Here is a 115,707-nt window from a genome sequence, read left to right as displayed (position 1 = left end):
CACGAATTTGATGCAGAACTTGTCTTCGCGGGCCACATAAAATGATGTGGCGGGCCGTATCTGGCCCCCGGGCCTTGAGTTTGACACCCGTGCACAACAATAAAGCTGCAAACTCAACTGTATGGCTTATTCAGAGCACAACAAAGACAGTTGGGGGATCTTCGCTCTCAGTTCCGATAACTGACGGGCTCCAGACGCAACACGACTTCACGCTATGTGGTTGTGTTTATTTCCAGAGCGGGTGACGTGCGCTCAACACTCCTCCTATATGTGGCTCGTCAGACGCTTGCGGGGGCTGCCATTGGTGAACTGTTGTTGCTGGAGCAGGTTGTGCCGTCGCCTTTGGGTGAGGGAGTGTAGAGAGAGGGGGAGGGGGTATAAAACCTCTCTACCCATTCAGCTGAGCTTCACTTTGGAGGAGCGCTGTGGAAAGGGAGGACTGGTGAAGTGCGGAAGGACCCCATCTGAAGACCACCTCCCCCTTTTTGCGTGGTATTTACCAACAACAGGCTTCTATCGGTCAACTGTGTCAACGGATCTCCGCGAAGATAGCAAGCCGGCCTACCACGTCACACTGCGCACTAAATGAGCACAGGACCACAGCACTTGGGTCTGGGCTCAAAGTGGAAAAAAAGACGCACCGACGAGCGCATAGTGAACGGAAAAAAGCGCACACAGGCCGTGGCCCTTGCTTTCCTCAATGCATACCCTTTGTGCCCGGGGAACCATGAAACCAGAAATCAACGCCGCCGTGGGATTTTTGTCGCGATTTCTGCGGGTAAAAGGACACGTAAACGATCGGCAAGTCCAAACATTCAGCCAGAGTCTACAGGACATTTTGTCAGGTGAGTAAAAATCATTCTTTACTTGAGATTCCATTCAACAAACCATACAATGAGCATAGAATTTTAACTAAAGGTGAGTTTTATTTTCATTCGGCGCTAAAATGAGCTCCGAATTCGGTTAGCAACCGGACCGTGGGGGAGCCAGAAGAAGCCTTCTTTGTTCTCGGCGGAGTCTCACTATCAGCGCCACCAGAGCGCTCAGCTTTGCGCATCAAGGAGGCGACAGATCGGGGATAATGGCTGATCAAATCGCACAATTCGACGGTTAATTTATCACAATCGATTATTTTGCTGTCAATAATCTATACGGAGAGCTTCGAAGCGAGCTACTTTGTTAGTAAAGAACTGAGTGGGTGAGGGGGGGGGGGACAAGGAAGTGCGCCGAGCTCGACAACAACGGTGAGACGCTTGCACGATTACGTAATGCAGTCGTCTATAATGAAATAAATAACCACTCAAAATTACCCTTGTAATTATATAATTGATACTATCTATATTCAACTTCTTTTACACATCCTAAAGATTGATGTCTTAAATAAATACATTTTTGATAACTCATCAATTACATGACAAAACATAACTAAATACCTTAACGAAGGTTTAGTATCTTGTTATGACGTCATAATGTGTATGATTATCCATATAAGTAGAATTAGAGTAACGAGTACTACTTTAGGGAATTAAGGTATTTTTTTCTGGCCCTGGTGTAAATCTGCCATACATCTGCTTTGCTTCAGTATGGAAAGCGGATGATGACCTACATTCAGACTATTAAGGCCTTCTTCCATAATAACCCCCCCGCCACCGCCTGTACAGCAGTAAAATTTGAGACGGGACCCCTTAACTCCTTCGAAACAGGCAAAAGCAACAATGGGAAATAATCTGCTTGCGTGACCGTGTAATAATAGCATTGCAAAGTTGAGCGACAAAGACCGCAGTGTTTGATATTTGACTTCATATATACTGTATATGCGAGGTAATTGTCAAGTTTTGTCGATGGAAGAAAAAAAACAACTCAGTGGTCTGGCTTGTAAACACAAAAGTTTCTGCAAAATGGATCCTGCCTCGGTGGGGGAGGATGTTTTGGTGGAGCCTATAGCAGGACATTAAAGACAGGGAGGGGGTGGATGTGACGTCATTGGCGTGAACTGAAAATAGACTCAACATGTACGGGAATTAGGTTGTTTTTATAATACAGAAAACTGTTCTGTATGGTGTGAAGAGGGATGACCACATCTCATTTGTGTTGAGTTTTGCTATACCAGACAGGCCGGGACAAACTCAAAAGCATTTCAATAAGCGTCTTTTGTTAAACTCTCCGCGTTAAGTGCGTCGTCTGACTCCAGCTTTCCCACCCCCCACTCTTTGTGTCCTGGTATTTAAGAATAGGCTGTGCAGAGCTGATTCCGATCCCAGCTGCTCTAGGGGGTTTGGAGGTAGGTGGATGCCTTTTGTGGCTCAGCCCGACAGACCCACCAGTGCTTTTCCATTAGATTGCATTTGCATCAGTGAGGCAGAGAAGAAGGGGTGTGTGTGTAGGGGGGCGGGTGTATATTCTGGCTGTTGTTCAATACAGGTGCCCTGTACATGAGCCTACTTCACTTCTTCATTTGCATCAAGGGGAATTTAATATAGATGAGGTCTATTTTTTTGTGTCCCCCTGTAAATGAAAAGCTCCACACAAAGGGCCGTCCAGATCTTGTTGCCGCAGATGAGTGAGATGTTGTGTATTTTTATATTTCCTCATACGCCCAAGCGACAACACTTTCAGTAAAAGCCCAAAGGGGAAATGAAAGTGATGGCGTCACTCCTTACTCTGGAAAAACTTGCACAAAAACAGGATCCTGTCCTTTTAAGAGGGGGCGGAGCCACGCCTCCCTGATGGCTGGCTGAGACTTGGACTTTCTGTGTTTTTGTTCAGCCAGTCATGGGAGACTTTGTGACAGTGACGGCAGTCGGGGGAGGGATTGTGCAATTCAATGAGTCTTTTTTTTTTTTCTGTCACGTACGCACACGGCGCTGTCGGACGCCGGTTTTATGGCCGCTTATCAGGACCTTAACAGGTGCTGCTGTTTTTCTTCTCTGCACCCTGGCAATAACTGCACTGAGTGAGATCTAGACTGACTATCCACAGCAAAAGTCACTCACTATCTGAGACAGACTATCAAAAGCTCTAAAGTACCAATGAGGTGCAGTCATACAAATTGAATCTAATCAATTATTTTGCTGTACATCCATTCACTTCTAAAGCAGCAGTGTTGTGAATTTGTAATATGAGCCAGATCCATTTTGTGAACCTCAATTCATTCATTTTCAACCAGTCTGCCAGGCACCATACAAGGATGAGAATTTTGGCGGGTTTCCGACTTTTTCAGACCAAAAAAAACCAGTCTCGAGATTAGCGCAAATCCGTCGAGAACTTGCACGCTGAGCAGACTGTTAAGCAATTAAAGAGTGCGGGTGCTTTTAGGGAGTCTCTTAAAGGTGTTTGTGTTTGAAGGGAGGTTTTTTTTTTAGGGAGTAGCATTTGCTGCTGATGTTAGCATTAGCTTGCGCTAAAACGACCTAGCACATATCCTTAGTGTTTGTTTACCTCTTGTAATCTGTCATATTTGGTGTATCCAACTTTTAGGTTTACCCCCTCCCACCACTACCGTAAATTCAACCTGTATCCTCTTCTTTGTGTCCCGACAGAACAATACAAGCACCACTGGTTCCCGGACAGACCCTGCAAAGGTTCAGGGTACCGTTGCATCCGTATCAACCACAAGATGGACCCACTGGTGGGGCAGGCGGGCCAGCGTATCGGCTTGACCATCCAGCAACTCTACCTGCTGTTGCCCAGCGAGCTCACCCTCTGGGTGGACCCCTTTGAGGTGTCCTACCGTATCGGTGAGGACGGCTCCATCTGCGTCCTGTACGAGTCGCAGCCTATGCCGGTGGTCATGCCGGGAACGGCGATCGCCAGCTCGCCCTCGGGGAGCGGCGGCTCGGGGAACCCTATGGTGGACAGTCACATCAGCTGCAAGGAGGAACTGATGGTGTTGGGCAGAGCTAGTCCCTCCAAAGCTTACAACATGATGACTGTGTCCAGTTAAACGGCGCGCACTTTCGGCCGGGCTTAATAGTCGTTCAGGGTCACACCTTGGCCAGTCAACATGAATTTGACCGGATCAGTGCGAGCCTTTTTAAAAGCTAAGAATATGAAACGAAATAATGAAAGAGGAAAAAAAAAAAGAAGAAAAAAACCAGGATGTGCTCTATCAACTAATTGATGAAAACCTTGCAGGTTTGATACTCCCCCCCCCCCACACACACACACCACCAACACCACCACCCGTTATCATCTGTTCTGTTGTGTCATTGGATCAGCTGGGTACTCCATTTTCTTATGAGAGTTCTTGTGGAGATGGAACTGTTGGGGCAGCTACACCACCCGATCGAGACCCCCCCCCCCCTCTCGACTGTAAACATAGTGATAAACTTCATCCTTCAAGGGCCTGTCAGCATTGACTTTGCACTTTTCCTATTTGTGGTTATGGGTACATGCTAAAACACACCACAGAAAAAAAAAACGCCAAATTGTGCAGGAATTTATTCCTAGAGATGATGCCCCTTGATATTCAAACTTTGAGGTTGTTTCGTTGAGGAGGAAGTTGAGGGTTTAGCCCATCGAGGTCGAGCAGCGCTAATGGACATTAGATTTTCTATAGAATACCCATTTTAGACCTTAGGGACTCTTTACCCGCAAGCGACTGGAGCTAACCTCGACTTTCCTCCCTCAACGACTCAAACTATTCCTGGCCTGTATTTAAGTGCAAGTGTTTGCAACACCTGTTACCTATGGATACCAGTGTGTCCGCTGCGATCCCACCAACCATGTTGTGTAGCTTTCTGGGGGAGGCCAGAGGACCTCACGCCCCCCTCTCAATTTAATGAATGTTGTTGAAATTCACAATCAAGTTCCTGTGCTTGCCCCCCCTTTTCCTTCCACCATATGAGCTCCTGTTTTTCGCCAAATTTCAAAGTGTAGCAAAGAGGGAGCCAATTCTACCCAAATCTTTTAGAAGAATTGTCAGTGAATGCACTTTGACGTTGGATTGTGTGGGATGTGTACTTTTTTTTTTTTTTTTTTAAATCGCCTGCATTCCATCCATTCGAATGTCAACTTTTACACCATTTTTTTGTCCCGCCCTCCTCATCTGTTGTTCATACTGTAGCTCTCCCGGTTGGAATAGACGGCTGTCTGTCCGATGGAAAGTGCAAGACTGGATTTCAAAAGCGTTTTTTTTTTTTTTTTTTAAACACTGTATTTGTGAACATTTCAGAGCTTTTGATTGGAAGATGGAGGATGTTTGTTGGCGGTAGGCAAGAAGCCGTGGTGTACTCGTGGCACTGTTCATGAAGCATGACCCAAGGGTCTGGACTTAAGTCACAGACGGGGGCACGGAGCACTGTCAGAGGTTCATTTTTAACTTGTCAGCCTTTTATTTCACTTGTATCAGTGATCTCCAAGAGCCCTTACTTTTTAAAATGGAAGTCCTTTTATAAGCTTTGGAGGTGCATTTGCCTTACCTCTTCTCATGATTATGAGCCATTAGTGATTTCGAAACGACTGCCAGACAACCTGGTAGTCTCGACTGCCCTCAAACACATCCTGGCAGCTTTGCCCTCGCCCGACTTTTGAGTGCCTCAAGTGCCACATATCACCCCAACCCTCTCCCAGCTCAGACCTCCCTTTCAGCCAAAAGCAACGCCAGCACTGCTAGCCTGATACCGCCATCCTAACCGCACTTGTGCAGGTTGACTTAATGTGACACATATCACCGTCCGTCACGCACGGTGGAGTGGGCGGAGGAATACCGGGATGTGGGGGGGGGGGTCTGTTTTGTGATAGAGAAGCGGGGTAGGGCCAGGGCCGGACTCTTGTCCAGGGCAGCTAAAATCCCTCCGGCCCTCCCTAGCTTCAAACGTATTCAACCTCCCCCACCCGGATGCCTTCCGCCCTCCCCTCACAGTGATGGATAAATAAACCAGCACATACAAACATGGAAGCGATTTGTGGTGGGGAGGGGCTAGCGAGAAACTCGGACGAAAGATGAATAATTGAGGGTACCTAGCGTCGTTGTCTCGTTTTCATCTCACTGGATCGCGCTGCATTTAATTACTGAGTAGCATCATTGTTTACATGCATATGAAAGGATGTGACGGCTGCACCCACACCCGGTTCTGGAGCCGTATCTGTCGCAGCAGGCTGGGTGTTTTTAAGCCCCCCTAAGCCTGAGAGGATCATGGGTAATCAAGCTATAGCCTCTGACGCACTGCACCCCCTATTTGCCTCACCCTCTGCTGATATGTTCGGCAGCACCGTGTTGGGCTTTTAAAAAAAAAAAAAGCACGATTTTTTGTTGTTGCCCTGAAGAGGAGCTGGTTTAGTTTCTTCCCACCATCTCCGATACATGTCACACATTATTATGCTAGTTATTTTATGGTCTTGGTCACACTGGTAGATTTTTGCCCTCCTCTTCCTAAAATGTATTTTATCCGTTTAAAGATCCAAAATTTGAGAAAACAACCAAATCCTCTTAGACGCCTTCTCAACCGTTACCACCAAAAAAAATGGCTTACGTCCACGATAAGAGTAATAATTTTCAATTGCATCCATTCACCTCGTGCGTACATAGCTTACAGAATTGTCGTAGAGTGCTTGGTGTAAAATAAAGAAATAAAGTGAGAGGTAAAATAGCACATTAAATGCACTAAAAATGTTAAAACGTTTTCTTCTGGAGACGCGAGGAGTCTCCCCTAGAATGTATTGCCAAACTCAGGCCTGGAAACATTCAATATAAGACTCTTAGGAAAAAGCTTGTTAAACGTGTTAAGACGTGATATAGAAAGGGAACAGTTGTTGTTTTTTTTGTTTTTGTTGTAGCTGTTGTCAATATTGTCATCAACTGGTTGAATTATTGCCACTTTCACATTTGAGGTGTTTTACATATTGTAGAATGTAACGTAACTGTACAAGCGATGGTAGAGTGCATAACACATGGAAAGTGCCAATAATTGAGGGTTTTTTCTCTCTCTGGGTTTGTTCCTTTTTCTAAGTCATCTTTTAACATGGTTAATGCGTTTTGTAAGTGAAGCCATTTTTGAAGAAAGTGTTGGCAAGGACCAAAGTTGTTTTGGTTGTTTAAAAAAAATTGTTTCCAGAATCGGTAATCATAGACGTATCCTTGGTTTTGTTCATTTTCTTTTTTTCCCTTTTTCTATTTACATATAAAAGCAGAAAACAGACAAAAAAATCTGACCTTACCCAAGAAGAAAAAGTTTGTGATCTCATGTTATCGTTATCGTGTTAATTTTTTTTTTTTCCTTGGGTATGTTGCGATGAACTGCTGTAAATTTGTACAGTTCATGTAAATTGATTGTGCGGAAGTTGTACAGATTTCTATATTTTGGAAGAAAAAGTTTTTTTTCTCTGTAATAAAAGATTTCCTATCTTGGCATCATACATTTATGTGAGCTGTCATTATTTGCCTGTTTTGGGGCAAGACATTTTGCATTATTTAAAAGTAGAATTTTTAGTGATACGGTACATGTTGGAAACAGACTGTAGTCCAGATTGGGATCTGACCTCGTCAGTGTTTTGGAACTGGGACTTGGACATCAGAGCCAAAAAACTGGAAGGGAGATCCTGTAAACATTCTTTCTGTCTTAATAATATACTCTCCTCTCCTTTGACGTTTTAAGTTTACCACTTACATATTACCCTACCAAAAATGGTCAACAAATGAGAATTAATGGCACAAACATTGTTTTGAAATGTTGAAAAAGCTATTTTTTCTTTTTCACGGCGTTTCGGCCGGCTTCCAGGGACAGCGAGTACTTCCAACACTTAAATCAAAAGACAAGAAAGCGTGGAAATCCGAAAATTATACATGGCGGGGCTGCTGACTTTGCAAATCGCAAAGGTTCCGAGCCAATGCGACTCGCTCAGATCTCGAGCGCAACGCATCCAGCCTGTTTGAGCACATAATGGAGGCAAAGCAAGGGGAAGAGCAGGGGATAAGGCTCATAATAAGGAACATTATGATTTCTAAAAGCTTTGATTAAATACTTTGATTAAATATTCCATGTTGTAATTGGCATTAACATTAGTATGTAATATACAAATGAATATATAGTTAACCGCCACTAAATTGTTTACGTTTTACGGTCGCGCTGGATCGTACATTTCTTTTTTATCATTGTTATTTACTGTTTTTACAATAATCCAGTAAAATTGCTCTCTCTCAATATATTATGTATTATACATATAAAATGTGCCGGATTGTTTTTAAAGTCTGACTAAAATTTACAACAACAAAAAACTTGTAAATAACTGACTGTAGAATAACAGTTTATTGGTGTTTGTTTCATAATCATAAACACAGTTTAACAGAGAAAGGTATTGGTCAAGAATTTTGTGTGGATCCAAAAAGATTTAGCTACATTTTGTCTCTGTGTGAAAAACATAACTCCTAAAGGCAACCCGGAACAATGTGAACTTTTAAACGAGACAGATGTGAATTATTTAATTATTATTTAAGAAGATGTGACACAGAGACAGCTTCTTCCCCCAGGCTGTTGCTCTGATGAACTCACACAACTCATAGTCTCAGAGTCATTACTGTGCAATAACATCCTGCTCCTCACACCTTTTTGAATTCATCTACACTGTTTTTGCCATTATTCACATGTCCTGAGCGTTGTTAGTCAACTAAATGTTGAACAAAGGGTGTGTTTTTACCGAAGTCAAATTCCTTGTCTGGCACGCTCAAGCATGGCGAATAAAAAACTCTTGAATCTTATTTGGTGCCATTTGAAGTTTTTTTTTTCCCCAATAAACGGGATAAAGTTTTTTTTGTTTTTCGAACAGTCAATTTGAACACACGTGGTTTACATTTAACTGGCTTATTTTGCAACCCCGTGGCTTCATCTTAAATAAATATTTGATCGCTGTCTGAACATGTCAGATGATCTTGGCTGGAAAGTGTTGACTGCTATTGCTTCGTTATAATAATTGCAAACAAAGCTCATCTCCTAAACTAGTGGTGTGAGATTGTCAGTTATAAGCGAAAAGTAATATGAACACTGAGGTGACTGTAAACAGCCGCTCAAGATCCGATATCTCAACTCATAAGTACACTCTGTCCTTCACTCAAGTTCTATTTGTATTTATGTGTAAGCTGGCTTGTGCATGCACACCGGTGTGTGTTTTTGCTCAAAAGACAAAGCTAAGCACTAAAGTCAACTCATTGTAGTGGTGGAAAATGAAGCTTCAAATGTGTTTCATGAACGGGTTTTATTTTTTGACTCCAGATGGCACTTTCTGTTCAACATTGGGCTGACATTACACTGACTTGCAATTTCTTAAACCCTTTTTTTAAAGTGCCATCTCAAGGAGTCAAAAAGCACATTTGAAGCTTCATTTTCCAATGAGTCTTATTGTCTATTGTTTTTATTAGTGGTGTAAATTCTATGCATGTTGTGTCCTATATCAAGGGCTGCATAGGCAGAAGTAAACTATCCAATGAACTATCATTCTATCATACCACCCAGCATTGTCCAAACAGATGGCTTCATAATAATAGAAGAGTGAAGGTCAAAAATGTCCACAATCATAGGGTTCAATGTTCGCATGCCAGGAGGGTTGTGTGAGGATATGGTGGAGGTGTGGCAGTTGGAAAAAGGGAGAGACTTTGTCCTTATTCCAACATGCAGGTGTAAATTGGGGGAAGTGGGTGGGGGATATTATGCACATGTACAGTATACAGTTTGTGTTTTTGACACGTGCTTGTGCAAACAGCATGGATTTTTCTTTGGACAAAAGAGCAGAGTACAGCACACTCAAATGTCTTATGTTGCTGCAATGGCATAAATCATTTCTGGAAATTTGCTGGGACAGTATCAGACATTAAATTTGGGAATTAGTTTTAAAACTCTTGGCAAGGGGATTATAGTTGCACTGAAACTAGGTCAATTGGAGCACTACCAAGGATGGCTTGTCGATGTGAAAAACACTAAATCCCAAAGGTGGAGGCTTGATATTTGGCAGTTTTAAATTGAGGTGCCTGTGTCAACAGAGTTATGGCCTTGTTTGGATAGCTCCTGTCTCGTTTTATAATGAACGTAAATAGGTCAAGTTCTAATGGTTGTTTTTCCACCTTCAACTAATTTTGCCTCTCGGATTCTTTCTGCATCACTAACTTGAATGTCTGCCATCGATCTAGCGCATCTTTCACCTATCTTTATCCCTTCGTGCCTTCTCCGAGCTGTCACCAGTCACCTCGCACATACACAGCAATTAATTTCCACTGGGTTGACTCGAAACACTGACCCTTTGGGGGTTGGTGAAGGGTCTTGTGACTGACTGTACAGCTGTCATGGCTTAAAAATGGGTTTAAAATGCTTGGAGTTGACTGCACCTTTTTGCCGTATGTGCAATAAAAAAAGTTTTTGTTGAATTTACTGAATTTTGTTAAGTGGAAAATATCATCCAGATCTTTTTTCAAGAAGACTTCAATACTTCTACTACTTGCAAGACTATACAGCTACTCAAAAATATATCTGGATCAGATGGTTTTACTTTGTGCTGTAATTTGACAAAATAACATTTAGTGAATTCAACTTTTTTTAAAGTGTACAAATCAATCACGTTGTTGGCTATTAGCTATTTTAAAACCCATATAACGCCACTTTGGCTCCTCTTGCTCCGACTCAAAAATAGCAGTCAGATGACTAGCTAGTTATTACATGACCACCTGAATGAAGATAGGCGAGACTTGTGACATCACAGCGGTGCAATGTAGTACACAGCAAGCCTCATGGAAGGACACGAAATAGCGATAACATAACTTTTAATAATGGTAAGACCAGAGAGTCTGGTCAGTGTCAGACTTGTCCATTGTTAGACAGAATGAATTTATATGGTAGCTAGCTAACATCTGCTAGCATGTCTGTCTCTTGGTACACGAGTTGTTTACCAGGTAGTGCGAAACCATGTGTTTCCCATTTCAACCTCACAGAGAGATACGCAACTGCTTGTTTACGACCCCACCGTTGGTTCCTTGTTTGATCTCTAAGTCAAGCGTTTGTAGACGTGACGTTACCCTAACCGAAAGTGTCTCTGTCGACAAAACAAATTTCCCAGTCCCGCATTTACTCTTGTATGACAACCAATGTGCTAATGATAAGCCATGGCGCTAACCACGTCGACGTCCGTTTGCCTTTTCCCACATATGGTCTGCAAGTTGGCGGTCAGACACGCTGGCAACATATTCTTGCGGCCAGCCTCTCCCAATCAGAAGGCTCTCAAGGACTCGCTGAGCAAAACACTCCTAAATATAGCCCGCCCTTGAGGTTCAGCAAGAGGCCCTTTGCATGTAGCTGGGCCACACACTCGCACAAATTCATTTCGTTGGAGCCTTTTATTTCAAAAGAACCTCACAGTCAATACCGTGAACTTTTGGGTGTACGGATGGGCACAGCTGGAAGCTTCTGCATTGTGGCTGTTAGTTGATAGGGGAAATACTGTATTCCCCAGGGGCAGAAGCAAGGCCAGGAAATATTTACATCCGCAAAATACTGTTGTGTAGATTTCTAACACAGGCCTGCTCATGATGAGCTCCACTTGTAGGCACGAGTTCATTTAAATCCCCTTGTTGCTTGTAAACAGCCCGCTAACCTCGAACAACGTGACGATCTGCAACGTGACAATCGGCACCGTGTCTCTCGCGGTTTATTCGCTTTGCAAGTCAGGAGAACGCAGCACCTCAGCTGTTTCCTGTTTGTGACGATGTGAAGCGATGAGATTGTGGCAAGAGCAGCACAATGGAGGGAAAAACGCGGTAGGCAACGGAACAGAGTGAATCGGGGATTTGGAAAGAAGAGCAAGAGCGTTTAAGAGCCGAGAGGAAGTGGGGGAGTGGGCGCATCGCATAAAAGGGAAAGTTTATAAAAGAAAGATGATAGCTGACAGGAAAATGTAGTCCTCATCCTCCCCGCATTGAGTACATCTGTGGGCGCGCACACACACACACACACACACACACACACACTGTCAAACTCTATCAAAACACCCACAGTTGAGATGTAACAGTCTGCGGCAGGCACACGTTAGTAAACACAGATATAGGTGTAAACAGGTCGGAAACAAACTGTGCCGCTGTTAAACGGGTACGCTAGTCTACTAAAGCATCCTAACAGACACGTACATACAAGAACACACACAAGTCAACACAGTCATTAGCACAAAATAGTGTTGAATTGGATGTTTAATCCCACTAATTCATGAACACCACATTCCAAACGCTCTTGTTTTGTCCCCGGGAGTTAAGCAGTGAAATATAGATAACAGAACGACCTACATAAAGTGGCATCTTAATAACTAACTCATTTCCCTATGGCACTAATACGTTACTCATTACAGATCAGATCAGACAAACAAGTCGGGAATGGGTGAAAAAAAACAGTCAACCCCCAGCGAAAAGTATTTAAAAAACATGTTTTTATTTAGAATCTTTGTTTTGGTAGAGAGTAGTTGTTGTAGGGAGGAACTACGTATAGCACATCACGGTCTGCTGATTAGTTGCCAGGGAAGTTGACAAATAATGGTTTCGGCCTTCATATGATGATCCAAACTGTTCTATGAAAACAAACTCTTCAGAAAATCACATTTTCTTTTGTTTATTGATACAATTTGGACAGCCAAGGAGGCTGGGGTTCATATTAACTTACTAGCTAGCGTAGCTTCCACTGTTTTCACATCTTTAACTAGCTCCAAAAACTAGATTAGGGTTTAGAAATGTAAAATCTACATTTCACTTAGATGATACGGACAATGCGACAGTCGGGTAGAACCGCACTGCGTCGCAGCTGTCGACGGTTGGGGGCTGGTATGGAAGGGGATATTCATGCCGCGACACCTCCACCCACTTTTGGCAGGCAGTGGGTTCCACCCATGCCGTGCATTCCTGTGTACCGCTATATTGACCTACTTGTGCCGAAGAGTTGGAACCGCACAGACAAAGGAGAGGGAGAGGGGAGTGAGGTAAATTACGACTTGTACACATCGCTCCGGAGACAAATGTTTTCTGTACGTGCCTGCCGTACTCAAGGACGAAGCCTAATATAACGACGAGTAAATAAATAGTTCCCTGTGTGTACAACATAAAAGCAATTAAAAGCGAGTGGGTAGATAGAGACACCTCCGTAAGACCTCTCATATGGAAAACATCTGCAAGGCTTCTTTTTTGTTTTTATTTCCCTCCTGCTTTTCCCATATTTTTCAACCCCCCACTGCACACAACACTTTTGGCTTCTTAATGGCTCTCCACCACAGCCGGAGTTGTTTTGGAAACGTGAGGGGGAAAGAAAAAAAAAAAAAACAACCTAAGAGCATTTCTGTGAGAAGCCAGTTGAAGTGCTGACCTCTCAAAAAAGCAACAAGAGCCTCTCAGTGGGACGGAAAAGCTGTAGCGAAGGTCGGGAATGTCGCGGTGCTGTGACTCTTCGCTCTGCTGCGAAAACTCGTGCGTTGATGATGTTTACTTGCTCGGTCGCCGTTGGCATGTTTCTGGTTTTATCCATGGGTGTTGGCACTGCGGCGGCGAGAAATGAAAGCTGCGGCACACCGCTTAAAAACTCATCCGTAACCCACTGGGGCCAAAACGGACTTGGAATGCACATTCATGGCTTTGTCGGAAATGTCAAACATGAGCCGCTGTGATTTTAATTCAGCTCAATTAAAAAGACTCAAACATCAAAGAGCAGAAGTGGAATATCTCATATCGCAATGTTGTTAAGAATGAAGACTACGAAACTTGAAGTTGATGAAGATTTGCCTTTGCCGAATAAAATGATGTGACAAGCCGGATCAAGCCCTCTGGTCTTAAATTTGACACCAGTAGTCTACATGGCGCCTAGTTGTGAGCAAATGATTTCAATAACCTTGTTTTTCAGTGAGAGCGTGATAAGTATCGTGTTTGTTGTGCACGCGAAACCCGACTGCATGGGAGCTGTGTTTTTCCATTTCTTTCTCGAAATCAAACAAGCTCAACATAGTTGTTTCCAAATATCTGACTTTTCTCTCCCAACCAAGGGAATCTTTCATTCTCTTTTGTTAGATTGATTGCTACATGTGTGAACTTTCAAAAACATTTTCTTCAAGCTGAAACCAAGAAAACACAACTCAACAATTGAGCGCAACATGAACCCTGACGCCAATTTGTGGCGTGCCTATTTCGTGAGCAGATGCTCACATCCTAGACGGACAAAGCCACCAGTTGCTAGAAGCTTCCTGGTAGTCTGCCAGCCCGCAGGGGAGTGACTGACCGTGCTACAATGGAGGGTGTGAGCTTGCTTAGGGGGGAAGGAAGGCTGAGGCCTTGGTGGGGGGGTTAAAGCCAGACAGATGGAGCAGACAATGAGGCATAGACACCAAAACTGCATGTCAACAATGGTCGGCCCCCACTCTCAAGGCCTCCTTTATCTCATCCTGTGTACCAAACTTTCTTTACATTCTCACTCCTGTGCCAACTTTGAGTCAAAAGTTTGCCAGTAATCTCATTTGTGGCCAAACACTCCTCAATAACAATAAAGAAAATGTTCCTTCTTCTTCTTTGTCCTATTTGTGCCATGATCGGATAAAAGAAGGGGAGTGGATACAGTATCAGGAAGCTTATCCCATCATCTAAGCTCTCCAGCAGCGTCCTTTTGCTTCTGCCTGTCATCCATCTTAACCAAAAAGAAAGGTCACTTTTCATCAGCTCTTTTACAGGATTGAACAACATTTAGGAATGCATCACTTTCAACAGCTGCATGAATCTGATTACGTGTCATTGTCAACTGTGGAATGATAATCCTGGATCCGCAACATTGAATACAATTTTCTTGGTCCATGTCTGAAAATATCTTGTAAAAAAGACCTTGGCAGAGGTACTACTTTGCAATGAAGTACTGCTGGGACTGACACCTACCGTATAGTAAGCAGTAAAACACCATGCACGTGTGAATGCAATAGATGTATTTGGGGAAATTGCCTTGTCAAAGTTAGTGGGGCTCTTTGAGGACAAGCTCAAGTGGAGACAGGAAACTGGTCAGATAGGGGTGTTGTTCACACACACACAAACACACACACACACACTTCCACGAGAATACCCAATAATTGTTGAACACAACAGAAGCTTTTCCTTTGCATAATTTATATGACCTGCTGAACTGGGATTCAAAATACTGTACTATCCAAAAGCCAGCAATCTGGTATTGACTAAAAACTAGAGATGGGCAAGTACCGATACAAGGGATCAGTATCAGTGCCGATATAGTATCCGCCCTATAATCGCCGTTTTATAATCAGGAACTAGAAATTTTAAACGGGACTATAGAAAATTGCTAATAATTGCATGCAAATTCAAGCAATTTTATTTCTTGGGATATAACGGTCCCAAATGTATCAAAAGTACCTGTAGCATCAGTTCTTGGTATCGCTATTGGTGACTGATCAAGACCTGCGTACTCTGGTATCAGGTCTAGAAAAAAGATGTAATGAGCACCCCTACAAAAAACAAGGTTGTTCCAATAAAACTAAGTTGTTTTTTTCTATGTGGCCCTATTTGTGTAATATTTCCTAAAGAATTTTTTGAGTTTGATTTCACATTAGTTTCAGTATGAATCATAATTGAGTCATGTAGCGTTGACGCATGCGGCTTGTCCGGGTCCTTTCCCAAACAGTCATCTTGCATTGCGCAACATCACCTCATGTGAAGCAAAATCCCAATCGGCAGGCCCGTTATCCATATGTTTCCGTTTAGCCTGGCATTTCTAAACCCTAAAATAGCCTGACAAATAATTCCTGTGTACTGTATAACCTGATGACGTAAGTCTGTATGCAGTGCTAGCGGCAGGAATCCATCCAGGAAAATATGACGTAACATCTGTAGCTTGTATCACCTTATGTAAATTTACACTCTGCAATATCACCCCCTCCCCCACACTTGGACAGGAAACAGGTGTTGTTCCCAACCACGTCCTTGTGATCCTAATCTATTTTCAATGTATAAACTGCATTAATATTATTCTACTGTAAAGAAGATGCTTCTAACGTTTACCTTTGGAAGGAATGGAGGGACGGCATTATCTGCTGTCCGCTGGTTCTAAACTTTAAAATAACCATTTTCATTTTAGTATCAGATGGTTTAAGATAACTGCAGGTTATTCCGCTCAGTTTGGTGCCTAGCTGAGGAAAATCTTTGGCCGCACCCATAAAATGTTTATTGACATGACGGAGTGTCATAGGTGTTAACCCAGTTTTTCAAGTACTGTTGGTTGACTGTAGGCCACAGCCAAATATTTTAAATATTATTTTGTTTTAAGGTATTCCTTTTATGTTACAGCTCATAATTTAACTTCTACTTGGGTTTTTTTTCTTCTCAAAAGCCAATCATTGCACTTCTTTTCTCCAGACAGGAAATTGAAAGGTCTCATTGTATTTCAGGGACCAAGTGAGGATTGCTGTAGTAAAGATCAATAGCGTATGTCAATACTTAGCATCTCAGCGACGTCAGACGACACTCACTGAGTTTGTGCCTCCAGTTTTTATGGTGTTCGTTTTAGGGCTTAATGGCGCAAAAGAAGTTGTATACATCAACACTCACTGGAATCACATTGAAAAGAAAAATAGTGAGGTTGTTTGCTCATTTAAGAATATAAAAAAAGCACTGCAATCAAAATTTTAAAGTTCTTGTATGCCACATATCTGACAACAAATCTAAAACCACAGTTGTCACTTGCATTGATTATGATTTCTCATTTAAATTTTTTAACACATTATAAAATTCACTCCCAACAGACAAACAACTGTGCCCTCATACTCTCCATAATATGAATCATCACGCTTATCGAGGACAAATATAAAATTGGTGCGAAACAAAAACTAAGAGGTCTAACCATATAAGGGTGTGCCTGTACAGAGCATGGTTGTGTCACCTTGCCGAATGGGAACATTACTTACTATTTTTACCGTCCCTAATGGATGGCAGATTAGATGTTCTCCTGTGTGGACACTGGACACTTGAATTTGTTATGTTCACCGCATGATTTAAAATATTTTGTTTTGTGTGCCTGCCTAAAACAGATGTCATGCAGGAGAAACATTTTGTCTATTTAAATCAGGATTCAATGCACAAATGATTTGAATTCAAGATGGAAGAATAAACAGCAATACATTCAAGTAAATGGATAAAAAGATTCAAGCATGGAAGGGGTTCTTTCTAAAGGCATTTTCTTTTGTTCGTAAAAGAACAAAAACACGCCAACAAAAAGACTAAAAAGGAACACCTGCCTCACATTTTGGCTTTGGAGCATGCCCCCCCCCCCCCAACACCTCCTTTCCCTAATGTGAAGAAATGTTCTTTCACTGTCATCACCATAGATACCTCAGTTGAAGATCTCCAATGACCTACAAGTAGCCAAGTCCTGGTCCTTTTGCGTAACCGTCGGCAACAAGACACGTACTTGTTTGGCTCGTGCATTGCCAAGCGCCCCTTTGTGTGTTAGTTGAAGAGAATAGACGGTGGTGGGGTTGAAAAGTATGGGTGTGTGTGTGTGGGGGGGGGGGGGCAGACTGGGCAAAGATGCTCAGTCAGAAAGAGGCCCTGAAGCAACATGTGTTCCTCAAAATAATCCCAGTTCCTTGGATTTTGTTTTTTTCGTGTTATTTTTTTCCCCTTTGTTCCTGACCTATAATCCTCTCCAACTAGCCGGCCTATTGTTCCAAAAACTAAATCATCCACATGCAGCCTCTATTGTCCTGCCACGATTGGCCTAATGCTGCATTTGGATAGACATCATTGTACACAAGAAGCCTGTCCATCAGTCCGTCCATCCGCTTTCTGTATAATTTATTTTGATGTTGTGAATTTAGGCCACAAATGAGCAAACTCACAAAATTGTGTTATTGTGTAAATACACTGATAATCTTCAAATCTGAGATGTCTTTGTTTCAGGTGGACGCCTTAATTTCCTCTTTATTTATTTCCAAGTCTTCCGCACGCTTCTGAAAAGCAACATAAATGCTCCCAAATCCCCATCCATCACACCGCGGTTTTAATCCCGAGGCTCGCCCCGGGGGAGCCTTTCAAGCCACGTTTGGCCTTGTGAAGATGTAAAAGTGCGGGCAGGCGCCTAGCGGGACACCTCTGTGGTCTTTTTGAAGGCCACTCAATACTAAGAAAAGAAGGCCAGAATGCGTCACAAAGAGACATCAGCGAGGACAGGACAGCGCTTGGCAGATCACAAGGAGGCGAGTAGGAATGCCTTCAAGCGTTTTTTTTTAAAGACCGATATGAGGAAGCTAATACGTTGGAGGAATTAGATAACTGAGTATGCAGACAGCTTCTAGCTGAAGAAGGAACTGCTGTATCTGTCTGCAATGCAAGAATGGCCATAAAGACAAGAGCTCAACTCAGCTTTCCAACCCCCCCATCCTCACCTCACAGTAATAATGTGTTCACAAGCCATTTCTCTCCTAATCTCTGCATTTGACAACAACAAAAAAACAGCGTGATCAAGGGATGTTCATTCCCCAGCCAGGGAAAAGCGTGTACCGACCGCCGGCTGTGTAATTATATTTGTGCAGGCAGACAGCGGGACTATTGTGAGTTATATTTATGTATTTCTGTTATTGTGTCATCCCGTGGAGAGATGACCCACTTCTTACAGCTCAGACTGTACAAAAGGTCTGAGCACAAACACAGGCGGTTTGGGGCTAAAATTTTGTTTGCTATGATAGAGACAGATGACCTTTGTTTAACTGTTTTTGTTTGTTGGGACCAGTGTTCGCTATTGGCAAATATGAGTATTTGTTAAAAGAGCTAGATCATTTTTTTCACATTTGAGTAGTGATGGGAAAATGAAGCTTCAAATCTGCTTTATGAACCAGTTGCATTTTTGACTCCCTAGATCACACTGTTGGTTTAAATGAAGGTGTTTGGAAAAATAGCAAGTCAGTGTTCTTTGGATGTTGAACAGAGAGTGCCAGTACCATCTCGAGGAGCCCACCCTCAAAAATACAATAACTGGTTCATGAAGGAAATTTGAAGCTTCATTTTCCCCATCACTACATTTAAATACTACACTGAGTGACAGATGGCTATGTTTTGATTCTGAGCCGGAGAGAGCTCACATGGTCGCCATCAACAGAAGAGACATTCATAGGCTCATCATGTGGATGTTCTATTAATACGTCATCGCGCTGCATCAACCTAAAACAACCCCTGTAGTGTGTATCGATCAAAGTCAAATGGCGTGTTTACAAACATCACACCAATGTCATTGTGAAACATTTGCCATCAGCCAAGCAAAAGCTGATAAATTTGGAGAAAGTTAGCAATTTGCTAGCTACCATCATGATCCATGAATCTATCCTCGCTACCCAAATATAAACCTTTCCCGTGTATTTCATGCAAATATATTTTTGCATACAACTGAGGATGGATCGGGATTCAAAATGCCTGAATGGCCCTGAGAGAGGAAAGCACAAGGGAATGGCGCAATCCCCAAATGAGAAGTCACATGGCTTTTAAGCTTTGAATAGATGTGACACCTGAATCCTATCTGGAGGCTTTCACGCTGACATTTTTGCACAAAAAACAAGAAAAGGTGCACCTATTTTTGTTTGCCTCCTACACCCCGTGGCAACATCTTGACATAAGCCGCTGTGACCCCCACCTTCTTCACCATCATCTTCATCCTTATACATCACCATGGTGTCAACCTATGCTAAAGGACCACATTACAAAAGCACAGGTGGAGTCAATTCTTTAAGGATGAGCATAACCATGAATGTGTACAGCGAACGGGATGTGACAATTGGAAGAAAATATGGAGACTATATGGAGAAACGAAGGAGTTCAAGAATTAGCTTGGCGCCATCAAATACATGAAACTGGTTCATGAAGCAAATTTGAAGATTCATTTTCCCATCTTTCCTTCCAGGTAGACTTTCTGCAAGACAGCGTTCTGAAATAACCACTTTGACCGTTCTACAAAGTCGAGATGTATGATCTTCACTGTATGCTAGATGCTGAAGATGCTAGCTTTCAAACCACTTTGCTAAAGGTAAGTCGTCTTGTAAATCATCACATAATAAAGCAGCCAATAAGCACAGCCACCCAAGTGCAAATCCGTGCAAAGATGAATCACTCAACGAGCGTCAGGAGAGCAGTTTACGTCTGTGAAATGAACGCATCTGTTGTGCTGAGCGGTTACTTTCCTCAGCAAAAAAAAAAGTCTTTAAAAAAAATAACATGATCAAAGGTCTTCTTTATCGCTTAAAAAAACTCATGTCCATAACGCTGTGATACAACAATCTTGTTGGTTTTCACGTGTCTTGTGTGTGGCCATCTTGTCGCCGCCACACAAAGGCCCCCAGATGTTGGCTGAAGCTGTAGTAATTGCTTTCATTACTGCCGCTGCTGCACAAGAGCACAACTTCCCAAACACAGTAAAACCACACAATTACCTAGGGTGTGGATATGACAGCGATTTCTGGATCTTGCGTCAGCTGATGGATTCTCACTTCATCCACACGCAAGTCAAACTTAGCGAGACAAATTTAAAAGGTTGCCTTTGGGGATACTCACCATTTTGGGGTCGGGAAGACGGAAGTAGAAACAGGGTGCGATCGAAAAATATATAAAGTAAGAAAACTTTACATCATGAAATAAAAAGTACCGTTTTTTTCCATGTATAATGCGCCCCCATGTATAATACGCACCCTAAAAATGGCATGTTGATGCTGGAAAAAAAGCCTGTACCCATGTATAATACGCACCCAAATTTAAACTCCTACTTAAGTCCGTAAACGTAAAATTTTTTCAGAAAAAAGATCATCTTTGGGAACAACCGGATGTTATTCTGCCGGTCAGTATCACTGCGCATGCGCTAGCAAACTCGATAGCGAAGAAATGTTTCGGATTTGTGTAGGGTACATTGCGACAGCAAACGAGCAGGTGATCGAGCAAGTGTCTGATACGAGAGCATTGTGTTCGTATGGAGCGCGTTTGACGTGAACAGCAGAGAAGAAAGCGCATCTGTAATGCCGGCCTCCGTATCATATCCGGATTAAAAAAATAAAAAAATAAAAAAAATAAAGTGTTTTTTTTTTTTTTTGTACCCATGTATAATGCGCACCCCAGATTTTAGGACAATAAATTAGTTAAATTTTGCGCATTATACATGGAAAAAAACGGTAGTACAGATGTGGCTTGATTTTGTCCCTTTCTCCCTGAAGTGATAGACGGATGATGATTACATTATTAACGCTCATGCAGTGGCCTCAGTCTGTATGGTAAGATGGGCAATTGTTATTGCATGACAGCCTTTTTGGCTTGGCTATGAAAGACACACAGAGACCACATGCCACGCATTGTAGTCATACTTTTCTTCAGAGGGCCATTATGACTGTTAACGTCTTATGTTATTTACAGTATGGGCTTCACAACAAACTGGTGACTAGTCAAAATTGTTAAAATACTTTGAAAAGTTGGATGGTAATAAAAATTGCTAGCAAATTTGTATTTTATATAAGTGAAGACAATTTGTAATTTCAGTATTGACATGTATAGTCGGCAGATAATTTGTCTTCGAGGGCCACATAAAATGATGTGGCGGGCCGTATCTGGTCCCCGGTCCTTGAGTTTCACACCTATTCCCTATAGCAGTGGTCCCCAACCACCGGGCCGCGGACCGGTACCGGTCCGTGGGTCACTTGGTACCGGGCCGCCAAGCCGCACAGAAAAAAAAAAAAAATTATCGACGATCAATTAATTCAGGTCAAGACACTCGTCACGTGACATGTTTCCCCAGTTGAGGAAACTAACCAGGCAATGAAGCATTCAAAACTGCTTCAACACATGGAGACCAAGCATCCTGCAATCAAAGACAAACCTTAATCACTTCGGGTGTCATTGTCTCCGATTACGTCTAGATGGGACCGGCTCGTTTCTGAGAAACAAACTCAGTGCTCCCACTAATTCAACGTAATGGTGAGTTTTATTTTTGTCATTTGTACTTGTTTTGATGTCAGTCGTATCATTTTATTTCATCGTATTTATATATTTATTATAAATGTATTATTTATTTATTTATTTATATAAATGTATTATTTATTTATATAAATGCCGGTCCGCGAAAATATTTCTGACATGTAACCGGTCCGTGACGCAAAAAAGGTTGGGGACCACTGCCCTAGAGCATTGGCAATTCCAATACTGGAATCTCAATGAAAGACTCGACGGCGGATAAATCAGGGACAGACTGACTCCTCGGTAGCGTTGGGCTCAACCAAATGTTGGTCAAATTGTCTGGACAAAGACTTCCATATTTCCAGAACATAAATATCCTGCCAAAAATGCAGTTCCTTCCTAGATTAAAGGGTTGTCAACAGGAAGGACTGTGTATTAGGGGTGTAACGATACATCGATACACATCGATTAATCGATATAATGCTCTGCGATTTATTGGCATCGATGCTAAAGGTAAACATCGATTTATATCGCCGTGTTTGACCTCGGACATTAGACGCGACTTTATTTTGAAATCCAGTTCATTGTTGCTTGCTTCCTCTTTTCGGGAGCAGTGCGCCCGGCGTTGTTGTGTTGTGAGCAGATCACGCACGTGAAAGGGGAGGGGACAACTAGTACGCGGCTCCTGGGCTGGTGTTATGGCTAGTGTCCAAAAAGACGAGGAAATTTGCTCCCCTTTAGGCTTCAAGTCATTCGTTTGGAAGCACTTTGGATTCCAAAGAAAAGATGGCTCAACGGACAAGACACGTGCAGTTTGTAAATCCTGCCATGCGGTGATCAAATATTCAGGGAGCACAAATCTCGCCGCACATTTAAAGAAAAAACACGACATCAAAGTTCAGTGTTAAAGTAAGGAATTTGTATACTACAATACTCTTGTAATTTCCTAAATAAAGAGTTTGCAGTACCTTGTTGATTTTGCGTATGAATTGTTATAAATCAGGATATTGTTCTATATTTTTTATTAAAAAAAAAAAAAAAAAATCGATCGTAGAGCACTATATCGCGATATATCGTGAATGAATCGCAGCAGGCTTTAAGATATCGGCAAATATCGTATCGTAGTTCTTTATATCGATATTATATCGTATCGTGACAAAACCCGCGATTTACACCCCTACTGTGTATATATGTTTTAATCCAGTATCCGTATCCACTGATGAGTCTGTCTGATCCCGGACTCTTCGCACATCTAATCCCAGCACCCGTCTGTGCACTGCCGCTGTCTGTGTCGAAGCTTGCCTGTGTTTTGGGGATTAATACTGCTAAACATTGTTTGTTCACTTTGATCAGTTTCATATGAACATGATGTTTCATTTCAATGACCATGATGTCTGCTTAATCCACCTTTAGAGTTTGGCAGTCCACTTAGAGGGGTTAAAAACTCCATCCCTTTGGAACGAATTCAATGAAACTAAGAGCTTCTAGAGACCTTATTCCATTAGGGCATCGCTTCTACACCATACTATTGTCCTTATAGTTGAGGGGTCTCCAGAATGTTTTAAATGAAAAATGCTCCGATGTCAAACAGCCTTTGCCAGCCAAATACCAATTTTTAGCCCATTCAGATTAAAACCGGATTGGTTTTTTTGGAGTGTGAACAGTCACAAACCTCGTGGAATCTGATTTTTGGAAAGTGTCTGGAAACCACATTCATATCGCAGAGTCTCAGTATGAACAGCTCCAAACACATGCAACACCCAATGCGCCAGACCAGAGACTGCCAATTATGGAGCGGTAAAAACATGGATCACACTGAAACTAAAAACAGCAGTCCTAGGACAGAAGAGGAAACGCATGGTCTGTGGGGAGATCGAGGGTATGTATCGAAACAAGTCCATCAATAAAAAGTCTTTCATGTGCTGCCAGTGTCGCAAATATATTGTATGATGTCAGACGTCACTCTGAACAGGGCCGGATTTGGAAACTTGCTAGAAACAGTGCAATCCTAAAAATCAGATCTGAGGATTGGAATCTGATATGTCTAGAGCCTGAATGCAGCCCAAGAAAACATGGAAAATTGCTTTTTATATCTCATCTGATTATCTTGGGATCTTGCTACAGTATGGTCCCGTGGATCCAAAGAGAAAATTCTGAACAAAGGAGCCAACCTCACGCTAGAGTATTCAATACAACCTTTATCTGTGTTCATACGTCTTAAATCACGCCGCCATTTTACGTCATCTTGTTGGTTCCTTTATGAAAGAAGAGATGTTTTAAATAGATGGAATTCACATCAAATGAACACGCTGAGTGTCCATCAAGCTGGGTGCTATGGAAACTAAAAGACATTTGAAGGTCGCACTAATACATGCATGCAGCAGGCTGTAAGGAGGCCCACCTGGAGATGAAATGAGGCAAACAAGGGAGGCGATAGGGGGATCTTTGGAGGGGGTCGTGATGAGGCAGATGGATGCAATACGCTCACTGGCACAATATCCCAAGAGGCACAATCAGGCTGTTTTCCCGGATTCAATGAGCACGTCGTAAAAGACAATCCCGTATTTAGTCTCACTGAGCCCACACCCCCAATGTGTCACTGTCTGGACTTTATTTGAATAATCTCAACTCAGCGTGTTTAAATCCCTTAACCTGGGAAGCAAAGAAATTCTAAATTTCTGTCTGGAATAGAATAAACAGCCCACTTTCATTGACTGTATTTACAATGAAGCCTTTTGGCTCTTTCATTGGCCATCAGCAAGAACATACATTGCATACATTTTCATTGGCACACACACTTTATCAAGACGTATTGCTTTGTGCGTGTGCCTTTAAGGTCTCGTGTCTCCTCTAATGCGGGCGGGAGCACTGAATCAATCTATCTGCATTGAGTCGCCTATGAAATGTGATGGCAAATGAAAATGGATCTGACCCCGGGGTCTATTGTACCGCCGCTGTTTTTAACGCGTCCTTGACTCCGAATGATTTACTAAATCACGTTCATAGGCTTGATAGTTGAAATGGAGTGTTGAGCAGCAAGGAACTTAATTGGGCAGGAAGGATAAATGTGAAAATGGTGAGTTGAAAAAAAAACACCGTACCAGATGTAGCAATGTGGCTTCAGAGGAAAGTGTGACGAAACTTAAAGTGTACGCTTGTCTGTTGATTGTTTTGGAATTCAAAGGTGAACAAATTTACAACCATCATGGACCATGAACCTATACAAGGTTTTAAAATCACCACAGCACCAGTAGTTATTGATTTACGACCAAAGTATTTAGGATTTTAGTTTCTCTTACAGGTCTAGTGAAAAAAATCTAAACAGAGGCTATTTTATCGTATTAATCAAACAAAAAAAATTGATTTGTGAGGGTTCATACTCTCTTCTTTAAGTTAACTATTTTAAACAATTCTTTTAGTCAGATAGGGAAGATTTGACCTGCTTTACACGTTTCGGCTACTCCCTATAGCAGGGGTGTCAAACTCGTTTTTTTTGCGGGCCGCATAGTAGTCATAGCTTCTTTCGGAGGGCCATTATGACTGTCAACGCAAATAAATGTATGAGCACCTCATATCATAAACAGTAAAAGCTACAAAACAAACTGACAAATAACTCACTTTCAAATCAGAGGAGTAAAAACTGGTCAAATATTTACAAAGGAAAGATATTATCAAAAGTGAAGACAATTTGCAATTCTAGTAATGACACACGAATTTGATGCACAATTTGTCTTAGCGGGCCACATAAAATGATGTGGTGGGCCCTATCTGGCACCCGGGCCTTGAGTTTCCTTAGAAGCTGAAAAAAACAAATAAAAGAATGAATGAATGAATGAATGAATGAATGAATAAATAAATAAATAAATAAATAAATAAATAAATAAATAAATAAATAAATAAATAAATAAATAAAGAGAGGGACGAACGGACGGGCGGACAGACAAACGTGCGAACGACTGAATGAATAAAATAAAAAAACATTTCACTGGTGATTAAGTTGACTTGTGTCTCCACTGTGATTACATAGTTATCCCACCTTGTTGTCTTTACAAAACATTATATTGGTGCGATTTAAGACAATAACTATGGCTGCCGTGATATTGCGGCCTTTGACAAAGGCAGAATGTCTCCCACGCCTAATGACTGATTAAGGTGTCATTTTGGGAACAGCTTGGGACGCCTCCCCTCGTGCTCCACGGCAAACAAGTACGGGATCCGTGTTGGATTTTATTAAGGCTTCCTTCCAGGGGGACAAACAAGGACGGAAGGAGGGCAAACGCCAACAACAAGCCGGAGCGTTCACGCTACATTGTCTCCACGGGAGGCGCCCCCCGCCCGCTGTATTCAGCGTATGCCATTACGCTGGGCCATGGGGGACAACAGACTACCGCTAATGCATGTCTGTCTCCAGCCTCCCCCCCAAATGGAGGCATACATAGTACATGGGAAGAAATGAGGTCAGATCGTCATGAGCACCTCTGGTCTGTGTCCGCTTGCACTTTACATGGCAGTGAAGTATGTCTGTGTGTTTCTACGAGGTTACTGCCGGGGCATGGGCGGTCATTTTAGCGCATTATCTGATTGGCTGTTGACGGAGAGTTGTTGACAAAAAGGAACAGACCCCCTGCAGACTGCATCCACTGCACCAGACAATCATACTCGCATACAGTCAACTTTAAGCTTTACCGCCCCCGCCCCCCTACCTCGTGCCTTGGCGAGATTTGTTACTATGCAGACACACACACTGGGGAATTCAGTTTTTGTGTTCCTAACGAGTTGACAGATGTAGGGCACCACGGGGCAACAACAGCACAAACTTAGATTTATATGCTTCCTTTTTACCATTTTGAACAGTTCATTGCTGGTGAGCCGTCATAATTTGGAGAGCAAACATGTTTTGAGACCAATTATTTGCATGTGTGATGGATGCTGGAAACAATGGAAAAACTTCCTACTTGGGAAACCGAGGAGCTTCATTATGCAGAGAAATGGGGCAAAGTATGAATTTGTGTGCTTGTAGACACGCGAGCAATACGAACGAGGCGGCATCGCGTGTTTACGCTAATTGTATTGTCACGCATGAGTATATTTCTGGATGCGGCACGAGGATGGATTCACATTTTCTACAAGTGGTGCTAACTCCAGACGAAATATATGCTTGTCGCTTTTGGTTAGCTTCTCATGTGTATTTTTCCTCATTCGTTTTTTTGTCTAGGGAACTGGTCCAGGATATTAAGGCAAAGCTAGCATGTGCAGGATCAAGGTTTTTCGGTGACTGAAATGCACCTTGATTGCTGCATTAAATTATTCATAGACATTTCATTTTTTTTGTTTTTTTTGTGGTGAGAACGGCAGAGATGAAAATGGAATATTAATGAACGATACAAAATTAATCATTATTTAGATTGTCAGGAAAAGTTTGATACTGCAGTACTAGGATGTTTGTTTGGGCATCTTTAACATGAGTCCTTCACTTAGATATTCAAGCTCAGGCAAGCATTAAAAATACACAGCAATGTGTTAAAAGAACCTTCAAGTCTGAAAGAATCAGATTTTTGTCTCGTTCAAACAGGATTTCCTCATTCAGAGGCCAGCTGACGCATGAAGACCATCCAGCGTTTCTATGGTGACCCGCACCTTGAGGCAATGTTCCGCCGACCTCAAATGTGATATAACAGCTTCAATTGTTCGGTGAGATGACCTGGTGTTGATCCAGCACACCATTATTGTCACATTTATTAAGCAATTTTCCAGGAAGAGAGACAAAGGGTTGGTTTTTACTGCCATGCAGACTTTACAGCTGAGCGCAAACAAAAAAAGAGTCTGTGATATGACGTACTGTAAGTTCATTTACGAGCAATAGCAATCACATAATACCTCATATATGTGCCACATGAATAAGATCAATGGTATCATTTATGATGGAATTTGTTCTGGTTGTTATCTTTTCTAAAAGCGATAAGACCAAGTGGTCTTTTGTTGACAAGCTTGAAATCAACACATTGTGTTTCTACAAACTCTGCCGATTTCTCGCACACAATGTGACTTTGACAAGGCTCCGTTGCCATAGTAGCTTGGCTCTCTGAAGGTCGAAGCCATGACCCAAGCAACAGTTCAGTGGAGGCTGCTACAGAGGTGCAAATGAACCTCCAGGCCCTGACAGAGTGTGTTTGTGACAGTATCATAGGTGAGAGGATGCGGGAACCCAAAGCGACGCGGGGTAGTGAGGGATAGGAAGCAGCACTAGTATTTCTACCGAGGGTGCCTAGACGAAGGAAAAAATGGCGAGGCGGGGGAGTAAAGTCGTCGGAAGCGCAGGATCAACAAGGAAAATGTGATTGAGCTGATGGTAGCCGATGACGGGATTACAGGAACGGTCATAAGTGGATAACGGGTGAGAAATATTTTAACCAGATGAGCTGTGCTGATGAACAGGAAGGGGGTAGATTAATCAAAATGGAGAATTATCACAGAATATACTTCAGTATCTCAGTACGCTTTAATAATCTATGGAATTTTTTTTTTTGCTGTATTTGTCAAAGCAAAACATGTAAAACTTACATTCCTTCTTCTCTTCTGTGTTGTTGCCTTGCTGTTTTTTTTTTGGTTTTTCTTTTTCTAATCCCAACGTGATTTATGCCTGACATAACGAATTTAGGGCGTTTGCGCCTTAGCTCAATTTGTTTATACCACTTTGCCGCTAATCCCTCTGACGAAACCTGCTGGGAGATAAGCAACACAAAGTTTCAACAGCATTGAGAATTCAAACAGACTCACTATAATTATCTTACATATACCTATATCCTAAAACTAAACACAAGACTACATAAAGGCTTTCCAAATACAAAATATTTGTCACCAAACTCCCAAAAGTGTAACAACTGCAGTGTTTTAACTTTGCAAGTACATTTTAAAGTGCTTACAAATGTCTGTCAATACCACAATCCTAGCTGCTTGAGCAACCCAGAAGCCGATTACAGAGGCAGCAGGCAGTATTCGCTGCAACAAACAATGGACAAGCACCACACTGTAAAAACACCAGCAAAGTTTATTTCCCGCCAGGGACTTCAAGACAATGTTGGGTCCGAAGAGAGTCAAAGAAATTAAAGATGGCTTCACCGTACACTCGTTGTTGCGTCATGGGCCAGCAAAGCTTTGTTTTGAAAGGTTTTTGTTTGAGTGGGCTGAACAAAAAATGGAATAACCTGACGGTAAAACAGATTACACATTGCAAAACCTGTGAATTAATAAAGTTCTCCATTCCCCAATTCTTTCTGACTCTCACATTGGTGAACACAAACTTCTGCTTGCTTCACATTTTAGTATGTACTGAACGTTCCAGGATTCGTTTAAGCAATCTCTGGACCAGGGGTCACCAGGTCGCCCGTGAGGACCGCATGAGTCGCCCGCAGGACTGTTCTAAAATTGGCACTTGTCAGTGAGCTACATCTATTTATTTTACAGTCAAACCTCGGTTTTCGAATGTCCCGGTTCTCGAACAAATTGGAATTCGAATTTTTTTTTTGCTTCGGTTGTCGAACGAAATTCGGAGGTCGACCTCGCGAGATGCGCGGGAAGGGCCCGAGAAAACCCGACCGCGCGGCCCGGATGTCGACTGACTCCATTTTTTATTGTATTTTCATTACTTTGAGGATTGTATTAACCCCTAATCATGCCTCCAAAGAAAGCAAGTGGGAGCAGTAAAACCATTCTAAAACACAGTGAGCGCCCGGCGCACTGCGGTTGCGCGATCAGACCAAATTAAGCTCCCTGCGAACTGAGGTCCACTTAAATTTTGGAAAGTACGTGAGGACTTTAAAAATATTTTCTAAATTTTAGCGACGGCTCTGTCACAATAATGCGACCAGCGCGGTGCAGTTGCGCGGTCGGCGGCGGGCTGCAGTTGCGCGATCGGACAAAATTAAGCTCCCTGCGCACTTAGGTCCACTTAAATTTTGGAAAGTACATCAGGACTTTAAAAATATTTTCCAAATTTTAGCGCCGGCTCTGTCACAATAATGCGACCAGCGCGGTGCAGTTGCGCGGTGGGCGACGCGCTACGTTTGCGCGTTTGGTGGTGCGTTGCAGTTGCGCGATCGGACAAAAATGCCCAAATGAAAAAATACTTTAAAAAGGCTTTTTTTTTTTTTTGTCTTGAAACGGATTAAATTTGTTTCCATTATTTGGCATGGGAAAAATAGATTCGGAATTCGACCGATTCGCTTCTCAAACCGCCTTCTGGAACGGATTGTGGTCAAAAACCAAGGTTTGACTGTATTTTTGCTATTCTTGTTAAAATCACACTTACATGTGAACTGGAAATTGCAATAATAACACATAATGAAAGCCAAATTGAGCAAATTGGCTATTTCAGAAGTGTGTGTTAAACTGGTAGCCCTTTGCCTTAATCGGTACCCAGGAAGTAGCTCTCGGTTTAAGAAAGGTTGGTGACCCCTGCTCTGGACAATAAAGTAAAAATCAAGTTGCTTTTGCTACTATCGAACAAAAATCCATTACGTCTTGTCGTTAACACATAGTGACACGCCGATAACTAGTGATGGGAAAATGAAGCTTCAGATTTGTTTCATGAACCACTTGTTGTATTTTCTACTCCTCTAGGTGGCAGTGTTGGCTTGAATACAGAGGTTTATGTCAAGACAGTCTATCAGACAATCTACAGGAGTCAAAACATACAACAACTGCTTCGTGGTACAAATTTGAAGCATTCATTATCCATCACTACTGATAACCAATGCCCAATAGACTTACAATGTTGTACGCTGTGCGCACACAATAGTTGCTTACTGATGACATATCGGTGCTGTCAGCAGGGATCTCATGCAGCAAAAGCCCAGCAAGATCTTTTTGCAAATTCCAGATGTCATGGCAACAGTACACCCGCAAGCCCGCTCAGTCATCGCTGAAGGTTTTCAGTGTGTGTCTAGCAGTTTTACCTCCTGGCAGCGTCGCTGACATACGCTCAAAGCAGCTTTTGCTCTGCTTTCTGTCACTATGTTGTCTTGTTGTTTTTGGAGGACATATTGATAAGCAGAAGGCAGCAAAGTGGCGCCCTGAGAACAGACGTCTTACTATGTACAGGGATAAACGTGCTTCATTTGTTTCAAAATGACTGACAGGAGATGTGAGCTACTGTATGTAGCTTTACCTGTAACGCAAATTTCTTATGTGATTTGTCATCTAAATAATTTGTTCATTCATTCAATCAAAAGCAGTGAAATTGAATATTTGTCTGTTCTTTTAGATTTAATACTAAACATTTTCTAATTAGCAGCTGATTAGCATATTGTTTGTGGTAAGGGCTGTGCAATTAATCGAAATTCAATTAGAGTTACAATTATTACACTCCACGATTACAAACTTGGTCGAATATAACTCATTGATATCCAATGAGCTATGTTCGTTTAGACAAAGTAATTGTTAACTTATTAACTTGTTTATTGTGGTTATGAGTCGTGACTACTAAAACATGTTTCCACGCTAAACCGAAACTTCATTCAAATTGATTAATCATTAAGTACCAGTTTCCGCAGTTAATGGTCACCGTAGCATAACCATGACACCTTGTTGACGTAATGCTATGCGTACTTTCCGTACAACTGCCAACTTAATTTTTGTGTTAGCACGATTTCGACATCGGGCATTAAAGCTTGTGACTCAGGGCAGACCAATCTGAACCAACAGCTGGTGAGATTCATGAGGCGTGCCGAATCCAATAGTCACGTCTTGAGATAAAGCAGAATAAAAATTAAAAAAATATCGTAAGAAGCAACATCTTAAGACTCTGGCTAAGACCCAACTTCGAGTGGTGGCCGTATTTTTACCATAAAGGTCACCGGATCAGTTATCATTGCAAAATTATTCTAATGGTAAAGGTCACCGAGTCAGTTATCATTACAAAATTATTCTAATGTTGAAGGAAAACAAGCCCCTGGATAGTTTTGAGTAATTTGTGGTTTTGAAAAGAGCAAGGCGCACAAAAAAAATGCAATACTTTCTTAATAACAAAAAATAAAAAATTGCGAATGTTGTCGAGCTCCATCAGCTGTGTGGGAAGCAAAGAAGCAAATGTCCGAGGGAAAGGCAGTTATGAAATGGTGATAAGGAGCGTAAACAAAAAAGAGCTCATGTTTGGCAAACAAGCCATCTCAAGACAATTGGCAACAGAACAAACTAAATAAAATAAAAAAATAAAATAAATAAGTAATTGCAGATAGGTGAGCATGCTCTTTCTTATTTTCCATTATTTTTCAAAGTTTGGAAGCAAGTTTGCACATCCTCAGAGGCAGATGGCCTTGCTGTCCATCACGCACATTGTGAGCAGCAAATAAAGCAATGGGGAAAAGGAAAAAGTGCTTTTAAATGAATCAATAATTTGCTTTTCACACAAAGAACCATTGCTACCTGATCAAATAGTTATATTTTGTTATATATGTTGGAATAGAACTCCTTTATGTCTATAAATGACCTTCTTCACCTTCACTTGGGGTTACAGCGCCACCTGTTGCCTTGGCATGTATTTGAGATACATGCGAGACAAGGCATTGTCCTTTTTGTAAACAAGGCATGCGAGACTAAAAATGGGAAACGGTTAATTTTTTTTAAACTACCGTATTTTCCGGACTATAAGGCGCACCGGACTATAAGGCGCACCTTCAATGAATGGCCCATTTTAAAACTTTGTCCTTATATAAGGCACACCGGACTATAAGGCGCACCATTAATGCATCATGTCAGATTTTTAATCCAAATCAAATCCTTCTCCAGTTTATCTTTTTTATTTCAACTTCAGACGCAACAAATTACTTTATAATCACAAAATAATGATCCATAGTCTTTTTGATTCATGATTCTTCAGTGGGCCACTTATGATTGATATCATGACACAATGCTTCGGGCCAGTTTAAATTTAGGAATTTGGTCCATATATAAGGCGCACTGGACTATAAGGCGCAGTGTCGGCTTTTGAGAAAATTTTAGGTTTTTAGGTGCGCCTTATAGCCCGGAAAATACGGTACTTGTTTATGTATGGACACGATTCACTGTCCGCTGTTGCTCAGGAACATTATTCTCTGCTTACCTGCCGTGTTATTCCCGTTAAAGATAATAATGCCCGGGACCCTTCTGGGGCTGGGTGAACCCTGTGTTTGATTAAAGAGACCTTTAGATAATGGAGGGCAAAGTGTGTGTGGGGGGGGTGCTTCTGCTCAGCAATATTATCTATTCTCCAAAGCACCTTTCATATTTGTACTTTGTTTGCACAGGGCTAACGTTAACCAACGAGCCTCCTTTTTTTTCCCCTCCATCATCGAGTCTTTGCTCCGTTTTGATTGAGGAAAAGTATGAAAAGAGGAGCCTGCATTTGGTGAATGTCATAATGAAGCATTGTCAAAAAAACACACCCAGGAAATCCATGTTAAATATTTTTTTAATGTGCTTTTATTCTTTGAAGACTCTTATTAGTAACAGCCCACTGATTGTTTACGCTCCCTGGCTTTTTATTTTGCATATGCAAATATCTCTCTCCGCTTGAGGGAGGGTTTTTTTTTTCATTATGAATTAGTCACCAAGCAACGTGATTAAAAAAAAAACCTAACCCATTACATAATGATCGTTAACTTTCAAGAGGATTTACATTTCTGAAATGTTGGTGTTTGAGTTGGAGTTTTTGGATAGAAAATGAACGAGGTATACTTAATATAAATATATTTTAGATAAGGCAGGAAAATATGGAATCAGTCCCACCTTCTGGGAAGAGTGCATCTGTCGGAAGTTTTATCCAAATGTTAGGTTGATTGTTTTAAAAGTTCTTTATAAATAACGTTTAGTTGAATCATTTTTATGTATGTTTCTTTCAGCTGTTGTTTTCAAAGTACTCGCTACATAAAAAAGTAGTTAATTTGGAAAAATGTATGATCGATATAATCGGAGAAAAGTTGGGGAAAAGACAATTAATTTCATTCAACAATGTAAACAATTAACAACATGCAAACACAAATATGTTAAGTGTGAAACACTACTTACCTTACTTTAGTTTACCGTAATTTTCGGACTAAATGTCGCTCCGGAATATAGGTCGCATTAGCCATAAAATGCACAATAACGTGAAAAAAAACATATATAAGTCGCTCCGGAGCATAAGTCGCATTCTGGGGGGAAATTTATTCGACAAAATCCAACACCAAGAACAGACATGAACGAGCAACAACAGGCTAAACGATAGGTATGCCAACGTGACATAAACACAAACGAAGAGCTGAGAACGGGCCTGACATAACATTCAGAGTTATTAAAAAAAACTATTACATAAATAACACGTTTATAAAACCATCTGTGTCACTCCAATTCATTAAATCCATCGATCGTCCTTTGTCAACAATGGGTGCGCGCCGCTGACGGCGCTTGCCCTTCAAAATATTCCACAGGCCCATATAACGATATATAAATTAGATATCAAATAACTATTACCGTTTTTTTCCGTGTATAGTGCGCAAAATTTAACGAATTTATTGTCCTAAAATCTGGGGTGCGCATTATACATGGGTACAAATTTATTTACATTTTTTTTAAATTTTTTTTTTTTTTTTTTAGAAAACAAAACCAACAACAGGACTGACCGACAAAGTCGTGGAACAAAAAGACAGGGTGACATTACCAAAGACAGGAACAGAAAGCAAACAGACATCATGACACATGCAATGATCCGACGGTGAGCGAGGGGCAGACAGGACTTAAATACAAAACACGTTACATCGATTGAGGTGACACAGGAAGAGAGGGGCGACGCGAACAGAAACTATGGCAACCTAGACACATAGCAAAACTGGGGACGAGACGTGACAAATGTCCATCAAAATGAAACTTGAAATCACCAAGTTTTGGTTTCCAAGGGTGTTTTTATTCCTCTTCAACGTCTCTCCCATACAGAGCCGCCTTTTTCACGTCCGCACGCCTCTTTCCCGTGCGCGCACGGAGCGTGGTGGTGCGTTTATGGGCAGTCTGAGAAATCAACGCCAACAAAAAAAATTACATCCAGCCTAGTTAAGACCATACCAAAGACTATAAAAATGGGACCCATTGCCTCCCTGCGTGTGTGACGATCATTGGGACTTAAAAAAAAAAAAAAAAAAAGAAATTCATAAAAAAAAATTCATAAAAATTATACATGGGTACAGGCTTTTTTCCAGCATCAGCATGCCATTTTTAGGGTGCGTATTATACATGGGGGCGCACTATACACGGAAAAAAACGGTATATAAGCAATAATATTATCAAACCATCTGTGCACTCTAAATCCTTAAATCCATCGATCAAATTCCTCCTCCTTTGTCAAAAACGCCGCGCGTGCGCCCTGACGTCAGCCTCGTTGTTATTCCACAGATATAGTATAGAACTATATTGTAGCGTTAACAAACTACAAAGAAAAACGTGGGTTTGGGAAACGGCTCTTTAGTTAACAAAACAAACTTCCAGCCACGGAGGTGGAAGAATAGGACCGGGCGTGTGTAAAAGCCATGACCGAGCCCCATCCACCGTCCCAGGACAGCCACCCGGCCGAGCGCCGGCCCCCGACTTCTAACCACGAAGGTGATAGAGAGCTCCGTAGAGTAGGACCGGGCGTGCGTAAAAGCCATAATAGTTTTTCAAACCTTCTGTGTCACTCCAAATCCTTAAATCCTTCGTCATCTTTGCCATCCCGTGATCAATCTTTGTCCTTTTTGTAAACAACTGGCGCGCCACGCCGCGTCGCGCTGCTGACGTCACTTGAAATTCAAATTACAGTAATCCCTTGCTACATCGTGGTTCGTTTATCGCGGTTTTACTTTTTTTCTTTGAAAATTTTTGAAAAAAAAACACATAAGTCGCCCCCCCACCCATGAAAAAAAACGCGACTTATAGTCCGAAATTTACGGTAGTTGTACTACATGAGGACACATGTAAAAGACTGCAGTGCGCATTCACGCAGTCTTCATGGCTACACACATAAAATGTGTCGACGTCAGCGTATGGGATAGCGACAACTGCTTCCAACACAAAGGACTTAGCCAGTGCATTTCGGGTGGTAAACTTGACATTACACACAACTCACCCCTACATAATGGCACTATGGCTAAATAATTTTAAAATCGATTATTCTATTGATTATTCCATCACTTATTTGGATACAATTTTGTTTGGATTGAAACATTTGTTTCCCATTTACTCTTTAATAACAAATTATCTTTGTTTATTAGCATTATTTAGTATTTCTAAACTAACTACATAGCTAAGCAATATCAGACAAGAGGGATTTATAGTCATTGTTTTCTAAAGTAAACAGATGTCTGCAAATGTCTTATTTTGATTAAACAAAAGATAAACGAATCTGCTTTCAGAGAATTATTTTTGAGAGCCTGAAATGAGAAGCTTTAGACTATCTTTAGTTAAAAAAAGAGTTTTAAACGATTACTTGATTATTAGAATACAAGGCGATTAATTTGATGATTTGCTGTTGATTAATTGATTCATTTTGACATCTCTGAGGCATATTTGTAATCAGCCCACACCTCTTTCTGTTGAAAGCAATTCTTATTGTCACGATGACATCACCATGTCTGTAATTATTACTGGAATTATCTAAAAGCAGGAAGTTGCATCTACTGGGTGAATATGTAAATGTCAGACATGACAATGCCCCAGTTCAATTGGTCCTTTCTGAAATGGATGCCTATAATTTTGAAAATACGGACAATTTGCAGGCTGATTATATACCTTTCACATAGGCCACTGAGCTGGGATAAAGACAGCTCAGATAGCAAGTATGAAAGAGTCTTTTGTTTACGTGTGCATGAGTCACTTACCTGCTATAGTACTTCCTTTCAGAGCCATGGTGACCTCCATGAGTCAGATGACCATTGGGAAAGTCTTTGAAGGCCCCGCCTGTGAAAAAAGAAAAGTGCATTTTGCATTTCAGCACATTTTTCACAGAGCATGGGACAGAAAAAAATGAGATCATGAAGCTAATGGGAGGTCTGCTGGGGAGTTTCACAAAAGAGTCACGGAACTGTGCTCAGTTTGCCTTCATCTAAAACCACATTTGTGAAATTAAAAGTGACAAAAGGTCATAGCAAGACTCAGCCGCAACAGCATCGACTTCCGGGCTAAATGACCTGTTTTGATTTGAAGCGGAATAATCTGGGAATCACACCTGTCATCTGTTGTTCGCAAAAAAGGTGAAGTGAAGCAGACATGATGATGATCCAGGACTGGACTATGGATTAAGATCAGATTGTCTGGGCAATGCAATGAGAATACAATGCTGATTGTTTCATATGTGGGGCTCTGTGTTGATTTTATCCATTGAAAAGTAGAAAATTGTTGATTTTTGGTACCATTCATCCATTTTCTGTACCGCTTTGTCCCCACGGGGACTGCGGGCGTGCTGGAGTCTATCCCAGCCGTCATCGGGCAGTAAGTGGGGGACACCCTGAACCGGTTGCTAGGCAATCGCAGGGCACACGGAGACGAACAACCATCTGTACTCGCACTCACACCTATGGTCAATTTGGAGTGCTCAATCGGCCTAACATGCATGTTTTGGGGATGTGGAGGGAAACCAGAGTGCCTGGAGAAAACCCACCCGGGCACGGGGAGAACATGCAATCACCACACAGGGAGGGCTGGAGGTAGAATCGAACCCACACCCTCTGAATTGTGAGGCGGATATGCCTACCGTGCGGCCGATTCTTGGTACCAGTGAGTGTAATTCTAATACCAAAAATAAATTCTGTTTTGAGAATAAATGTAGAATCAACTTCCAAACATGTATCCCAATGCCTACATATAGAATGAAATCTTGTAGGGCAGTCCACTAAAGCTGTCAAAATTGATTTAATTGACAAATAACAGATTATCAAATTAATCGACAACTATCTTAATAATTGAATAATCATTTAGAGCCATTTTAATTTATAAGTGTTAACATCCTCCGTTATCTTCAACAGTAATTTATTTTACACAGTAATCAACTTTGTATTTTCATGAAAACTTTTGTTCCACTCAAAACAACACCCGATTCTACTTCTTCTAACAATAACCGCATCAGTAACTGAATCAGTTTCAAAATGTGTGGTTAGTACAAAATTAATCCCTAGTGTGTTATTTGTTATTTAGTTGTTTTTATCATTAAGAAAATACCCAATAAACAATAGTAAATGATTTTGTAATACACCTACATGCACAAAATTGTATCCAATTAGTCGATTGATAGAATAATCGATAAATTCTAAAAGTATTGGATTGTGCCAGGCCTGATTCTACAGAGCTCCTGTTCCATTAATCTGCTCCCTCCTTGACACGCATGTTCAATTTAGTTTGGCTTCCGTGTGAGAAGAAAACATCATTTGCCACAGGCGACTAATCGACGTGCTTCTCATGTGAGACACTTTCATTTAAAAATCTGCTCGCATGCCAACACATCTGATGCCAAGTCACATCTCACCAGTCCCGTAATGACGATGAGAATTCAAGTCAGCACGTCGGTTGACCTACATGCAAACGTTATCATTGCGTGAAGAATCATTTTAATGGTATTAATGGTTACTGCAGTGGAAAATGTCAATATTTGGTATGTAATTAGTTTATGTAGACTTTAACTCATGTTTATTTGAGTTAATCACGAAACTTGCATTAGTCATCGTCATCATCATGATTATTGCTGATTTTCATTCCCACTGTCAGTTACTCTCCACCACTTTGCCATTTTATGTTTCCCTCATACAGCCATTAATGACGCAACCGAGCAGATATTTTCACAGAAAATGGGATTTGCTACAATGATGTTGACAAATGCAAACCAGTATTTGTGAACATCCATCCATCCATCCATTTTCTGAACCGCTTAGTCCCCACGGGGGTCGCGGGAGTGCTGGAGCCTATCCCAGCTGTCATCGGCCAGTAGGCGGGGGTCACCCTGAACCGGTTGCCAGCCGATCGCAGGCCACACGGAGACAAACAACCATTCGCACTCGCACTCACACCTAGGGACAATTTGGAGTCTTCAATCGGCCTACCAAGCATGTTTTTGGGATGTGGGAGGAAACCGGAGTGCCCGGAGAAAACCCACGCGGGCCCGGGGAGAACATGCAAACTCCACACAGGGAGGGCCGGAGGTGGAATCAAACCCGCACCCTCCTAACTGTGAGGCGGACGTGCTACCCAGTGCCCCACCGAGCCGCCCTATTTGTGAACAACTGTGTGCAATTTTTCACCTCACTTGAAGTCGTGTTGGTTGCAGAAGAAGTTTTAACTGCGGTTCCATGAAATTCTGAAGGGAGATTACAGAACAAATGAGGTATTTTATCAACAACATGCACACAGTCCACAAAAGTCCTGCAACGTTTCTTGTTCCTGCCTCCCCGGCGAGCTAGCACGTGCGTCATGGCCCTCAGCAAAAACAAACACCCCTGATCCCCCTGAGATGAGACTCAAATCCCACAAAAGCCCACACCAAGCTGTTGCAAATGCAGGTTCGACTCTGGCACGTCTCAACTTGCCAAGTTGAAAAGCCTGTGACAAATAAAGTCATCACCTTTTTAGTTACTCCAAATGGCCATAAGAAAAGTATTCATTTGGATTTTACTGCATTTAACCATGCACAGGTTCAATAAGAATTGCATCTAGTCTGTTTTGTATTTGACTTTTGAAAATGTCACAGATATCACTTAAGCAAAACTATAAGGTCTATTTGGTGGAAATTGAGTTACCTTTTAACTGCTTTGAAAGTTGTCTGGAATTTTTGTGTCATTAACAAAAAAAACAACACAACGTTTAACTGTTTAGACAGAACTTTCTCACAGTGTCGAGTGTTATTCTTGTCATCCGCCGAACCCCCCCACGTCTTTTCCAAGAGGCTCTGTTGTGTTTTTTGTCAGCCTTTAACTTCCGCATCGTGGCTCTCACACCATTGGCCAGTGGGGGAGGAAAGTGGACCAATGGGAGGCCAGTTGCTAGGCAGCCTGCGCCATGTCGGGACGCGCTCACACACACGTCCACAAACACACGCGCACAGCTGTTCCATTGAAAAGCAGCGGGATGTCACAACAAAACCCTGTCGCTGCGAATACAAAATACATGCACTCACTTGTATATTATGTATTTTAAAAAGAAATGCCAGTTGTATAGTTTTACAAGATTTTTTCAACCAAACTGTGTGGGGGTTTTCCAACTACGTATTTGTTTATCACGATCACTTCCGGGTTTAAAAGAATGTCAAAATGTGGAAAATTGCAGGAAAATAAACAATGACCCTGCATTTATCGAACAACAGTCATTCATTGTATAGTCTTTTATGATTTTCCATGATTTTGATAAGAAATATTGCAGATTAACTGGAGGATTTTCCTTAATGTTATGTAGCCCTTAATGGGGAATTCAATGACCCAAATCAGCAAGCCCAGCTTTGTTTGCCCATCTGCTCCTGAGACAATATAAGCCTTATAAGTATATTATGCATTTCTGTACACGCCTTTCACACATGTTGCACGTCTGCAGATTGCAAGTAGCTTGATACAAACACAAAATAGCTTGCAGAGCATGAACATGTTCATGACAGAGGATGCAGCGTTCGAATTGTTCAACATGCATCATAGAGCATTAATAGCTCCAACTTTAACATCCTTCATATTCTGGCCTGCAACCTTTGCGCCATTTCCACAAATTGTACCCGTTTGGCCAATTTCTGTTGTTTGGATCAACCTCTTCCATAGCCGGATGTCATGGATTGGGGCACAATGACCCACTATGTTGTTCACTAACATGAAAGAAACAAGCACTTGTGCTAGCTTGCAAGACGATGATGTGGAACCCAAAGGAAGAACTGTAAACAAAACCTTTCTTAGAAAAAGAAACCTTAAATCCAGTTCTCTTGCTCTCCCGGTGCTCCCACAAGCCTGTTGTACATGGAAACACATTTTATTTGATTGGAAGGTAGTCTGGGCAGGGTTAAGACAACATGGCGAGTCTTCCGAGTGTGAGCGGAATAATATTTGGATTTGCAGGCATGGCGAAGACAGCATTCGCTAGTTCCTCGGACGAAAACACAATTTTCTCCTCTGGCAAGGGAAATATAAGGATACTCCCAAGATGTAATTGTGATTCTTCTTAGTAATGGAGCTGCATTGAGGTCGCCTCAAATAATAGTGTTCCCGAACTCGAGATGACATGTCATAACATGCTGAAAACTGAAAAATTATCTTTTGTTCATTTGGAATGTGGAGGAGCAGGAAAGTTAAAAAAAAAAAAAAGCCCCATTGTGTGAGCTCACACCCATGTGGAGGCAGCGCTTTTAGCCAACAAAATCAATCACAGTCTGCGACCCTTGGCCTTCGCCCTTGTTAACCTCACCAATGAGGCTTCAGCCAGAGGACAAGCAGATGGGGGTGAGGGAAGGGCTAAATTCGGCCTGGCTCGGAGGTGTCGCTGTCAATCAAACTTCAGTGTCCTGTCAATTTTGATTATTTTGTCAACATTATCACATTGTTGCACACGTGTGTTGTACTGATTCCAAATTGACCGTCATATTTTATGTAGCACATTGGATTTTTACATTATTAACAATTATTATATTCATTATTTAATGACATGTTTATTTGTGAATCATGGGTTAAGTTCCAAAACAGGTGGATTACTTTGTAAACGTCATCGCTAATAATTACCATCCCTTGTAATTAAATAATTAAAGCCATATTGCGCAAGCTTTTATAGGGCAAACCTAAAAACAAAACACAAAAACATTTAAATACTTTCTGATGTGCTAGAAAAAAAATCAGCATAAATAATATTCGACATGGCCTTGCGTCATTTTTTGAATGTGGAGCAATTTTTCTGGAAGCTTCTGTTCCAATGAAGACGTTGTAAAAGAATGATAAATTGCTAATCACTCACAACGATTTCAACATAAAAGCATGTATACGGAAGTGAAAGCTGCCGTTTGAGGTTTTTTTTTTACTTTTTAAATGAGGACTAGTCAGATGTACATGTGTGGTTGTGTAATATTTACCATTTAAAACCTATTTCATGACAAATGCCATATGTGTTATGCAATAAATACAAACTCGACTCGTGTGCATCTCCTATGTAGGCCTGTGCTACCCCCTGCTGGATTATAATGGAACTCCATTTTTAGTTTTGGTGTCGAGCATTTGTGGCCTTTTTACGCCAGAGGGTAGGATCGAGTAAGTTTGTGTGACATCTCGGTAGTTTGGGACAGTTTCTCAGACTTCAATCAAGTTATTTGAATTTAGTTTCATTCAATTTAATTTATATTCTTTATTATGACTGTTTAAATTTAGCAAATTAATTTATTACAGCATATAAGTGAAAAAAATTTTTTTACAAATTGTTCTGCAACTTCAGTTTTTTTTTATTATGGCAAACAATCTTTTTTTTTTCAATTAATTTTTGGTTTATGCTGTTTTGTGGCTTCTGGTTTTCCAAAATGTGATTGATTTGTGCGTAAAAAGTCAAACACGTTCTAGAAACAATGTTCATGAATTATTTTTATTTTATTGTGATCTTCACTCCATTAATATTCTCTCTTTCTTCCTTTCTCAAAAAATGACTCACCTCCTGATTTTGGTTTATGTCAGAATAAAAAACATTTACAGCATCTTTGGAGATTTATCTGGCAAACTAATATCAAGTTTAAGTTATATTTTACGCATTCTCATGCATTCAAATCTAACACAGCCATTTATTTGATACAAATTAGTAGCATTGGTCTAGATTTCCTGAATGAGCACAGAGGTCAAAGGTTGTCGCCAGGCTCATCTCCACACCAGGATGTTAACTTCCAAGCAGCAGCCCTGTAAAAACAACAGAAAATGAAAAGAAAAAAACAATTGTCCCCTCTGACCTCCTATATGGGCCTGCCCTCCTTTCCCGCCATTGATCTTAGATTGAGGGTACGTGCGACAATCCTCTTCTCCAAAAAGGCATCTTGAGTGTGACCATGCATCATTTATGGTCATCTGCGGTCTTGGAGAGGGGGTGGTGATGGCGGTGGTGTGCGGTTCAAAGGTTGACTTGTTGAGTCTGGGCGGTTCTGTACGGCAAACGCACACAAACCGAGGCAGGCATCGGCTCAAACTGCACACACGGACACACAAGGAGTTAAACATCAGGTATTGTTATTGCTTAACGTTTTCATTCAATTTGTCTTCTGTAATTGTAAGTCTTTCTGATGGAACAAGCCATATTTGGGCTTCTATGATTCATTATGAGGCATGAGAAAATGATGTGATTTCTAGCCAATAATTTTTTTTAATGTAATTCAATATTGCAAAATATAATCACATTTTAATAATATATGTAAAGTGGTTGTATTATTTTTTTGAAGAATTAAAAAAATCAAACGGTCCTGTAATTGTGTAATCTTAAAAAAACTGTTAATTTCTGATAGTTAACTTTATTTTTAACTGTATTTGTCTATGAAAACAAATTGAATACAAATATAATATTTAATAATTGTGGCAATAAAAAATACTATATAAGAAACAACAAACTAAATCTAAAATGCTAAAACATTTGTAGTACCGTAATTTTCGGACTATAAATCGCGTTTTTTTTCATAGTTTGGGTGGGGGGGCGATTTATACTCAGGAGAGACTTATATACATATATATGTTTTTTTTCACTTTTTTGGGCATTTTATGGCTGGTGCGACTTATACTCCGGTGCGACTTACAGTCCGAAAATTACGGTATATTAAAAAAAGTTATTACCAATATGACAATAACTGATTTGTTTTATCTTATATTTTGCATGTTTTCCATCTGACCACCCTCAACATTATTCTGATGCCAGCCAATGAAATGGAAATTCTCACACTCGTGTTGCTACTCTTCATAGCGCCTTTACATTTGTCCATCCCACAACCAAGTAAGTACAAAAAAAAATGTATAATAAGCCATCCATGCTCATAGAAATCTTTCTCATGTTTTTAATCTTGTAATTTTAGGACAAGTTTTGAACATTGACATGGTACAGTTAACGAAGACAAAAGAGGAGAGCAAAGATGCCAAGAGAGACGCACTGAAAGAAGAGCAGGAGGGCATGCTTGTGGCAGGGATCGTCCCTCACGAGGCGATTCAAAACAAATCAAATAGTGATATTCCGACTCCTCAATCCAATCCCGAAGCTCCCATTCTCTCCTCAACAGTGACTCCCAAAAACCACAAGTCCATCTCACTGATGGAAGACATCCTCACAGAGGTGCTACAAACTCCAAGACATTATTCTGAACAGATTAGTCCAGATGTTGAAATCCAACCTGTGAGGAACACTCTAGACACAAGAACAACAAACGCCATCATTGAAAAAGGAGAGTACGACCAAAATAAAGTGACCAAACCTTCAGTCGAACTACACAAGATCAAAAAGACTATTCAAAATCGCAAAAAGGGAAATGGAAGGAAAAAGAATGTTAGAAAGCAAACCAAAGAAATGAAGACTAAAAAGATGGAGCATTTTCCTTACTTCCTGGATAACTACTGTCCTCCTGATTGTGCCTGCTATGGAGGGTAAGAAATTCCCGTGAATATTCTCACGCATCTCAGTCTTCTCATTCTTAGGTCATTAAATAAATTAAAACTGGATAGGATATTAGTCTCAGAAGACGTTTGCCTCTCTGAAAAGAGTCATTGGTTGAAAAATCCGTTGTTAATATTCCATTCAAACATAAAACGTTAAGGGAGAAGTTGGAGAGTCTGCTTGGTCATTTGTTGCCTGGCAGAGTTCATAGAAATGCCCAATGAAAATTGTATTGCAACCCAATAAAAAAATCTGCCTGTTTTCCAGGGTGGTCCAGTGTTCAGACAAATTGGTGGACAAGATCCCGTACGGCATCCCCTACAGCTCCCGTTACGTCCTCCTGATGAACAACCACATCAACAGCATTCAGCTGGATCTCCTCCGGGGATACACCTCCATGGAGTTCCTAGTCCTGAGTAAAAATCACCTTACAGATGGCTCCGTGGAAGGGGCGTTTGAGGGCATCCCAGCGTTGAAGCGTCTATACCTGGATCAGAACCTGCTGGCGAGCATACCGACGGACCTTCCGGCTTCCCTCGAGGAGCTTCGACTGGACAACAACCGTGTGAGGGTGATGTCGGAGTCATGTTGGACTCGTTGTCCTGGCCTTTTGGTGTTAAGCCTCAGCAACAACAGTCTGGGGAACGAATCGGGATCTCTTCCGGATGCCGTGTTTTCTCCTCTGCACTACTTGAGGACTTTGAACCTAGACCACAACCAACTGACGACCGTTCCCCATGGGTTGCCTCTGTCCATCAAGGAGCTGTACCTCAGAGGGAATCTCATCGAACATTTCAGCAGCAAAGCATTTAACGGGAAATCCCAGCTGGTGATTTTGGACCTGAGTGCCAACCGACTGAGCAACAAGGGCCTACCCACAGATGCTCTGGTCAAAGCCACCCACCTGGAGAGCTTGAACCTGGAGGGCAATCGACTCAAAAAAGTTCCCCGGCACCTTCCCTCGTCGATCAAAACTTTAAACCTTGAGGGCAACGTCATCTCCGCGATTAGAAGAGTTGCTTTCAACTCCTTGAAAAACCTAGAACACCTAGGACTAGCCCGAAATAAGATCTCTAAAGTAGTCCCGGGTGCATTCTTGAGTTTGCCTGCCCTGCACCAGTTGGACCTTTGCCACAACGTCTTGCGCCAGGTACCCAGACAACTACCACGTGGCCTCCACTTGGTGGTGCTAACTCACAACAAGATCCATTCGGTGCCCCGGGACGCCTTTTGTTGGGGTCAAGCGAGCACCGGTCTCAGCGAACTGGTCCAAGTGCAGTTAGAGAACAACTTAATGGACATGGGAAAGCTAGACTCTAAGGCTTTCAGATGCTTGAGGGGATTCCAGGTGGTGCATTTCTATTGAAACAAAGTCTCGGGAAAAAAGGAAAAATGTCACGTCTCGTCCCCAGTTTTGCTATGTGTCTAGGTTGCCATGGTTTCTGTTCGCGTCATTCCTCCCCTCCTGTGTCACCTCAATCAATGTAACCACAGTCATCTACCTCTTGTTACCTGTTTTGTATTTAAGTCCTGTCTGCCCCTCACTCCCCGTCGGGTCATTGTTGTCGTAATGTGTTCACGTCTCGTCTGTCGTCGTCGTTCCTGTCTTTAGCTTGTCTTTCTGTTCAGTTAGTCTTGTCCCTAGTCGAGCTTCTTATAGTCTGTCTTTGAGTTCTCCAATAAATTCTGGTCCAAGCTGCATTTGGTCGCCCTGCTCCATTCCATCCGTGACACAAAACGTAGACCAGTATAGTTATGTTGATTTATGATGTCATAAATTATGCAATCGGATCAACATTTAGGACACTTTTATTCAGAAAGAAATGCATTTTACAATTTATTGTGCAATTATCCATTTCGTTTCCTGCGAGGCCGATTGGGTGGAAAGTTTCACTTTTTATAATCAACTATTAAACTAAACTTTTCAACAACAGTCTAATTTATTACACCTCTATTATTAGTATATTTTACCCTGTATATAGTTTTTGATAGTCCTGCAAATGTTTACATGCATTTCAGGAAACAAAAGCTATAATTATTAGAATGTGTGTTTTGTATTCATTCAATCGACCTCCATGTTTCTATGAGTAGGACACATTGTTGCTCTTGAAAACCAAAAGACTTCCCCATTTAATGTTTTTTTAAGAATGTAAATATGTGCTAGTATATCATGGTCAAGATGTATATTTTCAGATGTTCCAAATATAAATAAAGCACAGTAGCTTCAGTCAACAAAACCTAAGGGACTTATATTATGGAGCGGCCACTAGATGGCAGTAGCATACAGACAGAATATCGTTGTGACAGTCACCCTAACGTTTGAACAAAACTGTCCCTTGAGGCAAACATATGCGTGTGGAAGTTGACCTTGTGGGTTTAAATGCTATATTTTAACTGCAGCAAAGACTTTGACGAGAACCTTAAAGATATATTAAGAGCAGAATATGATCTGCATGGGTATGTTTTGGCACCACTTGGTTAAGTCCTTCTAAGCAACGTGGCACCGCACCGGCGAAGGCCCGACGATGAGGGGGAGGGAGGGATCAGAAGAGAGGAAGGAGGGATGATGGGGGGAGGATGGAGGATTTAACCAGGCGTTGTTGGCTTAGTGTCCGTGAAGGGAAGAGCCGTGGCTGGGCAGACAGCTCACCAGCACCTCCCTACAGTCCAGCAGGACCATGACCCAAATCACAAGTACCTGGAAACAACCTCACAATCCTGTCTTTTACATTATTGTCATTTTCAGTATGCAGTTAAGAACCCAACCAGGTGGGATAGAACCAAACATTTTCTTTTTTAGTTTAATGTACAAAGTAGGATTCACATTTTTTTACCCTCACAATATGTTGCTATGTTTTCCTTGAGTGTTTCCAGATTAAGCAATCTGTTAACAGCTTGATCATTCATTAACATTGTTGTTATTTACTCACAGCTTGAAAGCACCTCCATGTGTTGCGGTTCTGACCACATCCAGCATGACTGGAAGTCCTACCACATATCAAGTGGGTGCTTTGTAAACACTTTGAAGGAATCTTTCTTAAAAGGAAAAATAGCTGGGAAAAGTTAAAAAGGGGATCCTCTTAAAGTGATTCTTTTTCTGTAGTGGGTACTACAAATACCAGACGTGAAGGGGTTAGGACATAGTGTATCATTTGTTATCTTTCTGAAAATAATAACAAACAAAAAAACCTCCTGGTGAAGGGTTAACTGGCACCTCACATCCACAGCAAAGTGCGATTGCATGCGAGGGAAAGGAGGTGGCGCTTGAGTTAGTCGAGAGAGTAGAGGAGGGAAGGAGGGGAACCATGGGAGCCAGAGGGACCTCCACGCACACTACACCACACGTATATCTCAAGCGCCATCCACGGCATGCTCCCTGTCATCACATTGTGCCTTTTTAAAAGGTAAAACTCACTTTGTTTTTTTACAACTTTTCAGTAAAGCCTTAAACCCCCTAGAGTAGCTCCACAAGAAGGCCAGTGAGACTGCAAACAGTAGCAGTGAAAATACAAAAGAATGGCTAACAAGAGAAATAACAAACAAGCTATGCTTTTTTTCCCCCAATATGGATGCTAAATAATTATAACGTGTGATCGTTGGATTAAACACCTTGAAAGCGTCAGCGGTTAAAGACCCCAAATACTCATGTAGACTCGTACTTAGAGACTCATCTCTGCTTATTTCACAACAAGCAGTTTTGCAGAGTGAACAATCCTCCCCACTCAAAGAATGAAGCCTCAAGCTGTTTATTGATACGCCCAGTTGAAGTTTACTGTACTGTCCAACAAAGCCAGAGCTACAGACTATAGATTTAAAACAACCACATAACCTTTGCCTTAAAGTCCACCAGGTTAATGCAAACACATGGGAAACGCCATAGACGTGCAAAGAAATAGCATCTAGTGTTATAACCCTTAAAGAAATACATAATTGACAACAAACGGTGGGGCAGCACATGTCGACAGTTAATATAATAATCACAGGCTTATTTTTTTTATCCTCTGCGAAGAACAACTGGCAACAGTGTATCGTATATTCCCATTCTACTGCCCCCAGGTCGCCGAATTGCGCATACCAGTTGGAACAGCACAGTGTCGAATGAATTGAAGCAAAAATGTATCAGAAACTGTAAGTATTTACACGTTTTCTTATGTCATTACTGTAAGTTTTATTAGTAAAATTAAGTACAATAAGGAAAAAATAAAGGAGGGAAAATATAAAGTACTATTTTTCTTACAAAAATGTCTGGAATGGATTAATTGAAGATTTTGGAAACTTTACAAATGTGTTCATACGATAACGGCAAGGTCATCTATGTTTTGTCCATTTGAAAGGCAAGATACCTAAATCCTTTGCAGCTAATTTGGCTGTAGTCACAGTAAGCCTGACTTGGGAAACCTCTGGTTTCAACTTTCAGGTGCAGCGGGGATTGAGAGCAAAAACAAGTCCATAAACATTATTAGCATACCAACCAATCTGAGTAATGTCGCAGGTCGGATGAATTGAGTAGACTTGCTGATGAGTTTTTCGGAATAATACTTCAATTCTTCCTTCCAGTGCAGATTTTAATGACACCATTGTTGACTCATCAGGCCCATGGCGACACGCACACACTCAAGTGGTCTTGCAAAAATCCCCTTCAGCCATCTGTTGGGCCTCGGGAAGCCAAACCATAAAGCAGGTCACTGCAGGAAGCGCTTGCCCTTCTGCTTCCTGTCCAGCCTTAGTCGCAGTCTAGACGGGCAAGCGAATAATAAAACATCGTCGCTGAAGTGTGCAAAAAGTCAGGGAATTGCCGCTGAGCATTAAAGGTCATATGTGCAGTTTTCCAATGCCGGGAGGAGACATTACCTAAGCCGTTGCCCTCTCTGAGACGTCACAAGCGGAGAAAAAGAAGTGCAGGCGATTCTGCAGTAGTCAGCAAATTGGCTAATTACACATTTTGAGTCATTTGACACAAAGTGTTGTCGTTCCTGCAGCTGTGAAATAGAGTTGGGGACACTGAGATGTGATTATGTGCGATTATCACAACAAATGGACATTTATTTTAATTTGGGGTGACATTTGGCACACATACTTTACTGTATGCTACTTTAGCTCACTTCTGATGACGCAATGCTAAGCTGCAATCAAAAGTGCTAAACGTTCAAACTGCACGTAATAACTGTGTCATTTTTTTTAAATGAATTTACGCTGAGTTGACATTTGACTAAGCGTTTCATTGTGTGTAGGCGTGCTATTACTTTCCATATGACAAAAACCTTTAGTTGAGCAATACAGTATTATGCTAGGCTCACACAGAAGGTGAAACAACTTATTTTTCGTCTGAATTTGACCGTGGGATACTATCAAGGTAGCTGCTTCATTCGCGCCATACCTAAACAGAAAGAACAATGTATGGATATCGCTAGTCAATCAGGCTACTGCTGTTTCTGCTAAAACCTTGGCTAATGCTAACTGCTATTGCTATCTTGGTTCACAGTCCAACTCTATGAACACTTTCCGAAACATGCTGTCTGAGAAGCGTAGTATAACTCTACCTCTAACTTAGATTAATGTCCACATATTAATCCATCCAGACAGGTCATTGTTTGTTTTTTAAATTTCATCACTCACTGCTTTTGGGGGAAGAGTTTGCGAAGGTAATGTAACCGCAGTCATTTACGTTGACTATTAGAGCCCTTAGTTTTGTAGTAGACGTTGGATCCAAAAATAAACACGCCACTTTCACACATTTCGGTACCACATTGCTCCTGAGGGCTCGTTGACGTGTTGAGGCTGAAATTTGATGCTCTCATCATCCACGTGTCCTAATTTTATTTCTAAGCGCCTCCACTCAGGTCCAGTATCAACTCGGGCATGAGAAAAAGCGTTAAACTGTGTCTCTTTATATTACTACCTAAGTCTGACCAAGTAGGAGAACCGTGACACAAAGTTGGATGTGGCGGCGGGACGTTTGTGGTGCAGACGCTGGAATAAACTGGGGATAATCCAAAAGAAACAAACTGATTGCTGAGCGCTGAGAAATCCAGATGTACACCATCAGGCCTAATGAGTAAAAAATACTACAGAACTGAATGTGGAACACGGGCAGAATACTGTTTTCACACACAAAAGTCTAACATGTGAAAAAGTGAACTCACTTGTGATGAAACTCGATTTACGGTCTTGCGGCGAGGCGCTGTCGACGACCAGTCCACATCCGTGTCGCAGCTTTAAATGGATCTGCGTACGGTGTCATTACTTTGATTGCAGGACACTAGAGGAGACAACAGAGCCGTCGTGACTGAATGCTACTGCACGTCTTTGTCACTTTGTCACACTTAGAGCCGCGGGAACAAGAACACTTGGGAGCAAATGCTCATTTAAGCGTAGCTATACCTATGACAGTCCAGTTTATTGAAGAGTCATGAGGTTATGTCCAATCAGAAAGAGCCCCTAAAGAATCTGAATGATTCTTTGAGTAGTGGCATCGCTGCAAAACATCATTCCTGCTTGTGTTTGTCAACAATCCATCATGCTCTACAGCATGAACATCCTGTTCCAGAACAACACAACTGTGTCCAATCAAGATAAGACCCAGATTCCAATCCGGAGACAAATGCACTCTCGAGGGTGTGGACACTATAAAACCATCCAGCTTAGCGAACAAACCATTAGAAATATGTCATCACATCACATCCTGCAGCAATATCCTGTTCCACAACAACCAGCCTACCACTGTGTTCAATAAAGATGAGTTCCAAAGACCAATCTAGAGACAAATTAGTTGACTTGGCTGTAAACACTACGAAACTGCATGCCTTTGTCACACAGGTCAACACTGAAGCAATCAGAAAAATGAAGAATTTGTAAGCTATTTGTACTGGAAGAAGATCCTGTTCCAGAGCAACCAGCATGACTGCAAGATTAGTTCCAGAGACCAATCCAGCCTATGTAGACGACACTGCATGTCACACAGTCGTTACTTGCACACAAACAAAACCACCACAAAATCAGGTTTGGCTTGCCAGTGAAGCTTGATTTTTGTGAAAAATTTTTGTGTTCTGCTGGGGACACCCTGTTCCAGAATGAGTTCTGACCACAAGACTAAAGAAATAAAGAAAAGGTTAAAACTAGACATTGACTGATCAATGTGGTCAGTGAAGGGGGACCGTTTGTCAGTTTCCGTCTGTCTCGTCCTGTCTAGTCAGAATCAAGAAGTTTCTTGTGTAGTGAGCGGAATAACCGGCATCATTGTGTTCAGTCAGGATGAGCCCTGGGGACCAATTGGGCCTGCCAAGGGTGTGGATGATAATGGACTCAACCATCTGCACGCCAAATCCCTGATTTCTGCGACGGACAAGTCCAGACGGGAGCTTCCAGTAAAAGCAGCGGGAAAACGTTGCAAATTGTTTCATCAGGCGAAGTGCTGACGTCGGCTGATTTGTTTCTGCTCCGGGTACGGATACCAAACCCTTGAATACCGCCCAACCCCCTACCCCCACCCCTCGACCCACCAACTCTACTGGCAACATTTGACATGTTGTTGTCGAACGTTTCAAGATGTTTGGTAGGAAATTTCCATCAGATCCGCAGCCACTTTTTGCCAAACATGGCCAAGATTTTTCCAAGAAGAATCAATGGAGCGGACGCTGCTGGTCTGCTTGCAATAAGCACACGCATGCATGCACGCACGCACGCATGCACGCACGCATGCACACACGCCTGCGCGCACGTATGCACACACATTCACAAAGCACACACACTCACAAAACACATACATATTCACACACATTTTATAGTCCAGATCAAATAAACTGAGGTCTCGACAACATTCCTGACGACTGGGAAACGGCCGTCGTTGTGGTTCTACGCTTCAGGGAGGAATGAAGAAACACAAGGGATCCGGATTCAAAATGACATGAATGGATATTCTATTAAAATGAATAATAATAATAATAAAATCGGAAAAAATACAAGTATATTACCCTAAAAATATTGAATAATACCATGTGACCTTATAAAAGAAGGGTTTATTAAATGTTATTGTATTTTTTATTTGTCATGGTATTTGTCTACTTGTTGATTTTATTAGTAAAGGTAGAGAAGTCTTTGATTTAAATCAAAATTTGGTGGTGTAAGTTCAAGAAATAATGTGAAAAAATAAACAAGATATAAATTAAATATCAAATAAAATGTATTTAAATTAGGTGGTTATTAAGTTTTAATGAAAATCACAAATATATTGATACAAAATGAGAAGAAAGTAAAAATCAACTTACAGTATTTTGAAATGCATACAAATTAGAAAAAAGAAAAGGTGTATTTTTATTTTCAATACAGAATTTAAACAACTCTCATATTAGAGGTAAATATAAAACCAAAGTACAAAAAATAATTTATTACAAATACCTAAATATTCTGGATATTACACTTCATTCATATAATAATAATAAATTAAAAAAAAAAAAAAAAAAAATAATAATAATAAATTATTCATGCATAAACTGTATAGCCCCTCAAAGTGCATGTGATTAAAACAACTTTACTCGAGCCTTTCTGAGTGACATACACGATCTCTGAAGGCTAATTAAAAGAAAGAAAAAAAATCACTGACTGGCTCTGAATGTGTCCTGTCATGTTATTGTCCAGATTCCATAAATACAACGTCTGAACACACACAAGTAATGCGTACAAAAATAATTATTGAACATGCCAAAAGAAAACCGAGAAAGTCATGTCTAATTCAGCCGTGAGTGTCATCTGGTGTAATTTCAAGGCAGGACATGTTAAACTAACAAACCTTTTGACAACAAGATTACAATCAATCACAACAGTTAAATCTCATTTAAAAACACACAAAAGGAATCTTGAATGCCTAAACACGCACACAGCACATATTATATCAACTCAGTATGCCCTGCCCCGTGAGAAATGTGAGTGGCAACGCTTTGCAGAAATCTGATTGGATGCAGATGCGATACACTGTCATTGCCTCCACATCACAGGTGTCAAACTCAAGGCCCGGGGACCAGATACGGCCCACCACATCATTTTATGTGGCCCGCGAAGACAAATTGTGCATCAAATTCGTGTGTCATTACTGGAATTGCAAATTGTCTTCATTGTCTTGTATTCTTTCCATTTCATGCACAAATTCAAATGGTATCATTGGTTTGATAATAAACTACAGCTTTTGCAGTTCTGGAAGTTGTCTATAATGGCTTAAACTGACATTGTCACAAATCATATCTTGTCTGGTTCATTTCCATTTCTTTGTTTTGGAGCCACTTTGGAACGGGCAATGCTCATGAACTCACTGTGAGGAACTCAGTTCGAATAAACCATTTTCCCAATACATTAGTATGAATGGAGCTTTTTGATATAGTTTGTAGAATTATTTGAATGGGTGCCGACAGAGATATAGTTTATGAAAAAAAAAAAGCGTTGTGCTTACTAACATGGCTAGCCGCTACCATCGGTATCAAAGCTCTCAGCTAGTTGGCTAGCCAGCTAGCCAATTTTGATATAAGAGGTAATTGTGACTCAAATACAGTTTGGTGGGCATGTATTAATTTTCATGTGGACAACAGAGTGCAAACGGAACTGGCTAGGCTAACTGGCTCGGGTACATGGCAATCTGTATGTTTGGCTCTTAGCCTTGTCTGTTGTGTACTCGTTGACACTACTTGAGGTCGGCCCGCCAAATGTCTTTCAGAGCTCTTGGCTTGTGTGTACAAAACACATGCAGACACATACAGAACACTGGCAACTATATTTTTATATAATACATCCAAGAACCAGCTCAGTGGCCTAGTGGTAGAGTGTCCGCCCTGAGACTGGAAGGTTGTGAGTCCGAACCCCGGCCGGGTCATACCAAAGACTATACAAATGGGACCCATTGCCTCCCTGCTTGGCACTCAGCATTAAGGGTTGGAATTGGGGGGTTAGATCACCAAATGATTCGCGAGCGCGGCGCCGCTCCTGCTCACTGCTCTCCTCTCCCCCAGGGGATGGATCAAAATCACACGGGGATGGGTCAAATGCAGAGGAAAAAATTCACCACAGCCAGATGCGTGTGTGACGATCATTGGAACTTAAGAAAAGAAAAAAAAAAAATTTGGGTGCGTATTATACATGGTACAGGCTTTTTTCCAGCATTGACATGCCATTTTTAGGGTGCTTATTATACATGGGGGCGCATTATACATGGAAAAAACGGTATTTGTCAGTTTGTTTTGTAGCTTTTACTGTATATATAATATGAGGTGCTCATACATTTATTTGGGTTGACAGTCATAATGGCCCTCCGAAAGAAGCTATGACTACAGTGCAGCCCGGGAAAAAAAATTGTTTGATACCCCTGCTCCACATTCTCGATTTTCTTCCACATTTTGAGAACTGTTTGCTTTGGGACTGTGAAAGTTATATTGTCTCAAACAAGATGTTCGCTTTGCTATTAAAAGCTTTCAAATCGGTTGAGTTGGTGCAATGTTATTATAAGACGTTTGTTGGGTTCGTACGTGGTTTTACTCTCTCTGAGATTCATTTTGTTGGGACGACATTTACCGAGTAGCTGGAGGGGGGGAAAATGTCCATATGACTTTCAAAGCATTTTATTTTCATTTAAAATCTTGGCATCTGAAATACAAAAACAATTCTGGGAGAGAGTTGCGCTTAGTTGGCAAAACCTCTTGGCCATTCAACTTACTAGTGAGCCAATCAAAAGTGAAGTCCGTCAAGATGGAAAGATAGGAAAGCCCGGCCAATGGGGAAGATACGTAGGATCCATTTCAGCTCCTCGGTAGCCATTAAACACTTGTTGCGAATGCAGATTTATGGCAGAAGATTCTGGCAAAGAGAAAGGAATGACGGATGGGATAAAAATGAGCTCGCACACAGTGATTTTGTCCTGTTTATTTTGGCATATTAAAACATATGTATGGAGACATGCAAACATTAAATATTAGTAATCAAACACTCCAATTAAATTAAACTTATTCAATTGTAATCATAATTAATTTGAATAAGTATGTAATCATAATTAATGATATGAATGATTTAATTAAGAAATTGAAATCCAAAACATGTTAAAATATTAAATACACATCATTGTGATGCTTCACGCTTGTTTCTCTGCATTCATTAAAGTGTATTTAAAAAACAGTTTACAAAATATTATATTGTTAAAATAATGCATTTTTTTGCATTCATTATTTAGTTTATGTTTTTAAATCAATAAAAATACACATTTATTTCATTCATAAATTTTATTATATAAACATTACATGTTAAAGAAACAAAAATCGATAACTACTAGGTTACCAAATCTTAATTAAAATATTGATTAAATAATAAAATTTAAATGATCAAAGTTTTAGTTCATTTGCTCATAATTTAAAAAAACTAATTAGATAGTATATTAAATTTGTATTTTTCATGTTATTAAAAATAAACACAAACAACAATAACAATAATAATGTAATCTAAGAAATGATATCAAATGAAATTGAATTCCTTAATTAATTAAAAAAACGTTCATTCCTATTTTGGGGTAAGCATATCGAAGCTAGTTGTCTTTGGCACCTAGTTTAATCACTTCATGTGGTTGTGGTCACATTTAGTATACACATGTAAAGTAGTACTTTGTGAGGCCTCTAATTCAAAATAAAACATTTTTGAAGAAAAGCCACTGTTGTGACGTGGAGTTCATCCAATCACTTTAACAAGCTTGGAAATGCCAGACCACCACATGTCATTATTTCAATGCTTCCTTCTGGAAATGATTGATGCATCTATCAAATTCACTGAATTAGCTACAGAATGGATTTCAAAAGGCTCCATCTTACCTGCCTTATTTCTAAACACAAAGTGCAGACTTCATTACGTATACTTGTTCCATCCACTCTGAATCGCCACCTTTCTTCTCATCAAGAGCTTGATCCCGCTTCCCAGTTGGAAAAAACGCGTAGTTATAGTATTAAACTGGCGCTGCAACGCTCGTAATATTAGCTTGCGGGCACCCGTGTTTGGCCTACGATTTGATTCTTCTATTATTCCACTAAAGCTATTTGGTGTAATAACTTGTAAATCCAGCAAATCACAATTAATTGAGTCGTCGGGCAAGATGGCAGAATGGCAGCCTGGCAGGCAGCTGTGTTTGCCGACATTAACATATTCCGGCTCTTGTGCCACGACGGAAATGTTCCCGAGGCCGGTTACCCAGGAGACGGCACAGACGTGGAAGCTAGAGTCCCCCACAGTGAGTGTAAACTGACGCATTCATCAAAATGGACGGGAATATCTTGGTGAAGCAGCATATGGCTCAGCATCTATTTGTCTGAGTTATTTTGCTCCAATTGAATGAAGTCAGCCAACTTCAAAACAAGCAACAGATAGCAAAACAGAAACCACATAACTTACGAAAGCCCACTTTAGCTTAATGCTAACACACAATGTCAAATGTCATTGGCTGGCTAACGAAACTAGCATTGTTGTACATGTGGAAAATAACAAATAATAAGACAGACATTATAACAGTACTCACAGGAATTATTTTTTTATATATATTACTGCATCATACTTAAATGTCACTTAAATGTGAAATTACACTTGCTTAATGCTAACACACAATGTCAAATGTCATTGGCTGGCTAACGAAACTAGCATTGTTGTACACAGACATTATAACAGTACTCAGAGGAATTAATCTTTTTTATATATTACTGCATCATACCGACTCACTTAAATGTGAAATTCTTCTGTTATTTATGATTTTGTTACACTACCCCATAATGGCCAAGGGACGCTCGCCAGAAGAAGCATATCTATAGTTTTCTGTAATGAAATTTTAAATAGAATCAGTACTTCTACTTTCACTCAAGTCAAGTATCTGTATGTCTACTCAAGTGCAGAGTAACAACTTTTTCTACCTTGTCTTAGTCAGAAATTCAAATGGGAGTAAAATGGCTTTAAATGAGCCACTAATTGCAGTGAATGGACGTTACTTTGCCCTAATGAGAGACCAGTGGGAGAGTGTTTGTGTGTGTTCTCACGCATGCGTGCGTGCGTGTGTTACGAAAGAAAACAGTGCGAACATTGAAGCAAACTTCCTCCGGTGAAGCATCATTATCACATGAATACGCGTCAACGGCCAGATTCGTTTGCTCGGCCCACAGAGGTCATTTCCCACAGGGCCCCGCGCAAGTGTGCGCACCCATGTGTGTGTCTGTGTGTGTGTTTGAGTGATCTGCTTATTCCATTAGCTAAGATACAGCCGGTCAGAAAATGGGGACAACTTTATTCCTGCTCCTGCGAAAGAACTTAACAACCAGTCCAGTCTGGGATTTACTTGCACACCCCCGACTCTAATTCTTGAAATATTTCCGCTTGTATGAATATAAAAAAAATAGGCGGAGATCTGGCCTCTGGAGGAATAATGGTGGAAACAGTGACCGAAGTAAACAATTTGATTTTCAAACCAGCGGCTTATCGGGCGCAATCCGCAATGAATTGAAGACAAAATGCTTGAGTCAACACATCAATACAGCTTATGTGTTCAAGATAAATCCGCTGTGATTTGTGGAAAAATTGAGCTTCTGGTGACCTTTCCCCTCAATCGAAAAACATTTCTGAGCAAATAAGCTCTCACTCATAGCCTCGATTTCTTATTTCTTTCTATCCTAAAATGGCCGCTTCAAAGCAAATTGGTAGGCTTACTGAGACTTTTTTGTGATGGGTCAAATATCATGTTAAGTGAAATTTGTTTCCAAGGTTGATTTCCAAACGCTGGTCAAACTCTGACCTTGTGAAGCAGACGTACTTTTATGGTGAGTCATCAAACCTTGACGCCACGCTCCACCCGCACTCAATGACAAAGTCTTGAATGATTCAGAATTTTGTGACGCATGTCCGTTTGATACAAAGTGGTTCAAATCTTGTAACGATGGAACAGAAGAGGAATTTGTTTAAGCAGAAATCCTGGAAATGACTAAATTGATTGATTCTAACCAAAATGACCGACTTAGTGTATTTTTGTGGGCGTGTCATTGTTGAGAATTTTGTGTTGGTCAAATGTCCACCAAATTTCAGGTTGCTCAGTGAAGCTGACTTTAGGAGATGAATTTAAAAATATTCTCAAGGGTGCCCTTGAGTCAAAATGGCAACTGTAATCCAAAATTGATGCCTTCCTTTGTCTTTTCAGACCTCGTTTCTTTAGATTTTTTGTGGGGTGTCTACCAAAAGTCATGTCGCTAGTGAAACTCGCTTTGCGGGCCAAATCTATAGTGAATTTGGCTAAAGGTCCTGGTTGTGTCCTACATGTGGAAACAATCTCCCGTATACTTTATAGTCATAGCAGTATGGCCAACAAAAGCACTCTAAACATATAAGACCAAAAAAACAACAACAACAGAAAGCATTCCCTAGTCATTGTCTGATCCACCTTCCGTTATGTGCCACGGATTGACAGATAAAAACAAAACCTTCCTTACTTGATATTATTATTTCCCAAACAATCTTGTTCCAATACTTCATTTCCTCCCTCCAGTGGGCTCAAACTGAACTTTAAAGCTAAAAATTCAGCCTCAAGCGACAAACTGGGCTTTGCTTCAGTTATTGTCTCGCGTCAAATGAGCGAAGATGGATTCTTTCAACACATTTGATGCGTGTGTGGTCTGCCCTTTGCCTTGTGTGTGCCTGTGTGTGTGTTTGTGTATCTGCGTGCGTGTGTGTGTGTGTGTATCTGAGCCCTTGGAATGAGCCTCAACTCAAGTAAAAAAAAAAACTTGGAAGAAATCGATTGATCTAAGCAGAATCCACTTTTGAAGACTCCTTGAAATGAGAAAATAATCCTAAAATAGTCGCTTCAGCCAAAATGGGAGACTTCTTGTGTATTTTCCGTCATGACTTATTGAGACTTTTTCATGATCAGTACAGTAATTTCACATTACTATGTGTTGCTACGGCTTCAGGGGCTGAATTAAAAAAATACTAGTATGTGCTGCTGAGCTGAAGTAGCTGTTTAAAAGACTTCCTGTGCCATTTCAAGCATAGCTACTTGTGGATTTCTTTGTGGGTCTACCCATGATAGACACAGCTGCCAAATTCCTAATTATGTGAAACTGGAAGAGATGGGACACATGTGCAAGTCTCAATTGAGTCTCAAGGCTTAACCTTCAAGTCTCAAGTAAGTCCCAAGTCATTTTGTTTTGGTCAAGTCAAGTCAAGTCAAGTCCTTAAATAGGTCAAGTCCAAGTCAAGTCCTTAAATAGGTCAAGTCCAAGTCAAGTCACCTTATTATTGCAATTTTACCCGCAGAATATGATCTTAGTAACGTGAAAAGACAAGATATAAGTAACTTTAAGTAACCATCATTGTCCAATATGTCTAACCTGTTTTGGATTTGCACTGTAATTACTGATATTCAGTAAAATACACCATGGAATCAAACAAAAAAGTAATTACCTCATACAATGATTGACAGCTCAATCTAAACAAATGAACATCTGCCGACAGTGTCTGACACATTTGAGTTGCAAATATGAAAAAAATATCTGAAAAAAATCTGAAAGAAGAAACAATTAAAGAGCATTAGAAACATTTTATGTTTCATCTGTAACATCTGGAGACACCAGAGCTCTATAAACTTCAAACGAACAAAGTTTGAAGTTGTCGCCTGGCTGTGTGAAATGTTTCTGTTGCATATCTTGCACTGTGCTGTCCGTCTTTTGCCGTCATAAATTACGATAGCCGAAGGTGATGATTCGCGGCACCGCTCCCGCTGACATGTTTGTGCATGTCTGATATGAAGGGGGGTGATTCTCCAATAAACACGTTAGGTAGGTAGAGAGGGCACGACTGATTGATTGACGGGGTAGCGATCCAATCATGACAACGCATGACATTCTCAGCCTGCGCTCCTACCGTGTTATCGATATTACTTTTTTAAATGTATTATTCATTTTATATTCAAACTGAAAACATAAACTCAATAACACGTAAGTCATTCAAGTCATCGTGTCTCAAGTCAAGTCAAGTCCCGAGTCTTTAACTTCCAAGTCCAAGTCGAGTCTCAAGTTTTTTTCATTTTTGTCAAGTCACAAGTCATCAAAATAGCGACTCGAGTCGACTCGAGTCCAAGTCACAGTGACTCGAGTCCCCATCTCTGGAAACTGGCTTCGGAGGCTAAATTTTGAGTTCTAGAAAGTGATACCAACCCTGCTGGGGAAAAAACCCATGCATGGACCAGTATAGTTTTGTTGGGGTTTTGTCGGGTTTTCGTGCTAGTCACGTGCTAGCGGGTGTCACTCGCAAGACCAGCAAAAAGCACAACAAAACAAACTGGTCACTAAACAAGTCACTCTTTGAACTAAGCCACAGCTACCCAGTAGGTCCAGCATCTTGTTGGAGTCTGGACAGGATCTGGTGACACAAGTCTTGCTGGTCTCACCAGGTTGCTGGTCTTGCTGTGGCTCAGGTTGCCTAGTAACCAAAATGTTGTCTTTTTGAATCTTGGCTGCTTTTGTTATTCTTTTGCTGGTAGTGACACCAGCAAAACTAGCATTTGATGAACCAAGTCATTAGAGATGGAGCACAGGATGTCTCCTTCTTGACTTCTGTGGATAGTAACCCTGATTATGGTTGTTCTAAATAGGTTGTATAATGGAAATAAATTAGGCAGGAGTGTGTTAATGAGAATGAAGCAAAGGAGTTTTCAAGTCCTCCCTATCATTACCAGATGTCTCAGTGGCTGCCAGCTGAATCACTGCTCAACTCTCCTTTTCTTCCCCTCCTTCCTCTCCTTCGTCTTCGCTTTCCAGCTGTTTTCACTGCCCGGGCTCCACCAATTGTTTCGGGTCTTTGCCCTCCCCTCCTCTTGCTTTCTCCTCTCTCTCTCCTCTCTCCGTGTCTCTCTCCCCTCCCCTTGTTGTGACAGAGCACACCTGCTTGATCTCCGCTGTCGATCGCTCCCGAGTCCAATTACCCCAAAGGCCCGAGCAGCCGCTTTTTTGCTGTCTCATCCCCCCACCCCCGAAAAAACGAACTCGCCTGGATTTTTTTTTTTTCCGGGGAGTTCCAGCCTCTGCTCTTTACCTTCTGCTTCTCCCGGGAACAGGTTGGTTGTGGCATCCTTTTTACTTTTTAGGGAGAATGATGGGAATTGTGGGGGGGGAAAGTGTTGAAAAGTAATCGGAAGGTTTTTTAGATGATGTTATTTTATGTCGAGTTTTCGTCAATGTCTTTGCAAGGTTTTCTGAATCCCACTTGAAATTCTACTCAGGCACGGACGGGTAAAGGGGGTGTGGTAGGTGCCTGTTGATGCTGGCCCCTCACTCTCCCCCCTTTTGGCCTATTATTCCATCCAATTCATCCTTTCTCGTAGCCAAGTGGACTGTTTTGACACTTGGCCGATTGATTGTTTAGATGGAGCCCGTGTGGAACCTCCTGCATTCCTGGGTGTCGACGACTTGAAAAACTAATTTTTCTGTGTTTACACAGAGAGAACTGGACTCCGGGGGAAGGGCGCCTGTTGTCATTAGTGTTGGAAAAATGTTTGGATTTGCTGCATAAATGAGGAAAAGCATTTCTCACTGATGATTCACTCCATTAATATTAATAATGGCTTGTTTTTCCACCAGCAAACCTCTTATCTGTCAAAAAAAAAAAGCTCCTCCAACGCACTGCTTCTCTGTTGAAGCCAAATTGCTCCAGGGCCAGTTTAAAGGCTTTGATGAGAAAAAAAAAACTTGTACCTGCCATCAATTCTGTAATTGTACAGCTTCCATCCTCTATCATTGCGAGGGCTAAGCTAACTCATTACATCCTCTATGCCAGCAGCAAAATAACTAATAGGACTCAGCTGCAGTGGAGGAAAAAAAAACCAGACAAAAGTGATGAAAATCTGGGCTTGGAGGACAATCAGCATGGAGCCAAGCAGATGTTTAACATTTAAAGCAGACTAGTGAATGGAAGGTTTTTGCAGATGAGATCTTGGGCTCTTCTTTTCCATCTGGAATCCAAAAGTTAAGGAACAATGTGAGTTGCACATGTCTTTCTGCTTAGGAGGATCAAACAGAGAAGAGGAACATACCAAAAGCGACGGGTGGATGGAATTGGGTGGGGGCAGAAACATGGTCGAAACAAAATCCCAATAATTGTTCAATCTATTGTCCTATAAGGGGAGTCTTGTTTAGCTACTCTTGAGTGTTTGCACATGTTCTCTCGTGAAATCCCTGATAGGTCAGAAATCCGTCGTCGGGAACATTTCCAGAAACTTTCATCACAACCATGTGGGAGGAGGATGAGGAGGCTTGAGGCTTGGAAGTGGGGGTTAAAAGGGACACATGTGTTTTAAATGTCCCATGACCTTGGGAACAGCATCAACGCAAGGACAGTATGGCCTCCTTCAGTCTTGTGAAAAGTCGAATGTAAACTGGGTAAATGACACAAAAGTGAATGAAGTGGAAAATCACGTGAGCCAGCTCTGCTTCCTGTCTGGGATTCATTAGGAGTGCCGGGGCCACGTTTTCTGCCATGAAAGGGGGATGGGACTGACTTGGAGGACGCCTCAGTTTGTTAGTCACGTTAAAATATCAATTATGTAGAACATATAGATCATTTCCAGTATAGATGCCAAATTCAGAAACATCCCCACCCCAGGTACCTGAACATTGGTATTGATCGATACCAGTTTAAATTCACTCTGATTTCACCAATTGATGATGTGTTGACCTTATCTATTCAAAACAATATTGGGATTTACTTCTTATGGTAATGATACCAAATCATGCAGTATCCTTAAGATAATGGCTTAGTTTTATCACCCCTTAATCATAAAAAAAATTATATTGATATCGGTGATAGTCTTTCATGTACTCAGGATTGAATTAATATAAGTTTTTAATACCTCAGAAGCACCCTGAAGACAAAAGTTTACATTGAGTATCAAGAAAATCCCTTTTGGTACCAGTATCGCCGATACTGGCTCTGTATGTACTTTGTGTTGGATCTATATCAAATACCGTATTTTCCGCACTATAAGGCGCACCGGATTATAAGGCGCAGCTTCAATGAATGGCCCATTTTAAAAATGTGTCCATATACGTATAAGGCGCACCGGATTATAAGGCGCCCCTTCAATGAATGGCCCATTTTAAAACTTTGTCCATATATAAGATATACATTTGGCCCACAGGCCAGACTTTGGACACACCTGCTGTAGTGACTCAATATTGGTCCATATATAAGGCGCACCTGCTTATAAGGCGCACTGTCGGCTTTTGAGAAAATTTGAGGTTTTTAGGTGCGGCTTATAGTGCAGAAAATACGGTAATGTAGTATAATGTTTTTTTTTAAGCCAGAAAAGGAATCTTTTACGATGCTTTTAAACTGGCTGTTGGATTTTTTTAGTTACATATAGGATTGAGGGGCAGTGCCAGTTTTGAAGTGGGGCTTTTTAAGGGGATGCATAACACAGTATGGTTTGGGCTTAGCTAATAGCTAACCACTTGAAAGATTAGGTGGACATTTTAGAACTTGTGATGACTCAACCAAAAAGCATGTTTAGAAAAAGCTAAATCCTCCCGATGGTAAGTCCCTGCAGTACCTGCCACACACACACGTACACACATAAAGCCACAGCTGGGAAATATTACAACCCTATTTAAAAAGGAATGCCGTGAAAAATGATCAGCAATCATCTCTGTGAAAATATCCTTGCTCACTGGATGAGAGACAAAACATAAACAGTTTTTTTTTTTTAAAGAGGGGGAGAAAACAAAATTTTTCTTTGAGATCCCGATAAGAAGTGTTTGGGGTGGAGGCGTGTTGCGGCACGTTTTGACACGTGTCCTGCAATCAGCGGTTTCTCCACAAGACCGAGCAGTCGCGAATCTAGCAGGTCGTTTCATGTTGTTCTAGCTCATTCAAGGCAAGAAAGAGGAGGCATTATACAGTGCAAATGCAAAATGCAGCATTCAAGGTCGGCTGAGTATCATGGTTGCACTTAACCTAAAGGTAGAGTGACCTTAAAAAATAATGATAAGCCACATGCTGCTTCACAAAGTTTAACTTTGTGATATTATGAATCCTGCCAGCCTGTTTTGATACATTTGAAGCCATCCTGACAGAGATGGCACACCCCTCCCTAATTTTTTGCAGGATTGCTTGTAGGCAAAAAAAAACACCATAGAAATGTGTGTCCGCCGTTACACTTTGTAATCCGGTGCACCGCCATCACACAGTACAATTTGGAACACATAAAAGGCAGCGGACCAAAAAAATGGGATTCCCAGACTGTAATCCTTGGGGGTGGGTGCACACCTTCCAGTGGGGTGCATCAGAGTGCAATGTTGAGTTTTAAAAGTGCAAGTTTTCCGAGGTGGTGCGCCATCTATGTTATTAGGTTAGATGGTGCCAGATATTTATCAGTAAAACCAAAAACAATCGTTTAAAAGTTCTATATGATTGGGAGTGTTAAGTATCCGCTTCAAAATCGTGACCAAATTGGTGCACCCCTTCGCTCATTTTTTAGGAAATGTTTATGGGGGTGGGGGGTATCAAATTACAACATCTGCAGTGTGTGGAGTTACGAAGCCAATAAATCAATAAAGGCCTCATGTCTAGCCACACAAACCTAAATAAACTGAGCTACTGCCAATGAATACAGTTTTTGGGGGAATCAGATGTGCGGAGGTGCGCGTTCAAATATTATCATTTCATAAAACCAAGAAAAATAATTGGAACAAACTAAACAATGTTTTATATCAATAAAATTGTTAAGTAACCCTTTTCACGCTGTTTTCTTGGGAGGGGATGCACCATTTCTGTTTTTGAACTTGGTTGCCCCACCCTACACACAAAGAAAAAGCATGATTTGAAAAAGCTAGTTGAACTTGAGATCAATGAAAATATAAAGAGGACATTTTGACCAACATCCTAACAGTTGACGCACCCCACACTCCCCTGCTGAAAAACACACCATGTTTTATCAAATCAAACAGAAACATCAAACAAAATAGCTCTGTGGATTTTTGGGGGAAATGGTGCGTGGCCTAAAAAGATAAACGAACCAAGTGTCAGATCCTGCAGCACTCTTGTTTTACAGTCGGGATTAGCTGCAATGGAAAACTGGCTGTCTGGGAGAAGGGTGACGAAATCTTTACGGGGACAAAATGGTGGACGGGCGTACGCGGACGTCACGGGTCAGAAGCGATAGACACGGTTGACTAATTAACGGTGAAAGCTGTTATTCCACGCGCATCTGCAGAAATGTTCGGAGTGCTGCCAGATGTGCGTCCAATCCCAACAATGAACATTTCCAATGAAGTACCTCACCCTAAACAAACAACCTAAAGGCATTTGCAGAGAACTTGGCCCACCATGTGTGCAGACAAGATGTCTTTAGTTTTTCTGCTGAATATGTACTTCTTTTGAGATAAGAGCGCTTGACATGGCCAAGATGACTCAGCCTGTGAGGAAAGTGGAACAACATGTACTCTGGATCTCTTGAAGCACAGACAAGAAGCCTTTGTTGAAACTAACATTAGAAAACAAGGCAAGCAAGCAAAGCAATTTAAACCTATGTGGCTTTTCTTTAAAAAGATTACTAATCTAATGCTGGTCCTTTACAGTTTTATGGAAGTGGTTGAAGACTGGGATTGCGGCATTTTTGCCGGACATGGGTTATCATTATGGCTTGGGTCAAACTGTCATCCCTGCGGCCCCACGTAACCTCATCTCGAATTGACAAAATCCACACTTTCAAGCGCCGTAAAGATGCCGTCGGATTATACAAGCGCATAAACAGTCAATCGGTGGCAAACGGCTCGGTTTCTGCATTCCGCTTGCCCCAAATCATTTGTTAGTCACATGTGGCTCATGTGTGCCCTTTCATTAGGGAGCTTAGAGAGACTACAAAGCATGGAAGGAAGACTGGCGGGTCACTGCGTTGCGAAAGGTCAGCGAGTGTATGTTGCGGTTGGAAACAGGAAAATTGTAAAAAATGGCAGTCGAAAACAATTTACATTTTTATTTCCTCATCAGTTGTATTGTTGGACGAATTGTTACAATTTTAGATAAGCCAATTATTGCATAACTATGCATTATTGATTGTTGGTGAAAATCATAGTATAGCACAAAATATACCATAAAGTCTTACTATCTAACATTTTTAATTAAGAAAGTATGACATTTCATCATGTCGTTTTTTACTGCAATATGATTCATTATGTCATATTCGTAAATCATGTTATAATCCCCTTGGGGTCATATTCATCACATCAAAGTCTTGTTATATAAGATCACCAATCATATTGACTGGAGAGCATTTAACAAACTTTGTTCATGCATGTATTGGAATTTTTAGTCACTTGCCGGGTTCACATGTATTCTGCTTTGAATGATACCGAATGCCCAAACGGAATGAAAAGGCTCCATATAAATACCTCAATCAAAATAAACAAGGCTGAATCCGAATGAAATTTTATTTAAATTCACAGGGGCGGTTTATTCAGTTTGCCAATCGAACAAAAAATCAAAACAGCCGTAAATGCGTGATTGTATCTACTATCGATTTTTAATCACTCTGTGACAACAAAAGTTGTCTTCATCATGGAATTGCTTTAAATGTTAAAATAATCACAACTACTGTGCTGAATAAATTAATCAACTTCTTATGTTTCATATATGTAATGTTTATCAAATAAAATCGTTAAAAAAAACTGTCCTTGAATCGGTTCGCACCCCACATATTGAAAACCATATTTAATTGTCTTGTATAAAAATGAATAGAATGAATGACATCACAAATAAACAGTAGATAAAAAAATCTTCAGTCGAAATAATTTCCATCACAAAAAGTCTTCATGACACATCTTGTCTGCTCCTCTGAGTGACAAGCAGGTCGAGTTTGTCCAATGACAACCAAGCTTTAAGCTTCAACATCCCCATCATCATCTCCCTTCACCTGTTTTATTTACTGGACAACTACAGTATAATCCAATTTCATTTCCAAGGTGAAGAAATCCATTGACATTTGTCCCTTCTTCTGCAGGTTCCACTCCACGAGCAGCACCATGAGGTCGGCCTGTCTCTCTCTACTCTTGGTCACTGCCTGCTGGGCGCTTCCCTTCCGCCAGTCTGGCTTCCTAGACTTCATGATGGAGGATGAACCCGGCTCGGCTTTGCCCGAGGAGCCCACAGACGTGGATGAATCCTTGACGATGCCCTTAGGATCCAAGTGCCCATTCCGCTGCCAGTGCCACCTGCGTGTGGTCCAGTGTTCCGACCTCGGTAAGACCACTAGGTTGGGTAAAATTTCCTGGTGTTGGGGTTATTGATCCATCCACCCGACACCGCAAGAGATTTTCAGTTCTTAAACAGCAGCATTTCACAGTCTAAATCCGATGAGAGGAAATTGTGTTACTGATAGGCCTGGAATGGATGAACAGTCCAATGTTAATGAAGTCCAAATGTTCTTCGAAGAGACCACTTAAAGACCACATTCACACTCCCCAGTCACAACAGTTTACCCCAACGTTATCTTGCATGTTTGTCTAAGCTGACGTACAGCATATACAAGAAAAATCGCTCCTTCCGCTTTCAGGGTAAAGCGAAGAGTCATGGAAAAACTGGGTGGGTGATCGTAAAACACCCAGTGCAGAACGACTATCTTTACTGAGATGTTCTGATAATGGGCAAACAGTCTTCCATTGCATCAGTACTCCATGGCTAGATTCTTTAAAGCCACACAGGCGACCGACATACTCAACATAAACATTATGTATGAAGTCCATGGTAGCAGTACCCAACTGGGTTCAAACGACACTTAGCAAGGGTTAGGAAAACACTGTGGCTGTTGTCATGGCGATGGTAATAACATGAAGTGGAGAGCCACCAGGAGGCTTCGTCCGTGTACGTTGATTAGAAACATGTGACTGTTAAAAGTGGTACACCAAACACAAGGGTGACAGGTGACTTTCATTATGAGTAAAATTAGTGGAATGACGCAAGTGGTTTCCTGGGGGCGGGGCCACTCAAGTTAAAGGTCCTTATGTTGTCTCGTACATGCTATAGAAAGATTTCCAGTCTGCAATCAACCCATCCCTGTGGTACATTTTTTGAGTAACAAATTCCAGATCTTGTCACTATCTTGACAAGGAAATTATTCAAATTGTTAACTTCTTATTTTTTCATTTAATGCAGAGGTGTTAGAGCCAGGTCCAGAAACCCTGCCAGTTTTGCTTTAGCCACAATTACTTCTAATCAACCAACAGGTAAACAGGCTAACACACAGGAGCTAGCATGCTTTCTGGTAGGTGAACAAGCTAACTCCCAGGAGCTAATTTGCCTCCCGCCTGGGTTGATTAGAAGCAAAAACCAAGCTTTGGCAGGGTTTCAACTTTCAGGACATGGATTTGATTGTTTAATGTCAAACAATCCAGACCCATTGTTTGCTGAGTGCACAGTTTGTACCCGACCAAATACTCATCAATCAGAAACTGCACATTGTCGTGATCCACTGTCACAGACTTGGTGAGAAAATCTGCTTAACGTATTGGAAGTGATTCAAACGGCTTCGCTATCAAGCGGTGTGATTCATGATGATGGAAAACTACGGGGGCGAGTCTTACAGTACTTCTCTTATCCATTTCCTGGACGTCAATCGCCTACTGATTTGTCATACTCGACACAATATTGGCCGCCAGATTTCAAGTGTTGCGTAAAGTTTACTACGGTGTATCCAGTTGGGCCACACCCTTTGTTTTACGGCAATATTTTTTAAGTTTAATGTGAAATAAATCTGTTAGAATGGGCTGAGGAGCTCAAACCTCAAACCAGACCTGGAAAACATTAACAGTTTATTCACCCCTCAAATGGAAATGAACCCGTTGCGTGTTGCCACAGATGGCAAAACTCTGTAACCGCCAGATGCCTCTCCTTCAAAACATCTCTCGTCTTGAGCGCAGGTGTCGGTTTTGCGAGGCGGCCCGGGTCATGTGATGCTAAAACCTGAGGTTGGCATGCAGGTATGTCGCTCAGGAAATTTGTTTCCAGTTTCATTTCCTGCCATGTGTGCCTCGCAGAACATTGAATGTTATTTGGTCACTTGGGACTGAGCCTTTTGGACCTTCTGTGGACTCAAAAAAATGATCTAAAAAGTGATTGAGGGATGTAAGAATTTTGAATCCTGGTGAGCATTCAAATGTAGTAACATTTTGAGTTATTTTACTTGGTGTGTCCGGATCTTTTTTTTCCAGGTCTGAAGGAGGTTCCCAAGGACATCCCAGATGACACCACCCTTCTCGACCTGCAGAATAACAAGATCACTGAGATTAAGGAGAACGACTTCAAGAACCTCAAAGGGCTACATGTAAGGGAGCTCGGATCTGTCTTTCGGTTTCCACACACCTACCGACTAACGAATTCACCAGTTCCAATGAAAGTGGCAAATCCTCTGGTACCGCCACTCCCTCAGCCGCCAGGTGCACGGAAACAATTCACGTGCCAATTTCTGAGATCTGGTTCTTCTGTCTGAATGTGTCACATTCCTCGCATCGTCTCTTGTCTGTTTACACGAGCATGGAACAGCAGAAGACAACCCCCCTCCCCCTCTTTGTGCTGACGACTGATAAACTCCCTGTATGTCATGGAAAAGTTTACAATGACCTTGGAGGAATACAATATTTTTTAGAAACTTGATATGTAAATGTCAGAATTCTGGAAGGACTTAAACTAGCTTATTTTGTGTTTACAAGACCAAACATTGAGTCGGATGGTGCAGGGCGGTACCTGCCTTGGAAAATATTTTTTTATGATGTGTGAACACATGGTTATAGGCTTGGCAAAACATTGTGGTCTGGCTTGATTCATGTCCTCTGGTTATGTCATTCCTCCAAATTACAATGCAGAAGTATTGTGCTGATTGGAAACAGAGCACTCGTTGAAGTTTCCAATTTTCTTCCATTCGCAGGCGTTGATCTTGGTGAACAACAAGATTAGCAGCATCCACGCCAAGGCCCTCAACCCACTGACCAAACTGCAGCGCCTCTACCTGTCCAAGAATAATCTGAAGGAGATGCCAGCCAACATGCCCAAGAGTCTGCAGGAGCTACGCATCCATGAGAATGAGATCACTAAGATCAAGAAGGCCTCCTTCCAGGGAATGTCCCAGGTCATCGTCATGGGTAAATCAAATTCAGCAAACGTCCGTTGTGTATTCCACAGAGAATGCATATTGTCCGCATACTTCCCATGATTAAATTCTCATTCCAGAGCTGGGTTCCAACCCACTGAAGAGCGCAGGGATTGATTCCGGCGCTTTCGCTGACCTCAAGAGAGTCTCCTATATTCGCATTGCGGACACTCAGATTACGGAGATCCCCAAAGGTACTCTGTTAATTTAACACCATTTTTTTCAGCTTCAGCAATGATGTCTCCACGGTGTTGTTTTTTTCTGCAAAGGTTTGCCGAGCTCACTCTCAGAACTTCACCTGGATGGAAACAAAATCTCCAAGCTCACCGCTGAGAGTATGAAGGGACTCAAGCATCTGGCGAAGTATTAGAAATGTTTTGTTTCTCTCGTTTACACATCAATCTGGTCTGCCAGAATTGATGGACTTTCTTCTTAGTTTGTAGTCTATAATTGGGCCTCACTTCCTTCAAGATTGACATTACAATAGATTTGGGATTTCTCATCCTTTTCAAATCTCTTCATCTCCTTGAATACAAATTGGCAAAGCAAGCGATAGTTGTGGGATTGTCGAAATGATCGGTTTGGACATAAAATAACCTGTGGAAAATTGGGAATGAACAAAGAGAGCTTTGTTTCAGCACCAGTAGAATGTGTTTCACTTTCCATTTTGTCATACTTAAATTGGAATGGGACAGCGACAAGTGCAAGAAGACTGTTTCCATGTTCTAATATTCTCACTGGCTACTACTTCTGTACGATAATAATACAATGAGATAAGTGCTGATGTCACTTGTTCCCGACAGGCTGGGTCTGAGCCATAATGAGATCAGCCTGGTGGAGAACGGCACCATGGTGAACGTCCCCCACCTGCGGGAGCTCCATCTCGACAACAACGCCCTGACCATCGTGCCCCCCGGCCTGCCCGACCACAAATACATCCAGGTTAGACTTGTGACTTGGGTTCCAGCTAATTAGCAACGACCCATGGCTTGTTTGTTCTGATCAAAGCCGCACCGCAAACCATCGTCACATGGATTCAGTTTTTTTTTATTTTTTTATTTTTTTTCAAATGTGTTTTCTCTCTTTTAAAACGTTTCATGTTCTGAAAAGACAATCATGGCATGTTTCACCCCATTTGCGCAAGAATTTGCGAGACCCCAAAATGGCTGGCTCTCGTGAGAAACTGTTTCTTTGCGGGATTCAGTGGAAATGAGTCGGAATATTTCGCAACCATCCACTTTGTGAGATTGCTCATTATATTTTACTATTGTTATATAATTGTGCGTGTCTCAATACCTCTGTGAGTTTTAATTGAGTTATGTGCTCAAGCAGCAACATTTTGGAGTGGTTAGGATTTGGCGAAAATAACTCAATTGATTGCCATGAAACTTGGTCAGCATTTTCTTTTTCAGGGAATGCAAATTTGGATTGCTTGGCCTCGGTTTTCTTGACTATCCTGGTAGTTTACATGTACATCTTGGTTTCCAGAGTAGCATTCTGATCAAATTAGCTTGTCATCTAGAGTGATTATTATAAATTGGAAACAATGGTTGTACACCGTAATTAATTAACTCGAGTACTATCAGTGCTGTCACTATCGAATATTTCTAGATTATTCGATTATTGCATCGATTAATCTGAACCTTTTTACTCTGCATCAGTGTATTACAAAACAAATTTCCCATTCATTATTGTTTATTAGGTATTGTTTATCAATAAAATCAACTAAATAATCATTAAACATACCAAACAAAATTAAAAAGTATAAGTTTTTTTTCATGAATGACTACAAAAGTTAATAAATAATTACTGTTAGAGGATCTGGACAATTCTAAATGATTACTCAATTATTAAAATAGTTTATTAATATGCTAATTGATTATTTGTCAATTAATTATTAAATTTGAAGGCCTAAATTCACTCCTTTCCCGCAGGTGGTCTACCTCCATGCCAACAAGATTGGTGTGGTGGGAATAGAGGATTTCTGCCCTCCCGGCTTCAATACAAAGAAGGCCATGTATTCGGGCATCAGCCTCTTCAGCAATCCTGTTCCCTACTGGGAAGTGCAGCCCATCACCTTCCGTTGTGTCTTTGACCGCTCCGCCATCCAGCTGGGCAACTACAGGAAGAAGTAGAGAGGGCTCTCTCCCCAACACTCGCTATTCTTCACCACCACAACCACCACAGAGGAAGTGTGCATTTGTAAATGAGTATGAAAGTGTGTGTGTTATCACTCTGACCCAACTCCCTCCTGATAGTGATCATGGACCTCAAGCACATTTTTGTTGTATTACATTTTTGTTTTTATTTTACCGTTAATCAGCTCAGCTTCAGTTGACAGTAAAAACGGCTTGCAGAAAACACGCACTGCAGAGCTGCATTATATTTTCACACTCATACTGTAGCATAGTCACGTGCATCCTACGGGACAGTTATCTTTTTTTTTTTTTTGTAGACGAGGCCTGTGGAGCAGGCGGCAAAGCCGAGAAAGTTTTCAGTCATTTCTGTGTTGAAGAAGCGTGACTTCCATCACTCCCTTACGCTCAAAACTCATCTCTCCTTTTCCGTTTTTTGCTGTCCAGTGAGAAACAAGATTTCTTTCGAAATTTAGAATAAACCATATATGTTTTAAATGTCATGCCCAAAAATTGATATGCATGCTTTTATTCTGGATTCACCTCCTAATATGCTTTCCCCTACTTTGTTTGTTTCAAGAAGAGGGTGCACCGCAGCACCCCTAAGTTGGTGTGGAAATGTATGTATAGACACTGTATATAAATACTGTATAAAACCTCTCATGGTATACAAAAGGCACAAGCACTTATCATAGCTTAAGCTTTTAATTAATATATCAGGAACATCTCCAGAGCAGGGAGCTCCCGCTAAAGGTGTCCTGAAAAAATAAAAATACTCATGGAAAACCTTTGCGATGGTTGTAATGACACAAACTGTGCATTGTCATCAAACACTTCCTGGGAAACAAAGCCAAGAGGTAAGTTGGTCGTAGAAAAGGACTCCAGAATGATACCACATCCTGGTCCACTAGCGAGCAGGAAACGCCACCTTTGCAGCGCCTAACTTTACGTGACCACTTTTATGGTCCGAGACAAAAAAATATTGACACAAGGAGCACATTCGGCCTCTGTGATTTAGAGCTCTCGAGAGACTGTGGGAATATTTACGTTAATGAAATGGAGCGGGACACAGTGGGTGAGACAAAGCGTTTAGCTTCAAATAAGCCCTTTGCGGTTGAAAATCGACATCGATCTTCTGCTGCAACATCTGTGAAAACAGTAGCCCTGAAAAACAGGCTGCTGGGATCAAACGTACCTTTTCCAGGACTTCAACTTGAGGACCAAGCCTGGAATGGTGGCTCCATCTAGAGATGGTAGAAAACCAAGAAGTGCTTTCTGATGGTGACGATGACAAGGTGCAAGGGTTGCCAGGAGGAGCGGAGTCCATTTCAGGTATTTATATTGTTATTATATTGGTTTGCATGTCAACGCGTGGAATCAAACCAGCTCAAAATGGTTTATAACAAACCAAATCAGAAATGATGGTCCACATACCCCCCAAGTGAATCTCAGCCACCAGATGGCATCTGTCACTATTGACTCATTTGGCCTTTTTGTTGATACCAAACAAATATTCTCATTGTGTGACGCACATTTTCTGTATCACTGAAAAATAAGTAATGAGTATTGACATATTTACTCAATGAAGCCTGAAACAAAAACCACAGAAGATGTTGGGGATGGGGAATATTTTGGTGTGGACTAGGTTTCCTCATGCATCAGTCTGTTGCCCCCATGTGGATGTTAGGAACATTGCTGCTATTCTCTGACTCGCACACAAACGCCTACACAAAAAAACACACACTCAATTTGTCTGTCGTCAAGTCCTGTAAGCCTAATTGCCTCCCCAAGGCTCATTACCCATAATTCAGCGGGTGGCTCCAACGTCAGTTTCATTCACGTGTCATGTAGACTAAAGGGGGGTGAGGGGTGGGAGAAATCATTTTTCCATTTGCTTTGGTCACGCACTCAATTGATCCTCGCAGCCAGTTTCAAATGTACCCTGAACTCCAGCAGATGCGTCAGCGATTCATGGCATCGATTGTTAAAATCTGACACCAAATCCCATTAGAATGATCTAAACCAACCCCTCCAATAATAGTCTTATCACTAGTGGAGGTTCTCTTCTGGGCTTGTGCAGCACATGTGGCACCACGAGGGCTTGCAGTGACCACATGGCCGCACGGCAGGGACAGAAGGTGGCGTCTGACTGCTTGTCTGAGAGTTTATTAGAGGACTCAGTGTGTCAGTGCCAAGGCGTCCCAGAATATCCGTGTTTGCTAATACTGCGTGTGCCTGGCTCTGTGAACAGCCCCATCGGAGCATGTGTGTTGGGGCCAGTAACATTTACACAAAGAATTTCATCAGAGGCAGAGAGTTGTCTTCATTGGCCAACGACTTTTGCAAAAGGGCGGAAGCAAACACACAGAGAATTAACGGGTGGGGTTTACACAAATGCACTCATGATTTTCCCAGTGCAACAACAATAAAACAAATTTACATAAAACTATTTGTATTATTGCCAGGTCTAACGCACACACAGAAATGAAATAACCAGATTAATAATGGAGATGGATTTGTGGCTGTTAGTGATTGGATATTTTCTGTGGTTAGCATTAGCGTAACACTATTAGCTAAAAATGCAACCTTGAACATTTGTTCATATGCTAAAGGTTATCAAAAGGACTGAAAATATTTTTGACCATAAAGGACAAATCACATCAGCTGGTACCAAATACCTGAACCTTTTTTTTGTATATTTCCAAGAAAAATCTTCATTTTCTCAATGAAGTGTCTGCCCAGGATTGTTACTTCAGTTCTCAATCCATTAATTTTCCACTTTGTCTGCCTTGGGCAAGGTTAGACTCCCCAAATTGAGTTAGTTGTTATGGAAACCTATATGTCAAACTAGTTGGTAGAACACAAACCTCATCCAAAGCAAAATAATCCTAAAGTGTGTCAACCTGTACAATGCAAAGTCCGCAAAGTCTACCAAATGGCGGTGAAACCTAATCTTGCTGGTGGAGGTAATGCTTAGAACATGTGTGTAATCAGTCTCTCTGACAGGGCACTGGATTCTCCGTCTGGTGGAGCAACAGAGCAGAGTGCGACCAATCAAAAGCACCCGCCGTGACATCCTGCCGTGTTTTGACAGGTTGATGAACGTCCTCCAATAAATGGGGGAGGACTTTGGCTCATCTTCCCTCCTGTGCCCCAAAGTTTTCCCCCAAGAAGGTAAAATCCCCCAGATTCCGTCATAGTTTCTTTTGGAGGGCCATTATGACTGTCAACCCAAATAAATGTATGAGCACCTCATACTATATACAGTATAAGCTACAAAAGAAACTGACAAATAACTCGTTTTCAAATCAGACTAGTAAAAACTGGTCAAATATTAAAAAAAAACAGATATTCTTAAAAGTGAACACAATTTGCAATTCTAGTAATGACACACGAATTTGATGCACAATTTGTCTTCGTGGGCCACGCAAAATGATGTGGCAGGCCATAACTGGCCCCCGGGCCTTGAGTTTAACACCTGTGGTCTAGTCGGAGAATTGTTGGCCTTCCAAATCCAAATGTGCTGAGAGGAAAGAATGCAGTGTTTGTATAAAAACATTAAAAGAAACATGAGATGGATGCGATCTGCTTCTAGTTACCTTCTAAAAGTACTTGGTATTGCAGTTTCTATCTTATGTAAGATTTTTCCGGCCGTCTCGTGGCAGCGTTTTGTCAGGCTTTCCAAAACTGAGAATTTATTCCTACTCATAAGACTCTGGGTTTTCAGATTTTTCCTTAATCTACTTGGCACACAACCACATTTACCAAAGCTTTCACCAGGATGCTTCCAAAAAAGATGACACCCATGGATCTGGTTGCACCTGTTGTTGGTTTTGGACACTTGCATCCATCCTTATGACATTTTTGGTTTCCTACAGCCTGAATTTGCAGGAAAATTCCTCAATCACTGCCATAGCAAAAAAAAAAACCTTCTCCTCCTCCCATTTCCCAGCCACCATCCTCCTCTCCTCCTCCTTTTTCCCCTTTGTCTCTCCATCTCCCCCCTCTGTCTTTCTCGCTCTCTCTCTCCTCCCCCTCTGTCTTTCTCTCCTGTGTTTTTCTCCAGAGACGTCTACTTTTTTTGAACACCATAGTGTTCTACCACCATTGGCCCTCTAACCCAACACAGACAGTACGCCGTGAGAGGAGCGCAGGTAAGCAAGTATGTTGCAGGGACAGAGTGACTGATCGATTGCCCATTTGATTGTTTTACGGATGTGAGCTTTTGAATTCCTCTGGACTGGTGTAGCGATTAAGATAAAGCATGGAACAAAAGGGTAGCAAGGAATTCTCGAGGGTTGAGCTTGTTGCATTTATGGAGATAATTTTGGAAATGCAATGGTTTAGGGCCAAGTTTGAAATTATTGTGCTTGTCCATCCTCTGCAGGACTGCCATTAATGGTAGATCTAAGTGCTAAATGACGACCCTAGGCACTTAGCACTCAGGCACCTTTGTGGATTTTTGGGACATCTGAATTGCATTACATCTGCCGTTATCTCTGTAGGCACAGGAATATGTGAAGGTGATAGATGATTCGTTGTCGAGGGTTTAAATTGCTTCTTTGGGTTTCCCAGTCTTGAACTCTTCAAGGATTATATAACGCTTCAGGGGAGTGGGTGTGGCAGTGCTGTTGAATTAGTCTCCTAGGTTGATTTTATTTTTTTGGTTCTTGAAGCTCTGTTGATCTTCACCTCACATCTTCTCTGCTACTCATTGTTTTTGCAGAAGCCATGTTTCTTCTCCGTGTACACCTGTTGGCAGCGCTTGTGTGCCTGGCACTAGGCCAGTATGACGACGACTATGTGTCACCCGCCTTCTTAGGACCCTCAACCTCAAACTGCGACCGCGAGTGCGAATGTCCCGTCAATTTCCCGACCGCCATGTATTGTGACAGCCGCAAGCTCAAAGCTGTGCCGATGGTTCCTTCAGGAATCAAGTACCTGTACCTCCAGAATAACGAGATCGAAGAAATAAAGTCTGGCGTGTTTGATAACGTCACCTCCGAACTGCGGTGGCTGGTCCTCGATAACAACCAGATCACCAACGGGAAGATTGCAGCAGGTACCATCGACAAACTGACCGCCCTGGAGAAACTCTTATTCAGCCACAACCTTCTCACTGAGCCAGTGGTCCCTCCTTCCAAGGCTCTCGAAGAGCTCAAGTTGACGCACAACAAATTGAAAAAGTTCCCTTCTGGTCTCCTGAACGACAAGGAAAATCTGACCTCTGTCAACGTACAACACAATGAGCTCACCTCTGATGCCATCGCCGGCGCGTTCAAAGGGTCCAAGGGACTGCTGTCCCTTGACGTGAGCCACAACAAGTTAAAGAAGCTGCCCGCTGGTATGCCAGCCTCACTGGAGATCCTATATGCTGACTACAACGATATTGACAGCATTAGCTCAGGCTACCTGGGTAAGGTGCCGAGTCTGCGTTATCTGAGGGTGTCTCACAACAAGCTGGTTGACTCCGGAATCCCAGCGGGTGCGTTCAACGTAACATCACTGCTGGAGCTGGACCTGTCTTTCAACAAGCTGCAGAGCATTCCTGATATCAACGAACAGCTGGAGCAACTGTACCTCCAAGCTAATGAGATCAACAGTGAGTGGGCACTGGCTCATTGTCTTCCTTCAAATTTATTGTGTTAACATCACATTTTTTAACCAAATCCTCTCCTTTTCTCACAGAGTTTGATTTGTCAAGTTTCTGCAAATACGTCACCACCGTCAATTATTCCCACCTGAAGCATCTGCGCCTGGATGCCAACAACATCACAGCCCACGCCATGCCCCCTGAAACCTCCAACTGCTTGCGCGTGGCCTCCGACATCCTGTTTGAATAAGAAACTTACTTCCACCTGCCCTCCATCATTTATGAATGTACTCAACGTTAGTTGAAATAATCCTCAACAATCACACAATCGCTGACAAGAAAGAAAGTAGCAGTATAATTCTTAACGAAAATCTAAAAACAATTATGACAGTATATAATGGCAGGGCATGTTAAAGTTACCATACCAAGTATTTGTAGATACAAAAAATGTTTTTTGAAAATAATCCTTAAAAAAATTAATAGAAATAAAGCTTTGTAACGACAAAAAGAGGTGATGTAGCTATGATTGCTAACCAGCAAACGTCTTCAATGCACATTGTTGTCGATCTAAATGATGAAGCTAGTCACCAACTTGCTCACATATAACTGTTTAAAAAAAAAAAAAAAAAAAAACACGTCAAACATTCCCATTGGACACATTAGCTTGTCAAACGGAGACAATACGGAGTAAACAATGACGTTAGCATCTCCAAAGTCTCTATAGTAGCTTCACTTTGTCTTTGTATTGTATGTTCCGTGTTTAGCATGTATAGTCTTCAATAAAGCCGTTGCTGTGCAAGGGGCCAGCAAAAAAAAGTCCGCGTATTCAGCGTAATCATGACTAAAATTTAAATGTACTTTCTTCACTTTTGAAAAATCAAACAAAAGCTCATGCTCTTGTACGCTGCTGTGACAAAAAAATTTCAGCACTGTGGGATAAATAAAGTTCTATCTATCAATCAATCAATCAATCAATCAATGAAGCTAAGTCGTCACATATTTGTTTGTCATGCACATTGCTGATTTGTATTCTTTCCATTTCATGCACGAATTCAAATGGTATCATTGGTTTGATAATAAACTACAGCTTTTGCAGTTCTGGAAGTTGTCTATAATGGCTTAAACTGACATTGTCACAAATCATATATTGTCTGGTTCATTTCCATTTCTTTGTTTTGGAGCCACTTTGGAACGGGCAATGCTCATGAATTCACTGTGAGGAACTCAGTTCGAATAAACCATTTTCCCAATACATTAGTATGAATGGAGCTTTTTGATATAAAGTGTGGTCGCATTGAAACGCGTCAGAAAAACCATATCAGAGTTAAGTAAAGTTGTTTGTGGAATTTCGTTAAGTTAAAATAGTGTTCAGTGTTAGCTTTATGTTAACATAACTTGCTGTATGAGTTTGTAGAATTATTTGAATGGGTGCCGACAGAGATATAGTTTATTAAAAAAAAAAGCGTTGTGCTTACGAACATGGCTAGCCGCTACCATCGGTATCAAAGCTCTCAGCTAGTTGGCTAGCCAGCTAGCCAATTTTTATATAAGAGGTAATTGTGACTCAAATACAGTTTGGTGGGTATGTATCAATTTTCATGTGGACAACAGAGTGCAAACGGAACTAGCTAGGCTCACTGGCTCGGGTACATGGCAATCTGTATGTTTGGCTCTTAGCCTTGTCTGTTGTGTACTCGTTGACACTACTTGAGGTTGGCCCGCCAAATGTCTTTCAGAGCTCTTGGCTTGTGTGTACAAAACACATGCAGACACATACAGAACACTGGCAACTATATTTTTATATAATACATCCAAGAACCAGCTCAGTGGCCTAGTGGTAGAGTGTCCGCCCTGAGACTGGAAGGTTGTGAGTCCGAACCCCGGCCGGGTCATACCAAAGACTATAAAAATGGGACCCATTGCCTCCCTGCTTGGCACTCAGCATTAAGGGTTGGAATTGGGGGGTTAGATCACCAAATGGTTCCCGAGCGCGGCGCCGCTCCTGCTCACTGCTCCCCTCTCCCCCAGGGGATGGATTAAAACCACACGGGGATGGGTTAAATGCAGAGGACAAATTTCACCACACCCAGATGTGTGTGTGACGATCATTGGGACTTTAACTTCACTTTAACTTTAAGAACACATTGTCCAATGCTCTTTTGGTAAGGAGTTTGGGGTTCTGTGCTTTTTCACATTGCGGTGCATGGACAATGTTGAGAATGTTAAGTGGTGTACTTGAGGGGAAAAACAAAAGAAGGAAGATATTTTTGTGGTTTCTGTTCCATTTTGCAATATGCTTCACCATTTTGACAAGATATAATCAGAGGAGACTTTCGTCACAAAAAAGAGCAACATGACAATAAAAGATTTTGAAGACAAAGGCTTCATAGATTCTAACTGAAAACAAGAGACAGTTAGGCATAAAAGATTAAGGGCATAAAAGATTAAGGGAAACTTATAAAAGGGGGTCACAAAGCAGAAAGCATTAAAAAGATCATTTTACACCATCAATTTATAACCCAGTCTCCTCTTACATATAATGTTTTTGTCTGAGCTACAGCAGAAGTGCATTACGGTCTTCTACTAACCAGAAATCTGTTATTATAGCAGATATTATGTTAAGCTTGTACATGTGTTAGCTATTATTGAAATGGCTTCCGAACTGGTGTTTCTTTCAGTCACTCAAAACTAGGATAATTTGCACATTTGCTCGTGTGTTTTCAAGAAGAGAATATATCAATTCTCCGCTCCCTCATTGAGATTCTACTTCTAGACAATGTTTTACTTTATGAAGCGTTGATCCTTCTGCTAGCTCCAAAAATTTTACAATTGAATCTCTTTCCAAATCCCAAATATTCCCAGCTGTGTTTGACTCAAAGCATGTATTTAAAAAAATCAAACAAGGGGATTTGGATTTTTCTATCAACTCACCTAAACCAGTTTTGAGGCCCTCGAGTCGTGAACATTAATAATACACTTTGACAGGTAAAAAGCAAGTCCATGTAGGGAAGGATGAAGACCAGATGTGTATCCTCCTTCACACCAAAAGCGATATGAGCTTTCCTGGACCAAGTGTTGGACCAAGGACATCCTAATTGTCGCAGAATCATCTTCAACAGTTTAAGCTTTTTGAGGAATCCAAATCACAACTGGAAAATCAATGTAGCTGCTAACTGTGGACTTTACAGGAACTGTTTACTGATCGGACTTTGCCTTTGTACAGGGAGAGGAGATAATGCCAACAATTTTGGTTTATGAACATTTATGGTTCTAAAACTCTTAAATGGGACATTTGAACTTGGAATTCTGGTTAATGTAAGATTAGAGATTGATTATATCCTGTTAGAAGTGTCTTTGGCTAAGTCTTAGGGCATGTCTAGGCCAAATGTCTGAATCCATTTGACGTACTAATGTTGGGATTCACAAGCGTGCAAACGTGCTTAGCAGCTGTAGTGTGGTCTGCTGCCTATGCCCTCACACAAGTCGCTAGGGATTATCCTGTTGCATCGCGGACTCTGCCGTCATCGCTGGAAAGGAGTGCTTGTTTCAGAAGTAATTGACCTAACGAGCCTGCTTTAAATAAAGTCCCCTCAGATCAAAGATGACATCACGCCAGTGGGGCCCATGTCTTCAAATGACAGGTAAAAGAGCTTCCTGGTGCTGTGTGTAAATTACCCTGCAGAATTGCAAAGACAAAAATCCAAATTGTTGTCTGCATGTCAAACAGAAGACAATTAATCCTGGATACACCGCAGATGTTGGCAGCACAGAATTAACACAAAGGTTGGCAGTGACCCTGAGGGATTTGTTAGTTCAAAAGAGATCAAGCGCAGCGCAGCGGAATTAAGCAAGAGGATGCAAGCAGACAAGTAGAACAGGTAGCGGTGCGGTGACCTCTTTCTAAATGGGCTATGTCCCGAGTCTTATTAAGGCTTAGCGCATGAGTCCTCATTGGTCAGTCTTCAAGTGACAAGCCGGCATAGTTTGAATGAAAAAAGAAAAATAGTACAAATACTAGGAAGGGCATGCTACAGCTTCATTACTTGGATCACGGGAGAAATCTTGACAACTCCAGGGTGGACGTGTCTTTTGACAAAGCTTGAGGTAGGTTTCTTGAGTAGTTTTTGTCCTGTGTCCTTACTTTATGCAGAACAGTATGAAATAAATTTTAGTGACAAAACTTTGATGGCTGAAGAACGGAGAGCACATCAAGTACCCCGCTTTTGGCTTTTAAGAGTGTCTATCTATGGAAAAGGTATACCTGATAAAATTAGTTCTGCACAAAATGTTGAGGGCATTAAGAATTCAAACCAGATGTCCAACCAGATCTGCAAGGACGCAAGTAGACGCTTCAGAGAAATACAGACAAAGCTGACCTTGATTTTTTTTAAACCCAAAGTAGAAATGTACCTAAGAATCAACCGCATCCTTAAATCTGACCTTTATAGCTGTCTTACTAAAGTTGACCCTGATCTATGTCCACTAAGGGCTGACCCAGAAAAATCTTTCTCTCCAGTATGTGTCTTGGTATTGACATTAGTGGCAGACAAGCAGCAGTACAGGTCACTAGTCTTCATTATAGTTCTCAATGTCTTTTTATGTCTCTGCATCATAGTCTGTCCTTCAAAATGGAACTCTTTCTGAGGCTTCTCTGTGCCATGTGCCTGGTTGGGACAGTCCTGAGCCACGACATGCCTTACGAGGAACAAATGGCCCAAATTCAAGCGTGCCCTCAAGAATGCCGCTGCCCTTCCAACTTCCCCCGTGCCGTCTACTGTGACAATAAAGGTCTGACGAGAATCCCCCCAATCCCCCCATTCACCTGGTACCTCTACCTGCAGAATAATCAAATTCAAGAGGTTACGGCCGACGCCCTTCGCAACGCTACCCAGCTGCGTTGGGTGAATCTGAGTCGCAACAAAATAACCAGCGAGGGAGTGGAAAAAGACACCCTGGACGCAATGACACACCTAGAACACCTCTACATGGATGACAATCTCTTATCCTGGGTGCCGTTTCCTCTTCCGGCCAGCCTGGAGCACTTGAGTCTTTCTCGCAATCGGATCTCGAAGATCCCTGACGGGGTCTTCTTTGGCTTGGATAAGCTGACCCTCTTAGACCTGCAGGGGAATAAGCTGATGGATGATGCCGTGACTGAGGTCAGCCTGAAGGGTCTTAACAACCTGGTGCAGATCAACCTTGCCAAGAACCAGTTGAGCAGTATGCCTCTTGGCCTTCCCCCCACCACCACTCAGCTCTTCCTTGATGGCAACAACATCGACAAAATCCCCACAGGCTACTTCAAAGGTTTGCCCAAGGTGGCTTTCCTGAGGCTAAACCACAACAAGCTTGGAAGTAGTGGTGTTCCTAACAACGTGTTCAACATCTCCAGCATCCTGGACCTGCAGCTGTCGCACAACCTGCTCACTGAGGTTCCCCTGATCCCCCCAGGCCTTGAACAGCTCTACCTGGACCACAACAACATTAAAAGTAGGTTTCTCATGAACACACTAGTATTAAGTGGTGGAAAAAAAAGAGTGATTGTCATTGTTTCCTGTTTCATTTCAGCCGTGAGTGGCTCCAACGTCTGCCCCATGGACATTGATACCGTGGGTGCTAATGATAGCGTGCCACGACTGCGCTTCCTCCGACTGGATGGCAACAATATCGAACCGCCGATCCCCAGGGATGTCATTCTCTGCTTCCGTCTCCTTAGGTCCATTGTCATCTAAATAAGCAAACATGTCTGAACGTCGGACACGTGTGGCAAGAGATAAGATTCCTTTTCTCATTTACCTTTTCAGGGATTTTATTCAACTCAGTTTAATGGAGTACTAGTTGTGCCTTCAATGTTCAAATCTGCTGATAATTTAGATGATAACATCAGAAGACCTTGAACTGAAACCCAAATCTTTTGACTTTTGTTTTCTATTGTTTGAAGTTGTTAGTTGTTGAGAAATAGCCATTTATTTTCTATTCATTGTTCCTTTTGGAATTCTGGTCTCTGTGTAAGATTTATTCTTCAGTTTTAATAAAAGAATCTAACAACACAGGATGTCCTGTATTTCCCGGTTTCATTCCGACTGTGTCAGGTCACGAGTTCTTGTTGCCTCTTGCGTTCTGATTCTAGATCAGATCTTTTTCCTTCAAGTACACTTGCGTTGTTTGCGGCTGAACTCAGATCAGCTTTGAGCACATCTGAGGTCGGCCAGAAAAAGGAGGGCCTTCCTCGAGAAGCGGGGGGACTTCCTCTCAGCTCTGTGCTAACAGGGGCTTCTCACAGAGGTCCCATTGTGTGCACAGGCTTCTGAATCGTACGTGCATACACACACACACACATACACAAAGATGAAACATCAAGTTTCAACTTCAGGAAGTGAGACATTTTAGGCTGTTTGAAATCCACGGAGCAAAATAAGGCCTACTCTTGTAAAGGATAAAAATCTACTTTCCTCTTGCTCTGCTGTCTTGTTCTTTGTGTTTGATGTCTGGGTGTGTATGTGTGTGTAGTGATGTACTCTTATTTGGGATGGTGTGGGTTGCCGTCCACCTCCCCTACCCCAAACTGAGTGACCAAAAGCAACCTGCTCCGGTCCAATCAGCCTCAGTGCCTACCTTCACACGTAAGCGGCAGGGGCACTCAGGTCTGTCAGACCCTACACATGCAAACACTACATACACACTTGTGACACCCGGACACACACGTTGGTACACACCCGGCCCCCCTTGCCACCCGTCCCCGCCCTCATCGAGACACCTCTGCACGACCCCTCCGCCATTGGCCGAGTTGCGGAGCCCTCAGCATCTCCATCGTGGCTGAAGGGAGCATTCAGGAGAGCGGGAGACACAGGTAAGCGTCCTTGCAAACGCTATCTTTACGATAAGGAGAGGGAGGAGGGCACAGGGGGTTCCTTATTGACTCATGGATTGAGTTTGGGGGCACTAAAGGTGACAGATTATTTTCCTTGATCATTTGGATGCTTTAGATGGTGGTTTTATGACCGTCGAGATGGATGTATAAGAATGCTTTTTACCCTGGGTACTGATTCCTTTGGAAAAAAAAACGAGTTTACCATTGCTCAACCGTCTAAACCATTTTGCATTTAGGCTGTTGGCTTGACTTTGGGAAAGCTATAGGTGGCATATTGCTATACTTGATAGGAATGCACTAAATGGTGCCTTCACAATAGATGTATAAAGGTTGCTTACGGTTGCTCATTCCGTGTGGTTTTGGGATTTTGGTTTGGTGGAAAAAAAATTACCATTGCTGCTTTTTCTTTTTCTAAGATATTTTAATTTTATTCTCATGATATTTACACTTATTATCATTGATGAATGTGATGCATTGTTACATATATTGTTCATGCTTTTGGGCTTACCATTGCTCACCTGTCTTTAAAGCCAAGCCTTGGTTGTACTTGATAAGAAAACTACAGGTGAACGATTGTTATGATTAATGAGTGGGATGCATTGAGTGATGATTTTCTGACCTTTATGATGGCCGTGTAAAGATGTTTAATTATTCTTGTTGATGTTTCTTTGGGATCCTGATTGAATTTACCTTTGCTCAATAGTTTTTAAGGCTATGGCATAGTTCCACTTTAGCGAGTTTGGGTGGCATAATTGCTTTTCTTGATGATTGAATGGTAGTTTTATGGCTTTCACGATGAATCTATCAAGATGTTTTTGTTATTCTGGTTGAACTTTTTTTTTTTTTTGCATCATAGGATCTTAGAAGGGCTTACCAGTTATTAAAGGGTTTTGGTTTTTAACACCTCCCTGATGGAAGTGCACTTGATTTGATTGTGGTTGGGGCTTTTTGGGAACCTGGGATACTGATTTGAGTCGAAAAGAATTTAGCCTAGCTACACCGATAGCTTTTTTGCAATCTGCAAACTTGCGATTAAGGATAAATGAGAATGTCCAGTGTGGGGTCAAGGACACCTCTGTCTTCATTCTTATCGCGTAAAAAATTGTAGATTCTTACGTTTTTGTTCTGGATGTACAACACTTGAGGCATCTCTCTCTTGCTCTCTCTCTCTCTCTGCTTCTCTCTATTTATCTGAGACAGTGTGCATTTGTGAGTCTTTCCAAGTGTATGTGTGTGTGGTTGTGTGTGTGCGCATGTTTCCTCACAGCCTTAAAATCTGACTGCCATTCTGTCCACAAACCTCGGTGGAATTTGGAGTTTGAGTGCTGAGACAGGCAGTGACCAGGCCCTCATAAAGGCCCTCTGTGAAGGGCCAAGGGGTCGAGCAAGTCTTGAACCGGACCCCTCCTCCCTCTCGTCCCTCCTTTTTGCACTTTCTCCAGCTAACCCTGAGGGCCAACATCTTGTCCACGTCTCTCTCTCTCTCTCTCTCTCTCTCTCTCTCTCTCTCTCTCTCTCTCTCTCTCTCTCTCTCTCTCTCTCTCTCTCTCTCTCTCTCTCTCTCTCTCTCTCTCTCTCTCTCTCTCTCTCTCTCTCTCTCCCTCTCCCTCCCTCTCCCTCCCTCTCCCTCCCTCTCTCTCCCTCTCTCTCCCTCCCTCTCTCTCCCTCTCTCTCCCTCCCTCTCTCTCCCTCTCTCTCCCTCCCTCTCTCTCTCTCTCTCTCTCTCTCTCTCTCTTTCTCTCTCTTTCTTCTTCCTCTTTCTCCCCCGCTCTCCGTTTCTCTCCCCCGGCCTGGAGGACTCCTGGATGTTTTTTTTTTTTTACTCAAACGTGCTGAGACTTGGACTTGGCTGCACCTGTCACACCAATAAATCCCTGTTCTAGAGTCTATGCAAGATAAATAATATATAGCCTTTTATCATATTCTAATCTTCTAATAATCCCAAATGTGTCACCTCAGATTGAACTGGGATACAAACGAGAATGAATTGAGGAATCCAAAATAAATAGAAGTAAAAAATGTGCTCTTCGGTAGAATCTAAGCCAAACCTAATATTACCACAAAACAATATACAGTTTTCCCCGTATGTAAGTGGTATTTGCTCCCTAAAATTTAATAAGCACTGACTTGGCTTACCTGTTTGACTAGTTCATTTAAAAGTTGGCCCTGCACACACACGAAACAGAAGCTCCTCACACTGGGATAATTGGGTAGACCCTGACCCGTGAATTATAACACAGTAGTGGTGGTGGAACAAAAAATACTAATCCAAACAGGGTCTTTCAACGAGGTTAGAGATAATCACGATAGATGTATAGAGATTTTGTGAACCACAAACAGGTAGCAATTTGCGGCACTAGTTTTTCCCCGCATGGTCAAAATGCCTGAAGGCATTTGGTTTCTTTTCTAACTGCATATACGTTTATGCGCTGCGTCCCAAAGGTAAATGATGAAGACGCTCGTACGACTGGTAGTGGGACTGCTCGTCCTCGAAGCGGTGGCGGCCAATCCCCGGTTCTCTCGGCAAGCCGACCTGGACTCATATGACGACGGCAACTACGATGTGGACGACGTTAACTCGGAAAATCAGGAGTATGACTATGAGGACGGGCCGACCATCGAGGATCCCGAGGTGAGTTAAAAAAAGGGGGCCCCGACAGTACCGTAAAGTTGTTGGAATTGAGAATTAGCTAGCTGCAAAACGGTTTCTTCCGATGTCAACAAACCACATTAACAATGGGATTGAATTTCTTTTGGAACAGGTCAGCAGGATAAAACTCAATCCAAAGACTGAATACTTCTCCAACTTGGAAGACTAACAATGACTCTATATGAAATAATTCAAGACCGCGATTGACAGTTGTTATATGAAACAATGACGGCTGCTTCTTCCAAATCTTCTGCAGTTTTTTTCCCCCAAAACACGGAATTCCACAACTGGTTTAGCTCAACTCCAGACGTCTGATGTGGCGGGCCTGTGAAGCATGTGTTTCCATCTATCATGTGAATGTAGGCCGCAAAGTGACAAGGTTCAAGGCAAATGGGGAGTCGAAGAGGGGGCGACTTTAAACCCGTAGACTGACTACTATGTCAACAAGTTTAAACATGACTTTTAAGCCTAAGAACACCTAACATGTAACACGGTAACCCATGACTATGGCACCATTGTAACCAATCAGAAACCCCCAAAAACTCATTTAAGGAAAAGGTGCAATGATGAATCAAGGAAAATTGACTCGTATGTATGCACTGATGGGGAGACGGATTCCTCCTTGGTGATTATATTGGGAGAAAATAACCCAAAAAATCAGCTCTTGGTCCAAGCTAATCATATCAAAAAGCTAATTACATTTGGCCATGTATGGAAAAGTATACGAACACATAAAGGGATCTAGATTGGATTTGTTTTCGACAGATTTGGTCCATGTGCATTAATTGTCGAGGGAACAATGAAGCATGAGGATGAGCTCCATGGCTCTGGAATGCTGAGTCTTGACTTTCCACTTCCAAACTTTTGCGTGTGTGTGAGTTGCAATTTATCTTCTCTCGTCTTCTCACGGGGGAGTGAATGGTCATTGGGAATGAAACTAGAGTGAATCTCCAGCTTTTAATAACCAACTTGGAGGTTTCTTTCACTCTTTACCATGACATATTTGGACTCTATGCAGCTTTTGCACAGGGAAGTCCTGGAATATCAGCAAAAGAAGCACAGTGGTGGTCATATTGTGCCATATTGTCTTGATTTGTAATATGCAACAATATGCGTTGTTGTACTTTCTCTGAGAGAAAAATACACATTTTTGCGGGTTTCAAAAATTGCAGAGACAAACCCTGAGTATCAGTCTTGTGTTTGTCTTGTTGATATGCCCATGCAAACTTTATTTTGGAAACCTCAGCAACTTTGTCTGCTGTAGAAGCCACAAACATTCAGACTGAGCAGGACACTGCATATGCATGATATTAAGTATTTTTTAAAACTATTTCAGCTTCTCCCCGGCTGAATGCTTCCAGTGACTGTTAAACTATGAAATGGGGCAGCGACATACTGTTTGGCTTTGACTCCGCGCTTACATTGAGTGTCAGTATTCCCATGCTGTTTTTTCTGCACGTCTGCATGCCAGCTTTTCGGCTCTTCTTTCCCCACGGATGAATATGTTTGTTTTGGGGAAAGGGTGGTGGGTGAAGGGTGGGGGGAGTCAGTGCTTTCAAAGGCCTGCCTTGTTGCATCCCGCACTGTCATCAGCCCAAATCTCTAAAACATTAGGACATCGCTTAATTACTCCCATGCATGACTTAGCTTCCGGAAAGATCTCCTCATGGTTCCAACATACAGTAGCTTCTCGCAGTCTAATTGTCATAGACTTACTATGACATAGTTTAAAATGCATTGCAAAATAAAAATTCATCCAGCTACCATGTGTGTCTTGGTTCCACATGGACCATTGAGTGGTCTTTTTAGTAGTGTGTTTAAGTGTCAGGTCTTACCTGTGCTGTGTGGTGTGTGGGAGTTCATTGCCACCAACTGGAGGAGGCTTGAATTGCAGCGTTGTGCTGCCTAATACTGTGAATTATCATGTGTTTACATAAAATTACATATCGATCTTATCTTTATCCTAATTTTATGGTCTTTTGTTCTTTTTTCAGATATTAGGTGCATGAAACCATCATTAGTCCTATGTAGGTTAATGAATATTGTGGTGGATTTTGAATTTAGGCAGCATAGGGAGATGCTGCCTAGACTCTAAACTCTCTGCTGCTATCTGGTGGTTGAGCCTGAGCCCACATGCAATTTTGATGAGCTACTTGGACAGGAAAGGAAAGGAAAGGAAAGGAAAGGAAAGGAAAGGAAAGGAAAGGAAAGGAAAGGAAAGGAAAGGAAAGGAAAGGAAAGGAAAGGAAAGGAAAGGAGAGGAGAGGAGAGGAGAGGAGAGGAGAGGAGAGGAGAGGAGAGGAGAGGAGAGGAGAGGAGAGGAGAGGAGAGGAGAGGAGAGGAGAGGAGAGGAGAGGAGAGGAGAGGAGAGGAGAGGAGAGGAGAGGAGAGGAGAGGAGAGGAGAGGAGAGGAGAGGAGAGGAGAGGATGGTACCCCATAAAATAGGACACCATAGACCGAATAAACTCAGGATAGGACAGCATAGACCGAATAAAACAGCATAGGACAGGATGGGACATCATAGGATAGGATGGGACATCATAGAACATCATAGGGCAGGATAGGGCAGGATAGGATAGGATAGGACAGGACAGGACAGGACAGGATAGGATAGGATAGGATAGGATAGGATAGGATAGGATAGGATAGGATAGGATAGGATAGGATAGGATAGGATAGGATAGGATAGGATAGGATAGGATAGGATAGGATAGGATAGGAAAGGAATGGATATTGGCTGGTATTCTGGTCTCAGGGCTGTTGTCTTTTCCTCAGATAGAGATTGTATTCTGGTCTCAGGGCTGTTGTCTTTTCCTCAGATAGAGATTGGCACCCTGGCTCCACCTGACTACAACTACCCAATGCCCGAGGCCTCGTTGGAGGAGCAGGAGGAGGAGGAGGAGGAGTTGCCAATAAAGCCCCAGCTCATCCCTCAGGGCTCAGGGGGGTCCGGTGTTCTCATGGGCCCAGACACACAGAAAGGTCTGAAACATGTCAATCCTGTCATAAATAGGAAGTTATTTGAAATCGTAGGTTTTTGGAGGGTCTTGGAGTTGTGCAAGCAGCATTGCCCTTGATCAGTAACAACTAATCTGTTGTGGTCTTCTGCATCTTTTCTTTGTGCATGTGTTCCATTTAACTAGCTGTTAATGGTTAAATGTGTCATGTTTGTTGTGTCTCCATTAATAACTAATCTTGTCTCTAATAAGAGGTGGAGCTGCGTCTGACGGCCAATGACATCCTTCATGTCTCCGGGGATTTTGGGGGCTCAGTGGGGTCCGGTGCCTTGGGAGCCTCTGGGGTTTCTGGGTCAGGAGGCTCAGGAGACCCACTGGTCTCTGGTGCCTCCGGGGGTTCTGGTGATATTATCTTCATCTCTGGGGCTTCTGAGGAGATTCTCAGCAGCTCTGGAGGATCAGGGGAGTTCTTGGTGTCCGGGGATGTGGATTTCTTGATATCAGGGGATCTCTATGGATCTGGGGAGGTCTCCGGATCTGGAGACCTCCTGATGTCTGGGGAAATCCTAGGATCAGGGGATTTCTTAATATCCAGTCATCTTTCTGGGTCCGGGGATCTCTTGATATCTGGAGATCTATCAGGATCTGGAGATCTCTTGATATCTGGAGATCTATCAGGATCTGGAGATCTCTTGATATCTGGGGATACCATGGGATCCACAGCTTCTGGAGCCTCTGGAGATTTTGTCTCTGGAGATTCTGGAATTCTAATAGAATTGGGATCAAGCGGGTCTGGGCTTGAACTCCCTCTGGTCTCTGGAGGGTCTGGAGACCAAATTGGTTCTGGGTTCTCGGGAGATCTCCTGATCTCAGGTGCCTCTGGAGGCTCTGGGGGTTCTGGGGACACAGATGAGCCTGGGGAGTCAGGGATAACATTATTGCCTGGAGGTTAGTACTTTTGAAACTCGTCACTCCATTATTCGTAACCTTTGTCACCCTAACCTGCTGTTTAGTCTGAATTGTGAGAACGAATGGTTAACAAGTTGATTGAATGTCCATGCCACATCTCGTCATGTGTCTCCTTATCACTCCACCTTGGCTCAAACAAGAGGTGGAACTCCCTCTCATTCCTACAACTATCCCACAAGAGGCATCGGGTACTTCTGGAGATTTCTCAGGAGTTTCAGGAACCTCAGGGGACCTTGGAGTCTCTGGAGACATAGATGTCTCTGGAACTTCTGGTGTCTCTGCCTCTGGAGAACCCAAGGAGCCTGATATAATTCTGATTCCTGACATTGATAAAGGTCAGTATTTAATCTAGATTCAAGACATGTGCCAAAGGCTATTTTGATTTTTAAATTGTGGTGCCAGTGGAGTATGTCTGCTTACTAACACTCAAAAGTGATTTCCATTTAACTATTGTTAAATGCAATGAACACATTCTTGGTAACACCGCTAACTACTGCGGCAAACAGTTTCCCACTGATTGCCAGACTTGTGGTTCACGTCCATGCTCATCTAACCAGTTTCCTCAACGCCTAATCTTGTCTCTAACAAGAGGAGGGGCTGCTTCCGACACAAGAGACCCCTCAGGAGGGTACTGGTGGTGTAGAAACAACACTGGGCTCTGGGCTACCAGAGCCAAAGGAACCCGAAGAACCTGAGGTTGACACGAAAGGTGAGCAAGAAAAGAAGAATAGAAAAGGAAACCAAGTTCCACATACATTCAACGTCAAACCATGGTCACAAAGTTAATCCAGAAGACTCAACACAGCTCTTACTATTATGTTCTTTTGCTCTTCCCCTGGTTCCTCTCGCTCCTTATGTCCTCCAGGTATGCCCACTTGCTTGCTGTGCACATGCCTTGGTGGTTCAGTCTACTGTGATGACTTGAAACTGGATAGCGTACCACCTTTGCCCAAAGACACAACTCATTTCTATGCCCGCTACAACAGGATCACCAAGATCAACAAGTCTGACTTTGCCTCCATGAGTATGTTTCACACCCACGGCTGGTGCAATCTGCTAATGCAAAGAGCTGACAGTGCGGGTCTCGCTGCATTCCAGACAAGCTGAAGAGGATCGACTTGACAGCCAATGCCATTTCGTCCATTGAAAGCAGGGCGTTTATGGGTCTGCCAGAGCTTGAGGAGCTGGTGATTCGAGAAAATCACATTTCACAGATGCCCGTCCTGCCGGAGACCATGACTCTGATTGATGCCAGCCACAATAACATTGAGTCCAAGGGTATTCCCAAGGAGGCTTTTAAGGTTTGTCGATCAGAATATGAAAATTATTGGTATCAACTTGTCCTCTGTGATTCAATCGTCAAACATGACTTGTGAAATCCAGGACATGACCGGCTTGCTCTACCTGTACCTGACGGATAACGAAATAGACTACATCCCTGTGCCTCTTCCGGATAGTCTGCGATCCCTACATCTACAGGCAAGTTCTGCTCAGGTTTTGAAAACACCTGCTGTCTGGTTCTGCGGCTCATCCTTTCGCTAGCCAACTTGGTATAATGAAGTACTGTAGTGAGAACAGTGGGAATTGTTGGGTTGAGGGTTCAAATCTGGTTTAAAGGAACATTCATTTTTGCTGAGTAGAAAACATGACCAGTCATACCAGTGAAAGTACTTAACCAATGAGATCTTAATCATATACATAGGCCTAATTTGCAAGCAGCTGTTAGTAGAACGGCGGACTATGGTAAATTATTTTAGGTCAGTGTTTCAAATCGGGTTTGAAATAAATAGTGGTTTACTCACGTGACTTCCACAAAAGCAGTGTTGATTCAGTTCCCATTCGGTGACATGTGGATGGTTACTGAGTGTCCATCTGGCAGCCAGTCCATAATATAGTCAGTCAGATGAAAGTCAGATGGGGTAGGTTCCAACTCCGTGAAACCCTGAACAGGATGAAGAATACAGAAAATGGATGGGATGATAACTTAGAATACTGCAAGGTCAACAAAAAATAATGATTAAAATTTTTATATGTGATGTGTTTTCACAAAATCACGTGTATGTTGTGAAAATTAGTTTTGAGTTATTGACAAAAATATTTGTTTGGTTAAAACTTGACATTTTGAGATTTCTCCACAAATAACCGCCTTACTGTCTCTATTTTCATTTCCTATCAGCCAAAAGGTTCAAATCTTTGTCCAGGTTTATGAAAATAAATAATTAGTACTCAAGATGCCGCTAACTAAAGCCTCTCGTGCTTGATTACATCTGACAGTGTATGTAGCATCTCGGGAACCTGGCTTTAATAATTTCCACGCCTGAACCGTTATTTCCCAAATGATTTCCCAAGCAACCAATAAAAGTAGAAATCCACCCTAATGTGACACCAGCACGAAATTGAACATGACACATGACAAAGTGCATTGCGTAACCAAGTGCTTATTTACAGCTGAGAACAGTATGATGGCACCTCTCGGTAACCCACCTTAACCAACTACACGAATGATTTAGAAAGAAATTACCAAAGCAGCCAACAAAGGTCAAAATACACCATAATGTGACCCCAGGATAAAATCAAATAGAAGACAGACCATGCCACATAGTCGAAGTGAATGCCGCCATGATCCATTCTAAATGTTTGTAATCCAAATATGATTAATCATCAGTCCAGGGAATTTTTCTTCCTACTTTCAAAAGAACGCTAAACATAATGTTTTCATCACTTTTCAGCGTCGTCGTCACTTATTTGGCGACCGTGTACAGTCTATTGGACAGTACGTTGGTGACCCCTGCTGTACAGTCTCTAAATTGTTGATGTGTTTCTATTACAATCCATCCATCCATTTTTTTTTCCCCATCCATTTTTTAACCTATCCTCACGAGGGTCGCTGGCGTGCTGGAGCCTAACCCAGCTGACTTCGAGCAGTAGGCGGGGTACACTCGTCAGGGGTGTCAAACTCATTTTGTTCGCGGGCCGCATTGCAGTCATAGCTTCTTTCGGGGGCCATTATGACTGTAACCCAAATAAAAGTAGGAGCACCTCATATTATAAACAGTAAAAGCTACAATACAAACTGACAAATAACTCGTTTTTAAATCAGACGAGTAAAAACTGGTCAAATATTATATCCCAGCATAACATATTTTTTCCAATCCTTCCACAGCGTAACAACATTCAGTCAATGCACGAGGACACCTTCTGCAACCTGCACGACTTCAATTACATTCGCAATGCGCTGGAGGACATCCGCCTTGACGGCAACCCCGTCAACCTCAGCCGAACTCCGCAGGCATACGTTTGCCTGCCCCGCATCCCGGTCGGCGACCTCATCTAAAATTCAAACACACCCAAACAAAGCGACCGCCGCCACGCGTCCCTGTAAATAACGACCCAACAAGTGCATGGGGGGCGTGCGGATGATACTCGTCTTTGGCGTCTTTCCACACGCCGATGGATACAGTATTTTGCGGAGAGGTACCACTCTGCGTGGATATCCACGATTCCATAAATGCGTGAGATGTGACTGACAATGCACATACACACCGATGTAGCACACCTTCAGAACGGATGCAGACATACACACTTAAATAAATAACATAAGCCAAACTGTTTCACAACTTGATTTAGGAGTTAAAGTCAACCCTCAACTGAATGTTTCTGTCTGATGTCTGCTCACAACTGGTCAAAATTTTTTTTTTTGTCTAAAAGATGTTTGTTTTGTAAAAATGAAATATAAATGTTAAATAAATCCTTTGGAAATGTAAACTTATTGAAGGCCGGAGCTCAATGAAAGGTGAGATTTTGAGTACCTAATGCAATAAAAGACGCATTTTAAACACAAGCATTTGTTGTAAAGTCTGTATTGTAATATAAAAATATATGCAGCGAAGACTTTCCGGGGAAGGAGGGTGGGGGTGGGGGGGGTAGTGACTATGCACAACAGCTTATTCTAAAGACTTGATTTGGGAGGAGGGTTGTGGGTTAGCTAACAGCTAACTAACTGTTAGCTTCAATGCTAACAGCTCGGTATTATGTGCTCTGTATGGAATAACCACATGAGTGAATAAAGTTGTTTTGATGACCTCTTCCAAAACAAAAAGGTTTTTTTCCCAATGTTTTTGATTGTTTCAAAAAAGTTATTCCCACATCTAATTCAACAAGAAAGTTCAAGGTTTATTCCCTATCAAAAACTATCAATGAGTTTTTCAAACAAGTCCAGGAAACGTTCTGTCCTGTTCTTTGAGTCTGTGGTTGTCTCCTGTTCAGCAGAAGGTTCCATTGCGGCTTTCTGTCTCTCCAAAACCAGCCGCTCTCTGTTGATGGCATCTCGGTCCTTGGCCACAATTTCTTTTTCCCGCTCTAAAAGCAGCCTTTCCCGCTCCATCAAGGCTCTGTCCCGCTCGACGATGGCTATCTCCCGCTCCAGCAATGCCCTGTCCCGTTGCAGGGCCATGCGCTCGAGCTCCATGGATTGTTTTTCCCTCTCTGTGGCTTCGTCTAGCAGCATAAACTCATGGCTGCCTTCCATCACATCCTCATCACCACCATCCTCCTCCTCTTCTGATTTATCCTCTCCGTTCAAAATCACCTCAATTTCCGGGACCTTTGTTACTTTCACCGGAGAGATGCTAGGCGGGGTTCTCTTTCTCTTTTTACCTCTGGATGAGATACACAACTTGTCATCGGTGCAGATTCCTACAATGGGAGCGCTTCCTTCTAGTCTGCCTTCCATGGCGTCATCCATCACAGTGAAGAGAGGCCACATATAACAATGACTTTTGTCCTTAAGATCCTACGGAGAAACATTTATCTGTAAGCAAAATTGCATTGGATATTAATAGAAAATGTAAAGTTAAAAAATGTACCTTGTATCGTTGTTTTAGGTTTTCCCATTTTTTCTTGGCCTGACGGTGGTTCAGTTTGTGTTGCAAGCCCATATGTCTGAGGATGGCCATCCATGCCCTCGCGGCTGTATTTCTCTTTCCGGAGAAGAGATAACTATTTGACATCCTTAGCTTCACAAGCTCTTCTGCTTCCTTTAGGGTCCCTAAAAGAGAAAATAAATAATATAATAACGCAGTAGGTATTAACCCAGGATACATAATAATGCACTTTTAGGAAGTCAGATTTACGAGAGGGTGTGAACGCAGCACAATACAAAACACGGAACTTGCCGCATAACAGCGGGAATTACGACAGCGTTTGCAAAGTTGCAAATTAACCAACCCTTTATTTTATATGACTTATTAAGGTGAGCAGTATAGAAAGCAAGTAGTAATTGCAAAGTCTACGCGTGCACGCGCAGGGCACTTCGTAGGTCGCCATTTTCACAACAGCACTCAGCCTTTTTTCTTTTCCTTTTTTGCTTTACAAATCGAACTTACAATTATAAACTGGCTCCACGGGGTTTACTGTATCACATGGCGTACTCGTGTACACGTGATCTAAGAACGCCATTTCAAGTAGAGTTAGAAGACTTCATCAATCTAGTGCACTTCGTAGGGTAGACGTTTTCTTCGGAGCGATGGGGAGGCGACTTGCGTCACTTCCGCTCATGCCGCCAAAGCTGCGTCATTTCCCCCTTCAGTTTGTTTAATTTTACAATTCCCCAACATTTCCTCTTTCTTAATATAACAATTGGGAACAAACCAAATAAATATATACAATCAGATATTCCATTTCACTTACAAAATCATAAGGATTACACGTTAACAAAGCATTTACGTAAATAAGACACATTATTGTTGGTAGAAATCGTTTTTGCCGTTCAAATTTTAGAAACTCTATGCAAAAATTAATATCAATCAAAAATATCTTAAGATAAGGAGTAAAAAAAAATGACGTCGTGATTTCCTATTTCTTTTTTGGATTTTAATTTACTGGCCAATTACGTCTCGTTGGTACTTCCTGCTAGCTACCGTTCATAAATTGCAAAAGGACAAGGCTATATTGTTTAATGACTGGGAAGACGGGAACAATCAAAAAAGTACTTGAGAAGGGTGTAACGTCATTTTGAGAGTTTGGTGTTTTTACACGATTGCTCAAACGCAGTATAATTGGTACGTATGAAATAACCTTCCGACACTTACTTCCGGTTTGGGGACGGAAACGCAAAGCTGCTGTGTAATCGTACAATTTAGCCCGTTCAGCAGCTCTGTCTGATAGTTATAAACAATAAAAATCCTGACGAATAAAAATGCCGGACTATTTAGGAGATGACCAGAGGAAGACAAAGGAGGAGGATAAGGATGACTCACCAATCAGATGTATATTGTTAAAAAGCAACGGTCTTCATTTTAGACATTAGCTGCTTTGCTAAAGTTAGCTTCCATCGGTAACAGGGTCGTATTTGTATTGTGCAGAAAAAAATCAAACCAAACGTACCTAAACGTGTAATTTCTGAAGAAATTGCGTGTAACTGCTAACTAAAAAAATATATAGTGAAATATGTAGCATGATGTGGAAGAGCTAACATTTTTTGGAATGTTGAAAATTGTTCCGAAAGTGAACGAATGATCTGATAATTTGACTTCTAATTATCTTCAAAGTTTCTCTTTTTGTACGTGTCAATACAAACCCAATGGCCATAATCCCAATTCAATGACGTTGTGTTCATGTTGTGTACAGCTTTGGATGAAGGAGACATTGCTCTTCTGAAAACTTACGTGAGTGTTCTCCCAGACGTGATAGAAGTAGTAGTCATTAAATATATTGTGTATTTTAATCCACATCCCCAAACTGTCTTGCATCACCAGGGTCAAAGCACGTACTCCAGACAGATAAAACAAGTGGAAGATGACATCCAACAGCTGCTTAAGAAAATCAATGAACTCACAGGTGAATTAAACATTTTCCTTGAAAAGATGGTAAATTTAAAATATAATATATCCGTTCCCTCGTGCTTGTCGGAACCAACGACTTTCGCCATGCTAGCCCCGTGGTGACCATCTGCACGTGCCCCGACTGGGTGCCCGGGACGATGCTCACACGTTTGCCTGCTTTGTGATGTTTTCACCGATTCACGACCACGGTCCATTGGGCGCCGTTGTACTGGACTGCCCTTACACCTGTCGATGGCCCCCGTGGAGGCTATTTTGGGGTGTTCTCTTGTATTGAGGGGTGCTGGTTAGCCGCTGTTACTTTTTTTCCTTTGTCTTTTAGCTTTGATTTGTTTTGATGGATTTTATCTTGAGCACTTTCTGGCTTTCTTTGTGGCGCCGTTGTGTGGCAGCCTTATGAGAGCCCATTGAGTTGTGCTCATGCCATCTGTGTGTCTTTTGTATACCCACTCTGTGGTATGGATACTGCTGGGGCCTGAATTTTCCCACCCACCCCTGGGGATCAATAAATATTCAATCAATAAACTATAAGCTTTTATGTAAACAGATTAGTGATTGAAAAATGAAAATTCAAATTTGCTTCATGAACCAGTTTTCTTTTTTTTTTTTTTACTCCTGTTCAACATTGAGCTAAAAATACAGACTTGCAATTTCTTAAACCCCTTATTTAAACCAACAGTGCTGTCTAGAGAAGTACAAAGTTAAACTGGTTCATGAAGCAAATTTGAAGCTTCCTTTTCCCATCACAAGTTCATACTGTATCAATTGTTTTGTGGTTGTGACAGGTATTAAAGAATCAGACACGGGGCTGGCATCACCCGCTTTGTGGGATCTGGCTGCTGACAAGCAGACCCTTCAAAGTGAACAACCACTGCAAGTTGCAAGGTAAATGTAGTATCATGACTATTTGCTCTGGCTTTTCTAAATACTGTGAAAACCTTTCAAATCTACAAATCGTTTTCTGTAAAATTGATGTGGATTTAAAGCTGCACATTAGCAAGAACTTTGCTAGCTATGTATTTTGAACCCTTTTAATTTGATTTCAACAGATGCACAAAGATCATAAACGCAGACTCCGAGGACCCTAAATACATCATCAATGTCAAGCAGTTTGCCAAGTTTGTGGTGGACCTGAGTGATCAGGTGGCCCCGACTGACATAGAGGAAGGCATGAGAGTTGGGTAAGAAGAAAAAAAGAAATCAATTCACCTTACTGATCAATTAAGATTTTAAACACTGACGCTGACAACTTCATGTTTGTTGTCGCAGTGTTGACAGAAACAAGTATCAGATCCATATCCCTCTGCCACCTAAAATCGATCCGACTGTCACCATGATGCAGGTACAAACACGCCAGCCAAAATCGAATTAATTGGTTACCAATTTACACAAGTAACGTTACGTTGTCATGTAGGTGGAGGAAAAACCTGACGTTACCTACAGTGATGTCGGTGGCTGTAAGGAGCAGATTGAAAAGCTGAGGGAAGTCGTTGAGACCCCCTTGCTCCATGTGAGTTGTTTACTTAATGCTGATTTTAGCACAGCCACAAGAGGTCGCCATAAGTATCAGGATTTGCCCCATCATTATAAGTAAAATATTAACTGGTAGCTAATAATTTGACATTAAAGCTATTTGTGTTTTCGCTCACCAGCCCGAACGGTTCGTCAACTTGGGCATCGAGCCTCCGAAAGGTGTGCTTCTGTTCGGACCACCCGGCACCGGTAAGACCCTGTGCGCCCGTGCCGTGGCCAATCGGACAGACGCCTGCTTCATCAGAGTCATTGGTTCGGAACTGGTGCAGAAGTATGTGGGAGAGGTAAAAACATTCAGACTGAATCAAATAATGTGAAATGTTTTTTTTTTTTTTTTCTTCAATAAAAATAGTAAATCTATTTTCTTTAGGGAGCCCGGATGGTGAGAGAACTTTTCGAGATGGCCAGGACCAAGAAAGCATGCCTTATCTTTTTTGATGAAATAGATGCTATTGGAGGTATGGTCATGGTCAAGTTCTAATGTTGGCAGTTTTTTTTTTTTTTTCTTCTTCATGAAATGTCATTTTTTAACCAAATAGGCGCACGTTTCGACGACGGTGCTGGCGGAGACAACGAGGTCCAGAGGACCATGCTGGAGCTCATCAACCAGCTGGACGGTTTCGACCCGCGCGGAAACATTAAAGTGCTGATGGCCACCAACAGGCCTGACACTTTGGATCCGGCCCTGATGAGACCAGGACGTCTAGATAGGAAGATTGAGTTCAGCTTGCCTGATCTAGAGGTGCAGCAAACACCCACATAAAAAATATAGTGGTGGGATCAGGATCAGTCAGGGCATAAAAATAAACTTTTTTGGGGGGTTTCAGGGTCGGACGCATATCTTCAAGATTCATGCTCGTTCCATGAGTGTGGAGAGAGACATTCGCTTTGAGCTGTTGGCTCGCCTCTGTCCCAACAGCACAGGTAAAAATACTCAAATGTAATTGACACTAAAGAAAACCCACTGACATTTGGATCTTCTCGCCAGGTGCCGAGATTCGCAGCGTGTGCACTGAAGCCGGTATGTTTGCAATCAGAGCTCGCCGGAAGATCGCCACTGAGAAGGACTTCCTGGAGGCTGTTAACAAGGTCATCAAGTCCTACGCCAAGTTCAGCGCCACGCCCAGATACATGACTTACAATTAGGTGTGTGTGTGTATATTTTGTTTTCCATGTCCTCTAGAAGGCAGAGTGGAAATAAATCCTTTTTGTTGTCAGATGTTAAAAATAAAAGTTTATTCCATGAGTATCAAGATTTATTTTTAAAAAAAACAATACAACAGTAAGCATCTGTCATTTGGTAATGTCTCTGAAAATATGAAATTACTTTGTGTTTTTCAAAACTAATCTCCCTATCTAATGTGCAACTGAAGCTGTTTAACACTACACAGCACACACACATACACGCATATCCAGCACAAAGCAACATTGCTATAACCAGTAACAACACAGTCTTTGAACAAATCCTGGGCATTTTAACAAGCCCTTGAGTGCTTCAAAAGGACGCAAAACATATTCTTCACATTCGTATCAGCATGTAGACTTGGGTTTCGAATTTTGACAGTGCAACACAGCATCATGAATGGTGGGGAACACCATGTTGGGGCTTATGATTCCAGAGAAGAACTGTAGCTGGTCCAGCTCAGTCAGCAGACTTCCTAGTTGAGTCACACAGAAAATGTGTTTGATCAGAATTTAAGGACTTGGCGGAAGAGTAGCACACAGGTAAGCTTTTTACACATTCACTGCCATCAACTAAACTTGTCTATTACGTTTATTTTTGTTTTTTACGGGAATGGTCAGGCGAGCATCTCAATTGCTTCTCCACTGTAGAGTTCAAATTTGGAGATTTATAATCAATGCTTGACATCACATTTCAGATATTGCAATTGGCACACTGGGAATCCACAGGGAGAAAAATGGGCATTTTGCACAACCTACATTTTTCTACTAATTTCCAGAATTACTCAGGATTCATCGCAAATTAATCAAATTTTATTTCTAACGTATATGTACAATATTTTTCCAAAATGTTTCATACTCTTAAGAAAACAGTGGAGAGATGTTTCATGCTTGTATCTTTTAGTTCACTGGGTGTAATTTCATGGTCATAGCTAGTCATTTGAAATTAAAGATACTAGTTAGAAGGGGTGTGAAACATCAAGTTGAGGTAACTTTCCTGCCACTAGGGGGCAATGTTTTATGTTGGATGTTGGTAAGAGCAGGGGTCCCCAACCCCCGGTCCCGGTCAGTGGGTCACTTGGTACCGAGCCGCCAAGCCGCACACAAAAAAAAACTTTTTTTTTTTTTTTTATCGACGATCAATTAATTCAGGTCAAGATGCTCGTCCTGGTCACGTGACATGTTTCCCCAGTCGAGCCCGCAAAGCTGGCAAAAATGAGTAAGAATTTATCCTGAAAAATGTGGCGATTCTCTCCCAATTCCATCCATTGGTGCAGCTGTGTCTCGTGATACAGGTTAATTCAGGTCAAGACGCTCGTCTCAGTCATGTGACATGTCACCTCAGTCGAGCCCGCGAAGCAAGCAAATATGAGAAAGAAAGATATTTGGAAAAAAAAACAATGGGGACACGGAAAAAGAAGAGGCTACGACTTCTAAGAAAAGGAAAGCTGCATTTAAAAGAACATGTCTGGAGTCCTACTTAAAATATGCATTTATCGCCACAGGTGACTGATGCGCTAAGCAAGCCGACTCTGGCTAATATGTGGCGGTGACGGGCCAGCTAACGAGGCAATGCACATGGAGACCAAGCATCCTGTATTAAACGACAAACCTTAACCACTTTGGGTGTCATTGTCTCAGATTACGCGGGCTCGTTTCTGAGAAACAAGCTCAGTGCTCCCACTAATTCAACGTAATGGTGAGTTTTATTTTGATGTTGTTTATACTTGTTTTAATGTCAGTCGTATCATTTTATTCATTTCATTCGTATTTATAGATTTATTATAAATGTATTATTTATTTATATGAATGTACTATTTATTTATATCACGGTTGGTCCGCGAAAATATTTCTGACACGTAACCGGTCCGTGGCGCAAAAAAGGTTGGGGACCACTGGGTAAGAGGACCAGTTCGATTTTCAAATTGAGAACTAATGAATCGCAACATGCCTCAATTTGTGTATTCTACCCATTTTCACCATAGTTCACAAGTCCAGGTAGAGTGACTCTTTTGCACGTTTTTATGTCTTTAAATACTTAAGTTTGATACTGATGAGCACGTCATGATTATACTTACTATTGCAGCCCGCTATGATGACTTGAACATCTACTGCTCCATACTCCTTAATGACCTGCAGAGATACAGAGGGTTATACATAATCAATAAATTGGATTAAACGGTTATTATTGAGCAATACTTTCTTCACTACATGTTGCACATTTCACTCTTGTTGCCTCAAGTGACTAAAATAAATAACCTGTTTGATGGCTTTGGCTCCCACAGAGTCAATAAAGCCCACGTGAGTCCAGTCCAGGATGATGGAGTGGACGGAGCCGAGCGATTGAAGGAAGGCAAGCTCCTCGATATCCTTTGAGCTATGATCCTCTCCTAGGCGGCCGTTTGTCTGATCTCCAGCCATTTTATTGAACGACAAATCCTTCTGAGTCATAGCTCCTTCCTTCTCCTGATATAGAAAAAAAAAAAAGCCGAGTGAATCGTTTCAGACTTTCAGTTTTAGACAAACTCACTAAACTAAATTGGTTTTAAGTCATTTCAAGGCTACTGCACTACATTTAGATTTCAACAGGTTATATTTATTAGTAGTGTTAATTATTACTAAGTAACTGTTATGTATTTATAGATAGTAACTTTTGAAAAGTTGATATTAGTACACAGTACTCTTATCATATTAAATTGTCCTGTACAGTCAATAGCACAGTAAGTATTGCACAAGCAAATAGAGAGCAAAATACATATTTAACCATTGCAAACATGTTGGAGGACACAAAAAGTAGGAGGAGGAAAAAAATAAGGTCAGTGAAGCTACCTCGGCATTTGTCCTTGGAGAACATGTCAGAGAGCTGTTGGCCTTTTGTTTTTTCTGAGCTTTTCTGGCAGTGTGGATGTGTTCCGGGTTTACACCTGTCTGTAAAATGACAAGAATGCCAAAGATAAGAGCTGAATATAGCACAGAAGCACGTGATTAGATAATAATGTTTTGGGCAAGTGGCTTTTTATTTAAACTAAAAGTGAGGTTGTACAATCTTTTAAGGTTTAAGGATTTTAGCTTTCAATATGGTGGTTTACTTTTTAGACCAACCTAACCAAGAGAGGAGTTGAAAAAGTGTTCACATGCCAGTGTTACAATCCCAAGGTAACAAGGATTACCTTCTCTTTGAGGGCGCTCACATAAAGGTCATTGTTGGCAAAGTAGATTGACGAGTTGTAATGGAAAATCTTAATCCCCTCGCATTCCACCGCCTTGGAAGAAGATGAATCAAGTGGTCACTGTTGAGGGTGTTGGTGGCAACTTGGTCAATATGCTCTCTCCTCACAACTAACCTCTTCATATTCGTCCACTTCATAGTATAGTCCCGTGTTGGAAACCTGCCCGAGGACTGCCGTTTTCGGGCTGCAAGACAAAACAGAGTTTAGTCATGAACCCGAATTTTGTGAAATGGGGAATACAGAAAGTAATGATAGTATAATGGCAAATTAAATATACTGACCTCTGTGTTCTATAGATGACTGTCAGTAAAGCAAATGCAATGGCGGAGAGAAGGCCATAATCCAAGCCCAATAGCACGGATGCAACAAAAGTCACCAGCCAGATGGCCTGATAAAGGAAAGCATTTGCTTCATCCATTCATCAAGCTGCTCAGCTTTTATTTCATTTTGAGATTTATTTTTATTGATTACCGTAATTTTCGGACTATAAGTCGCGTTTTCTTTCATAGTTTGGGTGGGGGGCGACTTATACTCAGGAGCAACTTGTATATGTTTTTTTTCATAACACATCACTTACTTACAAGTATAGTTGACCACTTCACATGTTATTTTTAGTATAGTTGATCACTTCACATGCTTTGATATCTTTATCTTGAGCATATTCAAAACATGAAAAATAGAGAGAAAAAAATCAAATAAAGTAATTAACACTTTAAAGCGCCATATCCTCTGGACATGTCCTCTGTCACCAGGAGGACATAAAGGACGAGAAATTTGATCGATGGATTTAATGATTTGGAGTGACACAAATGGTTTGATAATATTGTTGTTTATGTGATAGTTATTTAAAATATAGTTTATATATCGTTGTATGGGCCTGTGGAATAATTTGAACTGCGGCGCGGCACACGGCATTGTTGACAAAGGACGATCGATGGATTCGATGAATTGGAGTGACGCTGATGTTTTTATAAACGTGTTATTCATGTAATAGTTTTTCTTAAATAACCGAATGTTACATCAGGCCCATTCTCAGCTCCTCGTTTCTGTTTGTCACGTTAGCATACTGTATCGTTTAGCCTGTTGTTGCTCGTTCATGTCTGTTCTTGGTGTTGGATTTTGTCGAATAAATTGCCCCCCAAAATGCGACTTATACTCCGGAGCGACTTATATATGTTTTTTTTTTCACATTTTTGGGCATTTTATGGCTGGTGCGACTTATACTCCGGAGCGACCTATCATTGTTTTTTTTAACTACAACAATCTTAGCCCCATCTCTCTACAAAGGTGATTTTGTATTTTCTCCTGGAGCAGAGACCTCCTATTCTATCTGTGTCAACACAATTGCTGTGACAAATGTAGACTTTTGCACTGTACATCTATCATTCCATTTTTGATGTCGCTTGTTCTCAATGTTAAGATGGAGCCAATCTAAATTACTTTGGAAAGCATTCCATTGGCTCATGCAAAACAATGTTAGCATGCTACTTTTTGTTAGCTTTCATTGACTGACCAGTTCAATCTTGCTGGTTCTCCATAGAGTTGGGATGTCTCTGAATTGTTTGAACATCCCCAGCAGGTTGACCATGATGATGGCTGCCAACGCAGTCTGGGATACAGAAAAGACAAAAGATGCTGTGAAAATAGTCATTCACCTCTGTGTGCAATTTCTTTTGAGCTTTTTTAAGCTTTGTGGGTGCGGCTAACATTGAGACGCACCAAATAATCCGGAACTCTGACCATACTCTATTCTCAGACTTTTAATCACTACAGGCAGCAACTGGTTTGCAGGAGACACCAAGAGCTTGGCAGTTCCGGAGTGTTTAATCAATGCTAAAAGAGAATGTGTCATGACATCACCTCCATGGCCTCAGCTCACCTGTGGGAGCGGCTCAAAGACAAAACCAATGGCGACGATCACCAGTAACACCAAGAGAGAGCCGAGCAAACCCGCAATCTGAACCAAGTGCACAAGAATTACAATCAATAAACGTAATATTATCATTATCGTTTCATAACATCTTTTACCTGGGTTTTCCCCCCTGTGCTCTCCTGCACCAGGCTCCTTGACATGGAGCAAGTGATGGTGAATGTTTGGAAGAAAGAGCTGATGAAGTTACACAGGCCAAGGGCTATCAGCTCCTGTAAAGCAAGCTAGGTTTAGTATTTGATAGGGGTGTAACGATACATCGATACACATCGATTAATCGATATAATGCTCTACGATTTATTGGTATCGATGCTAAAGGTAAACATCGATTTATATCACCGTGTTTGACCTCGGACATTAGACGCGACTTTATTTTGAAATCCAGTTCATTGTTGCTTGCTTCCTCTTTCCGGCGTTGTTGTGTTGTGAGCAGAGCACGCGCGTGAAAGGGGAGGGGACAACTAGTCCGCGGCTCCTGGGCTGGTGCTATGGCTAGTGTCCAAAAAGACGAGGAAATTTGCTCCCCTTTAGGCTTCAAGTCATTCGTTTGGAAGCACTTTGGATTCCAAAGAAAAGATGGCTCAACGGCCAAGACACGTGCAGTTTGTAAATCCTGCCATGCGGTGATCAAATATTCAGGGAGCACAAATCTCGCCGCACATTTAAAGAAAAAACACGACATCAAAGTTCAGTGTTAAAGTAAGCAATTTGTATACTACAATACTCTTGTAATTTCCTAAATAAAGAGTTTGCAGTGCCTTGTTGATTTTGCGTATGAATTGTTATAAATCAGGATATTGTTATATATTTTTTACTAAAAAAAAAAAAATATCGATCGTAGAGCACTATATCGCGATATATCGTGAATGAATCGCAGCAGGCTTTAAGATATCGGCAAATATCGTATCGTAGTTCTTTATATCGATATTATATCGTATCGTGCCAAAACCCGCGATTTACACCCCTAGTATTTGAGGATGTTCTTGATTCAATACAATTCTTGAGATGGGGGAATTTTGATAGTCTTTACAAATGAAAACACACTGCATACACTGCATTTTTGACTAGCAGTGAGAAAAATGGTGGGATATTTGTCAAGAACTGAAAAAAAAAAATCAACACCCCAGATATTAAGTTTTTGTATTGCATGGGATAATAATTTTATAATTTCTTGGAGTAAATATACCGTAATTTTCGGACTATAAGGTGCGTTTTTTTTCATAGTTTGGGTGGGCGACTTATATACACATATATGGGGGGTTTTTTTCACTTTTTTGGGCATTTTATGGCTGGTGCGACTTACACTCCGGTGCGATTTATAGTCTGAAAATTACGGTATTCACTACTTTGATGATCACAATAGGAGAATCAAGGTGATTGTAATTCACAAAAACTAACAGAATCAGCAAACTAAAATTGTACAAACGTTTTTGTTAAATTAAAATTTGTATAAAAATTACAACTAAAACTAATAAAAGCTCAATTAAAATGGCACGGTTTTGATTAAAGTAATTAAAACTACCAGAATAGAAAAAAAAACACGTCAAAACAAAACAGAAACTAAGTATAATGAAAAATACAAAACTTTAAAAATCTGGCAGCAATTCAACCCTCCAAATTCTTTTTGTAATTAAAGAATGCATGAACTCCCAATGGCGAAAATACATAGCGGAGACCTGTCTGACAAGTCTTTGTTTATGGAACCAATCCACTGAATTTCTTTGTTGACCACTTTTCTTGGGCACCTACACTCAAGACAAGACTTTCTAAATCCAGCCAACACTTCACTTCGCATCAAATTCTTACACAGAGTGTTTTGAAATCTGGTATTTCCGCATGTACCGCACAATACGTTTTCCGCACCTGATTACCATCCACACTGTAGTTGTGCTTCAAAGCAAAGATTTTGGCCAGTGAGATTCCCATGGAGAAGCCTACAATCGCAATAGCGAAGGCGTCGGTGACCAAAGTGCGTAACAGTGAGAAGTCCGGAACCACAGGTGGGAGAAGCCTGAGAACACACAGAAGGACGATTGAAGCACATTCACACAGGTTATACGTGATATCCTGTATTTTTCCGACTACAAAGCACATTTAAAAAAAAAATTCAAAAATGGACAATGGGCCTTATAATAAGGCCATATGATAACATCTTGATACCAAATCTTATCTTTGGTCAGCTCTCATAAAACTGCTGTCAATCATTTTTGGAACGACATGTAATCTATCAAGAAGATAGCTGATAACTAGATAATAGGGGTGTAAATCGCAGGTTGTGTCACGATAAGATATCATATTGATACAAAGAACTACGATACGATATTTGCCGATAACTTAAAGCCTGCTGCGATTCATTCACGATATATCATGATATAGTGCTCTACGATCGATATTTTTGTTTTTTTAAATAAAAAATATAGAACAATATCCTGATTTATAACAATTCATACGCAAAATCAACAAGGTACTGCAAACTCTTTATTTAGGAAATTACTAGAGTATTGTAGTATACAAAGTGCTTATTTTAACACTGAACTTTGATGTCGTGTTTTTTCTTTAAATGTGCGGCGAGATTTGTGCTCCCTGAATATTTGATCACCGCATGGCAGGATTTACAAACTGCACGTGTCTTGTCCTTTGAGCCATCTTTTCTTTGGAATCCAAAGTGCTTCCAAACGAATGACTTGAAGCCTAAAGGGGAGCGAATTTCCTCGTCTTTTTGGACACTAGCCATAGCACCAGCCCAGGAGCCGCGTACTAGTTGTCGACTCCCCTTTCACGTGCCTGCTCTGCTCACAACACAACGCCGCGCACTGCTCCCGGAAAAAGGAAGCAAGCAACAATGAACTGGATTTCAAAGTAAAGTCGCATCTAATGTCCGAGGTAAAACACGGCGACACAAATCAATGTTTACGTTTAGCATCGATGCCAATAAATCATAGAGCATTATATTGATTAATCGATGTGTATCGATGAATCGTTACACCCCGACTAGATAACATTCAACATTGAAGCACGATTACACACACAAGAAGCGTGAACTCTTACCCAGTTGGTATCTCCCCAACTACATCGACATTATAGTTTCCGGCCAATGCCATGCCATAGGAGACGCCAGTTGATATAATGACGATGATTATCTCCCCAGGTATAGGGATGGGGAGTTTTTTTTTGAAGCGCTCATTTAGGTCTTTGATCACATAGAGAAAGACCAAACATACGAGGCCCAGGATGAGAGTGGTGACATTTGTAGTTGTAATGTGACTGAGTACTGCCTTGACACTCTGCAAAGATAAAGGACAAAAACTTTAGATTTATTTTGAGGGGAAAAAAAACAAACCCATTCTATGTAAAAAAATGTACTTTGTTTTGAACTCACATATATAACAGAGAGGGCTCCGCTGAAGCGCTTTGTTTTCACTCCCAGCAGGTATTTTAATTGAGAAACCACAACATGCACAGCAGCTGCTGTAGTGAAGCCTCGCACCAGCGGCTCCGTGAGGTAAATCGCCACAAAGCCAAACCTGAGAAGACCGAAAACAATCTAAAGAGAAAGGGGCAACGAAATTATTTGTATTTCTGATGAAACCAAAATGGAGCTTTAAGTTGGAAAAACTGGACTGCACGGACCTGAATGATACCCACGAGGGTTGTCAGCACCACAGCCACCTGGACCCTCTTGGCGTCACGTTCCGCCACATCAAAAATGGCGGACACGTTGGTCCCATTGGTAGCTTGCATGTATGAGTCTGGAACCTCCCTGACTGCAACGCTTCCAATCATCAGGCTTATTACTGCAAAGGTGCCTGTAAATCACACCCACAGACAGACTTAATGAAGAAATATTTTTCAAATTCACCATATCTTTAGTCATACCATCTTTTTTGGACTACCCATTCATTGCCATTGACAGAGTATATGTCCATTTTTACTGGGCTGGCAGTGAATGAGATAATCTGGCAATATAGTCCAAAAAATACCTCATAACAATTTTGTCCAAATGATTAGCATGGGAATCAAAACCTGAATCTCCTTTCGCCCTACTGCCTCTGCCAAAAAGTGAAAAGATTATTTTCTCCTAGAATTGCATTCTCGGGCAATAATTAAAAGTCAAGGAAACACAGTAAAAGCTTCAGTTCTTTGTTTAAAAGTTAAACAGGTTTGGTTTATTATCCTGAGTGATAGGAACTAGTTTATTGTGTGTGTGACATTTCTCTCCGTCCAAGTAGCATAAGGTTAGAAAACCTCAACATTCCCAGGAAGCAAGTTTGGTCTGGAACCAGTACAAAACTTAATTTCTGTAAACTCCTCCACGGGAATTTTTCAAACAAAAATGATTTTTGCTCACCTATGGATATGTGCCTGGATGTGCCAAAGAAAACATACAGCAGAACAGGATAGAACGACGAGTACAGACCATAAACTGGAGGCACAGCAGCTAGCATAGCATAGGCAAGACCTACGGTACAAAAGAGAGAGAGCTGTTTAAATAAACTGTCAAACTCATAAACAAAACTTGTCCTCACAACCTCAGAGCTACAGAGATACCAAAACCAAAGCAGCGGGTTGTAACAAGAAGCACCTCAGGAGTTGGCTACGCGCCTCCAAACAATATTGTTTTTCCAGATGATTCTCATGTCTACTGAATCCTGCTAAATGAGCTGAGAAGCTGCTCACCTTGGGGGAGTTGCACAACTCCGGTGCTAAGACCTGAGACCACGTCGTGAAACAAGTATTCCCTGACTGGGTACTTTGGCAGCCATGCGAGAATAGGCAGGAAGCTTAGAACCACTGCCTTTGCCCGCTGTGTCGAGCACCTACGTAAAGCGAAAACATCATTTATCAGGCATTTGTTTCAGATATGAACATCATATAGTCCTACTTTTTAACAATAAGGTACTTGGTGTGTGACTTAACTTCATAAAACATTTCATTTCGCATCATAGTTATCATACCGTAATAAGATGTTCTTTGAGAGCACTTCTTAAACAACTTCATAAAACAGTCAGTAGTTTCATTTTGCATCACAGTTACCATATCATAAAAAAATGTTCTTTCAGAGCACTCAGTAAACAGTGAACAGAGGATGAAGAACAAATGCCCGTGAGTATTGTTTTATGTTTTTAATTCTTGCTTTTAAATTTTGTACTTTTAATTAAGTGAAGCACATTGAGTTACCTAGTGTGTGAAAGGCGCTCGATAACAAAAATGGCCTTGTCTACGTGTGTTGCGCCACCAATTGTGTTAAAAAATCTGTTGCTTTCAAGCCCGCAATTAGCGATGCTAAGCGTTAGCATTTATATGGCATTTTGCATTTTTTATGTTTACTTTGAAATTAAACTTTAACTGGAAGTGGTATTAAACAGCCAATAATTTCATTTCAATATTTGTCAAACTGCTGGGAATGCTCTCACTAAAACAGATTATTTATATAAAACAGAAATGATAATTGCTTCCAATGGGCTTATTGTGTGTTTTTTTGTGTGTTTTTTTAAATTAGGATGAAAAATAAGATTGGCTAGGTACAAATTGTTGTCAAAATTGGACTTCCACTGCACATACTTGGCATAATAACACAAACATTTTTTTCTTTCAACATACCGACAGTACAGTGCAAGCTTCTGACGGAGGGTGGTGGTTTTCTCTTTGCGGTGGAGAAGCTCTGATCTAATATGTGCCTCGTCGTAGACGGGACGCTCAATCTTGTAATTCAGCAACTTCTCTGCATCCTCCACCTCTATTGTTGCCACCGCTGCTGGTGCTTCTTCTTCGTCATTTGGCTCCATCAATATTATTTCCGGTCTGTCGTTATTCCTTTACGTGTAAGCCACACTTGCTCTCTGATAGTAACAAAACAAAATCATCTCAGGTTGTTTTGCTTTCTTGTTGTGTAATGATTTTAAGTTTCTTCAGATAAGGAAGATTGCTTGAAGAGATAACATGTCAATAATTTGCACAAAAGATGACACCATACATGTGTCCGCCTCTGAATGGTTGTAAATGTGAGTGAGTGACTCAATGAGTCACACTCAAGACCTCTCATTTTGAATGATGGGAGAAACCACTAGCAATAAGCCTCTGAAGTTAGTAGAATGATTACTGCCCCCAATATTGTGGATTTTATGGAAGTTTAAAGTATTCTTCAATAAGGGACACTCGCTTCTGTAGTGAGCACTAGGGGTGTAACGATTCATCGATACACATCGATTAATCGATATAATGCTCTACGATTTATTGGCATCAATGCTAAACGTAAACATCGATTTATATCGCCGTGTTTGACCTCGGACATTGAACGCGACTTTATTTTGAAATCTAGTTCATTGTTGCTTGCTTCCTCTTTCCGGGAGCAGTGCGCGGCGTTGTTGTGTTGTGAGCAGAGCAGGCACGTGAAAGTGGAGTCGACAACTAGTACGCGGCTCCTGGGCTGGTGCTATGGCTAGTGTCCAAAAAGACGAGGAAATTTGCTCCCCTTTAGGCTTCAAGTCATTTGTCTGGAAGCACTTTGGATTCCAAAGAAAAGATGGCTCAACGGACAAGACATGTGCAGTTTGTAAATCCTGCCATGCGGTGATCAAATATTCAGGGAGCACAAATCTCGCCGCACATTTAAAGAAAAAACACAACATCAAAGTTCAGTGTTAAAATAAGCACTTTGTATACTACAATACTCTTGTATAATTTCCTAAATAAAGAGTTTGCAGTACCTTGTTGATTTTGCGTATGAATTGTTATAAATCAGGATATTGTTCTATATTTTTTATTTAAAAAAAAAAAAAAAAGATCGATCGTAGAGCACTATATCGCGATGTATCGTGAATGAATCGCAGCAGGCTTTAAGATATCGGCGAATATCGTATCGTGAGGCTTTGTATCTATATATCGTATCGTGACAAAACCCGCGATTTACACCCCTAGTGAGCACCAATGAAGAGGAAGACGTTAAATGTCCCCCCAAAAAATCAAAAATATTGGCGCAATTGTTCTATTTGCAGTGGTTGAAGCGGGCATAAGTAGAGATGTCTACATACATTTTGGCGATCAAGTGAAGCTTTCTCTATGGAAAAGAAAACACAAAATGTCAATAAAATTCAAAATATTGGAGAGATCGTTTCAATTAGGTCTGGAAAGATATGGATAGTTTGCGGCTGATGTTGACGACAGTATTTGGCAGAATAAAATTCTAATAACCGATTGATTCATTCCAATATTTGGCATAATACAATTCAATACAACAACAACAAAAAATCATGATAATCTAGTCAGTGGCGAGGTTATCATGTTGGCTCGGCCAGAAGTTTTTTTTTACCTTTTTTTTTTTTGCAATAAAAATTACCCACATCTGATGCAAATCCATAAATGTTACATTTGACGGACATGCCAAAATTGTGGGAGACTTGTTATTTCTCAGAGCCTCTTACAGTACAAATGTGATGTGGTACGTGGATTTTGTAAGGTTAAAGATAGTTTGAAGCATTTCTGTCACTTCGTTAGCTAGCTAACATTGTATTACCGGAATTAGTAGTATTACAACGAATGTTTTTTGATTGTTTGTTTGTTTGTTTGTTTGTTTGTTTGTTTGTTTGTTTGTTTAGTAGGCAAGCCATCTTTCATGATATCAATTAAACAATCTCTGTAGCACAACACAGGAATAATTTTCTCTTCCTTTCGTAATGTCAGCTAATACAAGGGTGTTATTTAAACGCCAGGGTTCTTACCTTCTTCTCCAGTTACGGCTCTCGTTAGGATGCTGCGGGTTGAACGTGAACTTTAAGAGAATGACCTTCTGGGCTAAAGTTTAACAGAAGCACGGTGATCCGGTGACAGTGAACGCTGTAACGACAGTGAACGCTGTGACGACCGTTTGCAAAATTACAAAGAAAGATCGCATCCGCACAGGCTGATGAGCTGCTCGGGTGATATTTATCGCTTAGTTCCGGTCTACGCGACGAGCGTTGCTCATCGTGGTTTGAATCTCGTGGGGTTTGAATCGGATTCACCAAAACAAAGCTATTACATAAACACTCTGTTTTCATGGCTGAAATGATTGGTCCATAAAACGTGTTCAGAAGAAGGCTATCTGTCCCTTACGTTCCGGTGCTGCAAATTCGAGTTCATGTATGAGGTCTTCACGTTGACGTCTTTGTTACTTGGCGATCGGATGACGAATTTTTTTTTTAATAATCAAATAATAATAATAATAATAATAATACCGTTTTTTTCCGTGTATAGTGCGCCCCCATGTATAGTACGCACCCCTAAAAATGGCATGCTGATGCTGGAAAAAAGCTTGTACCCATGTATAATACGCACCCAATTTTTATGATTTTTTTTTAAAAAAAATTTAATTTTTTTTTTTTTTTTTTAAGTCCCAATGATCGTCACACACGCAGGGAGGCAATGGGTCCCATTTTTATAGTCTTTGGTATGGTCTTAACTAGGCTGGATGTATTTTTTTTTTGTTGGCGTTGATTTCTCCGACTGCCCGTAAACGCACCACCGCGCTCCGTGCGCATGGAGCGTGTTTGAAGTGAACAGCAGAGAAGAAAGGAACAAGGCAAAGTGTTGTGAAATAAAATATTACCTGTAATACGGATTTAGGTAGAGAACTGAACTCTCGCTCTTTATATAGCTGACGTGTCTTGCTCATCCGTTCTGCGCATCTGTAATGGCGGCCTCCGTATGATATCCGGTTTGCGTGTGTGCGAGAGCGAGCGAGAGCGAGAGCGCGAGAGAGAGAGCGCGCGAGAGAACGCTCAACCGTAGCGCGCCGCCGACCGCCCAACTGCACCGGGCTGGTCGATTATTGTGACAGAGCCGTCGCTGAAATTTAGAAGATATTTTTAAAGTCCTGATGTACTTTCTAAAATTTAAGTGGACCTCAGTGCGCACTGCGCAGTGAGCTTAATTTGGTGCGGTCGCGCAACCGCAACGCGCCGGGCGCTCACTGTCGCATTGCTTAAAGAGCGCCTTTGTGTTTTAGGATGAACAGCAGAGACCAAAGGAACAAGGCAAAGTGTTGCGAAATAAAATATTACCTGTAATACGCATTTTGTTATTTGCTGATTGAAACTGCTAATTAAACTGTGAATTGAAACTAATAGGAAGAAAACAACTCTCGCTCTTTATATAGCTGACGTGTCT

General features: G+C 41.5%; 9 protein-coding genes and 4 long non-coding RNA genes across 21 annotated transcripts; 8 read left to right on the top strand and 5 right to left on the bottom strand.

Annotated features, from left to right (window-relative positions):
* The first annotated feature begins 279 nt into the window (after window positions 1–279).
* On the top strand, window positions 280–7,356 carry btg1 (B-cell translocation gene 1, anti-proliferative). The gene is made up of 2 exons (XM_061268499.1): window positions 280–845; window positions 3,540–7,356. The coding sequence occupies exons 1-2, from the start codon at window positions 701–703 to the stop codon at window positions 3,941–3,943; spliced, it is 549 nt and encodes a 182-aa protein (XP_061124483.1). The 5' UTR covers window positions 280–700; the 3' UTR covers window positions 3,944–7,356.
* Window positions 7,357–19,885: 12,529 nt separating this feature from the next.
* Window positions 19,886–47,015, top strand: wu:fc23c09. 2 transcript variants are annotated; one of them, XM_061268494.1, is made up of 4 exons: window positions 19,886–20,003; window positions 43,772–43,846; window positions 43,926–44,487; window positions 44,765–47,015. In XM_061268494.1, exons 2-4 carry the CDS (start codon window positions 43,780–43,782, stop codon window positions 45,861–45,863), a joined length of 1,728 nt encoding a protein of 575 aa, XP_061124478.1. In that variant the 5' UTR covers window positions 19,886–20,003; window positions 43,772–43,779; the 3' UTR covers window positions 45,864–47,015. The 2 variants fall into 2 exon arrangements, with proteins under 2 accessions (XP_061124478.1, XP_061124477.1); XM_061268493.1 differs by lacking the exon at window positions 19,886–20,003 and having other exon boundaries at window positions 43,390–43,846.
* LOC133145238 (uncharacterized) lies at window positions 34,071–39,852 on the bottom strand. Its single transcript, XR_009710867.1, has 4 exons — window positions 39,673–39,852; window positions 39,178–39,233; window positions 36,769–36,847; window positions 34,071–34,927 (listed from the first exon to the last, which is right to left on the bottom strand). It is a non-coding gene; the product is annotated as an uncharacterized LOC133145238 (long non-coding RNA).
* A 740-nt stretch (window positions 47,016–47,755) lies between the features above and the next one.
* Window positions 47,756–53,835, top strand: LOC133145240 (uncharacterized). Its single transcript, XR_009710871.1, has 3 exons — window positions 47,756–47,901; window positions 48,554–48,625; window positions 51,744–53,835. It is a non-coding gene; the product is annotated as an uncharacterized LOC133145240 (long non-coding RNA).
* On the bottom strand, window positions 48,854–61,353 carry LOC133145239 (uncharacterized). Of its 3 annotated transcripts, none has more exons than XR_009710869.1 (4): window positions 61,215–61,353; window positions 55,191–55,330; window positions 49,349–50,756; window positions 48,854–49,231 (listed from the first exon to the last, which is right to left on the bottom strand). It is a non-coding gene; the product is annotated as an uncharacterized LOC133145239 (long non-coding RNA). The 3 variants fall into 3 exon arrangements; XR_009710870.1 differs by having other exon boundaries at window positions 48,854–49,476; window positions 50,641–50,756; XR_009710868.1 differs by having other exon boundaries at window positions 48,854–50,756.
* An 87-nt stretch (window positions 61,354–61,440) lies between these two features.
* dcn (decorin) lies at window positions 61,441–73,594 on the top strand. Its single transcript, XM_061268497.1, has 8 exons — window positions 61,441–61,595; window positions 67,533–67,771; window positions 69,739–69,851; window positions 70,452–70,665; window positions 70,754–70,867; window positions 70,943–71,036; window positions 71,477–71,615; window positions 72,608–73,594. The coding sequence occupies exons 2-8, from the start codon at window positions 67,555–67,557 to the stop codon at window positions 72,806–72,808; spliced, it is 1,092 nt and encodes a 363-aa protein (XP_061124481.1). The 5' UTR covers window positions 61,441–61,595; window positions 67,533–67,554; the 3' UTR covers window positions 72,809–73,594.
* A 3,206-nt stretch (window positions 73,595–76,800) lies between these two features.
* On the top strand, window positions 76,801–79,653 carry lum (lumican). Its single transcript, XM_061268498.1, has 3 exons — window positions 76,801–76,962; window positions 77,535–78,410; window positions 78,497–79,653. Exons 2-3 carry the CDS (start codon window positions 77,540–77,542, stop codon window positions 78,649–78,651), a joined length of 1,026 nt encoding a protein of 341 aa, XP_061124482.1. The 5' UTR covers window positions 76,801–76,962; window positions 77,535–77,539; the 3' UTR covers window positions 78,652–79,653.
* Window positions 79,654–81,190: 1,537 nt separating this feature from the next.
* On the bottom strand, window positions 81,191–94,566 carry LOC133145569 (uncharacterized). Of its 2 annotated transcripts, none has more exons than XR_009710936.1 (3): window positions 94,440–94,566; window positions 93,652–93,791; window positions 81,191–82,077 (listed from the first exon to the last, which is right to left on the bottom strand). It is a non-coding gene; the product is annotated as an uncharacterized LOC133145569 (long non-coding RNA). The 2 variants fall into 2 exon arrangements; XR_009710935.1 differs by lacking the exon at window positions 81,191–82,077 and adding an exon at window positions 91,659–91,795.
* On the top strand, window positions 82,036–84,438 carry kera (keratocan). Its single transcript, XM_061269182.1, has 3 exons — window positions 82,036–82,505; window positions 83,017–83,891; window positions 83,970–84,438. The coding sequence occupies exons 2-3, from the start codon at window positions 83,030–83,032 to the stop codon at window positions 84,131–84,133; spliced, it is 1,026 nt and encodes a 341-aa protein (XP_061125166.1). The 5' UTR covers window positions 82,036–82,505; window positions 83,017–83,029; the 3' UTR covers window positions 84,134–84,438.
* Window positions 84,979–95,690, top strand: epyc (epiphycan). Of its 2 annotated transcripts, XM_061269180.1 has the most exons (10): window positions 84,979–85,251; window positions 87,715–87,904; window positions 90,743–90,905; window positions 91,133–91,828; window positions 91,990–92,184; window positions 92,439–92,558; window positions 92,715–92,873; window positions 92,948–93,150; window positions 93,233–93,328; window positions 95,013–95,690. In XM_061269180.1, exons 2-10 carry the CDS (start codon window positions 87,719–87,721, stop codon window positions 95,181–95,183), a joined length of 1,989 nt encoding a protein of 662 aa, XP_061125164.1. In that variant the 5' UTR covers window positions 84,979–85,251; window positions 87,715–87,718; the 3' UTR covers window positions 95,184–95,690. The 2 variants fall into 2 exon arrangements, with proteins under 2 accessions (XP_061125164.1, XP_061125165.1); XM_061269181.1 differs by lacking the exons at window positions 91,133–91,828; window positions 91,990–92,184; window positions 92,439–92,558 and having other exon boundaries at window positions 84,987–85,251.
* Window positions 95,691–96,001: 311 nt separating this feature from the next.
* si:dkeyp-38g8.5 (uncharacterized protein LOC568385 homolog) lies at window positions 96,002–97,402 on the bottom strand. The gene is made up of 3 exons (XM_061269183.1): window positions 97,234–97,402; window positions 96,715–96,896; window positions 96,002–96,641 (listed from the first exon to the last, which is right to left on the bottom strand). Exons 1-3 carry the CDS (start codon window positions 97,304–97,306, stop codon window positions 96,033–96,035), a joined length of 864 nt encoding a protein of 287 aa, XP_061125167.1. The 5' UTR covers window positions 97,307–97,402; the 3' UTR covers window positions 96,002–96,032.
* Window positions 97,403–97,929: 527 nt separating this feature from the next.
* On the top strand, window positions 97,930–101,468 carry psmc2 (proteasome 26S subunit, ATPase 2). The gene is made up of 12 exons (XM_061268598.1): window positions 97,930–98,115; window positions 98,477–98,514; window positions 98,605–98,686; window positions 99,474–99,573; window positions 99,738–99,869; window positions 99,958–100,030; window positions 100,103–100,198; window positions 100,341–100,505; window positions 100,592–100,679; window positions 100,761–100,963; window positions 101,049–101,145; window positions 101,210–101,468. Exons 1-12 carry the CDS (start codon window positions 98,046–98,048, stop codon window positions 101,365–101,367), a joined length of 1,302 nt encoding a protein of 433 aa, XP_061124582.1. The 5' UTR covers window positions 97,930–98,045; the 3' UTR covers window positions 101,368–101,468.
* On the bottom strand, window positions 101,443–114,467 carry slc26a5 (solute carrier family 26 member 5). Of its 4 annotated transcripts, XM_061268594.1 has the most exons (19): window positions 114,282–114,467; window positions 113,595–113,620; window positions 112,165–112,403; window positions 111,241–111,380; window positions 110,912–111,022; window positions 110,194–110,369; window positions 109,943–110,107; window positions 109,612–109,847; window positions 108,427–108,574; window positions 106,662–106,775; window positions 106,513–106,590; window positions 106,147–106,242; window positions 104,915–105,021; window positions 104,748–104,817; window positions 104,574–104,666; window positions 104,233–104,331; window positions 103,663–103,869; window positions 103,482–103,536; window positions 101,443–101,879 (listed from the first exon to the last, which is right to left on the bottom strand). In XM_061268594.1, exons 3-19 carry the CDS (start codon window positions 112,347–112,349, stop codon window positions 101,752–101,754), a joined length of 2,208 nt encoding a protein of 735 aa, XP_061124578.1. In that variant the 5' UTR covers window positions 112,350–112,403; window positions 113,595–113,620; window positions 114,282–114,467; the 3' UTR covers window positions 101,443–101,751. The 4 variants fall into 4 exon arrangements, with proteins under 4 accessions (XP_061124578.1, XP_061124579.1, XP_061124580.1 ...); XM_061268595.1 differs by lacking the exon at window positions 113,595–113,620 and having other exon boundaries at window positions 114,282–114,466; XM_061268596.1 differs by lacking the exons at window positions 112,165–112,403; window positions 113,595–113,620; window positions 114,282–114,467 and having other exon boundaries at window positions 111,146–111,264.
* Between the last annotated feature and the right edge of the window lie 1,240 nt (window positions 114,468–115,707).

Source organism: Syngnathus typhle, linkage group LG21 (assembly GCF_033458585.1).
Source record: "Syngnathus typhle isolate RoL2023-S1 ecotype Sweden linkage group LG21, RoL_Styp_1.0, whole genome shotgun sequence".
Taxonomy (NCBI): Eukaryota; Metazoa; Chordata; class Actinopteri; order Syngnathiformes; family Syngnathidae; genus Syngnathus; species Syngnathus typhle.
This window is presented reverse-complemented; position numbering and strand designations above follow the sequence as displayed.

What these genes read in the sequence shown, in the direction of transcription:
- si:dkeyp-38g8.5 (XM_061269183.1), bottom strand. Translation starts at nt 97,306, where the DNA reads ATGGCGTTCTTAGATCACGTGTACACGAGTACGCCATGTGATACAGTA. An exon ending in CGTGGAGCCAGTTTATAATT is followed by an intron (nt 96,897 to 97,233) that starts GTAAGTTCGATT and finishes TTTCTCTTTTAG; the next exon opens with GGACCCTAAAGGAAGCAGAA. An exon ending in ACCTAAAACAACGATACAAG is followed by an intron (nt 96,642 to 96,714) that starts GTACATTTTTTA and finishes GTTTCTCCGTAG; the next exon opens with GATCTTAAGGACAAAAGTCA.
- slc26a5 (XM_061268594.1), bottom strand. Translation starts at nt 112,349, where the DNA reads ATGGAGCCAAATGACGAAGAAGAAGCACCAGCAGCGGTGGCAACAATA. An exon ending in ATCCAGGCACATATCCATAG is followed by an intron (nt 110,370 to 110,911) that starts GTGAGCAAAAAT and finishes TGTGATTTACAG; the next exon opens with GCACCTTTGCAGTAATAAGC. An exon ending in CCCTCGTGGGTATCATTCAG is followed by an intron (nt 110,108 to 110,193) that starts GTCCGTGCAGTC and finishes CTTTCTCTTTAG; the next exon opens with ATTGTTTTCGGTCTTCTCAG.
- kera (XM_061269182.1), top strand. Translation starts at nt 83,030, where the DNA reads ATGGAACTCTTTCTGAGGCTTCTCTGTGCCATGTGCCTGGTTGGGACA. An exon ending in GGACCACAACAACATTAAAA is followed by an intron (nt 83,892 to 83,969) that starts GTAGGTTTCTCA and finishes GTTTCATTTCAG; the next exon opens with CCGTGAGTGGCTCCAACGTC.
- dcn (XM_061268497.1), top strand. Translation starts at nt 67,555, where the DNA reads ATGAGGTCGGCCTGTCTCTCTCTACTCTTGGTCACTGCCTGCTGGGCG. An exon ending in GGTCCAGTGTTCCGACCTCG is followed by an intron (nt 67,772 to 69,738) that starts GTAAGACCACTA and finishes TTTTTTTTCCAG; the next exon opens with GTCTGAAGGAGGTTCCCAAG. An exon ending in GATTACGGAGATCCCCAAAG is followed by an intron (nt 70,868 to 70,942) that starts GTACTCTGTTAA and finishes TTTTCTGCAAAG; the next exon opens with GTTTGCCGAGCTCACTCTCA.
- wu:fc23c09 (XM_061268493.1), top strand. Translation starts at nt 43,765, where the DNA reads ATGCCAGCCAATGAAATGGAAATTCTCACACTCGTGTTGCTACTCTTC. An exon ending in TTTGTCCATCCCACAACCAA is followed by an intron (nt 43,847 to 43,925) that starts GTAAGTACAAAA and finishes TTGTAATTTTAG; the next exon opens with GACAAGTTTTGAACATTGAC. An exon ending in GATTGTGCCTGCTATGGAGG is followed by an intron (nt 44,488 to 44,764) that starts GTAAGAAATTCC and finishes CCTGTTTTCCAG; the next exon opens with GGTGGTCCAGTGTTCAGACA.
- epyc (XM_061269180.1), top strand. Translation starts at nt 87,719, where the DNA reads ATGATGAAGACGCTCGTACGACTGGTAGTGGGACTGCTCGTCCTCGAA. An exon ending in CGACCATCGAGGATCCCGAG is followed by an intron (nt 87,905 to 90,742) that starts GTGAGTTAAAAA and finishes TCTTTTCCTCAG; the next exon opens with ATAGAGATTGGCACCCTGGC. An exon ending in TTCCCAAGGAGGCTTTTAAG is followed by an intron (nt 93,151 to 93,232) that starts GTTTGTCGATCA and finishes TGTGAAATCCAG; the next exon opens with GACATGACCGGCTTGCTCTA.
- lum (XM_061268498.1), top strand. Translation starts at nt 77,540, where the DNA reads ATGTTTCTTCTCCGTGTACACCTGTTGGCAGCGCTTGTGTGCCTGGCA. An exon ending in CCAAGCTAATGAGATCAACA is followed by an intron (nt 78,411 to 78,496) that starts GTGAGTGGGCAC and finishes CTTTTCTCACAG; the next exon opens with AGTTTGATTTGTCAAGTTTC.
- btg1 (XM_061268499.1), top strand. Translation starts at nt 701, where the DNA reads ATGCATACCCTTTGTGCCCGGGGAACCATGAAACCAGAAATCAACGCC. An exon ending in TCTACAGGACATTTTGTCAG is followed by an intron (nt 846 to 3,539) that starts GTGAGTAAAAAT and finishes GTGTCCCGACAG; the next exon opens with AACAATACAAGCACCACTGG.
- psmc2 (XM_061268598.1), top strand. Translation starts at nt 98,046, where the DNA reads ATGCCGGACTATTTAGGAGATGACCAGAGGAAGACAAAGGAGGAGGAT. An exon ending in GAGGAAGGCATGAGAGTTGG is followed by an intron (nt 99,870 to 99,957) that starts GTAAGAAGAAAA and finishes TTGTTGTCGCAG; the next exon opens with TGTTGACAGAAACAAGTATC. An exon ending in TGCAGAAGTATGTGGGAGAG is followed by an intron (nt 100,506 to 100,591) that starts GTAAAAACATTC and finishes TATTTTCTTTAG; the next exon opens with GGAGCCCGGATGGTGAGAGA.